Below are 111,783 nucleotides of genomic sequence, written 5' to 3'. Positions count from 1 at the left end.
TTCGAGTCTAAATGTGGGATATTATTGTACACTTTATGAATATCACTTTCCTTAATTAAAGTACGATCGTTCTTTCTTGGTACAAAATAGATTTTTGAACCACAATAACACGTGATCCAATGTTTACAGAAATTACGTATCATTGAGCAGAATTACCCGACGCGCAGAATTGGCCGACATGGCGGTATATATATATATATATATATATATATATATATATATATATATATATATATATATATATATATATATATATATATATATATAAGTATATATGACTTGTATGAACGAAAGTAAATTAATAGGACTCAAATGTTCTGACTGATTGCATTCTATTTTAATAATATAATATTGCAATATAATTAATAATATAGAAACATATAAAATTTTACTTTCTATGCACCTATGCATATAAAATAATTTTTGTGTTTCACTTATAAATGTTAACGGATCAAACTATGATTCTTTGCAATGTTTTCACATTGTATCCGAGATGATATAAAGTTGAAAATGAGAATATGACAATCATTGGAAATGTCAGTCTTGTTCAAAACCTAGAGATGGACGAATGCAACTTTGCACTGGTCAAAAACTCCAAGGCAGGATATGTTATTTCTGAAATAAAGTAACCTCTTTGATTAAATCACCCTTTTCAAAATAGTTAAATGTATCTTTACGTGGATAAACCGGATAAAATAACACACCATTCAAATCTGCCGATATCGGATAGATTTTGTTTTTCTTTTCAGACAAGTAGTGCAAACTATAGAACTAGTGTAGGATTAAATCATTCTTTAAAAAAAAACCCACCTTTTATTTGAGGCTATCAATAAGACATATCGTGGGATATGGACAAGTTTAACCAATAGATGCTAAGATCAACACCTTCTCTGAATTTCCCGTGCCTGTGAATAAAAAGCAACTGATGCGATGTTTAGGTATGTCCGGAAACTGCCAACAGTTTTGATCTAATTTTTTTATAATTGCTGAACCCTGACAAATTTATTGACTAAGAAAAACAAGTTTCTTTGGACTGAAAAATGTTAGAAGGCTTTTGACTTGTTAAAAGCCATACTTAAAAGCGCGCAAATTCTTAGAGCTCCAACTTTCACCCAATAGTTTTAATTGACAATTGATGCAAGTGATGCTCGGGTTGGAGGAGTTTTGATTCAAGAAGATGAAAATGGTATTGATCAACCAGTGTTCTGTTTTTCTAAGAAAGTAAATAAGCACCAAAGAAAGTATTCAACAATCGAGAAGGAATGTTTGGCTTTGATACTGGCAATACAACATTTTGAAGTTTACATTCTTTTAGCTCCTTTGATTTCTGTGTTTAGTGACCACAACCCCCTTACTTTCATCGGCAAGACCTGGTTCCCGACCTTAATTCAAAATTAGTAACAACCACGTGAACAAGTTATTTTTAGTTTGTTTTTATTACTGGAATATTTAGGTTCAGATCGAGGTTGTGTTGGATACGTGACCCTCGACTTGTAAAAGTGTTTAGTCAAGTAAACAACTTTTATTCTCGAAGTAAAATGATTGGTTCTTATCAAGGACATACAGAGGCTACGTGATTTTATACATGTAAATATGATCACGTGACCCTTATCCGTGCATCTGTTTTGTGTAAAATTCAAGTTCCAAACCATTGTTTTCGAGAAATAATATCAGTCGGACTTCCAAACACTGAGTCCTAAAGGTGTTTCGTTTGTTCTGTCATTTTGGGAATTACATTTTAAAGTTTTTTTTTAATTATTTGGATTCAAAATGATTATTTCGTTTCTCTGAAAATAATTTTGAGTGCCCATAGAGAAATCTTGAACAAAAGACATTTCTTAAAATAAATTATTTGGATTCCAAAACCGGATGATTATTTCTTGTGTTTCTACAAGGAACTGTAAACAACAACATAGAACAGGATACATCATACGTCATCGCCTTCCATCTTGTATTCTTCGTCGGTACTCGAACTTGATTTCATTAGAACATTTCATTATTATGACTTCTAACATTTTATTCGTGGATTATGTTTGGATTGTATTTAGATTTGAATCTTATTTTTTCATTGTTACAGTATTGTTCAAAGGTTGTTTTCACTCTTTCTTGTGTTACTGTTTATTCGAGCCTACACACGTAATATAAGACATCAACCTACAGCGCCTCGCTTGAACGGTATGTGTGTAATACTTTGTGTCGTATAATTTTGTTGCTTTCGTCCTTCACACTGCTCTAAAACACATTATGTAATACAGCTGAATTATATGTGTCCTGATATTTGTAGTCAAGCGACAGTGATAACTTTCTAGACTTTTTTGAACATCGCTGACAGAAGATTGTTGCAGTGGTTTGATACTACCTTAAAACGTGATGAAGACGAGATTGCATTTCCTGTGATTCTTTATGTGCAATCAGATGTCTATGCTGTAAGACATGGACATTGGCCAGGTGCTAACGCTCCATATAGCATATTTGAGGATGGCTTTCTTACTAAAGGACTAGATACGATATTGATTCTTCAAAATAGTTCCTTTTCTCAATCTGCATTTACTGGTCATTTAACGAATGAATAATGAATAACATTGCTACAAAGTAGATTACATTCAATTTATGTATGTAAACGTTATCAACGTCATTAAAATTGCATTACAATGTTCCCGCCGGAGAATTCTAACGGTAGACAAAATCAATGTTATCAACACAGCTTCATCCCCAAAGACCAAAACAGATCCCTATTTTCATTTCATTTAATCTTCTATATCGTAACACTGAGAACAAAAACAACAAACTCCACCAAATGAGACTCTTTGCACAAATTTGCTGGACAACGTTACTGTAGCAAATTAAGAATGATGTTGGAATATTCCTAACGCCATTAAGATTAAATTAAATACTTTTTTCTTCACATGTCTAAATAATTCTACTTTTTTTTTCTTTACAACTTAATATATTTCAAAATAGTAATCACTAATTAAATTTCTCTAAAGATACTAAATTAGTTGTTATAAACAAAACTAACAATATTGGACGTTAACATAGTCCATGTAACGCGGGTAGCTGATCCGTAAACATTCCCGGATGCCATATCAAGTGATATAAAGAGACAAAATATATGCTTATGAATTTAGGCATTTTTTTTTACTACAGCATGAAAATGCATCCATGTCATTATTTATGTTTGAAGAAAAAAATGGAGGCGCATTTCTTCTATCAATTTGATCTTTGCATTAAATAACACTTTTGTAAGAAAATTGGATTCCAAATCCCTGGTAGCTACATCTTTTGTTTGACATCTGTAATATGATGCCGTATACATAGCCGTAAATATTGTTTACATAAGACTACAGTCAGTCAAACGTGTATAAAAGAAAATTGAGCAAAATAAAACAAAACTGACTGGGTCTAGGTCTTTTGCAGAACTTGAGAACGCATTGAGTAAATTAAAACTGCCATAATGACCCGTACAACAGCTATAATGACCTATACTTTTTTTGATGCAATGATCATATAATACAAAATTTTCGCGCAACAGCTGTATCCTATGAAGAAAAAAATACCAAAAAGATTACTCGAAATACGTGCTGTATAAAACCCGTGCATGACCTATTGTTGTCATGCTTTCCCGTCATAAATATCACTACTAAAAAGTAATATATTTGCCTTTCCTCTAAAATTATACTAACGTTATTTTTTTATTTTTGTGATAATATGGGTACAATGCTAAAATGTCTGGAGCACTCTTTGCAAATTGCACTTTCCAATGACACTTATAACCATAAAAAAATTGTGGTTAATCCAATTTTTTTTGCAGAAAAAGAAAATGTATCGCGATGATGCATTTGTCTTTAAAACGTTTTCGTATGAAATAAATGTCATTTTGTTAGAATTACATAAGAAAATATGATAAGTTACTGACATTCGCGCAAACATGATATGGTTCCGCAATATATCCATGTGTGTCTGTTTGTCTTTCTGCATCGATATAGTCATTTTTAAACTTATGCACAATGTTATATATCAGACTTCTGAGAGAGAGAGAGAGAGAGAGAGAGAGAGAGCTTACATCTACCATGTCCTTTATTCATGCACTAATCAAAAAATTAATTCATCATTTGGCCCAAGGCAATCCGTTAATTTCTTCAGTTTCATACCGCACTCATTCAGCCATCGTAAGTAATGGTATTTGCAATGAAGTGCAGAATCTTTATTAACTGACTTGAGTTGTTCTCCTTTTATTGTTTCTTCCCATTTTATTGACACGATATAAGGAAAGTGTCGTCATGGACACTCCATCAATAAAGGAATCAAAGTACAAACACGTGGACAATTGACCATTAGAGAAATTAAAGAATAGACACATTTTTATTTAGTACCATTCCCTTGTCAAGTTAAGTGTCTTTTTTCCGTATGAAGGCGGATTTTACGTACGTTTGAATAGGAGTTATGTGGGGTTTTTTTTCCACTGTGTAATATTAGCACAAAATAGTACAAATTGGTTTTAATATGATGTATGACAGTCGAATATATAGTTTAGTATGCGTTAGAAGCATTTTAATGTCTGGCCCATTATGCATGACATATTACAAGGCAAGATATATTTTTGTTGAAGTTGACAAAAGTTTAAATAGAATGCAGATAACGATGAAACTTAGCGACTAAACTAAAATTCGCATATAAAAAAATGATTACTGTATACAGCGAGTAAACAAAAAAGGCATTTCAAGAACAATGGTTACTTCATACCGTTGCTTACATGTGGTAAAATTCTGTAAATACCAACTTCTCTTAAATAAAACAAAGAATTTTTGGATCACTATTCAGTCTTAAAATAGCGACAGTGATTAACCAAGGAGACATTGTTTCTTGAAATATGCTATAGCTTGAAGATTCTTTATCTTGTATGTATGGTCTACCCTACATAGCAACTCTAATTATAGTAAATAACTGTCGCGTACTCTTTAGCAGTTGAAACAAGTAGACATTTTGTACTGACCCTGCAAATAAATTGTGTCATTTCTTGCAATTTACATGACATTGAATCTGAATGTCATAGTCGTCTGCTTTCCAAAATTTTACGGACCTGAGAAAAATATATTTCTTGTTACTTCTGGCGTTGATCGACATTGATGAAATTTGGATTGTTAATGCCGTTCAGCTCCAGTAACTTACTTGAACTATGCCAATTTATTTATTACTCGATGAGAACAATACTCCAACAAAGTCAATTGCTTAGTACACGGATTCCTTGATGGATGTATCCATGTATCCATGTATGTATGTATGTATGTATGTATGTATGTATGTATGTATGTATGTATGTATGTATGTATGTATCCATGCATGTATGTATGTATGTATGTATGTATGTATGTATGTATGTGTATGTATGTATGTATGTATGACTGACTGACTTTCTTTATTTCCTCTTCAGAAGAGATTTCATTCAGTTAATTTTTCGTCAATACAGAAAAGATAGGAACATAGCTTGACATTAATGGACTTACAGTACACTATATATATACAAATACATACATATACATATATATACATACATATATGCACATACATACATATGAATACATACACACACATATACACACATATATACACACATACACACACATATATATATATATATGTCAAAGGCATCTGATCTTATTTATTCCCTAATTTTAAGTGTATTAGCATGTCTACTAGTGATGATAATTGTTCCTATTTTGTTTTATTTATGTGATGTTATTTTATTTTCAGGCTAAATCTATTTTGATAAGACAGATATCTTTGTCGAATACTCGGGTCGCTAAGACTTGTCAAAGAGATCTGTTCTTATTTATTCCCTAATTTTAAGTTTGTTAGCCTGTCTACTAGTTTTGGTAGGTTTGGAATTATTTTGTTTTGATTATTATCCTAGCTTGTGGATAGAGTTATTTATGTGATGTTATTTTCAGGCAAAATCTATTTTGATAAGACAGATATCTTTGCCGAATACTCAGGTCGCTAAGACATGTCAAAGACATCTGGTCTTGTTGTTCCTTACATTTAATTTGCTAGCCTGTCCCCTAGTTGTAATTAATTGAATGGTATTTATTTATTGCTTAGCGGGTCTTACACTTTTGTTTAAATTCCCCCCCCCCCTTTTCCCCAATGTCGGTGAAGATATTTATTTCTGTAACTACCATTTTTTATAAGTGAGATCTATGCTTAGAAAAGTGAGGTTACAATGAATTGTATGTCTCTAGGTATCGTATTTACCTACAGATTCTCAATTACCTTTCACGTAAAAGCCCAGAGTTTACACCAAGAATTATTTAACATTTTCACTCTCCGAGTTATTATGCTTTGAAAGGGCGCCAGGATTGATGCAAATAAGACATCACTTATGAAGAGAATTATTTAAAAAACGCATTGTCTATTAGCACATGCACTGGTCAATTGCAAATAAGTGGTAAACATCTGCATGTATTTCATAGTGTATTAGGTACTCTTCTCTCCATCTCTCATATGTCAAACAATATGCTGAATTCATATCGCCATGTTTATTTGTGTCGCATTCATATTAGTGAAATGCCGGTACTAAACAGATGTGAGATACTCCTGACTTGGCCACGCTGTCAAAGTTTGAAACTAAAATATATGCAACATGTTTAGGTTGGTCGATTAACAGTTGCACTTGATAAATATAACAAATCGAAGATACCTCACCCCCCATCTCTCTCACTCTCTCTTGTGTTTTTTTTTTTTTTAACGTCCTTACCACAACATGACGCTTTAAACAGAAATTACCATAATATCGAAGATTGAATCCACCCAAAAATGGGACTTTGGTTCTCAATCTCGTTCAAAACAACTCGGTTGAACAGATGACGAGATTATGTAAGACATGTAATTACATTCTCATAAATACAAATCACCTCTGAAATAGAATGAGCGATGAAAATAAGCTCGGACACATGAACGAGTGAAAATATCTTTTCTTTCTATCCTGAAATATTGAATTCTCCCAGTACATTCATGACAACTGCTTCGTAACATTAGCTTAATTGACTCGCAATATTTTTCCTGGATGCCTCCTAGTTGTGACATATTCCATCTCTTTTGCTGATTTATGTCTTGATTGCCTGCAGATTCATTAATGGGCTTTGGAATTCAAATTATACTATGAAAATAACATTGGCTCATATAAAACAAAAACTTAAATTCCGAGGATGTGATAATTAAGATCGATCCTTTTGTTCGTGTTTTCCGAAAAGTATTGTTTTTAGCACACACACACACACACACACACACACACACACACACACACACATATATATATATATATATATATATATATATATATATATATATATATATATATATATATATATATATATATATATATATATATATATATATATATATATATATAACATGTTAGAGAGTCAGAATTTGTTCCTACTAATCGAGCCCATTTCGTGAGAAGAAGCAGCTAACGCAGTGCCACAGTCCTGGCGGACTTGAACACTCATGTATTATTCTAGATTTTTACTATATATTTGATAATGAGATTGCACAATGTATCAGTAGGCGAAAAATGTGCAAGTACTTTCTTTTCTATTTAGGAAATATAGATCTCCGTAAGTATGTTACTCAAACATGGATTTTCATATTTAAACATTTTACAGGAAACAATAAAAGAGATTTCAAGTGTTAACGTTACAAAATATAGCCTTCCACCGGAATCGTGCAAATTATCAGTGACTAAGCCTAGCTTAACATAAACTGCTTCTATTCGATATTCACTTATATTCCCTGATAGCCATACAGTTGTACGTATCCATCATTAACGTAGCAAACATGTGGGCTGAGATATTTATCCATTTTCCCATGGATTATAACAATTGTTTAGTATTTCATTGTAGGTTGAAACATTACTGCATTTTCCCACGAATTATGTCCACTCTATAGTATTTCAATGTAGGTGGAGACATTTATTAATTGTTACATGGATTATATAAGCGGCAGCATAACTGTAGGTTGAGATATTTAATCAATTGTTCCATTGGGGTCACGTGGTGGGGAAATTGGCTGATGTTCATAGTTCATGTATACACGTATTTTCCTATAGTTAATTCGTAGCTAACGACACATGAATAATGTCAATATGTATCAAGCAAGATTTTAACTATAGGTCAGATTCTGGACAAAGAAACTGTCTGTCTTTTGTGTAATAACCATTACGCAACAACTTGTTCACGGTTAAATTCAACGGGAATTGTACGTCCGAGTAGAGACGCCTTTTGTCTGTTTTGTGCTCAGTCAGCGATGTCACGACCGGAGATAATAATTCATTGTTGCAGGGATTATATCAGCTGTAGAGTGGTTCGAAAGAGAAATTTTGACAAATATAAAGAATATTTGAATTCCTAACTGAAGTAGTGTACACAAGACGAGAAACTCAGACTGTGAAGAAAAGAGTTGTATTGTATAATCGCCTTCGTAGGAATATTAAATAATACACTTTTAGATAAAATTTCCAAGTAAGACATTATACGATCTGTCGGTTTTGTTCTCAGGCATCAATGGATTAACACATATTTGAAATTATCTAATCTTATGAGTTGTGTTGTCATTTTGGTCAAAATTTACATATCTTGCATTTATATATTTGACATGTACGTATCTAACATTTCCGTACCCAACATTTACGTATCTAACATTTACATATCTATCATTTACGTACCCAACATTAACATATCTAATAAATTACGTATCCAACATGTACGTATCTAACATGTACCTTTACAACAATTATGTATCTAACAAATTACGTATCTAACATGCACGAATCAAACATTAATGTTTGTAACATTTACGTATCTAACAAATTATGTGTCTAACATTTACGTATCTAACATTAACGTATCTAACATTAACGTGTCTAACATTTAAGTGTCTAACATTGCACAAGGATGACACCTACTGAATTTTGTTCCCCATCAACATTAACTGGAGTAAAAGTGATCAGTGAAAGAAGAGAATTGTAAACAACATCGTCTAGTTTTTATTCTAAGAAGAAAATATTCACGGCAAACATTTATTTTACGAAGGAATGCCATTCTAGACAACAACAAAACTAACGGGTTGTTAGATAAACTTGCAAAAAATATTTGTATTAAGATTTATCCTTTGTGCTGTTGTATAATGAAGCATTAATAAGGCCTTAATACTACATTTTCTTATTGTAAAACAGAATACTGTGTATAGATATAATAAAATCAACTGTAGACTTTTCAAATCATTTAGCTCAACACCTACCTGGCATTTCAACAAATCTGCATAGCGCTTTATGTGAATTTAACCGTTGTAAACATAATAAATCCACCATTTCAATTGGTTTCTTCTCTTACGAGATATGAAATGCCAATAAATTAATACGTACACTGACCGAGACTAAGAATCAAACCCACGCGGAAAGAGGAGAGATCTCGGTGATCTGTAAATGAGAACTCCTTAGACCATTCGGTGACACGGGGCCCCGACCTAAATATGTCTGATAAATATTCTGCTATTGTGCACACACACACACACACACACACACACACACACACAATAAAAAAAAAATAAAAGAAATAAAAATTTAAGAAAACGCTTGGTCTGATGAGTAAGCTCTATTTGTATTATTTTCGATGCCAAAAGTCAGGTGAGCAGGTAACTGTTTAATTCTACTATTGTCACTAACATTTCAATGTCTCCAAAGTGTTACCAAATGTTTCGGTACGGTAGCATACTGCCCGTCCGCGCATCGGTAATCGAGGTGCCCATCTATATGATGACATGCAGTCACACAAATCCGTCGATGGGACATATTTCCTGAAGGAGCACAGCATCCAACCTTTGCCACTTTCTCTATACAAATCCGAACTAGCTCTTTTTTTTCTGTTGGCTGAATCCTGTTATCAAAGATGTGCAGAAGGGCCGATATTTTGGAAGCTGCCATCAGGATGGAAATGCATTTTCCAGTGAGTCAATAAAACGTATCAGAAGTTGAATAGAAAATGCTATTTAATAATTGGATAATCAGACAGAGAATGTATGCATGGGGAGTCCTTTGAGGGGATGCACTGTTGTACCTTTCCCAATAAGAAAAATGTTGACGAACAGCGCAGAATATTCAGATTTTTAAAACAATACCCAATTACAATCACGCACTATAATATTAAGAAGTCAGGCAATTACATCATTATAAACGAATGAAAACAACCATAGAAAGAAACCCGTCATCTGCTAAATTGATTAAACATGTTAATTGTGTTTCTGTTTCGGTATCCAACACTAGTATATGTTCGAAGAGGGCGTTTAATGTAAATCAGAAAAAAAAATTGACATGCCTAATAAACTGACATGATAGTTGTATGTACATTGTGTTATTAAGAAAAAAATATCTCAGTTTATGACTATATTTGCATTGTAGTCCGTCTATTTGTTTTGCATCGTTCTCCATAAATTGAACAGTACATACTGTCATCACGCTCACCCAAAACCACCATAAATACAGTCAAAGTTGTATTCTGTAAATGTCCTTTCAAAGATTACTCGTTCTTTTGAGCATATATAAAAATATTAAAAAAATCTTAATTTACTCCTCAAAGAACAATATTTAACGCATCTTTAAAATGTATAGTTCAGAAGATATTGACAACCCCAATGTATGATTCTTGTTGTATACCTTATCTGTGATTCAGTTTGACTAACGTGCTGGCTCAGAGGTAAACGACATGTTATTGGATTTGTATTGGATTTGTATTGCAGTCCAACAAGGCTATTGGCATGGCAAATTAACTGCCCTAAGGACAATATGCTTTTTTGTGGTTTGTTAATTGCATTTATCTGTGTGAGTGATTGCGTTTGTTTCTGTTTGGATTTCCTGGAGGCAATACCTTTATGCTCATAGCAGTTAACTGGGTAATCTAACTTTGTGTGCACATGGCAATGATTTGTGCTGATATTAAATCCTTTCCAGTTTCATTTCAAGAGTGTGATGGCATGCCATAGTAATTAATCTACCCCCACCCACTCCAAAAAATAGACATCCCTATATTATGACATCCTGGAAATAAACAGGAATCTATCCATTTGAAAAGGGGGTTAGTTCAGATTTCAACATGCTATTGTTTTTTGCAACCCGATGTATAAAGAGAAAAGAAAATATGATGAAGAAAATATATGGCATACGTAAAATGTGCTCATAAATTGACCATGTCCCAATTTGAAAACAATTAGCCCATGTCGGTCCTAAATAGGCCCTGAATGAAAAATGACTTGGTTTTAGCAAATAAAGGAGAGTTAGAAAGAGTTCGTGCTGTCAGTAACTCAGATAAAAGCTGTCACGTGCTAATCTGAAGGCTTAATCTCTGAATGACATAACAGCTTGTTTTCTTGTTATTGCCTTAATTGGATCATGGACAATTCTGAGTGACATAACAGCTTGTTTTCTTGTTATTGCCTTAATTGAATCATGGTCAATTCTGAGTGACAGAACAACTTGTTTTCTTGCTGTTACCTTAATTGACTCAATGTCAGTTCTGAGTGACAGAACAGCTTGTTTTCTTGTTGTTGCCTTAATTGAATCATGGTCAGTTCTGAGTGACAGAACAGCTTGTTTTCTTGTTATTGCCTTAAATGGACCATGGTCAATTCTGAGTGACAGAACAGTTTGTTTTCTTGTTATTGCATTAATTGAATCATGGTCAATTCTGGGTGACATAACAGCTTGTTTTCTTGTTCATGCCTTAATTGGATCATGGTCAATACAACAACTGTAATATTTTCATAGCGTCATTTCAATTCAAAACATTTCAAGTCGCAAATGCAGCCCTGCTATTTACATAATATGTATACATGTATATATTTTGTAGATATTCGCGCATCGTAAAACTCTTTTTATAGTAACGAAAATTATTTATTATGTGAATGCGGTAATGAAATGATACCGCACGGGTTTTTCAGAGGTCGTACTAATCGAATAGTAGGATATCAGCATTTCAATATTGGCGTATTGAGTGATACACATTTTTCCTTTCTCAGTGTCATTAAGTTGTCTTCTTTCAAAACGATTGCTTTTTAATTTTATCATAAGAACAAAGCACCTGCCACATTTGACCAAAAAAGCTGTAGAAGTGAGTGTCTGTTTAAAAGATTTTAAACATTTAGAAAGAATTGTTTTCAAAATTGAGAATGCGCATTGGAAGGAATGCATGCAATACTTAAACATATATGAGTTACTTTAACTCAGTAGTATTGTTGTTTTTCAATGTATTTGCGAAGAAATGGAGATACTATTTGTAATAATATATTGAATTTGCTGATTACCGATCATTTCGCATGAATCAAAAAATCTAAGAAGGAGATTGTATGAAAATACAGAATGGCAATCGCATGAGGACTAAAGCTTTGCACTTCTCTGATGACATAATTTGCTAGATCGTCTGCCCCGGATGCGGGAGGTCGCAGATTCGAACCCCAGCCGAGTCATAACAAAGACTTGTAAAACTTGTACTAGCATCTACCTTGCTTGGCACTCAGCATTAAGAGGTTAGTGCTAAGACTGGTCGTCCTGGTTCCAGGATAATGTGACGGGCTGGGACTTGCCCCAGTGCTAGACATCACTACAAACTGCCACTCTGCAGATATCGTAGCGATGCGACTGGAAAATTGTTAAAGCTATGTTAAAAATCTAACACCCACACCCACACCCACACACACATACACACACACTAAAGCTTTGCAATCTGTCTGGATATGTTACATAATTGTTTTCCCAGTACATATTGCTGCTGAAAACGTTAAAAGAGATTAAAGAAAAATTTCTTTTTCATAGAGCCATGCATTGCTGATATTTTTCATTTAAATATAATACTTAAAATAAAATTCAAAGACTTTTCAAATAAGCATCTTAACGAATTAGACATAAATTTACTACGACTCTTTCCTTACACTAACCAAAGCATTTTAGGGTTGTGCGCCAAAAACATTCAACAAGCAGAACAGAATACTTAGTAGACATTTCAGGTGGACTATTTAAAACACGTTTCTTCATTAAACGAATCAGAGATATCTGGGCACTGAAACCGGCAGTAACTCCTAAAAATGTCGTAGCAGATATGTGTCCTTGAACTCTCGTTTCCATTCAGATTCAGTCAGAATGAAAATAGATCATGCGATATTTAGTTAAGCATCATAAAGCAAATCAATACCGAAAACTTGAAGCATATCTGTTTCTCGCCCAAACGATTGCCCAATTTTTCAAGCGTATCTGTATTTCGCTCTCTTGATTGCCCCATCTTCCTATACGCCAAAGTCGGAGAGACAAGAAAAACATGATATCGATTGTTTTCGCAAAAAAAAAAAAAAAAAAAAAAAAAAAAAACTAAAATGAAATGTTTTTTTTTTTTTAAATATATAATAGTCACACAAAAAATTCTTTCAGCAGCAGGCAAAATCAACAAATGACGCATGTTGATAAACGTAAGTAAGAACCATATATTTCCAAATGTTTTAGGACGGTCTACTTGCCCATTAATCTAAATATTATGGTGCAGATTGGTGTCTTTGAACCTAGTCTATATCCATGAATAAACGTTAGAAATACAGAGGCTTCACATTGATAGTAAGTTATTCATTTGTTAAATAAGTACGAGGTATACAAGCTACTTACAAGCTGATGGGTGCATTCCAATGGAGCTAATGAGAACAGTGGAAAATGTGGGGAACACTGCTACGGAGAATAAGATTAGGTTGCGCAAAGGAACGCCTTTGTACTCGAGATTCAATAATATCTGATGATAACACAATTCGTTGGTTACAGTATGTACAGCCGCGTCAAATATGTTTGGTTAATATGTAGCGGAGTGAAATAATTGATCAGGTCTCTTCCGAATACCAGCAGAAAGGAACTTGCAAAGAGTTGTAAACACGATGTATGTATAGTACATATTCACGATAAACATATTCGGTTCACTTGCATGGTGTAATAAATGTCGAACACGGCTTATGTACTGTTGGAAATAGCGAGCATCTCAGATTCATTCATATAAGGAATGGCAGTTCGATATATTCGATACAGTTATTTGTATATTGTGTTTCACCTGAATATGATTCCGTTTATGGAAAGCTCATCCCAACCAACGCCATTTCAAAAAATTGGAAGGACTGTCCAAACACTGTACGGAACCCTGAGAGGTCTCCGAAGGGAGTTTTCCGAAAACTCTTCTCTTCGCCCTATAGAGGCATATTTTGGCTTACAATATGGGGTGCTGAAGGGGGACAAGTTGCGGCTTATGCCTCCTAAAAGTCCAATAGAGAGATTTGACTACATCAAAAAGTTCGTAGAGTACGAACCCGTTTGCCCACAGAAGAAGTTAGGACACGAAAACGAAATTCATGAAGTAGTTCCGCATCTCGCTTTGTCTCATGTAAGAAGGATTATGGAAAATACCACAAGTCAAATGGAAGATTGTCTGCGGTTGAACCTATATGTTCCAATACAAGGTAGGAGAAACATATAAGTATTCATTAGTTTTCTCCTGTCACATGTAATTTCTTGATGGAAAATGACAGAAGGATCCATATCATGTAAGAACAGTCATTAAGTCTTTTACGTGGGTCACATTTGATTGATCAAGAATTAAACATTTAGAGGGATCACTGAGATATTCTCCACAATGAATTCAACAAAAATATTTCTTAACAAACTTAAATTGAGAGTGAAAAACATGGTTCCTAAAGTGAAATCGTTGAATATATAAATTGTGATTTTACCTTGATTATACTTTCTTTTAAAAAAAAATTATGAAAGTTTTTTGCGTAAAAATGTGTTTTCAGTCATTTCATGGTTATAACCCCTCAAAAGTAAGTTTATAAAGTATTATCTTTGATAAAAATAGACATATGTGAATCTGCCAATATGTGGAGTGAAAAATCCACAGACCAGTTTAGGAAAATCAAACCCATCTCGGGATTGTGGCATCCCTGGTATGGAAACATCGCAGATGGGACACACATACGTGACAGAAGCATATCGTGCTGAAGGGTCAAAACTTGACAAAATGCATATTCGGCCAGTGTCGAGTATCGACTTCCACCCCACGAGCCAGATGTTGTCTAATTTGAACACATTTAAGAAACTTTAAGATGATTCACGGTCAGAGAGAATCTTGAAGTTTATTCGCAAACAAAGTTTATATTTATATTTCCACCAGATATATTAAGGATTTGATATTATTACCTTTATCTTCTTTTTAAAGAACATTTAAATATTTTTAACATTTCTACATTTTCTCTATAGTATTTCATGTATACATTTATATTTAACGTTCCTAAAGTTCTTTTTGCTATTTTCACTTCCTTGCACTTATCTTTAATTACAATCGGCAGCATATAGCCAGCTTTGTGTTATCGTTTTATTAAACCCAAATACATACATACATACATACATGCTTGCATACATACACACAGACACATACATACATACATACATACATACATACATACATACATAGATACATACATACATGCATGCATGCATGCATGCATGCATGCATACATACATACATACATACATACATACATACACACGTACGTACGTACATACACACACACGCAGACACACACATAGATACATACATACATACATACATGCATGCTTGTATGCATGCATGCATGCATGGATACATACATACATACATATAGACATACATGCATACATACACACATACATGCATGCACGCACGCACATACATACTTACACGTACGCACGCACATACATACATACATACATACATACATACATACATACATACATACATACATACATGCATGCATGCATGCATGCATGCATGCATACATACATACATACATACACACGGACGGACGTACATACATACATACATACGTACGTACGTACGTACATATATGCATACATACATGCATACATACATACATACATACATACATGCATACATACATACATACATACATACATATAGACATACATACATACATACACACATACATGCATGCACGCACGCACATACATACTTACATACACATACGCACGCACATACATACATATATACATGCATACATACATACATACATTCATACATACATACGTACATACATACATACATACATACATACATACATACACACGGACGTACGTACATACATACATACATACATACATACATACATACATACATACATACATACATACATACATACGTACGTACGTACGTACGTACGTACGTACGTACATGCATGCATGCATACATACATACATACATACATACATACATACATACATACATAATACATACATACATACATACATACATACATACATACATACATACATACATACATACATGATAAGCTGGGTCATATAAAGACAATCTCGACCATTTGTTTGCTCTCTAAACTGTCATTATCATTTTCATTTGGAATGCTTGATCTCTTTTATGCGTATTTGCTACTAAACGCGTGCTATTCTCTCTTCAAATAATGACCATTTGGAGATCAAATTGAGTTGATATTTCTCTTGGTTCCGTTTTCTTAAACGTATTCTATACAGCTTCAATTTTATCGAACTATATACTACAGTATTGATTGAAGGCGACCACGTTATCTATTTTTCTTGGAGTCTAATTTTGTTACACAATGAAAGCAGAAGATGAATAGGAATTTCAGATAATTCAGTTATTATCAATTACTCAAACCTGAAAGGTTAAAAGAAAAGAAAACAAATTAATAAAAAAGCCTCACGACCATATCTTTCTCGTATCTCTTCATCGCTTTCAATCAATATCTTACTTCCATCGGGAAAATTAGATAGTTTCTCCGCTGACGAGTAATGGTAATAGTTAGTCATTAAAACTGATTGTATTTACAAGATCAACCACATATGCTTTACTGGGAGAGGATGCTTAAACACGGAGAAAGCATTCCTGACACATTATCAAATGGAGACGAATGTGGTTCGCTACCCTCTATGCATACGTGAAACATCTATTGAGATACATAATCACGAAAGCTGAAATCTCGCTCTCAACATAAAGAGATATGCCATGAAGTCTTGACAACCCGTCTAAGTATTACAATGTGGACATTTTACACTGGGGCATACACAACTGACAACACTGTGTAAACGTTTTGCGAGCATCTCACCATTTGTAAAACAAATTGATTTGACTACGATCTACTACTGTGACAGTTATATTAAAGCAGCAATAAGTAGTGTGCATAAAGGTTATCACACTAAACGAGTTGATGCAAATATACAATATTTAAAAAAAAAAATTATGGGATATGTAACAATTTTGGCATTTCTTAGTAATTTAGGTTTGTACTTAGCTTTAATTTGACAATTGGGATATGTGTGGATCACTTTGTACAATAAGGATGGATTGGTTGTCTGGGCACACCTTTCCAAAGTAATGAATCAGAAACATTACTTGCTGGATTTAGTCTGCTGTTAAATCGTACCTCTTGCCTTTGTCGTATAGCCGGAGTAATCTTAATAAACCATAATTTCAAAAATCACTTGTAACAGAGATGTGTTACAGACCGGTTCTCATTTCAGTTTTTATTCTTATTTAATATTATTATTCTTGTTATTAATATTATTATTATTATTATTATTATTATTATTATTATTATTATTATTATACGTTAGGTGCATATTGTTTGTGTTAGGTATTCCATGTTTTCATCGCATGCACATCAAAAACTGCTAGCTAAACAGTCTTCAAATCCTTTATATATTGTAAACCACTGCCTTTGGAATTAAGGCGATTAATAATGAACTACTTTGTTTCAGAAATTTTTCCATAAATGATTCCAATTTAGGTGTACGGTGCTGAAGTGTGGGTATTTTATAAAGCAACATTTATTGAAACTGCATAACAATTTTTGTAAATATGTCTTAAAACTGATTAAGTATGCTTCTAATCATGTTGCGCGTGGGGAATTTGGTAGGCAAAGATATTTACACTTTTGAGAGCAAGTACTGGTTAAAAATGTCACCCATGTCTTCTGGTAAGCTGTATAGAATAAACTAAATTATGTGCAACGTCGCCCTCTTAGCAAGAGGGGTGGTTAATTGGAGGATGACCTCCCTCGATATTATAGCCCGGCGGGAGTGAAAGAAGAATGGAATTTCATCAGAGAACTGAGCGAGAATACTGGGAAGAAATAAAACAATACGAGCCCCCTTTGACAAGAAAATAGCAAATTTGATCAGAACAAATTAATAACGGCAATTCCAATTCAAGTTAGATTATATCAATATAATTTAACTTTTGTGTCTAATTTGGATTTATTTCATCATCATAACGAGATGTGAAAAAAGCTCAATGTTCACGATCGATTTGCATCACCTTCCTGTCTGACAGTATATCAAAGTCTCCTAGTTCATCCTTCCTAAACTTTGGCTTTGCCCCTTCATGGACTTCCTGGTCCTTTTATTCTGACCTCGTCCTTCTTTGCTTCCCTGTGCTTCTGTCTCCAGATTGTCTCTTCTTTCTGTCAGAAAGCTGTTCTTTAATGAATAAAAATACCCCATAATTATGTATACCTGACTCTCTAGAGGTACATACAATTCACTTACGTTATTCAGAGCATGTTGCTATCCACACACCGCGTAAATCTGACTTAGTACGGTAGGACATTGACCTCGCTTTCCAGCGGCAAGTCTTAAATTATCGTATTATTTTACATATGCTACTACATAATATCTGTATCGTCCTAACAAGCAAAGAAAGTTATTTCATATAACCCTATGAAATCCCACACATATGAACATTTCTATTGCATGCGATCAAATGAACTAATAACTGTATAATTAAAAGGTAAATTGCATAACAATTCTAGCATCAACACTTTCCATGAAATTTAATAAAATGAATTGCATAATAATTCCAGCATCGACACATTTACATGAATTGAATAAATGATAATAATATGGAAAGCTAGTCATAGCAAAATTTATTTGTATAAAACAAACAATCGAATAACAGAATATTACGTAAAACTAAAATTGCGTACATTAGCTGTCCTCTTTCAGAATTTGTGCGTCCTAGCACTAAACATGTTTTTCTTTTTACAAGACGACCACCTGGTCCCTTTCTTGTTTCACTAGGAAAGCGCTACTCTCGTTATGCTTTCCACGGAGTCGAGACTAAGTTTCCTCTTCCAGGAAATTTTCAGACTAAAGAATTTCGACTAAAGTTGTCACTTTAAAGTCTAATTGCTCTAAAGTGTACGCCCTAATTTATTCTGCCCAATCGTAGGCAGCGGTCACAAATTTTTCCCAAAGAAATAATTCTTTTCATCAGGCTTAGACAGCTCCGAATCTGTGAATGACAGTGCGTAACAATTTCCCTTTGAAAAAATGATAAGTGGACATAGGTTCCTACCAAGCGGTTAGGGTTGGTAGCTCAAATGTTACTTTCTAAGGACCGTGTTAAGATACCTGGGTCGATTTCACTGAGTCGGAATTCTGTCCCTTTCAAGTTTACACTGACATGGGGGGAGATGAACGAAGAAAGATCAAAGTGACTCATCACAAAGACTTTTCTGGCTCAATGCATTCAACCTTAAAATATTATGTAATTCAAAAGTAGACACTTCACTCTATGAAACGCACGTGGTCAGAAGAAATTAAAAGTTAATGAGTGAAAAACGTTCGCGATCTGCAGTTTACCTCTGGGTTTGATAAAGTATTATACAGTCAAAATTTTGTCGACAACATACCATGTTTTTATATGCATTTAAGCTGAGTTTAAATGATAAATACTTTAAATATAGCATTCTAACTTTAGGAATATCGTCATAGTAATCTACATTTTAGTATTAATCCGACCTGGTAAGATAACGTAACTAATATTATTCTCAAATTACTATACATAAATACAAGATAATATATATATATATATAGTCTACGTTTTGTTTCTATAACAGTCAATTCGTTTTATACAATGGGACGAAACTTTGTAATCTTGTACTTTTGTATGTCACCACTCGAATGTGTGTAGTCCATTGGTCCCCAACGTTTTTGTACCTACATAAACATTTGAGAGTTTAAGAGTGGGCGGCGGCCACCAATCGCAATTACTTACAAACAAACCCTGAACTACTTTTGCATACGCATAGCATTGACGTGCCTTGGAGATTATCATCTTAATGGACACTCCCTACTCATATTACGGCCTTCGTTATTCCTTGTAACCTCTTTCCGTAAAAACGTATAATTTTGATTGCATAATTTAAGAGCTTAAAACAAGGACAAATAAAAAGGCATTGGCACCGCTTGGAACCACTGGTGTAGCATCTTGCAAAGGGTTGTCTGTATTCAGTATCAAGGTCACGGATTAATAATTTAAGCTACACCTTTTTTATATAATTTTTACAGCTGTTTAATATAAAGTGTTAACACTTAGAATAATCATATATATATAACAACCAGAAGGCGAATCCCATACCGTATGTTGAAGATAACAGGTCAATATTTTACATTTGTTTCCATTCCAATTACACTTCCGCTCTACAAATTTAGAATAATTTAAAATGCATGGAGTGAAAGCGTTATACTTAAAGAGCATCACCAAATACAAGACGAAAGGGCCATATCGTCAGGGTCGTTACAGGTCATCCCAGAGGGCCACATAACGGGTCCTTGGTCAAACCAAGATAATATATATAGGGTCTGCGTTTCTGTTACAACTTCCATTTTGTTTTATAACTTAAAAGCTGTTCAAGATAAATGGATGAAAATACTACAATATATGTTGACTGTTATGTTCAATGCTTTATTGTCAAGTTAAAGGCTACATGCCAATAGTTTTGGACTTGTTTTCTAACTTTATAACAGGACGCTAGAGGGTCAACATTATTATATTTGTTTTTTCTTCTTCTTATTTGGCCTCTGAGTGTTGTTTTACGCTGTTTTTATTTATTTAAGTAGAAAAGAATATCGTTGGTGGACTGTCTTTCTCAAGTGTACGTTCGAACATATATTGTAAGAATTGAATACTGTGCCAGTCACGCACCTGAAAATTGTATAAAACAACTGAAAACCCGTCAGTTTTCTTCGCTGAATGCAAACTACAGAGCATGCAAAGCACTGCATCTAGCATGCTGATCTACTTGTTCACATTGAAAGTAAAACTGTATCGGCAACAGAAGCGGTGTATTAGCCAGAATTATTTTAATTACATGTTAATATCAAAATATAAACCTTTGCTAGGTTTGAAATGATATAGGACAAATGTCATATTACAACCTCATGCCTTTCTTAATTCCTACTGAGGTCAGAGTCATTTACTTGCATATACAATGTTTCCTGTTTAGAAAAAAAAATATAGTTACCTGATCCTAGCTGAAAGTGTGGAAAGTCTTAAATTAAAATATAAATATAATATATTTTTTAATAAAGTTCATACACAAAGTGTTACAGTATAGAACAATATTGTTGACATAGCCTTCACTCTTCCCCAGAAAGTATGTAGACAGCTTTTATTGAAATAAAAACATTGGGCCATGGGCCTGTATGACTAAGCTGACTCAAGTTATTATTTGTCTTTATTATTATTATTATTATTATTATTATTATTATTATTATTATTATTATTATTATTAACATATTTGGAGCAGTTTTTACTATTATTCGTTATTAAGACATTGAATGGAGCTTTATGTTATGCACAGGCTGATTTTTGTTCTATGTTTTATTAATTACGGGACTAAAGATTTGTTGAGATTATCAGCAATACGTTCCTGCAATGATGGATATTCGGCATTGAGAAAATAGGATGCCGGCCTTTATACGTAGAGAATGTTCAGCGGTAAGCAGATTCAAGCGTGAATACAATAATCAGCACTGCAGATTCCATCAAATGTTGAGAGCATTTCAGCGTTTAGATTTCTGTTATGATTTTGTTTAAATTATGGAATATGAGAGAACTATTACTGCAGTTATGTTGTCTATCAAGCGACATTACATTTATTTATTCACAGGCTGAAACATGTTCACCACTTTTCAAATGTATAATTTTATACACGAATATGCATTTCAAATGGCAACTTCTCTTTGCAAATGTAAATTTCTCGTTTTCACCTTATATTATTTCATTGAAATTGAAAATGTGCCATTTAAGCATTTATGACATAAAAACAATGACTGACCAAACATTAAAGAGATAACTTTTTATATAGGGATAAATACTAATCTAAATAGCGACCGTTTTGCCTGCAATGAATGTGAAAAGCGTTTTTTGTTTGTGATAATGCATCGTTGCTATCATTCCGTATAGTATAATCTTTACAGCGCTTTTGCTGCACGATTGGTATAGCTTTCATCGAATCAAGTATAAATCTTTCTTCTATGCCGTTACGCGAGGGAGGAAAAGATACGTGGAGTTGTTTTTGCACAAAATGTACATAGTAGAGGATATAACGTTTTTATACGCGAGAAAATTGTGCACAATGCAAATTAACGGCAACGTATAATTTAATAGCACACAAAGCTCTGCCGAGCCACAACTTCAGTCTTCAATTCCTATAGGATTCAGAACACTAACACATTGCACGCAGTCATTAATTTTAAGAAAAATATAGTGGTGTGTGCACTTGATGCCCCAGTACATGACAACTGTAATTGTTTGATGAAATTATAGCACAATTTTCTGAACAGTAAAAATACTCTGATTTGCAGAATTGTTCGAGTCATATGTCTCTTAAGTCTCATACCGATAAAACCTACATTATCGAGTTGCGATAGGGCACAATATCCGGCCGCAAAAATAAACATGTGTAAGTGCAAAGACATGGTCTCTGTAAAAATAACAAACAATGACAAATTTTTCCACATTTTCCAATTCCACTTCAATATCCCAGTCAATAATCCGATCACGAATCATTCGGTACAATACCAACATCTCCTTCACCACGATACGAGTACGCTGCTCAAGTACACTTAGTGGTACAAGTCTTCAGTAATTAGTGGTACCAGTCGTCAGCAGTTGTTTCTTACTAAATCACCATATATAATGGACGATCTGTACATTCATCACATGAAGTTCACTGTGCACTTGTAGCTGGTTTGTATTATGTTTTGGCGCCTTCAAACACTTAGCTAAAACATTTTCTTCTGTGTTGTTAATGTAAGGACGTTGAAACTAGCATTATACCACAAATTATATCCTAAATTACTACTGTATATAATGATAGGTGTCCCAAAGAAATAATGCAACTTTCTGAATCTACACATAGCATGGTGCACTAAAACGTTAACAAAAATATACATATCTATCTGGCTATATGTCTGTATGTCGGTTCCGTCCGTCCGTCTGTCCATGCGTCCGTCCTTCCGATCATCCGTCCATCCATCCATCCATCCATTCATCCATCGATCCATCCATCCATATATGTATGCATGCATGCATGTATGTATGTATGTATGTATGTATGTATGTATGTATGTATGTATGTATGTACGTATGTATGTATGTATGTATGTATGTATGTATGTATGTATGTATGTATGTATGTATGCGTGTATGTAATGTATGTATGTATGTATGTATTTATGTATGTATGTATGTATGTATGTATCTGTCTGTCTGTCTGTATGCATGTCCATCCCCCCTTCCAATCATCATCCATCTATCCATCACTCCATCCGTCCGTCCGTCTATCTATCTATCTTTATATCTATCTATCTATCTTCCTATCTATCTATCTGTCTATCTTTATCTGTCTTTCTATCTATCTATCTATGTATCTATCTATATCTATCTATCTCTCTCTCTCTGTCTCTCTGTCTATGTCTCTCTCTCTGTCTCTCTATCTCTTTATATATATATATATATATATATATATATATATATATATATATATATATATATATATATATATATATATATATATATATATATATATCTGTGTGTGTGTCTTTGTAAAGACCATTTTTCATGTCGATGTAAGCAGGTAAAATCTCTTGTACAAGAGATTTAGACCATTAATGCAACGTCCTCCTTTTCCCGATTTTATCATCATGTAGATCATGTAGATTATGTTACGGATGCATATGTTTGCGTAGAAAGAATGGTATGTTAATTAAGAACACGTTTTTTATATGATCATATGCAGACCGAGCGAGCAACAACGTTACTCAACATCTAATGATAATGCACAGCTGTTTATGTCTAATTCATCGTGCAGTGTACATTATAGAGGATGTTGCCTATCGGCAAAGCACTGAGCGCTTCGTTCCTAAATAGTTCTCTCGTTAGATCGTCGTACTCGAAACCCATGAGTCGCGGGTTTGATACCAAACAGACCTGGCTGCATCAGCGAGTGACTTAATTCCCGTTTCCTGGCTTGATAAAGCCAATAATATTCTAAAAGTGCTGCAAGAAACGTTGCTCTGATTTGTAATGCCGTTGTACATACTAACTATGTATCGTTATTTATATTTAATTTGTATTGTGGTGTCTTTAGTCCATGATAATATGTTATGCGTATTCGATTTATATTGAGTGATTGACTATTGTCAATAATTGGATGTAGGAGTTTGGCCTACGAAATTGATGCCATTTTATATATAACATATGACATATCTAATTGGTTTTCTTATCTATGATTGTAGATTATATATTAAGATTATTATTAGTATTGTTATTATTTGCGTGTAAATATGTTTATTTGATTTGTGTTCTACATACAACCTTGACTCTGACCCTAGAAAATTCCAGAATAACTTTGATCACAGATTGATAGAAATGTGTATCACAATGATCCTCATCCTTGTCCTCTTATTGTGACGTAGTTTATCATATTAGGGTTGTTTAAATAGCATTACTCAATCTTATCTTAACATCCAAAGCAGAATTAGTCTTTTAGTTGTGCTTAATTGTAATGTGAGAGGAATCTTTTATTTAAAATAATCATGGGAATGGCAAAGAGAGCATTAACTCTTTCTGCATAAATTACTATTTTGGGATTATCGTGAAATCGTTTAGATACATTTTAGATTATATCATTGTGATATATCAAGACTGTTAACTTATCAACACTATTGCAGGTTATTGGTGAATCAGCACATTTAAGATTGGAATTCATTCGGAACTCCACTTGAATGTTTTCTGAATACTCTATGCTCTTGCAACTGTGAAAAAAACCTTTTTGAGACAGTTTGGAATTTAATTCACAACACTGTAAATTATTTTTTAATTGTTACATTGTAATTTAGGGAAGCAAATTAGTTGTTGAATTTTCTTGGTTGTCACTCATAGATTCGTGACGTATATATATATATATATATATATATATATATATATATATATATATATATATATATATATATATATATATATATATAGTCTTTTTGTGTTAAAGCGTCTTTTAAAACAAGAAAGGATATATATCTTGATTGCTAGATGCAGTTTCTTCCTTCAAATTATCGTTAATGTTCTTTATGCCGTGAATTTCAAAGATACAACCCTTTTGCTCCTCCTCCTAAAATCCACTGGATAAGATTTACTCTGTTTTATTAATATTATATTTCATGTTTGTTGCTATTTAACTGTACCATTATTTCTTTTAAATCATTAAATCGCACAGACAATGTAAATATTCATATCCATATAAAAATAATGAATGCCTAGTGGTCTAGACCTAGGAAATATCTTGCAAGACAATCACATATTCAGAACATAATAGACTGGATTTCTGTTGTTTATAAAATAAACTATTGTTTTCAGATATTAATGTGCATCTGGAGAAAATAAAAGGACAGAAAGTCGCACGAAGTAAATGTAATCTAGTTTTGAAGTAGCTGTTTCTGCATTCTCCCCGTCTAAGGTGCCCCGTTAGCTTTCCGGGTACTTTTTTTTAAAGGTAGCTGGATTTTAGCTTACGATATTATCCACCTTAGTATAGAATATGATGTCGATTCGAGGAATATAATGTGGTTGTTGGCATTAACTTTGCCATGCATTCGCATTGACAATATTACTTGTGTTTATGCCATCTATATTATAAATTGAATAACAATGTGGCCGGGATGGCTTTTATGAACCGTAACATATTGTAGTGATAATTATATATATAAAACAATAACGCCATTCACAATACCCAGACACTATGGCTAACGATTTAATGACTAAATTGGAGGTATATACAAAGTACAGTGGATTATCAATACTTTTCCTGGAAATTGAGAGATATAGTGACCTAATATCAAGAATTGAACTTTAATTTAACATCTCGAATGCCACATGAAGGAAAGTTCCAATTAAGTTACTAAGTTCATGATATGAATCTCGTTGCAGTAGGTATACTACAATATTATTTGTGACAAATTATTCTGCTGAATTATATTCTGCAGCCGGTTTTTGATTTGCCGTAAAGGCTATATGTTTTTCTAACAGTTAATCTGCTTTCTGCCACTCGGCTGTTGATCTAGTTGTAGGTGGCGCTCTACAATTTTGTATTTTACGTTGGGTTGGATTGTTGATGAAAAGAATTTACCGGGTTTTTCTCACACGCTATACTGGCTAAGTTAGAAAGACCTTGTATATCTTAGGTATTGTTAAAAAAACTTATTTTTGTGTATGACTGATGGATGTAATTTGGGTTATAGCGGAAACAATTAGGCCTTACTTCCGATATGAACCTATAAAAGAAACTGCTTGAATTCATAAATAAATTTAACGAAGAGCCGATAACTTTTACATTTTATATATTTTGTAATTCATTCATTGCACGTTCAGAAGCCGGCATTGTTTAATTTGGCTCAGTTCATTTTCCTTTTTGAGCAACTGCTAAAAATAATGTTCTTTAGACTAATTCAGGCTGATTTCTAGCACGATGAACATTTATTTTGGTTAGCTTTGTACAACTTCGACAAGTACAATATCAAAATATATTTAAGAAGCAGGACAATAAAGTAACATTAGAGGTGTGCCATCATTCTCCCCATTGTTGCAACCACCTTCACATATCTATTTCTCTCTCTCTCTCTCTCTCTCTCTCTCTCTCTCTCTCTCTCTCTCTCATTCATCGATCGATCCACCCATCCATCCTTCCATTCACTCATCATCCATCCATCTATCCACCCGTCCGTCCGTCCGTCCGTCAATCTACCTACCTACCTTTCTTTCTATCCATCTATTTCTATCTCAGTCTCCTGCCTAAAAAAAATGGTAAATTTTTACCTGCTTGATTATATTAATCTATGCCCTATCGGTCAGTCTGTTTTTCCGTCTGTCTGTCTGTGTGCATGTTTTACTGTCATTATCTATCTACCTGTCTGTCTGACTGTTCGTCTGGCTGGCTGTCCGTCCGTCCGTCCATCCATCCATCCATCCATCTATCTATCTATCTATCTATCTATCTATCTATCTATCTATCTATCTATCTATCTATCTATCAATATATTATCTATCTATCTATCTAAAATATCCATCTATCTCCTGCCTGAAATACATTGTAACTTTCTTACCTGCTTGATTATATTAATGTATACCCTGTCCGTCAGTCTGTTTTTCCGCCTGTCTGTCTGTGTGTATCCATCTCTCTTGTCTGGCTCAATTCATTTTCCTTTTTTTAACAACTACTAACGATGATGTTCTTAAGACTAATTCAGGCTGATTTCAAGCACGATGGAACAGTCACTTTGGTTAGCTGTGTACATCTTCGACAAGTACAATATCCAAAAATATTCAGAAGAAGGACAATAAAGTACACAGAGGTGTGCCATCATTCTCTCCATTATTGCTAACACCTTCACATTACACCTCTCACTCTCTCAGAAGTAGATTATATTTGTAGAGCGCCTCCTTTAGCATACCTTGCACATATGATTAAAAGTTAAAAAGAACCATTACTATACTAAAAGGGTTATATTTGAAATGTGTAGCTGTTTTTCGTTTCCTACTTTTTACTTTTCAGTCAAAGGTATGAATGTACAATCAATGAAACATGATATTGGTAATGTACAGATTCCAATCAATTGTTTGGACTGTTAATTTACTCAGATATTACCTTTTGCTAGATGAAGAGAGTATATGTCCTTTGAGAGTGTATGTTAGATAAAGAGAGTATATGTCCTTTGAGAGTGTATGCTAGATAAAGAGAGTATATGTCCTTTGAAAGTGTATGCTAGATGAAGAGAGTATATGTCCTTTGAGAGTGTATGCTAGATAAAGAGAGTATATGTCCTTTGGGAGTGTATGCTAGATAAAGAGAGTATATGTCCTTTGAAAGTGTATGATAGATGAAGAGAGTATATGTCCTTTGAAAGTGTATGCTAGATGAAGAGAGTATATGTCCTTTGAAAGTGTATGCTAGATGAAGAGAGTATATGTCTTTTGACAGGGTATGCTAGATGAAGAGAGTACATGTCCTTTGAAGGTGTATGCTAGATGAAGAGGGTATATGTCCTTTGACAGTGTATGCTAGATGAAGAGAGTGTATGTCCTTTGACAGTGTAAAATCTTTGTATGAAATTAGTTTTTTCTTCTTCTGACTATGGTCTTTACGCCTATCCAAATATCTTCGAGTCATTTGTCAAAATCTAGGATTTATAACAGGTTCTGCTTCATCATTTGCAAATCTTCCATGAGATGAATTTATTCCCATCGACATTTACCGTAACCGAAGTCTTAAACAAAAGACAGTCGGCAGTGTTGTTATATACCAAACCCATATTACAATACGTATTGCAATACAGCAACATACTTAATGAAAACAATAACAAAATTACTATAACATTTACTACTTGACAAATCAACATGGATCGCTAAGTGACGTTCAAACGGTAATCAAATGAACACATAAAACTTAAACATAAAAATGAAACAAGTCTACAGAACACCTGAAATAAATCAACTTATCAGCAAACAAAAATCTCACTGTCATTTGTTTTAAAACACCCACACCCACACTGCACCTTTTTTTCTTCTTGTGAATAATTTCAAAATCAGTTATTTAATATAAAAAATATGAATATTAAAATTCGGGTCTTCACACCTTTGAATTAACGTGATGAAAAGAGTGGACGTTAATCGAAAATTTGGAGACAAGAAAAGCAAGACAACGTGACGTAAGCACTTTTGATCAGGGCGACCATGTATTTCACACGGAAAACATTAGATGCGGCCGCTGTATAAGTGATTTTCTTTGAAGCCAAAATATCAGTCATATCAACAGATCTTACATGTTTTGTTGTATGTACAATTCGGACAATGGATGCAGAAATAAATTATATTAGAGGAATTTATATATTTGCCAACTCGGAATCTTGAGTATTGTTCATTTAGTGTCGTTACGAACAGGGCATACATATCTGAAGCAAAGAAAGGTTATAAATTATTATTTACAACTGGAAAAATATCCCCCCTCCCCCCCACCCCCACCCCGTCTTGACGTGCCACATTCCAATTCAACTTTGGTCAAATAAGGGTACTATGCATATCGGTTTACATTCTCTTGCAATCTCATGCTAAGCGTGCACCAACAAAAAAAGAAGACAATATTGGTCTTGAATTATATTGGAATAATTGTGCGTTATACATACATTTGTTGAACGTATTGTGGTATGTATTGCCAGAACAGCAGACCGCAATATTCCGGTATATCGTTACACACCAAATATGAGCTTGTTTTTTTGCGGTGTTTGCGGTTTTCACATTATTATATTTTATTTGCCTAAAGAGCTTCACCGTTTTATAAAGTTTGTTTTCAAATGTCATCACCGATTATCAATAATTTGTATTATCCGTAAGGTTCTGACCATAATAATAGTTCTAAACATTAGAAGTACGTTTAACTCAGGTGAACTGTTATTATTGTCACAAACCAGTGTGGTATTTGAGTAGAAATAGTTAAACAACATAAAATGAGCCTCTTTGTTACAAGGTCGAGCTATCTCATAAGTTAAATTGTGAAATAATAATGGGATTATATTGATACATCCAGAGGCAATGTTCTAACGGTTTGATAAATGAAATCGATGGCTCTTGCCATCATCTCATAGGCTTGGATGCATTACGAAATGTTATTAATAAGATCTAAAGTTAGAGACAAACCGCTTCTATGGCATTGTGGTTAGAGCGTTCGACTCGGATGCGGGAGGTCGTGGGTTCGAACCCGGGCAGAGTTATACGAAGTCTTTTAAAAATGATACTAATAACTGCCTCGCTTGGCGCTCAGCATTAAGAGGTTAGTGTTAGGACTGGTCAGCCTGGTGTCAGGATAATGTGACTGGGTGGGACATGATGCTGCGTGTCTCCGGCATGATGCCCCAGTGCTAGACATCACTATAAATTGCAACACTGAAGACATCGTAGCGATGTGACTGAAAAATTGTTAAAGTTACGTTAAATATTCAAGTCACAGACTCAAAAGATTGGGGGGTGGGATAGGGTAGCAGATTTTATTTCGTTGTTACTGTTAAACATTTTATTTCTATGGCGAATATAGACTTTGCAAATGAAAGTAATTCATAGCAACCAGCTTATAAATACTTATATTCAAACAAATAATTACAATTCAATTCTACAAAACGTGCATGTTAAACAAAGTAGAGTTACGCATGTTTGCAATAGCGTCGAGTGAAATATATGCATTTATAGTTACTAGGCTTATAGATTTAAAGGAATTGAACGACGTCTGATATATACACTCTCACACAAAAGGTTGGTTCAGAATTGGACAGGTAACACGACCCCTAAAAGGTCACGTACACTAGAAGTGCTTAAATCAAAACCTTGATCATACCTAGCTTATATTTCTTCTTTAGCCTTAATGTAGCGGCTGGGGACGTATGCTTTTTATATTCATCTCTTTGTTTCTTGTGATCATTCCGTTGCTTCTTTCGTCCCTACGTTTCTGTCGGTTGTAATGACTAACTTTCGTAGATTTTACACTTCTTGACAAAGAAAGAAAGAAAGAAAGCTTAAAGTGATTCACGTCTTTTCTTCTTCCTTTTAAAATGGTTTGAAAGGAATGAATCTAGAAAATTTGATAAGAATTAGTAAATCCATTGAAATATTGTAGTCAGTTTATGTGTTCAAATCATATCCACGAGAGATTTTGGATGTTTCTTTTCTGTCAATAAAATTCAGAGATAAAAAGTATCCAGTTTGTACTTTTCCAATAAGAAAATAAAAAAGATCAGTTGTATTGTTTGTTCATAATTACAAAGCATTCTAATTTATTTATCCAGAGAAGAAGCAAGCATATTTCCAGCTTCTAAAACACCTATTTCGAATAAGTGTAAAACCAGTCAAGACTAAAAATAATTGCAGTGCATATATATATCTTTACCTCTGTACAAAACTGACAAATATCAACAGATTGGAATAAGATTTCTTCTCGCACTTATTATTTTAGAGGAGTTTGTAGACACATTCATACATTATTAACTTTGGGGTAACTCTTGCATGCTTTAAATATCTAAGATTTCAAGAGTTGTTTCCCTTAAATTACATCCGTGCGCCAGGTATACTCCATGAGGTATTTCCGCATTGAGCAACGAGTAGTCAATGCTTCGAGTACCACAAGAAATAAAATAAAAATAAAAACAAAAAAGTAAAAGAAATAAGAATACAAACAACCACATAAAAAGTTCAGGTTTTAATATAATATTGCGCACCTACCTTGCCTCTGAGTCTGCATTTATGCAGAACTATCTCTCTATTCATGTGTTTGTCTAGATTTTTAATTCAAGTAGCACATAAGGAGAAACGCTGAAACTCAAGTCCGTTTGTACAACATAATCTCTTCGCAGAAAACTGACGTCATATGAAAGAATCTTCTAGCGTAATACCATTTTGCATAAAATAACTTCATCTCTTTTAAAATTCATGATATTTTATTGAGTGGTCGTATGTCTGTGATTTCGATTTTCAACGTAGCTTTAACAATTTTTCAGTCATATCGCTATGATGTACACAGTGTACCAGTTTAGAGTACTGTCTAGCACTAGAGCATCATGTTGCAGACATGTAGCACGATGTCCCAACCAGTCAAATTATCCTGACACACCAGACCGACCAGTCCTAACACAAACCTCTTAATGCTGTGCGCTAAGCGAGGCAGCTGTTAATACCATTTTTATAAGTGTTTGGTATGACTCAGTCGGGGATCAAACATGCGGCCCACTGTATCCGAGGCGGATGTTTTAAACACTAGCCACCAGTGTGGGCTGATATTTAATTGAAATAAACATCAATATCTGAACAAGAAAATCATGTTCAAAATACTCTAAGGTTTGTAGGGCAATTTTGTAATCGAATTGGCCCTAGTTACACATATATACATCTAAATCACTTCACCATGGATGATGTAGAAGATACAGCATGAATAATTAAAATTAAGCTAATGTAGGCATTTCGTCTAAAATAAACAATTTACGGTGATATAAATATCCTATCCTGTTGACGGTTAGAGTACATTCCAATTATAATTATTATCGCCATTTAATGTAACTCTCTCTACTAGACATAGTGTTGAGGTTCCATTCAAAACGGTTATAAATGTACGTTATCTTGAATGATACAACATAATCATAAAATAACAACAAAACAAACAAACTGGATGTACGTAGAAATTGAGTGAGAAAATCTTGATACGGCTGGTATAAAAGTCAAGCGTTTCCTTGTAGATAAAGTTGCAATTTTGAGACCTGTTTCTAGCAGTTATGCGCATTTCTTTCAAATCTCCATTTCCTTTGCAACTAAATAAAGCCGTACAGTCGTATTAACTCGGCAAACAAGAGATGACAGTTTGATTTCTTGCATTTGCTATAAGCAATGTGTGCTTGTTGAGAGTGAATTTGAACGGTTAAAAATGAAACTAGACAAAGCTCTTTTTGTTTTTCCTAATATGGTTCCCCGCGTACAGTTCAAGATGCTTTATGAAAAAGAAAGGAATACAGAAATAATAACACCACACAGCTACAATACATTTGACGTGTCTCTGATTTGGTTCATCCGATATTGTTTAAATTATTATTTTTCTCTTTTAACAGCTTGTAGATTTTATACATATTGCAGGCTATGCATTTGTTTTGTTTAATTATTTTTGGTAGAAGTGTTTATATCAAACAATTATTTGAAACGACTGTGAAAAGAGAATGCAACTACATTTTTGGTGTCATCTCTATGGCTCTTGGAGGAAAAATTAACTCGTGTATAGCACATTTCGGGAGATAACTCTGCCTAAATGTAGTCGAGTAATCCTCTCCTTGGTAAATGCTTAATGCGAATATCATTTGCCTTATTTAGCAAAAGCATTAGTTAATTCGTTAGTTAGTTGGAAAGTATATTAGTTGATGAACTATTCGTCTAAGCATCATTCAAGATAATCTTAGAATTTAGTACTTGAATGCAAAGCAAGGAGCTATGAAAATAACGAAGCTGGATTCAATTTAAATATGATTTTACCGCACATCAGCAGAAATAAGGCTATACAGTGCCTTTACCGCAGAATTATCAACATAAGCTAAATATCAAAATGAATACAACTTTAAGGTAAAAGCAAAATAATAAAGAAAATAGGGATATGTATTCAAGTCCATGAATCAATTTAATTGGCGTAAGTGACTTCAAATAATCTCGGTACAAAATGCGGCTGTATGAAGATTACAGCGACATTCGAATAAACGAACATACTGTTGTGCTTAAATGAACATGCCAAATCATCTTCAGACGCGTTAATTAGAATAATTATTTTGTTCTTCTTTGCTAACAATATTCAAGTTACACTGTAATGCTAATTATTCGCATGCACGTAGAAGGAAAAGATATATGCTTCTGTCATTTATGTTAGCATAATTTTGATAACATTCACATTTTTCAATTAGACCTTACCAGGGTCCTAATTTCAGTAGAAACCAAACTAAAAGTTGTATGCTATTCGTTCTGATCTTATTCAAATTCTAACTAAGTACATAATTGCTGCGATTTCTTTTCTTCTCCCTTTGGCACTAGAATTAAAGTTACCGGCAATTGTTTGGAACTCTGATAGTTTCTGCTTTCTTTGTTCGTGCCATTTCCTTGTTCTTCATCAACGAGACAAACTCAATTATGTCTTGCGGATTTATAACGATTCTGGCATAGCCAAAACCTGCCAGTACGTCATCACTCTTTATCGATGTACATAAATCAGTTTTGTTGTGTGTCATTCTTGGTTCCAACCCACTATTAACAGCATTATGTTTTGATCCATACCATAGCTATCACGACAACTGTCATAACGTATATTGTATTACAGAGTTCTGTTTATTTTTATCCTTCCCCCTGGACAACTGTTTCTTAGTCATTTCGTTCGGCACCGTCTATCTGCTTACAGCCACCAAGGAAGAACGCGTTGTTACTTCAAAAGAACAGGCAATAACCCAAATGTATGTGCGTGTGTGTGTGTGTGTGTGTGTGTGTGTTAGTATGTGTGTGTGTGTGTGTGTGAGAGAGAGAGAGAGAGAGAGAGAGATGATTCCCGATTCACGTTTCGAGTATCATTGAATATCCAATGAATAATAAATTGACGCTAATAAATTGGCATTATCGACATTTCGAATTCTGAACCAAACTCTATATACAGAGCTGTCTATTCTATAAAAAATAAAATTACATTGATTGTCCTTAACAAACTGAGCCATATATTACCAATCTGATCAATACATGGGATGGTAAAACAAGAAATAAGTAGTTTAACAGTTTCGCATCCATTACCGTTTTGCAATAAATGTAGCTACAATTACATTTGTAAGCAAAGATGGTTAGTTGTTATACATAACTGAAAAACTGAAAATTGTATATAAACATCAGAATTAGGTCTCGTCAATCAATAAAAAAGTAGCATACAGGTTCACAAACCTTGCTTTACGAGGTCTAAGAGCAGATCTAAAGTGAGAAAACTATTTTTCTCACACACAATACAAAAGAAAATAGTTTCTCAGCAGTAAAAAATATTTTTATGCAGAGAGAGAGAGAGAGAGAGAGAGAGAGAGAGAGAGCAGTGTGGTGGGCAATATATAGTGTACAGCTATTAAGTTTTAAGAATTCGTTCTCGTCTATTAATTCAAAGAAATATACAGGTTCATAAACCGTGCTTTACAATGTCTACGAGCACACCTAAAACGAGTAGATAGACATATAGAAGGTAGCGTTTAAGATGATCAGCGATCAATGTGTTGGTGTTAGGAAGATATGTTCTGTGAGCCAGTTTCGGTCAAGCATATTTGTGTTACAGTGTCCGATCATTGTACATTTTTATGAGTAATTTTAATTCGGCTTAGCAAATAATTTACCTGTTAGACCTATATTGACTTTGCTTGATGAAACCTAGCCAGTTTCTTCTTCTTATAGGACCAATTTATAACCTTCAGAACAATCGCTGGCTATTCCAGTTTTCATTGAAGTCTTCTTTTGTAGACGGTCCTGTTCTTTGTTCATTTACGTGTTGCATTTTAGAAACCAGAACACACCCACCCACACAATACATACATACATACATAATGCATACACACACACACACACACACACACACATATATATATATATATATATATATATATATATATATATATATATATATATATATATATATATATATATATATATATATATATATATATATATATATATATATATATATGTGTGTGTGTGTGTGTGTGTGTGTGTGTGTGTGTGTGTGAATTATCCCGACACACAATTATTTCTCTTTCCTTCAAAACTCATAACCTCCCTGCTTAACTCTACCTGGATACAATTTCTCTCACCACTCTTTGTCTCGTCCTTCGTTCATAACTTGGAATTAGGTCAAAAACATACTCATTGTTTCGTTATGTGATAGACACAAGATATAATTTTTAATGAAAGGCAAAATATAATATGACCCCGTTTCTAACACATCTTCCCAAATTCGTTTTCAGTACGAGCTTGAACTGTTCTACTATACAAATAAACATTTAAAAAATAATTTATGGAAGATTCTCGAAATTAGTTTTCGACATTAAAACCATTTGTGATTATAATTTAAATTTTTCTTAAGCCATGCTAATTTTTGTTCTGTATTAAATTACTATATCTCTAACATATCTAATTTCGCAAATTCCCCTTAATCCCCATTTATGATTAAATTGCATACCTTTCATACATATATTTATACTAAATTTCGTATGTCGCATACTTATCTTTATATTAAACTGTGTATGTCGCATACTTATTGGGCACAATAAAAGGTCAGCGGTAGGATCAAAATACCAGTATGGAACAATAAAAGGTCAGCGTTAGGATAAAAATTCCAGTATGGAACAATAAAAGGTCAGAGCCACGATCAAAATCCACTTATTGGGCACAATAAAAGGTCAGCGGCATGATCAAAATTCCAGTATGGAACAATACAAGGTCAGCGTTAGGATAAAAATTCCAGTATGGAACAATAAAAGGTCAGCGGTAGGATCAAAATTCCAGTATGGAACAATAAAAGGTCAGCGTTAGGATAAAAATTCCAGTATGGAACAATAAAAGGTCAGCGGTAGGATCAAAATTCCAGTATGGAACAATACAAGGTCAGCGTTAGGATAAAAATTCCAGTATGGAACAATGAAAGGTCAGCGGTAGGATCAAAACTCCAGTTAAAGGTCCACGAGAGAATTAAAATCCAGGTCGTTCTAAAGAACTATGAACCTCCTTTAATTTGACACTCACGAAAACATGTTCTATTTCTTGGGAACTTTTATCATTTTTCTAGTTGCAAAATGTATTACATATAATAAAAAGTTTCTGAAAAAAAATTACAAAATTGTACAAGAAGAAAATGTAATGTTTCATCAGCACAAAAGACAGAACATTAAATGTATGTTTGTGGTGTCTGAATATTTTATTTTCATAGTCGCACAAACCGGAAATGAGTGGAGTTGGGTCGCGGAATGGAGAACACCTAGGGGAGGATAGGGAAATAAAAAAAAAACCTTGGATTGCTTGCTGGAGACCGTCACTGAAAAGGAAGTTATTCACATAGTTTGCATAATTGCGGATTTTGTTTTTGTTTGCCAGCATAATGATAGATTTACGGACATACTGAAAGACGAAGATAATAATGCGCGAATGATTGGCGTAGGCTGATTTCTTAGCCCGTCCAGCAAGCTTTCATCAAGGTGACAGTGTAAAAAAAATAAAACATGAAATAAAACACTGTAACATCTTGTAATTTGCTTGGTCTTGCATTCCCGTATAAGTTGTCTCTCCTTTTGTCTCCCAAGCTAAATCGAAATTATAGTTTCGGTTATAAGAATAGACTTTTACCTGGCCTAATTTGATATCAACATGCCCCACAATTTTCAAAATATCATGTAAATATTACTGGTATCCAACGTAAAGAATGCAGGATCCGTAACGAATGCAGTTTGCTAAGAACACATTCAACTTTCGCAGGCTATCATTTGTATTGGAGAAACGGCTTCTATGGATCAAAATCCAGAATACTAGATTAGTATTGGAAATAGCGCACGGTGATGTAGCATAGGTAAAGATGAACTCCGTTGTAGAGCTACGAAACATATGAACTGAATACCACGACTTAATGCAATGAGAGCATCCACTTGTAGATTCCGCGTACTAAAGAGCATGCCTGCAAGAGAAAGAGCTGGCAAATCTCGTGACATCTTTCAGAGGCATACGTGAAATTGACACAGTGATAGCTTGGCGATATTTTAGTTATAAAGCCCTGACAGGTTCTGAATTAATTCGCAATGTGGATCAATTATAACTGTGTGATTAAAAAGACGATATGTGTATGCATTCAGAGTCCCTATTATTATTCCAAAACAAAGGAAATAAGATGGAGTGTACCTAATTCATATTGCACTTGAGTTGTTGAAACATTAGGACAAAAATATGCACGTGTTCGGACTGGAGCTATCGTTTGTCATAATTTTCTCAATTTTTGAATGTTTCCAAAGTAAAGTGATCATTAAGCAGTTGGGCCCATCCGTGATTTCCACAAAATATGGGAAGATTAGAGGAGCTTTGGTAGAATTTCCAAACACAGCTAGTGTTCAGCTTAAACCAGTAGAGTCTTTTAATGGTTTGCAGTATGCAGCCCTTAGAAATAGGTACCTGCGATTCATGCCTCCAACGAGTCCCATAGAACGATGGCAAGGAATAAAGTCTGCGTGGAGTCATAAGGGAGCTTGTCCCCAAAATATCCCGAGGGAAAAGGCTTTTACGGATGCTATATCAGCTGTTACTTTGACCGAAAATTTAAGGATATCCCAGTTTACAAAGACTCAGCTCGAGGATTGTTTGACAATTAATTTACACGTGCCGCTCAGAGGTAAGTTCGTTAGAAATATGAATTATATTTCATTTATAAGTATGTAAAGTAAAATTAAATCTTGCTTGTTTTACTGTTTAACTCATCGCCTGTGCCCTATTCCTCGTTTATCTGACGTTCTGCTCATCAACCTGTCCCAATGTTTATAGAAGTCTACATTATGCACTGGGCTTTTATTTTCTTTACATCGATCACTCACTATGCCCGTGAGTATGTGCATTACCTATATTTCATTGCCGCAACACTAGAGCGGGCGGTAAAGTATGCAAGTATGATGTACAACATCTGTCTCTCATATAGTTTTTGACTCATCATATAAATTCGCAATTACGTTTTGTTCACCAAGAAGTCACCTAGAGATACTGTATTCAAATAAACAAAGTACGGCGCAACATTCGTTACGTTTTGCCATCAAAGGGACCACACCTGCAGCAGAAAGCATTTCTGCATAATTGTGGTCTTTGATATGAATAGTTCTCTTTCAAAAGTGTGGTAGAAATTTGTAACTGACAGCTCAGTATTGAGGGGCAAAGAATCAGATCGAAATATATCCAGTATCTTGTCGGCATTCAGTTTATGGTTTTCTAATGGAAAATATGCATCATGTACGAAGACTCTCGCATTCGACGTCGAAGAAATTTTCAGGAATAGTTTTATAGTTTTCCCATTTAACTGCAGGAGTTACCTTGTCACTGAAAACAAGCTTTCACATTTAAGGTTTACAAGCCTAATTAATGGAAGGATATAGTTTAATTACATGCAGACTTACATTTTTCCTCTGTTTAGGTTCTGAATTGTGTGTATACAATAATCTATGAGGTCTTCAATATGCTCACAGTCAAGAAACTACGGACATCTATATTATTTTCGTAACTTATGAACGGTCTTACTGGTATACCGATACTTAGCGATTTGTGTGACAATAAGAGAGAGAGAGAGAGGCGTGTGCCAGGATTATTTAATTGTCATCTAGGACAAGTTATCACATTTTCTGCCAGCGAATCTAATCGCTTGAGTTGATAACAGAATAAGGAAGAAGGCAGGTAATATCTAACCTGCAGACAAATTTATTATAGCAATGCTGGAAGTTATAGATTTTGTATTAAATACCATTTGAAATTTATCTTACATCAGTAAATAAGCTGATTGCTCATTTGAATGTGTGCCCAGCTACCTAACTCAAAGCAGTCGTTAGATTAGTTTGTCGGGGCAAAGTTACAAGAGCAATGTGTATTTGTTGATTTTCGAAATGTTATATAAGATCAGAGACAGTCTGATTGGCCGCGTGGCCCCGGGTTACAGAGTGGTCAAGAGCATTCGCTTTAACCGACCAATGATATCTCACCTCCGTCACCGTGTCTTCGAGAGTCGTGTTCGGCTACTGTGATTATGTGCGAAAGCTTGCCAGTACCCTCCCGTGGGTCTGTGGTTCTTAAGGGTGTTTTCCTGGGTTCTTCCACCACCAGCTAGCCTATCATATGTTGAGAAACGGCGCCAAACCCAAACTAACAACGAATTGTCTTGCATGTATATAATTAATGAATGCTGGTTGGGGGTTTAGAATGACATTTATATTAAGCCTGTCAAAACAATTGCGAGATTGTACATACTAATCCTGAAATAACAAAGCAGTTTAATTAATATATATTTATATATGTACATACTGGGGCGTACCTACCATAGCAGGTGTATACACAACACAGGGGCTCACGAGTCCATCCAAACAAATTACAAATTACTTTCTTTACCTATAGAAAGAAAGTAGGAACAAGCAATATACCACTTATTAAGTACCTTAATTATATTAACTTTGCAGGGGCCTAGATAACTTAGCCATTAACAACATTGCACGGGCCCATCTATAAATTATTATTATTATTATTGTTACACACACACACACACACACACACACATATATATATATATATATATATATATATATATATATATATATATATATATATATATATATATATATATATATATATATATATATATATATATATATATATATATACACACACATATATATATATATATATATATATATATATATATATATATATATATATATATATATATATATATATATATATATGTATATATATCAAAGAGAGAGAGAGAGAGAGTTGTTGTTGTTGTTGTTTTTGTTGTATGGTTTAACGCCATTTTTCAGCACACGATAGGCTATACATGGCGGCCATTATTAATGGTGAAGGAAGAACCCGGGAAAACCCCAGAAAGAACCACCGACCCACGAGAAGCTACTGGCAGGCTTTCTCACATTGGCCGAATCCGAGACTCGAACCCACGCAGACAGAGGTGAGATGGCAGTGATCCGTAACGGAAAACGCTTTAGACCGCTCGGCCACTAGGGGCCCAGAGAGAGAGAGAGAGAGAGAGAGAGAGAGAGTTATAAGTACAAACCAGACAGAACGGGAAGTACTATCCGTTTATTCCTACAGAAAAAATGATTGATAATAGTAGGCAGAATTATTATTTCATTACAAATAATACTATCACACAGGTTCGAGAATTTTATTTCGTACTCTACGGAGATTCGAACCCTTCGCCTTGTCTGAACACAGGAACCCATATTTCCTCACAACTAAGCACACATCACCCTAAAATGATGTTACTCAATCGGTGTTATATGCACTTGTGTGTATCATACGCACTCGCATGACTACCTAGTAATCAGTTCTCATGTATTTACACAGACATTCTGGATTCTTATGAAAAAAGTCAAGGCATATATAATTAATTATAGAGAATTAAAAATATACAGCAGACCAGGCCTGGGTTCGAATCTCCGTAGAGTACGAATTAATTTTTTTAACATATATGTATGTATATATATATATATATATATATATATATATATATATATATATATATATATATATATATATATATATATATATATATATATCTTGACTGACATCAGTAGAACTATTTTAATGGGTAAATGAAAGACTTTATGGTTGATAAATAAAGTATTCCAAAAATACACAAACTGCGTCATCAAAAACGAATCAAAATTATCATAAAAGCTCACTTTTATTTTGTTTAATAAATGAATATAATTTTTATATTTAGATACGATGTGCCAAACGTTGACTGGTTTCAATATAAGACAACACGGTTTACTCACACAGAGCAAATCTGATTACACCAATATATTTACGTTGTGTATTAAATAATTCTTTATTTGATTTCAACGGCTAAAGGTGCGCTTAGTTTCACATGCTCATATACATAAATGACTGATATCTTCTGTACTCCAGCAGCTATGTTTTATGGTGCATCTGAAGTGTTTCTTAGATGGTTGATGTTCTTGTTACGTATCCATGGTTTTAAACTTAGTAGCAGGGAAATCACATCCAACAAAATGAGTAAAATCAAGAAATAATTTAATTCTCTAAAATGAAAATGTAAGGAACATATAATATTGTGAATCAAATCCAAATTAATCATAAACATTATATCACGAATCCAAACGTTTAGTGTTCTAAATGAATTCCAATATTGAATGTGCTGATGTACAAATAGCCTTTATGGAGATGATGTGCCGACCGTCCTGATGTATCTCTGCTATAATACAGAATATCCTTTAATGAATTCATAATGATCCCAAAATAATTTTACTCCAAAATGTCAATGAACATTTTGTTATGCCAATGGATAATTTGAACAAATAATTCCACTCAAATTATAACTGGGCAGTACTAAGGTAGGAATGAATAATTGTTTACAATAAAATGCCATAGACCCAGACAATTTACTTCAGAGGTTTCCATTAAATTCTTTAACAATATAAGGACTGTTTCCATAAATTTTACCGAGCAACCTGACATAAATCCCCATAGAATCCACAAGGGGAATACCAAGACCCTGAAATCAAATCCAAGTAAACATGTTTACCAATATTTTCTTAAATACAACCCACAAGCATGGACAAAAATTAATTATGCAATATGTTGTTTACAAATGACTCTTAACTTCTACAAACATATGTCACTATCCTAACCACTTTTAATTGACGAATAATGAAAACTGTTTTGTACATCAACGTCATATGTATATCCTCAAGAAAAGGACTAAAAACAAAACACGGAAATGTAATGTTTAATTTACTCTGTATATCTTACATATTCTTGTTGATGACCAAATTAACTGATAGATCACACTAGACAGGAGCCTAGTTTTATTATTCATTATTTCTTGCGCCAAAGTTATGAAGTTATTATGTCCAATTCTCAGAATTCGAATAAATGCTTCAGAGGTTTCATTATGCCTGATAAAAAACGAACAAACCATACAACTAAATGCATTTCAATAATTACAATATTATCGATGTCGTAGAAAGTACGGCTCACTTCAAACAATTCAAAATGAAATGGATATTATTTACCTTCATGTAAAGAAGGACCATTTTTTGTGTTTTATTAGCAAGTATCAGTGACTGATTCATCTCTGCAGCAGAGGAAAGGAACCTTATTGGAATGTTCCGCAATTCGAAGATTAGATTCCTACTGTGCCGTCCAATAATTGGACAATAATGAAATTTCCATTATATTACTAGATCTCATTCGATAAGGTTCCAGTTGGATCGCCTCAGCTTTAGCACACTGGTTTCTGACAATTAATCAGACAGTACATAATGGCTGTCATTTCGCATCAAAATTAAGCCCAGTAAAATGCTACATACGCAGATTTGTAAATTTAGAGAAGGCATTTTTTCGGAGCAGATAAAGTAGCTAGCCTTTTAAAATGTTAGCTGTCACTGAATATAAGCCTACTTTACAAGTCATACGCGTATTTAATTAAGCTCTCTAATTCAGCACGATCTTAATTTTTGCAAAGCTTGCAACGGTTTATCAGCTAGATACATATTATGGGCTATACAGCACTTAACAGTGACTTTTGTGTACATGTGCAAGATAACACATTAAGCGATTGTAGGACAAGGGATAGCCTTAACAATATTAGTATTTTGCCAGGACCAGTATGACTGTTTAATGACCGTATCGATTTACCACGGATAAAGCCGTGGGCATTTTCCAGCCCTTTACATTTATATGCTGGGGAGGGGGGGGAAGTAAGATATGCAATCATAGCACGACATCAACGCAGCTGTTTATCTCAAAGAATCAAATATTTATGACAAGCTGTCTTCTTTCTTCAACAAGACTCATCTATAATTACGATTTCTGCATTTTTTACGTGAGAATGTTGAATCTACATTGCTTTCATAAGCTTCCAAAGTGAAAACAGACAACTATTGCTTTTTTACCCATTCCACAGAGTCTATTCCGTCTTTCTTCTGCGTAGATTGCCTATACGTTATGTTAACATTGCTCTCTGCTCATGTTCGTACCTATATTCGTCATTGTCTGCATGCATGATTTTTTTTAAATGTCATAAACATTGTAAGGATAACATAATTATCTGGAAGCTTAGGAATTTAAATGTTCCGCATATCATTTACTAATCGGGTTTCGATTTTAATATAATTCTTCAACACGGAGAGAAGGTATAGCAGTCGGAGAGGAAAGGAGAAAGGTTCATGAAAACTGAGGAAATAACTGGAATGTGAGGCTTTCCCGAATAAACCTTCGGATGGCATGTACCACCTTAAAATATGCACCTCAACCTTTCCCTACACCTAAAACACAAACAGTTGTGAATTAATTGTCCAATACGACGATCCAAAGGAACTTACTTCAGTAGACAATAAACCAACCTAATATACAATATTCATACAGTGTCATTAAGTAATAATGACATTTCAGTTTATTATTTATACAGAGGGATGTCCAAAAATTGATCAATAATAGCATCTGCATTTATTATTCATACAGAGTATTGTCTAAAAATTGGGCAATGCTGACAGTGCCGTTTATTATTCAGACAGAGTGATGTTTAAAGATTGGGTAATAATGTCATTTCTTTTTTTTCTTCATAATGAAGTATGTCACAATTGTGGCAATAATGACATTTCCTTTATTATTGTGTGGACATCCATGATATTTCCTTCTTTTCTTCATATCGAGCGATGCCCAAAATTTGGAAATAATTTCTTTTCTCTTTATTATTCATGCAGAGTGGTGTATAAAGATTGGGGAAAATGTCATTTTGTTATTTATACTGAGGTATGTCACAAACTCGGAAATAATGACATTTATTTTCATAATTCATAAAGCGAGATGTCCAAAAATTAGTAGTGACAGTTTCTTTTATTATTCATACAGAGTAATGCCCAAACATTGTGCAAAAATGGCATTACATTATTATTGTGTCCCAAAATTGGGTACTAATCATACTACCCTTTTATTATTCCTACAGAATGATGCAAAACAATGTACAATACTGGCATTTCCCTTTACTCCTTAGTCCGAAAATTCGGGAATAATGACATGACCATTTATTATTCAAACTGAGCAATGTACATCGATTGGCAATAATGACATTATCCTTTTTATTATGCCGAAACATTGGTCAGTTTTGTCATTTCCTTTTAATATTCATGCAGGGAAATGTTCGAAAACTTGGCAATGACATTTTCGTTTACTATTCATATATCGTGATGTCCAAAAATTAAGCAATAATGACAGTTTCATTTATAAACACCCAGAGAGATATATGTTCAAAAATGGACAGTAATAACATTTCTATTTATAACTTGTACTTAAATTAATTTGGTAAAGTGTAATCGTCTCGCTTCGTTGTACTTCTATCAGGTTATCACGCATACGTCATATCAAACACTAATTCCAGCGCCAGGAGACACACACTGTTTATTTTGTAAACACATATTTATTGCAAGTTGCACATAACAATTTATCTTGTCCTTTTGCTTCATACACAAATAAATGTCTTACGTAATATAATTTTAATAATGAACTTTTTAATTTCAATGTACTGAAATATGTACATGTTGTAAAGTATATAGCTGTAAATCGAATACTCGGATAAAATCTAGTAAAACAGGTATAGACCTACAGTGGAATTGCGTGTTTAAGCGGACACAAGCAAAAACTGTCAGATTAAAAACGTAACGAGGACGTAAAGCATTGTAACAGTTCCATTTAGAAGCTATCCAATTATATGGTCTATTTCAATCTGTCTCAAAGTATCAACAAAGTCTAGCGTAATCTCTGGTTGTGGTACTGTACAATCGGCTGCAAACAATGTTTGTGTGAATGATGCATACGAAATTATGTTGTCACGAAGCTCAGTATATAAACATTTTACGGTCATGTAATTATTCGCAAACATTTTATTTCAAATCTGTATTTACATTTTTTACATAAAGCTTTCAAATGTGGTTAATAGTCTTCAAGCAGCATCATACCCTTCACTAGTGTCGATACTAGTTTGTCATTCTTGTTACACGTTACTTGTAAAGCACCATCATACCCATCACTGGTGTCGATACAAGCTTGTCATTATTTTTTAGACGTTACTTGTAAAGCACAATCATTCCCTTCACTAGTGTCAGTACTACTTCTTCATTCTTTTTACACGTTACTTGTAAAGCACCATCATACCCTTCACTGGTGTCGATACTAGTTTGTCATTATTGTTACACGTTACTTGTAAAGCACCATCATACCCATCACTGGTGTCGATACTGGTTTGTCATTATCGTTACACGTTGCTTGTAAAGCACCATCACACCCTTCACTAGTGTCTACACTAGTTTGTCATTATCGTTACTTGTAAATTAGTATTAAGAAGAAAACATCTGAGTAAAGATTATGATTTTCATAAAAATACGATTTTTTATGCAAGTAATCCATAAAGGCCCGTAAAAAGTTTCCGTATATTCTCTGATGTGAGTTATGTATGTTGTAGACCTGTGAAATGAAATCATATTTTGAAAATTTGTGTGCATGACAATTTTATTGTTGACCATGTTAAATATACGTGACTTTGTATAGCAGTGGTTAGTACTTCATCAAAATATACAACAATAATCTTTTTCTGGTTTTGTCATTAAAGCACTATAGATTTTGAAACAGAATTGAGTATATTTTTGGTTTTCTCTAACGCGTGTGTTAAAGGTGAATACTCGAGAAATACACGTTACTGGACCGTTCTTTATTACTTGTTAATATCCGTTATTACAGTATTGTAGGTCCGCAATAAATGCTATGTCTGAAGACAAGTAAGTTCTGACGATTAGGTAAAAATGGGTTTTACTTTCTTACTGTTAAACATGGTGTCTGGAGTCAGTCACTATTAATGATTCCCATCATTTTCTAGATTGCACCGTCTTTTGTGAGAATATAGTTACTTATTTTGTAAAAATAGTAGAGCACACATTATTTCCCTTGACTTAATCAATTTATTTCTTTGCCTGCACTTTTGCAGATGAAATGCTAACTAAACTGGTCCACAAAATGGTTTGTGCATATTCCATTGCATACACAATATTGTTTTGCTTCACATTTTAATAAAAGAAGACCGTAAAGCATATCCAAGAGTGGTTTAAAGCCGATAATGTTCATATCTTTATATAATTGTTTATTACCCTTGTCCAGTCTTGAATATGGGATGGTCAGTTAGAAATAATATTTTGGAACAAAAAATATTTTAAAAATCTTTGGACTACTCTATTCTTTATACTTAATATCTAAAACAAATAACATGTATTTTTCGTGATGGCAATTTAAAAAGTTTGTTCTGTCAGACACATGGTAGTTTTGCCTTTTCTTGTTTTGTTTCATGACATTTAGTTCACATGACAAAACAGACTAGATATTTATTTATTTCTTTATTTCTATATTTTATTTATTTATTCAGATAGTGTCTGTATATATATTAAGGTTAGCCTTTAAGCTAATTACGAATGAAAACATATTATAATCTTAGAAAAATGAAAAGCAAATTCAAAAATAATTTCAGAAATATAAATAAGAAGCTCACAATTTCACCATCATTTAGAAATCGTTTCAGGTTGCATCTTGCATGGTAGTTTACAATTTAACGTCAAGTTATAAAATGATAAAGTACACAGAAACCGTCATGCAATTATTCACATATACGAGAATACAATGTTGTAAAAATATGAATGGTAATGCGAACGTCATTGAAACATCATTAACTAACTTAACCAACAAATGCACCATATATTTGTGTTCAGTTATCGCATTTTGGTTTGTTTATACTTCAAGTTTATGTCCCATACCCGCTTTGAGGTTATTAAATAAAAGCACATGAAATGTTTGTTAAGTATGCTTCTGGATAAACAAAGTAAACTGCCTTTCACAACTTAAGTCGATAAGATAATCTTGAAAATCTTTAGCAGAAAATATTCCGATGATTTGAAGAATGTTTAAGAATGAATATAGTTAATAAGGAAACCACATAATATGTTGTGAAGAATTTGACTTTGCAGTGACTCAGAAGCGAAGATATATAAGAATATTTCACTTATGCCTGCTGACTTAAAACGTTTAATAAATATTTCTGTAAGAATTTTACTTTTTGTCAGATTTTTATTTCATCAAATTAAATAAAGTGTAAAATTTTATATTAAATCATTTTTCTTTAAGTCTTGTGAAAATTCATAATGCGTTCAATAGGCTTTTGTGTCCAGTTTAAATATACTTAAACAGGTATAGAGCGGGCAAAATTGGAGAAATAATACAAAGATACCTTTAACCGCAACATTGTTAATTGGAAATATACTCATTTTGAACGAAAGTCTGCAGTTCCATGGTCAAATAAAACATACCAATAAGATTACAGTTTAAGGCTTTCTTGACACGTTCTTGTCACCTGACTAGTTCTTGGCACCTAAGTAGTTCTAGCAATTTCTTCACCCTTGGATAGTTCTTGTCTTTTGACTACTTCTTGTCACCTGACAAATTATTGTCACTTGACTAGTTCTAGACTTTTGACTAGTTCTATCCACCTGACTAGTTCATGTCACTTGACTAGTTCTTGTCACCTGACTAATTCTTGTCACTTGACTAGTTCTTGTCACTTTAGTTCTTGTCACCTGACTAGCTCTTGTCACCTGACTGGTTTTCGTCACCTGACTAGTTGTTGCCACTTGCTTACTGTTTAATCAGTATCCGTGATTCAGAGAACGCAGCAAGAAACGTCAAGGCTCTAGGGGAGCATGCAAAACAGATACAATGTAATATTTCTAGCATGGACCCGCATTAAAAATGTCTTGTTATTATTAGAATTGATTTGGGTTTAACGCTATTTTTCAGCTATGATAAGCTATACATGGCTGTTAGCATAACTGCTGGAGGATATGTCATGTATTTACTGATGAAACGCGATTGTGGCATCAGACGCAAACGTTGTCAGTTTTGCATTGTACGGGTCATAAATGAAATCGTGTATTACGCATTTAGAAATATCATAGACATGTATCACAACGTGTTGTCATCTAGTAAGATTTACATTATCAAATACGAACCCTGGATATAATTCATGGAAGAATCGAAAGAAAATAAGAACGTAAGACTCATTTAATTGATGAATAAATAAGCAAATCAATACATTTAACAATTATACTCGGTGCGTCAACAGTTCAGTGTAGCGAGCATACTGATTATATCTATACTGTTAACCGGTGAAACGACCGCACAATTGCAATACAGATATAATAGAACTGTCATGGTATCTGCATTTCTAGCCAGGTTGTCTGCCTGTCAAGTCAGGGCATCTGCGTATCAAGTCCGTGTATCTACCTGTCAAATCAGAGTGTCCGTGTGTCAAATACTTGGCTGGAAGTTTATAAGCAACAACTGGACAAGATATGCACAATGCTTGGAAGTTGATGTCTGTATAAAATGGAAGCTAATGTTAAAGCGGAACAGTTTTGCTGAACTATAACATGTTAGGATACGAGTATCTCCGTTTGTCAGTCCTAATGTCTGTCTCACACGAAACTATTGCATAATGTCTATGTAAATATGTGTGTTGAGGAAGGGGAGAGGGGAAAGGGTGGGGGATGTTTGGCTGCGTACATGATCAATATGCTATCGCTTTTGAAAAAAAGTCTTCTACAAAATTGATGAAACGGAACATAAAAAGATTATAGTCGTCTTGCTGGTTAAAAATCCTCTAATATACCTGGGATACAATTCTGACAGTTTTTAACACGTTTCGATTCGTTTACATAGTAACATACGTATTTAACATAAGGTAATTGCAATATATATTTTTCAATGTGTTTGCTGTATTTAAATCTATGAAGAGAGTCGTGGCACTATGAAAGGCTGATGTTTTCTACCTGTTCCCCAGTACTGACGTTATGATGTAGTGAGTAGTGAATGGGGGCACCCTACGGACAATGGGAATTAGCATTACAGACCCCCTTGGGCAAATCTACGGACAATGGAAATTTAACATGGAGAAAAATCGTGGGCAAATCTACGGACAAGGGGAATTAACATGGGAATAAATCGTGGGCCACTTTACGGACAAGGGGAATTTAACATGGTGATAAATCGTGGGTCACTCTACGGACAAGGGGAATTGAACATGGGATTTTTTTTTAAAAAATTTTTTTTAAAAAGGGGTAGGCAATTCAAAGACTATCTCTTTTCGAGAAATATGGCTGGCCCTGAAAAGGGCCTTTGGGTTTTATGTTAATGTATTCATTAACATAAATGGCACCGCATTGGTCTTCTTCTTGTCCTTAGGCTGCGTCTTACTGTTGGTCCGTACATCAGCACTCTTTTCAGGCATCCTTGTCTTTCGACGTAGATCCTACGTATCCACAGGCTGGTGTTTGTCCTGTGGACAACGGTCCACTTCGATCGGACATACATGAGCAAGTCTGTCCTAAACATCATGGAAGACACAAGGGTGGATGACTCAACTGTAGTCCACATCTTGAAGCGACGAGAACAGGTGAATCAATGGATTGAACGGCGCTTATTTATAGGCGGAGGAAGGATTGAAACGGATTGAGTTCATTTACCAATCCGAACACGCGTTACAGAATTCAGTCAGCTCGCATCCAATCAGAAGAGAGCAGTCTGTGACGTCACGTAGTCAATATAGATTCGCTAGCGCTTGTGTGCAGTCAATCTATGCGACAGTGATTCAACATGACGGAAACTCAGAAAACGATCCAGTGGGGTGCACCAGCAGGGGAGACTGCCCAAGGGAACCCCGACTTACTTTCAGAAGAGGTGAATTGGGATTTTGTGGATTTTCTCTCCTCGCAAGAATTTGTTCCGGAACCTTCGTTACTTTCTTCATTACCGCAAGTGGAGAATTTTAGACAGAGACAGAAAGAAGAATTGGAGAAATTTATACAACGACAAAAGGAAGCGGAACAGGCTTTTCTCCTACAGCAACAGCAACAAGAAGAAGAGGTAAGAAAAAAACAACAGCAACAACAGCAAGAAGAAGTAGCAGCAAAGAAACAAGACGGTGAAAATCAAACGGTCACGGTACTGTTGGACATTTTAGCGGAGTTAAGAAGTCTGAAACAAATGTATCAGACTTCTTTATCACGACCGAAGAGAATACGACCTTCCCGAGCCAAACATGTCAACCCTGTGACTAAGCCTACCGTACCACCCTTAGTGATTTCAACCCAATCATTATCATCATCAACATTACGCAGTCCAGAAGTAGGCCTTGGCCGTGGCAAAGGCTTAAGGCAGTTAAAATTGATTGCTTAAACTCACCCCTACACCATGAAGAAAAAAGGCCCTTTTCAGGGCCACCCACATTTCTCGAAAAGAAATACAATTTCAATTTGCCAATAACTCAAAAAAAACTCACCCATGTTACCCTTTTAGTACGTGTCTGTGTATGAGTGCGTGAGTGTAGCTTCTTATTTTAAAATCACAACTCAAAGACACTTACCTTATATCATTCATTTATTCTTTTCTCCATTTTTTACAATCCAATTCACAATTTATAACACAACACTTTAATAAAAAGTTCATTAATTTCTTCTTTTCTACTTGTTTAGTCTCTCTGTTTTTTGAATTTCTTCACCGTCACACTCTTTTCCTCTTCTTCCTCCTCACTTTCTTCCCTTCTTCTTTTTTTCTCCTGTTTCTTTTTCTTCACCTGTCTTCTTTCTTCCTCAGAAGAATCCCTCTCTTCCTCTGAAGAATCCCTCTCTTCTTCTGAAGAATTCCTCTTTTCTTCTGACTCCTCTTGTTTCTTTTTTGGGCAATCTGGAGACCAATGTCCTTTTTCTTTACAATAATAACAGGTATCTTGACTTTTGTCTTTTTTATCCCCTGTTTTTTTTCTTTTTTGACGGTCTGGACACTCTGAAGACCAATGCCCTTTCTTCTGACAGATATAGCAAGTATCTTGACTTTTATCTCTAAAGGAAGGAGAGTAGTCCGTAGGCTGGTCTGAAGAGAATTTTCTAATGACCCCTCGCAAAGCTCTGACGAAACGTTCCATCTGGTCAGTCTCTTCCATCGTTGTGCTCGGCTTGAGAGTGAAATGAATAGTGAAAGGACAAGACACACACCCTTTTATATACGCTGGTCTGCTATGACTATAAAGTAGTTTATGGTGTTTGAACTTGAGTCATTTGACTTTTTGCTTTCAAGATGAAACGATCCCATTCATTCGAGAAGAAAGAAGAAGAAAGTAAGAGGCAGAAACGTGATCTATCGCCTCGTACCAGGGCTGAAATCTTGGCACAAATTCATGCCAGTGATTTTGAAGAGGACATGAGTGAACCAGAATCCGAACCCTCTAAACCAAGTTCACCACCCTTAGTCAACCCTGAAAAGTACTATTCCATTCGAGAGACCGAAAAGCGCTCCTCTAGAAAATTTAGAACCACGGCTTACAAATACACGGTGAAGTTTAAAGATTTCAAGGCTGAAGTGCCGTTAGAGAAAGCAGAAGTGTTCATCACCGAGGTGTGGGATTCTTTGCTCACTGCACTCAAGCGACAATGTCAACCCAAAGAAGACGATCGCTTGAGACTTTCCATACAACACGACGGTTTGAAATCCCCTGTTTGGATCGAGTTTAGCACCCCTGCAGAATTAACTGCTTCCAAAGTCATGGACAAGATTCAACACGTACAACAATCTAATGATCAGTTTGACATCACCGATGGTAAAGCCACACTGGACATGACCCACGTCTCTCCTCCTCAAGGGACAGGACGCAAAAAGATGTTATTGGTGGACGACCTTCGCAACACCAAAACGAGTCTCGTCCGAATTAACAACCCTCATGACCAGATGTGTTTAGCCCGTGCCATCGTGGTGGGACGAACCTATGCCAACAAGAACGACACGGTAGAATGGAAAAGAACCTGGGACACTATTCAACGTTCCGACCGAGCCAAACAACGAAATGAAGCAGAACTCCTGTTACAACAAGCCGGACTGTCCAAAGACACACCCTGTGGCATTCCTGAGATGCAAAAATTGCAAGATGTCCTAGCTCCACGATACACTTTGAAAGTGCACCCTCAAGAAATGCGCGGGCCTCTATTGTTTCGAGGCCAAGATTTTAAGGACGGAAAATACATTCATGTCTATTATCACGATGACCATTTCGATACGATTACCACTATCACTGGATTCCGGGGATACAGTTATTACTGTGAGAAATGTGACCATGGTTATAACAATCGAGAGCAACACAAGCATTGTGGATCGAAATGCACAGGATGTTTGGCCTCTTCACCCTGTCTGAGCGAAGAACCAGTGCCTTGTTCCACTTGTCTGCGCACGTTTGTCAGCCCTACCTGTTACCAACAACATTTGAAGACGCAAGGTTCACAGAAGAAATGCGCTTGTCAACTACTGAGATTGTGCTCTACGTGTGAACAAGTCATACGTACCAATAGTGTCAAGGCACACGTATGTTCAGGAAAGAAAAAATGTCACATTTGTCACCACATCGTGGACTTGGAACACCAATGTTACGTGCAAAAATACCAACCCCCACCAGAGAAAGAGGACGGTCACAAGAAGAAAGGCAATTTCATCTTTTTCGATTTCGAATGCATGCAAGAAACCGGCATTCACATTCCTAATTTCTGCGTGGCTCATCGAGCGTGCGAGAAGTGCATTCAAGAACCTATCTTCAGTCATTGCCCTCACTGCAGCAAGATTCCTGGAGGGCGTGAAAAAATCTTTCGAGGACCAAAGACGTTAGCCGATTTTGCCCAATGGGTCTTAGACCCCATCGACAAGACGTGGAGCCAAGAGGACATCGAACGTTACGGAGATTGTCATCGTCATGCCACGGTGATGGCTCACAATTTCTCCGGATACGATGGACAGTTTCTTTTGAGGTACTATACGGAACAAGGCACCGAACGTCCTAAAGTGACTTTGAACGGAGCCAAAATCATTTTCATGCAAGTGGGACAAGTACAGTTTAAAGATTCGATGAGCTATTTGGCCATGCCTTTGAGTCGAATGCCTAAAACGTTTGGAATGACAGAAATGGCTAAAGGGTACTTTCCACACTTTTTCAATACGGAAGCCAATCAACATGCCGTTCTACCCCATTTGCCTGAGGCTCACTATTACGACCCCGACAACATGCGTACCGAACAACGAGAAGCTTTCTACGCTTGGTACCAGGCTCACGCCTCGGACCCTTTCGACTTTCAGGAAGAAATGTTAAAGTATTGTCGTTCCGACGTGGACATTTTACGACGTTGCTGTGGAAAATTTCGAGAACTGTTCATGGAACACGGAGGGGTCGATCCTTTGAAAGAAGCTTGCACCATTGCCAAAGCGTGTTCCTTAGTGTATCGACAACGATTCATGCCTGAAAACACTGTGGCTGTCATCAGCCCTCAAACGACCCACTTTGTCAAGCGTCAATACTCGGTCAAAGCCCTACGTTGGTTACATTACTTGTGCGACAAGGAAGACAAGTGGATTCAGCATGCTCGCAACGGAGGGGGCGAAAAGACCATCGGAACGTATTCGGTCGATGGCTGGGACTTAGAAAACCCCAAGATCGTGTACGAGTTTAACGGTTGCTTATTTCACGGATGTCCCGTCTGTTACCCTGACCGTGGCACTAAAAATCAGTTTTTGCAACGAACCATGGAAGACTTGTACCAGGACACTTGTCAGCGACGCCTAAAGTTAGAACATCAAGGATACCAAGTGGTGGAAATGTGGGAACACGAGTACGATCACCGTTTGAAAATCGATCCCGAGTTTAAACGCGTCGTGGAAAGTTACAAGCTGATGGACCCCTTGAACCCGAGGGATAGTTTGTACGGAGGAAGGACCAATGCCACCTGTTTGCTGTACCAAGCCGACGAAGAGAAAGGAGAAGAAATCAAATACTTGGACGTGTGTTCGCTGTATCCTTACGTGTGCAAATATTGTCGCTTTCCTGTAGGGCACCCGCAATTGCTGACGGAACACATCGACCTGGTCAACATTCGACAATACGAAGGCTTGATCAAGTGCAAAGTTTTGCCTCCCACGAACCTATACCATCCCGTCTTACCTCACCATTGTCAAGGCAAACTGATGTTTCCCTTGTGCCGTACTTGTGCCGAAACGTGCAATCAAGACCAACCTTGTCAGCACAGCCAGGAAGAACGTGCCTTGACGGGAACCTGGGTCAGCGTAGAATTGTTCAAAGCTCTGGACATGGGATACCAACTGTTAGAAGTGTACGAAATTTGCCACTTTCCCAAGACACAACAATACCGCAAGGGTGACCCTACTCAGAAAGGCATTTTCGCCGACTACGTGGATGCCTTTTTGAAACTGAAGCAAGAAGCCAGCGGCTATCCTTCCTGGTGTCACACTCCCGAAGACCAAATACAATTCAAAGAGAAATACTACGAACAAGAAGGCATCTCTTTAGACCACATCGAGAAAAACGAAGGCAGGAGATCATTTGCCAAAGTGATGTTAAATTGCTTGTGGGGTAAAATGGCACAACGACCGTGTTTACCCAAGACGGAATATTTGACAGAACCTTCCCGCTACTTCCAGATGATTCACGACAAAACCAAATACATGAAACACGTGGACGTCGTTCGAGAGAATTTGATCTTGGTCAATTACGAAGAAGATCTGGACTTTGTACAAGACGACCCTTTTGGAAATGTCATCATTGCGGCTTACGTGACAGCCCATGCTCGCTTAAAATTGTACGAAGCTTTAGAACTGTTAGAAGAACGCGTCCTGTACTTTGACACGGACAGTTGCATTTACATCCATCACCCGATTCAACATCACCCTAACATCGAAGGAGACCGTTTAGGAGCCTGGACAGACGAGCATCCCGACGACAAGATTCTAAGTTTCGTCAGTGGCGGTCCCAAAAATTACGGCTACGAATACCGGGACAAACAAGGAGAAGTGCACACGACGTGCAAAGTGAAAGGACTGACTCTGAATTATCGTACCAGTCGAGTGGTCAACTTTGGGGTATTGAAAGAAGCCTTGCAATCGGGAGAGGATGGAAACTTTAAAGTGACCACCTATCAACCGAACAAAATTGTACGTTTACCCACTCACCACATCGTCAGTCGACCCTTGGAAAAAGTCTATCAAATCGTGTACCAGAAGCGAGTTCGACTTCCCAATCATTTCACCTTACCGTATGGACACGTTGGTATAAAACATTGGTTGTAAGAGGATAGCCACCCACCAGAAAGATGACTTCGCCACAGCAAGAATCGAGTGAGAAACCCGATGAGAACTCCAAGTTCAAACCCTACCATTTTCCAGTCTTCTTACCTGACTATTGTGATTGTGCCCGTCGATTGGACACGTTTCAGAAATGGCCTACGGATAGGGAAGGATTACCTTCTTCGCATGTTTTAGCTAGAACAGGATTTGTCTACTTGGGACCTGAGTCAGGATTGGGATACGAGGTACAGTGTTTCGCTTGCGGATTGAAGTTACGAATGGATCTATGTATCTATAAAGATTCAGCTATTCTGGAACATACTCGATGGTCTCCGCACTGCCCTTACCTTTCTATGGCCTTTCCACTCATTACACTACGGTACAATGTTGACGGTACCTTAGAGACGGTACCTTCCGAAACAAGACATAAAAAACGTAAAAAAGGAAAGATGTACAAGTTGGAGACTGCATTGAGACTAGTATAAAAAGGGGGCTATGGTCAAGGTCGATAGTTCATTGTGACTACCAAGACCGAGCGAACAAGATGAATACTTTGAAAAAGACATCGTTTCAGTTTGGGGATTGTAAAAAAGTTGTATCTTCCTCTAGTGTGACTAATACTGGATGGATAAGACCCATGCATTGCGACGGAAAATGTCCGGAAGGAAACTGCGATTGTCCATGTGGATACCATTGTAATTGCGTAACGGAGTTTGCAGACGAGTGCGATTGTGAGCCTTGCGATGGGACCGATGCTGTACGTTGTGACCTGAGCGATGCCGTAAAGCATCATGGGAACTTTGTTCTCACTGCCCCTGTCATGGAAAGTGATGCTGTGCGTGTCAAACCTGAGGGATGCGAAAGCGATGCTGCTCGTCCTCTTGGACATTTTACTGGGTTTCGTTTTAAAGGGGAATGTCGACCTTCACGTTTACCTCCCTACGGATGTCATCCAGCCCTGAGCAAACTCCTGCCCATTTCACTCAACCCTCATCGAAACGAACCTGTGAAAAACGAATATTCGTTTCCTGTACGTTTGTCGGAATACTGCGACTTTGAAAATCGTCTTCAATCGTTCAAAGGAAAATGGCCAAAGTATCTGGGAGGACCGACCCCCGAAGAATTAGCCAGAGCCGGATTTTTCTACTTGGGCGAAGGAGATAAAGTCAAGTGCTTCAGTTGCGGTGTGTCACTTCACCACTGGGAACCGCAAGATTCGGCCTACGTAGAACATGCTCGATGGTCACCGAATTGTCATTACTTACCCTTAGTGCGACCGAGACATTGAAGTAACTTCTTACCATAATAATCTGTTCATGGATACTTTACAAGAGAACATTCGTGCTTTGCCTGTGGAGTTGAGAGAACGCATTTATCGAGAACTGGTCAAAATACAAGTGAAACGTAAAGAACAATTGCATCCGTTACGTCACCGGTGTTTGAACCACTGGTACCTGAAGGCTATACAAGGACTGATTGAGTTGAAAGTGTTCCATTGGACAGACATTGATCAACGACCTCCTGGTTATAAAAAGGATTGGTTTGGTATTGACGATTCTATCTACTACATTGTAAACGTACTGCATCGAATTCCAGAGGAAGAGTTAACGAATTACCAACATCTTGAACACAATGTCAACTTGGTGAAAGAGGAAACTTCTGAACGAATTGTAATGTGTAGATTAGTGACTCAACGATTTAAATTCGACACTGAAGTGAAACCATGTTTGTGCAAAGAGTACATTTCTTGTGTCAGACCAAAGAGGATTTAGTATGACCTATTCATGGATACTTTACAAGAGAACATTCGTGCTTTGCCTGTGGAGTTGAGAGAACGCATTTACCGAGAGCTGGTCAAAATACAAGTGAAACGTAAAGAACAATTGCATCCGATACGTCACCAGATCTTTAACCACTGGTACCTGAAGGGTATAAGAGAACTGATTCGTCAGAAATTCTTTCAATGGTCAGACATTGTTCAAAACTTTGAGGTCGCTAATGATCGACATGTTCATGATTATGGTTACTTCGAGATTCACCTAGTGCAATGCATTGAGGAAGACAAGTTAAAGGATTACCAACATATTTTACGTGGAATCTACTTAGAGGAAGAGGAAACACCTAAACGAACTCTGACGTTTCGGTTACAGTATGCAAGATTTAGATTCCCTACTGGAGAACGAAGATCTCTGGCTAGAAAGTACGTCTATTGCATCCGAAAAAAAGAGAATATAAAAACAGGCTGCCATGCCACGGTTTATGTCACATGTCATCCAACAGATTCCGTGGAAGGAACTCAATGACCATATTCAAACCGTGGATCATTACCATCAATTATTACAAGAACTGTATCCATTCAATTTTGGACGACAAGTGGTGTGTGTCTTAGTGACTTGTTTTCTGGGATTTCGTTTACCAGCCGATTCCTTGTGGACTCTTTACGATCAGTACTTACCACCTCCATGGCCTTAAATGGTCACGAAAAACTCCTTTTGTTCAAAGCCTTGCGTTTTCATCTGGATACTTCTCGACCTCAACAGGAAAAAAAGATTCGTCAACTTTTAGCTACCCAAGACGTGTATGACGATGTGTGTGTAGCTTGTGACTTACATCCCCATTGGACAGATGTCCGTGCCTGGAAAGAATGGGATTTTGAGGCTTGGACCCAAGAAGTGGCCCAGTGTGCACGAGAGTTGTTCAAGGAAAAAAGTTACTTTTCAACCCGTGTTAGTGACGGTGCCAGAAGAACCCGTCACCCAAGACAGGACTGTCGTGGACAGACCTGAAAGACCTTTTCGGGAGGACACTTGTGTGATTTTACCCCCTGTTGAACTGGTTAGAACATTACCCAAAACATGTGGTTGTTGTACAGACACTTGTGTTTATTCCACATTCATCGTTATCATGTGCCTTTTATCCTTGTACTTAAGCCTTTGGCTTTTATGTATTTTTGTCTTTCGTATTCATGTTTGAAAAAAAAAACATTCAATAAACGTGTTCTGAAAAAAAGTATATAAACTCTTGTCTTGTTTGTTTTTTCGTGTCACAAGTGACATTTCTCACACCATGGCTACCTCTACTGTCTCTGCTCCCTCTTCCTCTACTGTCAAAGTCATCGACGAACACTTAGATCGTGCCAGTTGGGAGGCTTTGTATCTTCGCCATCCCTTTAACATGCTCATTGCTGGACCTAGCGGTTCAGGCAAAACCGAATTCGTCAAACGTTTGATAGAACATGAACATCATTTGATCGATCGGCCCCCTCAACGAATCGTGTGGTGTTACAAAGAGTGGCAATCGGCATACAGCCTCTTGCGAGAAAGTCAAGGCGATTCCATCGTGTTTGTGGAAGGCATTCCTAAAGAAGACGACGGCATCGTCTCTGACTCCCGTCTAACCCATTTGGTCATTTTCGACGACATGTTAGGAGAAGACGAAGAAGAAATTAAATTGTGGTTCACGCGCAAAGGGCATCACCGTAATGCCAGTGTCGTTTACATCACCCAAAATTTGTTTCAACAAAGTAAAGCCCATCGCACCATCAGTCTCAATGCGCATTACGTGGTCTTGTTTAAAAGCCCTCGAGATAAATCGCAAGTGCAAGTCTTAGCCAAACAGTTAGGAACGCCTTGGCTGACTCAGGCGTACGACGATGCCACTCAAACTCCACACGCCTATTTACTCGTCGATTTGAAACCTACGACTCCCGAGGATTTCCGATTTCGTACCCACTTGTTTCACCACTGGTGCCAAGACGGAGGGCCTGTCCTGTACACGTCTCCGTCCTCGACTTCATTTCACTCCCCATGAAAAAAATCTATAAAAACCTCAGACCCTTTTTCGTCTGTCTCACACAGTGTGAACATGACGTCCCTTCAGTCGCATCTTCCCGTCAAATTGATTCGTGCCTTGTATGGCATCAGTCGAGAAAAAGATCCACAAACACGAGCCCGTGTCTTAGAAGCTAGTCTCAAAGAAGTCTTACGATGGTTCACGGTGACGGCACGTCAATTACTCCAAGGAATCATTCAGATTCCTCATCAAACCCAACGCTTTTTCGATCGAAACAAAGTCGCTTTGGTCCAACTGGCCGATCCCCGCATCGACACTCAAACCAGAAAACAAATCATTTTGAAACCTGGAGGGAGCGGTACTCTAGGAGGGGTCATCATTCGCTCACTCTTAAGATGGGATCCTAATGCCCCAAAAGTTATCCCCAAGACAAAAGTTCAACGAAGCCCCAAGAAGAAAAAGAAAAAGACCAGGTCCCCAAGAAGAATAACTTCTCCAGTGGCAGGACCCTCCTCTTACCAGACACCACCCCGGAAAAAGAAAAGAAGCCCCCAGAAAAAGAAACAGAGAAAAAGTCCTCAGAAAAAGAAAAGTCCACAAAAGAAGAAAACTAGTCGCAAGAGAGGCACTTCGGCCAGGACGCAACCTTACACTCGCAAACCACGACCTGCCGCAGTGTCTCCGGTAGCCTCACGTTTGTCCACTTCTCCGTTGATGTCACCAGGAACTGAAGAGTACTTGGAGACGTTGATCACACCAAGAACTTCTCCGTTGATGACCCCCAAAAGAACTTTCCCAGTGGCAGGACCTTCCAATTTAGTGGCAGTGGCTGCTGCTCACAAAGTACCTTCTCCCAAAATCAAAGTCCATGAAAGATCGGGCATGTTACAAAGTTTACTGGATTTGTCCAAACAAGAACTGGCTCGATTTAGTCCGTTACGTACCCCTGCACGACGTGTCATGCCTGTCCTCAAACTGATAAAACGTAAAGACAATCAGTGGCGACGCGTTCCAGTATAAAAAAGGCCTGTGACCGAGTAGGGTATCAGTGTTTTTAGGTGCTCCTAAAGACTCAAAGATGTCACCCTCCAGAAAACCCCAAGGAAAGAAAAGGAAAGGACTACCACCACGTTTAGCCAAACATGGGGACCTGTTATCTGTCCTGTCCAAAGCTTCTCCACCCCTACGAAAAAAACTCATTCAAACGGCCTCCAAAGAGGTCATCGATACCGTGTGCGAATGTTGTTTGAACGTTTTGAAAGGCACGATCCCTTTGTCCAAACACCAGAAACAATGCTTAGGCAAACATCGTCACGTTCTTCGGAAAATGGTTCAAAAGAAAATTCCCATTCGTCAAAAAAAGAAGATGTTGGTCCAACGTGGAGGCATTTTACCTCTCTTGTTAGGCCCCATACTGAAAGGAGTCTTGGGAACCATGTTGGGAGGACTGGTGGGAGCAAGATAAAAAGGCCTTCGGAAGTCCCAAGATCTCAGAATTCACCCCTGACAACCCCATGGAAGGACGAAAACTAGCTTTAGTGCCTTACAAACGATGGATGGAATACCATCGGTGGCAAGAACAACGCACCCCGCATTTACCTCCCAATCCCAATTTGAGCGAGATGTCCCAGTTACAACACGAATTGCAATCCTTGCTGGATCGCCAAGATTTGTCCGAAACAGAAAAATCGCAAAAGTACGGTCAACTCTTGCAACGACTGCAACTCTTTCACAAGAAAGCTTTAGACGAAACAGCTTTACCCACTTTGAAAGATTTTAAGACCTTGATGAAAAGTCCAGCACCATCACCAGTACCAGTACCAGTACCACCAGTACCCGTGACCAAGACAGAAAAAGGAAAAGAAGAAGAAGAAGAAGGGTTTCAAACTCCACCAGAAAAAGTACGCAAGTTAACAACACCACCTACCTCCAGAATTGGATGGATTAAAAAGATGATGGCCACCCCTTCTTCCTCACAAGAGAAAAAGAAAGTGAAGACAGAAGTGAAGACAGAAGTGAAACAAGAACCGATATCCCCCGCTCAGACATCCTCCTCCTCTTCGACACCTATTGCCGGCCGCACACGCAAAGCCTTGCAATCCAAGAAAATACCCCAAGAGAAAAAGAGTAGCCTCTTCCAAGAGTGGGTGCCTTATTAAGACACCAATCAACACAAAAAAATGGAAAAAGTCTTAGCTAGCATTTACTACGATCCCTCGCATCCTGCAGGTTACGCAGGAGTTCAAAAATTGTATCGTGCTGCCAAAACGCGACTGAAAAGTCTCCGTTTACCTCAAGTGCAACGATGGTTACAAGAACAAGCTACCTACACTTTACACAAACCCATTCGACGCAAGTTTGTCAGAAGTCGCACCCGAGTGGAAGGCATCGATCATCAATGGCAAGCCGATTTAGCCGATGTCTCTCATTTGGCCAGCTACAATCGTGGTTACAAATATTTGTTTTGTGTCATCGACGTCTTTTCCAAATTTGCCTGGGTCGTGCCTTTGACTTCCAAATCCAGCAGCGAGTTAGTGCGAGCCCTGCAACGGGTGTTGAAACAAAGCGGTCGTCGCCCTCTTCGATGGCAAACGGACAAAGGCACCGAATTTCTGAACCAAGCTTTCCAAAAAGAATTAAAGAAACGTGACATTCATTTTTTTACCACCGAAAATCCCGAAACCAAAGCCAGCATCGTGGAACGTTTTCAACGCACTTTGAAAGAACGCATGTGGAAATATTTTACGCATCACCACACTCTGAAGTACATCGACATCTTACCGCACCTGGTGCAAGCGTACAACCAATCTTACCATCGAAGCATCGGACGTGCCCCGCAAGACGTGACTCCCGACAACGAAGTGCTGGTGTTCGAGCGTCTGTTCGGTACGTCCCCGACGAGGGCTGTCCCCAAGAAAAGTGGAGAGTTGACCGTAGGAGATTGGGTGCGCATTGGCAAAACCAAACGCACTTTCGACAAAGGTTACTTACCTAACTGGACGACCGAATTGTTTCGCGTCACTGGACGAGTGCATGGCCGTCATCCTGCCGTCTATAAATTGGAAGACATGAACGGAGAAGTACTCAAAGGAACGTTTTATTTACCCGAGTTACAACGTGTCACCAAAAAAGAAGACGACGTGTACGACATCGAAAGCATTCTCGAACGCAGAACCCGTAAAGTGGGCAAACGACGTGTCAAAGAAGTCAAAGTACGTTGGAAAGGATATCCACCCAGTTTCGATTCTTGGATCGACGCTTCGCAAGTCATCGACTATAAAAAGAAGAAGTGACCATCATGCCCTTTCACACATCAGACGCAGCTACGTCGACCAGTCCTTCTTCCCCTAGTTCTTCTGTGCAAGATTTACAAAAACAACCCTTGTGGGTGTGGTGTGGAGAACGTGTGCCTAAAACGCAAATCGTCTTTTTCTGCCAAATCTTCGTGGTGTATTGTGTCATCGGGGCAGCCATCGCCAATTTGAGTTTGCAACAAGGAGACAAACAATTGTGGACCATTTTATTGAGCAGTTGCATCGGTTACCTGCTTCCCAATCCCTCCCTGAAATTCTCCTCGAACGGGAACGTTGTGTCCAGTGCCAGTGCCAGTCACCACTCCAACAACCACAACCAGAACCCCATTTTGGGCGGAGACACGCCTCTGACATCCACTAACCCCTCGGACAGCCACAGAACTCTGGAATTATGAGTCACCAAAACCAATTTTACTTAACTTTACCCAGTGACAGTTCCATGGAGGTGTTTCCCAACAACACGTTGTGCTGTTACACGGCCAAATTACCTCAAGCCATCCCCTTAGATCACGAAGCCCATTGGGAAGTGGCTTTAGTAGAAATGATTCACCCGACCCAAGTCCTCAATGTCGTTGCCAATCAAAATAAATTTGATGTGGAAGTTTATGACGAACAACTGCAAAAGTGGATGGATGACAATAGCAAATATAAGCATAAAACCCCTAACACAAAAAATCGACATTACACCACCTATCACTTGTTCGTTCCCCCAGGTTATTATTTTAGTGGTCAACATTTGGTCAACACCATAGCCACCAGGTTTAATGGCGTGTTTGGGGAAGCTTTTAAGAATGTCAGGAACAAAACTGTCACCCTGGAATACCACAAAACAGCTCGTCGCTTCCTGATAAAATTTCCTGAGGATAAAATCATGGGTTTCTATTTTTGTAATGAATTGTTTGACATGTTGGGCGGTGACATGGAGCTGAGGAAGAAAGTAGAACAACAAACCCCCCCCCCCCCCCCGAATTATCCATCATTTACGACAACGAGACTTTTGGCCAGTATTTTCGTACCTCGGTAGAACTGAACCAAGGACTGAATTTGATGTTCGTGTATTCCGATGTGGTGGAATACAACGTGGTGGGACACACCTCCGTGCCGTTACTGCGTGTCATTCCTTTCAAAGTGGATTCTGCCGCAAACGCTGACGAGGAAGGTGGAAACACTTACCACGTCCACCGCGAATTTGTCCATCCTCACTATTTGCCGGTCAGCAAGTCGTATTTGGACACGGTCAACATTACTATAAAAGGAGATTTGGGACAAAATATTCCATTCACCAAAGGAAAAGTCACGGTGAAACTCCATTTTCGAAAACGGTTCTCTCACGACTCGTAAGTAAGTAAGTCATGTATCCAGTGTACCGAGGGGTGGCTCGACAGCGAGGACACGGTTTAGGAGACATGTTAAAATCGGCCTTTCGTTCGGTGGCTCCAGTCTTGAAACCGATGGTGACACGAGGATTGCACGCCTTGAAAGATGCGGCACTGACACAAGGCAAAGAATTTCTCCAAAATGTCATCATCGACAAACAAAACCCTAAAGAAGCCTTCATGAGGGCAGGCAAAAATGTCTTGCTGCAAACAGGCAAAGACATTTTAGGCCGACGAGACACACCTATAAATGCCCTGCAGGCTACCGAATCAGGCATTCAGCAAGGACAAGGCAGAAAGAGACGACGACGAAGAAAACACCCTTTCACCAGACTTCAAGCGAGAAAGGCCAAGAAAAGAAGAACCGTTCGAGACTTAGACGTTTTCGATTATTGAGACACAGCAACAACAAAAAATGATGCACCGAGAGTCTTGCGCCTGTTCCAAGACGGAACTGGATCTGTTTGCCATGCCCCCCACCATGATGACGATGCAAGAATCCCAATGGGTGGAATTTCATCCCGTCTCCTCATTGACAGCCTCAGCTCCCATCGAGTTTGAAATCAAAGGACAGCCCGAAGATTACATCGATCTGAATAGCAGTTACTTGTACTTGAAAGTCCACGTTCTAGATCAGAATAATAGTGGAGTAGATCCCGCTGAGGTTATAGCTCCCGTCAACAATTTCATGCATTCCTTGTTCAGCTCAGTGGACTTGTACTTGAATAACAAACTGGTTAGCAGCAGCATGGATACTTACCCTTACCGTGCCTACCTGGAAAATCTCTTGACGTACGGACCAGATGCCAAGACAAGTCATCTCAATGCCTGTGTGCTGTGGGCAGATGACGAAGCGGGCAAGTTTAAGATAGTTGACGCAGAAGACAATGACGGCTTTGGGGCAAGACGAAGCAGAATCACAGACAAAAAGAGTTTAGAACTGATGGATCGTTTGCATTTGGACATGTGGTTGCAAGAGAAATATTTGCTGAACGGTGTCAATGTTCGCCTGAGACTGAATCGTAGCAGTGCCGCTTTCCATTTGTTGGCTAATGGTGATGCTACTAAGACTGGCAATCCTAAAAGCCAAATCGAAGTGGCCAGACTCTACGTACGACGCGTGGAAGTGTTACCTAAAGTGGGAAACGACATCAGTCAGACGTTGAGCAGAACGACTGCCAAGTATCCCATCCGACGTGTGGAAGTGAAAACGTTCACTATTTCTTCTGGACTGCAATCCATAACCGAAGATCATCTGTTTCAAGGACAGTTACCCAAGCGTTTAATCCTTGGTATGGTCTCGAATGCAGCCTTCAACGGAGCCTTCGATCAAAATCCTTTCTATTTTCAACACTTCGACGTAAAGAAAGTCGAAGTCAGTCGTGATGGCAAGACCTTGTGTACCCGACCTTTCGAACCTGACTTTGGTGATGCGAAGAATTACTTGAGATCGTACTTGTCCCTGTACGAAGCCACCGGTCAGTTAGGAACCAACACCAGTCACGGCATTGATTACAAAGAATATGCAGAAGGCTATACTTTGTGGGGTTTTGATTTCACTCCAGACCAAGGCAGCGACGAAGGACATTTCCACCCTATAAAATCTGGCCAGATTCGTGTGGAACTTCAGTTTGCAAAAGAACTACCAGCGACAGTGAACGTCATCCTGTATGCAGAATTCGATAATACCATAGAAATCAACAGTTTGAGAGAAGTCATTCTAGATTATTAGAAAGCCATGGAAGACTGTTATCCCTCTTTACCTAGTGGAGAAACTTTGGAGATGGAATGTGAGGAGACCGTGGAAAAAGAAGAATCTCAAGACAAAGACGAAGAAGTTTTGATGAAGTCGCGATGGCCAGAACAAGAAGCCCATTTAGTCTCCTGTTTTGCCAAACACTTGGTCGACAAAATGACAGAATTGATCAAGAAAAATTGTTATGGATGTCAAAACGATCATCCCAGTCAAATTCAACACGATAAATGCCTGATGTTGAGTCAAGAAGAAAAATTGGACGAATATCTGGACGAAGCTTGGAGTCTCATCTCGAACAAAGACGTGTTGCACCAGTGGTATAAAGACTTGCGTGAACATTCTTGTCCACCATTAACCACTCAAGAGATCCATCGTATCGAAGCTCTCCTGAATCAGAGTGAGGAAACAGAACGAATAACCGTTTATTCGTCAGACATTTTCAAGCAAAAAGTCAGGATCGAATTGACGACGTATTATTACCTGTGAAGAAGAAACACAAAACAATGGATACCTGGGAACTTTATTACCTTTTGAACCACAGTTCGTATACGGCTTCTTGGAATCCTGTCGTGTGTGCTAAAGATGAACTCCCTCATCGCAAACCTAAAGACCATCAAGCTTACGTGATCAACACGGACGACAGTCATCTCCCAGGAACCCACTGGGTAGCCGTCTACTTTCCTCAAGAAGGCTGTGTGGAATATTTCGATTCGTACGGATTACCCCCTTTGGAAGACGATATCATCGACTTTATGAGAAGAAATGCTCAGACCACCCGATTCAATAATGTGAAATTACAAGGCACAGATTCCTTGGTGTGTGGACAGTACTGTGTGTATTTTCTGCATCATCGCAGCCTGGGCTATTCCTTAGAACATTTAGTGACTCATTTCGATCCTCGTTCTTCTGCTAGAAACGATGTGAAAGTAGATCGATGGTTTTGTGACCATTATGCTTATCTTTTGTCTCAAGCTAGGAAACGTAGTGTCCATCAATGGCCTAATGATTTCCAACAGTGGAAATCACAATTTCATTCACAACGTTGTCAGCCTTGTTTAAAGTAGATTGTAATTGAAGAAAAAAATGTTTGTGATTTGAAAAAAATTGTTTGATGTTATAGTGTTGGATTATTGTTAAAAATGTTGTTGTTCAGTGTTAAGTGATTTTTGAATAAAAAATGTTGTGTTTAGAAAAAAATGCCTTTGTCTTTTGTTTAGCTATAAGAATGTTGGATTGATGCTCTTTCATTTCTTACTATCCCTCTCATGAACGTTGCGGCTCGAAAACCGTGTGGGGGATGTTTTCCTTCACGTCCGCGCTTTAACTTTAAGAACCGGGTTGTTCCCAGTCTAGCCATCCATTGTCGACTCATCCTCCTAAGAAGATGTGCTCCAAACTAGCTAAGCTCAACGAAGCCTACGTGAATTTGCATAGGGTCAGACACAGTCTGATACCGAAGCCAGAAGAAATAGAGAATGTGAGAATGTTAAAAATCACTGAAGACCTGATAGAAGAGCTCTTCAGAGAAGAAATGAACAGGGAGAAAGAAGAATGGACAGAGAAGTACAGACTTCAGAGACAGCAGCAACAGCAGCAACAGCAGCAACAACAGCAACAGCAGCAACCTGAAGCTGACAGAGGCTTTGTCGATTGTCGTATCGACACCAAAGAATTCTTCTTCTCTTTCCGAAGAAGCAGACCTATCGCCAGAAAGTCTATCCTCAGAGGACATCGCATTCTTAGAAACTAAAAAGAATGCCATAACAAAAAAACAAAAAAACAGCCCTTTTCAGGGCTACCCAATACTCTAGAAAAGAAATAACGATCGATTTGCCAATGTGTGAAGGTAGAGTAGTGTGAAAATAAACACTAACTCTTTCTTAAAAAATGTGAGGGTATGTGTTTGTGTGATTGTGTTTGTAAGTGATAAAGTAGGTTGGTGTGGATAGTAGATTAAAATGATGTTTGTTTTTTTGGGGTGTTTAAGGTGTATATTTGGGGTTAGATTGGATTGCTTTGCGTATGTGGATATTCTATTGAAGTGATGGATAGCATAAAAAAGTGAGCGAGTGTTTCTTTTAGGTCCGCGCGTTGTTTTTTTTTTTTTTTTGGTCATGATCTAGGTAAGATGAATTTTATGTTTTTAGGGGGATGTTTTCCTTCACGTACGCGCTTTCAGTATAAATTGAAACTCGTTCGGCAGTCCAGCTACCCTTGTTGATTGATCAACACAGCCAGAAGAATGACTAGCAGAATAGTGAAACTGTTAGAACTCCAGATGCACCTGGAATATGCCAGGCGGATAGTAAACGAACTATCAGCGGAGGCTATAGTAGAAGAAGCAAGAATAAAGAAGGAAGAAGAGGAGAGAAGACAGAGGGAAGATGAGGAAAAGAAAAGAGAAGAGATGATGTCGTTTAATATTCCTGAAACAGAGGATTGGGGTGCTGAAGCGAATCATCCTCCCTCTGCGCTCCCCAGAAGAAAGGTGAAAGAAGACTGGGGAAGAAGATGCGTGTGCGGCGCCAGGCCAGGAAGGTGCAACCATTAGATAGGTGCATCTGGAGTTTAAAAAAAACAGCCCTTTTCAGGGCTACCCAATACTCTAGAAAAGAAATAACGATCGATTTGCCAATGTGTGTAGGTAGAGTAGTGTGAAAATAAACACTAACTCTTTTTTAAGATAGTGTGAGGGTATGTGTTAGTGTGTTTGTGTTTGTAAGAGCTCAGGTATGTTTGTGTGAATAGTAGATTATGGGTTTATTAGCAAATGTGGAGAGTATAGTTAGGGTTATATTATATGAAATGAGAAAGTAGGGGGATGTTTTCCTTCACGTCCGCGCGATGTTTGGTCATCATCTAGGTAAGATCCATTTTATGTTTTAGGGGGATGTTTTCCTTCACGTTCGCGCTTTTCGTATAAGAACCCACAGTATTAGTTGTTCAAACCATTCTGCAAAGAATACAAAGAAGATGGCGTCAAACCAAATGGACAAATTACAAACCTTGCAAGACGTTTTAGACAACTTAGGAATAATAGAACAGATGCTAATAAGACTCGTTGAAGACCATTATTCCTATAGTCCCCATCGTGTAAAGATGGAAATTAACAATTTAAGGAAAGCAAAGGACAAGATTAGTGGTGTCATGAAAGAGATCAAGGAGGAGAAGGAGGATGAAGAGGAAAAGATAAGAATAAGAACATGGAACGAAAAAATTGAAAAAGAAGAGGAAAATGAGAAGAGGAAGAAAGAAGAAGAGGAGGAAGAGAAGAAAGAAGAGAAGGAGAAAAAAAAGAAGAGAAAGAGTGTTGGAGATAAAATAAGAAGTTGGTGGAGGAAAAGAAGAAATTAGAAGAAGAAGAAGAAAACCCAAAGGCCCTTTTCAGGGCCCCATATTTCTCGAAAAGAGATAGTCTTTGAATTGCCTACCCCTTTTTAAAAAAAATTTTTTAAAAAAAAATCCCATGTTCAATTCCCCTTGTCCGTAGAGTGACCCACGATTTATCACCATGTTAAATTCCCCTTGTCCGTAAAGTGGCCCACGATTTATTCCCATGTTAATTCCCCTTGTCCGTAGATTTGCCCACGATTTTTCTCCATGTTAAATTTCCATTGTCCGTAGATTTGCCCAAGGGGGTCTGTAATGCTAATTCCCATTGTCCGTAGGGTGCCCCCATTCACTACTGTAGTGCTATCAAAAACCATGTATAACGCATGTCAGCGCCACTTCATTTTCACATTCCTCTAAATTTTATATATTTCTCAGATTAAACAATAACATGTGTGCTATACATTTAAATGATCTCGTAGAGACGCTGGCAACAGGACGAAAATATACACTTATATTCGCTAAAATGTAACCAAAGGCTTACGTGGACCTGAGGTCTTTCAAAGTGGTTCTGAGGTCGTTCAAAGTGGACATGGGATCGTTTAAAGTGGACATCAGGTCGTTCAAAGTGGACCTGAGGTCGTTCAAAGTGGACCTGAGGTCGTTCAAAGTGTTGACATCTGTATAAAAGCCAAATGCATTGGCAGTTGTCTAAGAAATAAGGGTCAGTAGGAAGCATTGTTAGAAATTTATTCAAATGTTGCTGCTACTAATTTTATTTTTTAAAAAAAAATGATTTTAAGGTTTCTATGTTTTGTATATTTATCCATGTATGAAGGCATATCAGCACCCTTTGTCCAATGGCAAATGTTTTTCTATTTTTAATAATTGTAGCCATTTTATTACAACAGAGAAACATTAGTTGTGAAAGCTTTTGGCTGCATAATACTGTTTCTATCTTCAGTTTTGTCTAATTCTCTTGAATGTGTTTTAGAAGAGTAGCATTTTCAGAAGCTGTTAGTTTTAGTTCTGGTGATCATAGTAATTCAGATACTTTGTACAAAACCTTAAATCCCGTTGGGTCAACATGCATTCTGTCAAAGATGGTCCAAATCTGTGCACAAACAATCATTTAAGGATTTTTTCTTTTCATTTCTAGAAATAAATATATCAGATTTAAAGGCGTATCGGCATCTTTTGTAAAATTAGAAAGAACTGTATACGAAGGTGATTTATATCATTTATAGCTCAGTTTTAAAGAGCATTTTATGGCAGACAATTGCTTTAAAGTTTTCTATTTTTAGAAACTACAGTAATATTTGATTTCGAATTGACTTTATTTATATAACCTTACAAGTCCTTCATTCCGGAATAAGTTCTGTGACATTTATTCTGAATAAGTCGTACACAATTATTTGCTTATTTATAATTACCGCTATCGATTATTGATGGCAGTTCGATGTTATGTATCGTGTGAAAAATGTTTGTGAAAGGATGACTTAATTCGGATTTGGTCAAATTAGAAGACTTCGATTGAATACGATATTTTTTTATTTGCATCAGTCAAATTTGTTGGCAGATTGTCATCATTTGTATAGATTTGAAAACCTTTTACGCCATAATGCATCCTGTCATATTTGTTCAAATTCTGGGGAGAGACTTCTGAGATAAAATTATTTGAATGCAGAACAGCAACATCGTATAAACTCCAAACCACCCATACTGAATTACTAATTATTAGACGATTATGGTAGAGCAATCTGGAAATGTTATGCTGTCTTTTAAGATGGAATTTATTATGCGATTTAGTCAATCATATTGTGGAGTTGGGACAATGAGTCGTTCAGCTCGTCTAATACTTCTGGTGAGTAGTATTACTTCAGCATAATAAAGGCAGGCTTAGAATAGCTGCTAATATACCAGTTTGTGTAGCATGTGGCAAAAAAAAAAAAAGAAGAATTTATTGCGCTCTTCAGGCGTTATTTAGTGCAAATGCTCTTTTGGTGCCGGAAATAAAGAACAAATTATCATCTGGCATAATTGTAATTCCTTTGATCTATGTATATCTCTATTTCTTTCACTGAGGTTATTCTCGGCATAAACCAATCAAAAGTCAAAATTTATTCATTTGACTATGCGGTATACTTGCTTGCTATCATTGTAGCATATAGCTTCTAAACTTTGGCTCATAAATACACCCCACGAAAGACACAATGCAATTAATAGGCCCGATTAATGAACTATTTGTAACAAACATAACTTGAGGAAAGTTCAGTATTTGCTTTTTAGTACATTTAAAAGGAATAATGTCTCGATTTTGTTTTCTCGGGTTTGTAAGCTCTTCACGTATGAAAGCAATAATTTTCCGTACCCTTGACATTACTTAGTCCATTTCATTAATGCCAAATAATAATAATTGTTGAAAGTGACAGTTTGCACATAATTCGATTAGATTTTAAAAGAGCATGTGTTAGCTTTATCTCAGAATATCTTTATACAATTTTGAGTTTACGTGACGAATCATTATATTTATCGTGGACTTTAGTGTAAATAGGCTGGATTTTGAGATAGGTTGCAAAAATATGATAGCTGTATAGACTTGGTAATATTATATCTCCATTATCTAACAGCTGTATGACTTGGCTAATAGTATATCTCCATTATCTTACAGCTGTATGACTTGGCTAATAGTATATCTCCATTATCTTACAGCTGTATGACTTGGCTAATAGTAGATCTCCATTATCTAACAGCTGTATGACTTGGCTAATAGTAGATCTCCATTATCTTACAGCTGTATGACTTGGCTAATAGTATATCTCCATTATCTTACAGCTGTATGACTTGTCTAATAGTATATCTCCATTATCTTACAGCTGTATGACTTGACTAATAGTATATCTCCATTATCTTACAGCTGTATGACTTGGCTAGTAGTATATCTCCATTATCTTACAGCTGTATGACTTGGATAATAGTATATTTCCATTATCCATGATATTACATGATGACTGACAATGTTACAATATTTGAGGTATATAAGGAAAAGATCTCTATATAGCGTGTGATGATATTACATGATGCTTGTCAATGTTACAATATTTGAGGTATATAAGGAAAAGATTCCCTCTATATAGCGTGTGATGATATTACACGATGCTTGTCAATGTTACAATAATGGAGGTATATAAGGAAAAGATCCCCACTATATATATATATATATATATATATATATATATATATATATATATATATATATATATATATATATATATATATATATATATATATATATATATATTACATGATGCTTGACATTGTTACAATAGTTAAGATATATAAGGAAAAGATCCCCACTATATAGCGTGTGATGATATTACACGATGCTTGACAATGTTACAATATTTGAAGTATATAAGGGAAGGATCCCCACTATATAGCGTGTGATGATATTACACGATGCTTGACAATGTTACAATATTTGAAAAACACAATCTAACAACCTGCAAATATCCATTAGGACTAGTACGAAACTACATTCATTAATTGGCTACACTTATAAATGTTAGTACTCGAAGTGCAAAAATTGTACAACTTTTTGTCTTTCATCGTAAAAAAAGAACATGACAGAAGATTATGATATCCATCCCCAATTTCTTGACCCAGAAAAAGTGTGCAGTATCTTTCGCTATGGGAAACATTAACTGTCTTACTAGTTTCCATGGTAAACCTATCGTTTACAGGTCACACACACACACACACACACACACACACACACACACACACACACATATATATATATATATATATATATATATATATATATATATATATATATATATATATATATATATATATATATATATATATATATATATATATATATATATATATATTACATGGTAACGAGACACATGTCTTTTCTAACCCCAAAAGTAGTTTTAAATAACATGTAATTTAGATCTTTAGATGAAGTTTTTTATGTTAGCTACCCAAAGCTGTATCTATTGATCGTTTAGTCGTGTTTCTACTGGACTGGATGTGTTTGACCACTTAACAAAACCAGTCTATTTTGGCTCATACGTGCTGTCTTGTCTGAACCGCTCATATACAAGCTCTGTTATGATACGATGAAACTTCTATATAGCTACAACGTCAAGAATCAGTACATGATAATACTATCGACTAAAGAACAGGTGAATATGGTTGCGTCATTGCCATTAAAGGCAACCGGTCTAAATAACCATTAATGCATTACCAAGGTCGCTAGATGGTGTAGATGTCATTCAGTTCGAAGGACTCAACATCTTTTTGTAAAGGTATTTAACCGTTTTTGCTGTTTATGCTTATGGCTTAACATTATATATTTATTATTCATTCTGAACAGCCACGTGATGATCATGTGGCAGAATTTGCGGTGGATCGGGTGACAACGTCGATGGTAATTTTGTCGACGAATATCTGCGTAAGATCAATATTAACAGACCGTCATGTACGCTCAGATATAATCTTGTTAAGTTTCAGATAGAAATCGACCGTAGGGACCATCACTGATATATTAATGGCAACTCAAGCCCAGCTTGAACTCGTTGTATTTGAAAGTGAAAAAGCAGGTTACATACTACACCAACAAACCTGAAAACAAATAGGAATTTTTTCAACAACAATGAAGTGTAATTAACCGACAAAATTCAATTCGAATTACCGAATTACTCAACCAAGAAGAGTATGGTCTCGACTATTATTCAACCTGAACGTACTTATCCATGTAATAATTCTTGGGCAAAAAAGACTGAAACGATCGTTTCATATACCATTATACATACGTGGTAATAGAAGAAGTGTGGTGGATTCTCACATTACTGGCGCGAAGAACTAATCGATGCCGAACTACGGCTGGGAGATGAAATCGCCAAGAAAACCGTTTTACTTGCAAACTACAAACTCGTGTTTGGATGATATTTGCGGACTAGCCGCGACAGCACTGCTAGCCTTGGTGTGACAAACGGTGTGAATACGGCAAATATCATTCGGAATGGTTGTTGGAGACATATCGATAATAACCAATATGGAGGATTGTACCAGAGAAAATTTAGTCGAATTACTGTCACTTTCACGAATAACTGTCTATTCTGAAATTGTTGCGGCCTCCCAAAGTACAGTAAACTATATTCAATTGCTAAAAGAGATTAAACGATTAGCCTGGTTGAGTTCGAGGTTTTGTTGCTTTAAATGGTAAGCCACTGACGACTCCATGCACATACACGGAACTGGGACGTCAGCGACCCAAAATAGGTATTGTATTTACATTCAGTAAAAAGCGAGAAAGTGTTGTCTGCAAGTACACAGCACTGCAGATCCCAAACGTATGAGTGTTTGTGATTATAGGCCCCCCTCCCTCGTTAATGAGCCTGTACTTGTTCGTAAAGCAAAGCAATCCCATGTCTATATGCATGGGACAATTATCGTACCTTCATGGGTGCATAAAGTGTGATCGAAATCATGAGGGAAGGATGGACCCCAGTTGGAGACAGCAGTCTTAATTTCCTATTATCATGCTACTACTATATTCTTCAATAGCGTGCTTCCGTGTGATTTTTTAACTGTTCTAAAATGAAATTTAAGCCTGAACGAACCAGTAGATACATGTACTGGTGCTGGATCGGATGCGGTTTATTCAGGCCCCAACTGTATAAATCAGAGCAACATTCGTAACCCGTAATATGAAGTGAATTGTTAAATTAGTTAGTCATATCTTCAAACGTACTCAGTAGATTAGAATAATAATTTTGGAATGCATTTTTATACACTTATGCTATTAATGTAAGACACGTAAATATTTTCCTTTCTTGTTATATAAATCTGATTTGAAATTACTTAACTATAATTTTAGACACCGAAAAGTGGAAAAAACAAAACGAAAATTGTGTTACATTGTTGAAAATTAACCTCTAACCATTATTAGCCTGGTTAAATTAATTATTCTGCTACGTACGAAAAAGCATATAGTATTACATAACATCGCTTTTTACTTGTTTTTCCCCTTACCACGATAAATCATAGAAAATCAAATGTGATGAATTATTTTAAGAAAGTAAATAATGTAGATTATTGCCCCATTTAGACTGACGGTTACACACTAGGATCAATGAAACTAAACGCAGGCCCACTTAGACTGAAGGTTGCACACTAGAATCAATGAAACTAAACCCAGACAGACTCATTGTATCAGCTAAAATTCAATAATTGATTATCCTTTCTCATTTGAACGTAGACTTAGAAGATTCTCTTACTGCTTAATACTTTCAATTGAAATACTCCCAAAGCAAACACATCAAGACGCAGTAACACAAACATTATTAATAGTGATAATACAATGTTCCTTGACATTAAAGAAAATTATATGCATTGATAGAAGGAAGTTTACATTTTGGTTCATTCACATGGCATACGACGATATTGCAGCGAGCTATCTTTCGTTTAAAAACTGAACTTGTTTCTTAGTTCTGGTGTCATTAGATTTATCTGTTATAAATTCGTCAATCAGATTTGACTTTTAGAATCCGATTTAACTTTTATGAATATAGATTGCACAAGGCTTGATATATATTGATAGTAAGAATGCAGAATCTTGGCCATTACCTATATAGATTTTGTGATAAATCTCAACAAGAAGGAAGCCGTAAACATTTGAGTAAATATTTTATATGAAAATAAAAAGTTTAAGGCGTGTTTCCCTCGAGAAATAAACCCCATCCATGTCGTACTAACGGATTACCTTAATATCTTTGTACATGTTGATGTATTTCTGGTGTCAGATAGTGATTGAATATTTCCCTTGTACACTGCTTATTATCTTGTTACATGTGGAGGCATTTATGGTGTTAGATAGTGATTGAATATTTCCCTTGTACACTGCTTATTATCTTGTTACAAATTGAGGTAGTACTGGTGTCAGCTAGTGATTGAATATTTTATTGTACGCTGCTTTTTATCTTGTTACATGTGGAGGTATTTCTGGTGTCAGATAGTGATTGAATATTTCCCTTGTACGCTGCTTATTATCTTGTTACATGTTGAGGTATTTCTGGTGTCAGATAGTGATTGCTTATTTCCCTTGTACACTGCTTATTATCTTGTTACATGATAAGGTATTTCTGGTGTCAGATATCGACTGAATATTTCCCTTGTACTCTGTTTATTATCTTGTTACATGTTGAGGTATCTCTGGTGTCAGATAGCGATTTAATATTTCCCTTGTAACCTGCTTATTATCGTGTTACATGTTGAGGTATTTCTGGTGTCAAATAGTGATTGGATATTTCCCTTGTACACTGACATACGGACCATCATTTCTTTCTTAAAGTTAATTCGTTTATTATACTCTGTGTGAACCTTCATATTTCTCGAGAAGGGGTAAGATGGAGAGAAAGAGGGATGTTTATGACGCGTAAGCGAACCAACGCAATATGTTTAATTGACTTCACACTCTCTACCAGTTGCTGACACTGTTAGGAATGTTGACCTCATATACATGTTGAAATCATGCTATATTAAACTGTCTCTTGGCAATGCCAACTTGTTTGCAACGTAAAACTGGCAAGAACTGTCTTTGTTAATTAAAGTCTAGTTCATCCACATCTGATTTAATTTACCGTACCACATATGTTCATCAAGATTAGTATGTGGAGAAGTGACGAAAGATAAGCTGTGATAATGTTATTGCATTTCTAGTACTCTTTCTTGTAGCATCACCAGTCAGTAAACAGAATATGTTAAATAATTACGTTTTTGTCATTTGTGCATGTCCATTGTTTGCAGTCTTTGTAGATTTTGACCCTGCCAGAGGAACCAATAGGTTCCAAAAGTTTTTGGGCTAAATTCGCACCACTCTTGCAATGGTGCATGAGTCTCTCTTTCTCTATGTCTCTCTGTACCTCTCTCTCTCTCTCTCTGTCTCTCTCACACACACACACACACACACACACACACACGCGCGCTCTCTCATATAATATTGCATGCTGTGTGTTCTTTCGAACTCAAAGGGATTAACTTCCCTGTCTTTAAAGTGTTACGACTATGTGGTCATAAGCTGAGTAACAGAAAGAAACCAAACGAACAAGATTTGTAAAACTTGAAAAATGAAAATTTAAGTGGAATTTTCAGTATTTTGAAATGAATCCAGATTATCTTAAAGAAAGTTATATTCAGTTCCAAAAGAATTGAATGTTCCGAATGAATGTCAGGCCTCCAATGCAATGACATGCCAGCAGCACTGATCTATCGCAATGGCATTGTGACAGTTCTTGAATATTTCACAATAGTCTCAGAAGAATCTTTAGTCTAGTCAGTATTATGTAGTTCAAATAAATAATCCGAACAAAAATGTCCTCTCTAATAATATCAAAAGTGGCATTTGGCTACAACTGGCGACTTGATTTTTTGCAAATATCCCACATCGTAAAAGAACCCACCTGACCTAACCTAGTAATTTAATTCTTCACAGACTCTACCTGACCCCCACCAGCTAATGAGAAATTAGTTAAAATTGTAAACAGGTTTTATTATTAGAAACCTAACAATATCTATTTATGGATCGGATGGAATCTACCGGCAACGTAATATCTAAAGAAAACCAGTGCACAACTTTAAATATGTGATATCCAATATCTTCTCATGGGAGCCAGCACACTGGGTCAAGAGGGGAAATAATTGATGCTCCCCTAAAAAAATACCTCTGCGGGCGCCCCTGTATCCTTTTTGTAGATGATCGCCACAATTTGCAATCATGAACAAACATTACATATAATATAAACAGAATTTGGTACCAAGAATTACCAAAAATATAGATATGCTTCACAACAATTTAGTTTGAGTTTTGACTATATATTGCACGAAGCTGTTAGCTTGCATTAGGATACTGATATCGCTATGGATGAAGGATTGCTGTCTAAATTAAAATATACAATTATTGGAATGGTTGTTAATTACTTTTGGAAATGCATTCGTCAAGGTGAACTACTTATTCACTCATTAACGTCATAATCTAAATTGGTCCATATAGTATGTCCATATGTTAAGATTCCAAATGCGACGGAAACGTTTCAGCACGTTCCTATGCCAGAAATGAAATGACATAGCTGTATTCTTTATACATAGATCGAAAAATGTATGGTTGTCAATTCTTATTTCAGATTGGAATGACACCAAGCTTATGCCAGTAATGATATTCGTACATGGGGAATCCTACGAGATTGGAACCGGAAATGCATATGATGGGAGTGTCCTAGCTAGTTATGGAGGAGTTATTGTAGTAACTGTGAATTACAGGCTAGGAGTGTTCGGTAAGGTTTTGAATACATATATGGCGCGATGAATCTCTCTCTGTCTCTCTCTCTCTCTCTCTCTCTCTCTCTCTCTCTCTCTCTATATATATATATATATATATATATATATATATATATATATATATATATATATATATATCATGATGAATTTATTATATAACAACAATTCTTGACATATGTTTAACCAGATATACTGAAAAATGCATCAGTTGTCAAGCACACTAATAACTATACTGGAACGAATTAACCGAGCGGCCGTTATTTTATGTGCAAATCTATGTCTTTGAATCTGAGATAGAAATCCCAAGCGTATATGATTGCTTATGTATCTTGTGGTTTAAGGTTTTATGTCTTGTAGATAATAAAATAGTACTCAGTAAAACAGTATACGATGAAACAAAAACAAAACAAACCATAAAAATAAGGGCGAACCATTTAAGCAATAAAAAGGATAATATAATCTGCGAATGTTCTATATGATACGTTCTGCAGTGATTATCATCACTGGCTGGGGTTCTTTCTGCGAATGTATACGTTTGTGTGGAGTAGCTATATTTTTGCTTTCTTCTGATATATGTGCGCTGGTTGTCAAATATATCAATATAAAACTATATAACATGATTTAACGCATCTACCTTCCATGCTTCATCAAGTGATGAAACATGACATGTTGCTAAATCACTTGTATGTCAGAATGTATTAGCAATATTGTCACAATTTTACAAAGTATGCAGCACAACATCTTAACAGAAAATGCAAATGAAAGTTTTATCTAAGTTGTGGGAATAAACAAGTGACAGACTATCAATCTTACCAAGTAAGAGAGAAAGTTACTAATGAAATTAGTAATGGCAGTCACAGTGTAGGTTAAAAAAGGCAACATTATAAAATTTATTGAAGCCTGTGCTACGACAATATGGTATTAAACTAATAGCAGGAAACGAAATCGAATAAAATTAAAGAATAAATTATTTCCATCGAATAAAAGGTAAAACATCAAACACAAAACATTGAGAATTAAATCCTCAGATTGTCATGCATGTTCTGCCAAAAGTGTATATATATATATATATATATATATATATATATATATATATATATATATATATATATATATATATATATATATAGAGAGAGAGAGAGAGAGAGAGAGAGAGAGAGAGATTCACCGCCATATATGTATTCCTGTATATATTCATTCACTTATGTAACTGTTGTTGCACAGAACACAGGCTTGATGATAAATTTACGCTTACCATGTACTGAAATATTACATTTTTAAATTCAATGTTAAGCCAATGGGGTTTTATGGTGTTGCGAAGAGGGGAGGGTTGTCCACCCCGGGTGACAACCAGAAATGAAGGGGGGGGGGGGCATCGGAAGAAGTGAAATACCAGTACAGGTTTTCAATCCAAATGAAAAATTCGCCAAACTAAATATTATTTCCAATTTGCATATGACAGCACTGTACTGTTTAAAAATATACTTGCAAATATAATATATTTTTATGTGTGTTTACATTTTAAAATTAGTTATGGTTGCGGCAATGGAAGATTGCGCCCCGGGTGCCATTACTTTAGGTACGCTCCTATGTCGAACGATGTGAATTTGAATTCTTTAGAACCTTTTACTGTATTCGCATCTGAGGCAAAATCCAATGTAATTAATATCACATCATCTAAATGAAAATATAATGCAATTTATAATTCAGAACTTTTATAGCTTACTTTAAAAATAAAATCATTATAACACATGCTAACAAGACCATAAATGCTGTCCACCCTAAAAATAGGGTATGACATAAAATACTGACCTTTCCCTGTGTTTCGACATGTTATTCTGGCCGACACGGACTGCGTCTCTCACACCACAATTAATCTTCTTTTTTGTTCTTGCTTTTTACCATATTGCTGCTTTTGCAAATGTAAATATTTATGAAAAGGTCAAATAAGTACAAGGTGTACTTGAATTACACAATAATACTAAATGTTTATCAAATGAATAAATAATCCATAACAAACGTGCAAGTTTCATTGTTCAACAGTGTTACTTCTTTGTAGTCTTAAAATCAAAGACTAGAAATGACATCCAATAAGTGTTAATTCCTTGTATTCGTAATTGCACAGAATATATATTAAATCCTAGAAGTACACGTTCTTAGTAAATTTAAAGGCACATACTCAGTATATCACCCTAGACGTGCAAATTCTTTTAGTTTTAAAGACACACACTAGACGGTTCCTTCTAGAAGCATTAGCTCATTGTAGTCGCAAACGCAAAGATTCAATATGTCATCCTGTCAAGATAGTCGAATAGTTGTGACGAGAACACGATAAAGTGAAAAATGTGACGGACAAATTATATAGGGACCATCCAAAAAAAGATGATAGAATGGTTGCTTCAATGACATCAATTATATCAAAACATTCACAAGTTTTTAAAATTACTCAATATATACCTATACCACTTCATCTAAATGCCTACTTTTCAGATCTAATAACAATGAAGTGTACTGTCATCTTGTGCACAGCAATGTGATTAACAGAACTCAATGAACCAACTCACTTTACTCCTCAAACGGCAACTTTTCTTGGCCATTCTTGCTACCTAAAGGCTACCCTACATTTAAAAAAAGCAAAGTTTTGATTGGTCAGAATATTTTCAAATATGATTATAATAGCAGGTAAGTTTTATGCGAGGGAGGCGGGGCATAGGTCATTTCATGAGATTCGATAGAGCATACAATCAGATATTGCTATTAAATCATTGTTTTTCATAAATGCCAATATAACAGGCTGGAACACGCTGATACGTAGGCAAGCGTACTTTCTTTTGAACGGTTTTCAAAGTCTTTGTTTCGCAACTATTGTCATTTTTCTACTCTTAAAACCAGATATAGGCAGTGGGAATAACAGTCCCCTTGTCGGTTCGAAGTAAAAACCACTACAACTAATATGACAAATATCAATGGATAATCACCTTGATCAATCATTACATCTGAATGGTCAGTCAGACGTGATCAGCTATCCTCTATCCGTGTGTGTGTGTGTGTGTGTGTGTACGTGTGCGTGTGTGTGTGTGTGTGTGTGTGTGTGGACAAGATTCAAACATAAAACAATAGCACATTTGCCAAAGTGACCTACCAGACATGGGATGTGAGTTCATTTAATCGCTCAATACACAGTTGTCCGTAGTCAGGAGGAACTCCGTTGACAAAGCAATTATGTGTATTTGTATGTGATATAAATATAAAATTTATGATTCTTTATCTATTTACTTTTGATTTCGACCATTCACATTATTTAGGCTTAAGCTCTAAGCAATAAAGGTACGCATTTCTGTTACAGATACGATACATACAGACAACATTCAATATTATAGCACACACATATAGCACATTGAGGACAATATGACGGATCACTGGCCAGGATCAAAGAACGATAGGGACAATGACACGGGAACATGCCAAACGTTTTAGTGTCTGTCATCAAACAAGGGTATACTGTTTTGAAAATATCGGGAAGAATAGAGGGAAACCTGTCTCTGGCAGGAACCTTACAAGTACGACCCAAATAAATGAATCAAAAAAGATACTAAAGTTATAGAGAATCGTCTGGAACAAAACTATCTAAATAAATTATATCGTAAAAATAATTTTTGATTTTTGTTTACTGGAATTCATACAGACACCAACTGGTGGTGGATACAAATACGCTTAAAAGCCTATAAAATTTCAAGACTCTATGGGGGGATTTTATTTCTAAAGCCGATAGTTTAACATAGCTAATGGACTGAAACGTGCCCACAGATAAAATATATGCTCGTGGATAACACTTTTATTCTAATTTATTATTATATCAGGCATAAGGAACTATTCTTGGCATACAAATGTTTTGAGATCTGATTTTATATGTATGTTTTAACAGGATTTCTAAGCACCGGAGATGCAAATGCCCGCGGGAACTACGCCCTTCTTGACCTATTGGCTATTCTGTCCTGGATAAAGGACAACATCATGGCCTTCGGCGGGGACAAAGACAGGGTCACGCTGTTTGGCCACGGCCATGGAGCAGCCTTGGTCAATATATTCTTATTATCTAACATGGCCAAAGATGGTACGTGCCTCTGAGATTAATAGTCTATTGGAACCGTTCTAAGTTCTCACTAAAATGTTAAACATATGAGAGAGAGAGAGAGAGAGAGAGAGAGAGAGAGAGAGAGAGAGAGAGAGAGAGAGAGAGTAGTGGGAGAGAACGAATGTTTTTGTGTGAGAAAGAAAGAGTGTGATGAGAGTGTCAAGTGCCCGCTATGGTATTATTGCTAATACAGGAGAAGAACGGACAATTATAAAATATTTAATAGCTCTGAGCACCCAGTCAGTAAGGCCGACGGTATAGGTGTATAAAGTATAAAAATAATTAGGTGGAAGGTATAACTATTTGATAAACTATATCACGGTACTCAACAATTACAGGAAATGTTTCAATGCAATTGCTTCCAATCAATGCAAGACCTATTCAAATAGCCATTTTTCATCACGCGAAGTTAAAGGTGAGAGTGTCTCCCTTATATGTTACTCATCTGTAACTTTCGCCTTGTACCCCGTTCAATACTTCCAATACCCTTGTTTCCGGCTCCGGCCCTGCGCCTTTGCACAACTGTCTATTTTATCGGCCCTGCTCCTTTGCACAATTGCCTATTCTCCCGTGCTCTCCACGTCTTCTCCTCTCTCTAATCTTCGGGTGGTGTCCAATCCCACCCAGAAAGCTTCCTCAGAAGCCTTTGTTCTAAATCTCGTCTGAAGTTCCTAGAACTCCTTTTTGTCTGCTGTTCTACTGGTGGTGGTGGTGGTGGTGGTGGGGGCACAAGACAGGTCCCCCATTTCCTCAAGAATAACAGTGTTGTCATGTTTTTATGTGTTCCCCTAAGAAGTGTGTGTATGTATTTCGTTGATCATCCGATCTAGGCTTCAATGTTCTAGTCAAAATCCATTCTCTTGTATTCTTAAGTAACCTTTCTTTGTTAAGGGTCCCATATGTCCTGTGTATGCTATATGTGTATTTGCTATTTTGCTTGTATGATATAGATTTGTTTGTAAGGTACGAATTAGTTCCAAATTTTCTCTCAAGGTTTCTTATGAATTGATTAAATTAAAGGTTTAAAAAGAGGGGAAAAGTTAGTTGCTTGGGAAGATAGTGTTTTTCCTCTCTTGTTCTCTTTTTAATCTATTTTGCTTTTTTTTGATGATAAACGTTTGTACGTACAAGAAAACCCTGATGTTTTCTGTGTGTGTATTATTTGTGTAACATTTCTCATTCTTTCCTACATTACTTCTTATCCGGGCTGTGTCCTAGTTGAAGAGTCGCACTACCTTTATAATTTATTCACGCTTCTCTCTGTGTAAGTTCACAGCCCCATCTGCCGTCAAGGAAGGGGCGTTTTTTCCTGATTTGATTTATGAAACATTTGTGATAGGATAACATTCTGAGAGGGTGTACCAGCCACCGTCTTACTTCTTTGTGGAAGGCGACCGCGGAAAAGTTGCCTCTCCCCCTAATTTTAATTCAACAGGGTAAAACTATTTACTAAGAAAAGATTTCGAAAGGGCCTAAAGTCAGAAGGAACAAAAAATCTCCGAGCGAGTTAGTCTTTTTACTTCGGGGAAAACAAAAGGTTACTTATTCTCTGTATGACCGATATTTTTGTACTGTTTGTCCATATCATACGGCTGGAGTTTTCTGGAACTCTTTTGCAAGCCTGTTCACTTCGCGTGGCGCCATGTGACATAGCACGACGATGTCGATGCTCAGTACCTCTTCCAGCTCGCAGGTTCCCTGTTCTTTCTTGTAAAGACCGAGTATAAGTAATTTTAGTTAAAGTATTAGAAAAGTGAGTTTCCCCTATAACATGTGCATTAGTAAAATTGTTTATTTCCTCTCCCTGGGATTTCAGTGCAGAAAAACAGGGATCTGGCCCGCGCACAAGCCGGTACGCGCTCCTAAATTGGCTGTAAACCAGTTTCCCCTGCGCCATCCTCTCATGCTTTTGTGCTTCAATTCCAGTCGTTGTTTTGGGGGTTTTTTTTCTTTATTTTCTCTCTCTCCGGATCTAAGTGCAACCGCGAACTAGACCGTAACGCAATAGCTAATTCACGGACATGTATTTTCTTTGTTTCAGAATCGGTCTAAAGTCGTAATATTATTTAACACGTATTGCCATTACACAAAGTACTTTGAATTACGAGGTCTATCAGAAAACATGGATACACATGAGACAGATATTGTTAGCAAATTTTAAAACACAACTTGACAGCGAGAGAGGTGATGTTTGTGCGTGTGTGAGAGAGAGTTAGAGGGAGCATTTGTAGGTGAGAGATTGAATGTGTGTGTGTGCGTGTGCGTGTGTGTGTGTGTGACAGAGACAGAAGGAGAGAGAAAGGGTATGTGTGGGTGAGAGAGTGAAAGAGACCGAATGTTGGTGTGAGTTTCTGCGTGTGTATGCATGAGTGAGGGAGTGTGGGTGAGAATGAGAGAGAGTGAAGTGGAGGGCATGTTTGTGCGCGAGAGATAGGGATTATTCGTGGGTGAAAGAGTGAATGTGTGTGTGCGTGTGTTAGTGAGAGAGAGCGATAAAGCAAATGTTGGAATGTGTGTGCGTTTAAGCGTGCGAGCGAGCGAGCGAGTGAGTGAGTGGGTGAGTGAGTGAATGTTTGGGTGTGAGTGAGAGAGTGAGAGCGACGGAGGGAGTGAATGTGTTTGTGTGTGTGATTGTGTTTGTGAGCGAGAGACAGACATACAGAGTGAGAGAGAACGTCCTGAAACATGCATGCAACTGCCTGTATGATTAGATTAGATCTTTGATTAAAAAGCATGCTATTTTAAATCTTTGACAAATATTTGTACCATCTACTGTTAAGGTTGAATGAAAGCAATATTCTATGAAATTAACAAAACTTAACGGAGAAATTAACAAAACTTACCGGAGGTAAGCGAGCCATACATTTCTCGTGATTTGAGAAAACATTTTAATATCTTTTGTGGACCCCTCGCCGCTCTTCACTTATATAAGATGCGAATATTGACGAGAACTCCATGGTCTGCAAATATATAAAATTTTGTATATCTTTTTGTTGCCCCCATGATATGTTGTAGTTTATGTTGTAAACAACAACAACAACAACAACAACAAACAACAAAGAATTTCGATAACATGTTACTAATGTTTTTCTCAGGGTCATTTTTTTCCATGACGGGTATCTCTTTGAAAGAGACATATACTCACCGGACTGGTTTCCTTGCCTTTGTAGTTTAATTAGTGATCCTTGCCATGGATCAGTACAAGTCCAATGTTTGCTATATGTTTGGTGCCAGCATATTTTGGGCTGATATATCTACCTATTGTGTATGTGTTTGGAGTGGTTTCAAAAGTCAAATGTGTCTAAGAGTAATTATTATTTATGCAGAGACTTATAAAAGAAAAGAAAATTACCTAGGGGTTCCTAATATTGACATGTGGCAGTGACAGGTGGTATCACTACTGGCCCCTATTGGGTGCGCCCCCCCCCCCATGTTACCGCCGCAGTGGTCTCCTCCTTCCCTGCGATATTGTTCCCTATCTAACTGTCACCAGTGTTGCAGGCAAGAAAAGGAATGAAAACTGAACAGAAAATTATAAATGTAAGGAGAAAAAGAAAAGTCAATTAACAAAACACGATTTTGTTTACCTTCTTATTGAATGTATCCTTCTCTCCATAGGTGTTAAAAACGTTAAAATTAAAATAAAAAACGTAAAAAAACGCATTTTTTTCTCAATAAATAAAAAACGAAAAAAAAACGTTCCAGTAGCTTTTAGGCAAAACAAAAATCAATATTTTACTTATTTACACGCTACATACCAGTTTTAAAGTTTCAGTGATACAAATATGAAAAAATGTCAAAAGTTTTAAACCGTAGTCCAGATAACATTGAAATTTTTTTCACTCAATGTCGTTATCACCATCTGACTGATCTGACCACTCTATGGTTTCCTCCATATAATTTATATTGTCCAGCTTTTCTTTTAGGCGAAGATTTGCATGCACAAACACTACATCTCGCACTCTCTTGCACTGCATACGGTTTCGCTTTTTCGTGTGAATGAAGTCAAATGTTGACCAGTTTCTCTCGCAGGCGGAGGCGGATGTCACCTGTGCTAAGACCCGAACCGCAACTTGTTGCAGCTCCTGAACGTGAGCTCCGAATGACATCCACCACCTGTATGCTGGCATTTCTTCAGCAGCTGCAGCCGCCATCGGTCGAGCAAATAATCCTTGTCCAGCACGATACACGGCGTGCTGTTGCACGGCTTTCACCTGCGACTGAACGTCGTCACGGTATATTCTTTCTATCATCGCGTGAAAGCCTGAGACGACTTCTTCGTTTTAATGTTGCAAAAAATGAGAATACTCAGGATCGAGCACAAAGCCGGCTGCATGTATATCTGTATGCAACATTTTCCATCTGTCCATAACGAACTGGCGAATTTGTTTTTTCGTGCAGGTGGTAAATCAGCAGCTTCCACAGACTGATCGATTTGGAACATTTTCCAATATACTTTTCCTGTACAAGGTACTTCTCCGTCAGCCAGTCGCAGTAGCTCAACAATCGGCTCACACACTTTAGTTATTGTTTTCACCGAGTTTCAAAACGTTCCATTCAAAATCATGCTTGTGACTGTCTCGCCTTTCTCTTTATAAACTGTATCATTTAGCCAATTTTTGCACTCACGACTTATCACAGTTTCCTGCAGAGCATCCTTAACTGTACTCAAGCGTTGGAGCATAATAAAGTGAGTAGCAAATCTCGTTTCGCCGGGCTTTAGAAGCTCTAAATGAGAATGATTGCGAAAACATGCCTGGGAATACTGGTGATTCGTGATGAATATAATGATTTCTTTAGAATCAGTAATTACACTATCTATCCATGGCAGCTTCCCTATGTCTTCAAGTAAAAGATCCAGACAGTGAGTCGTGCATGGCGAGAAAACTATATTAGGATATTGCTGTTGTAACATCGTACGAGCTGCAACACAATTTGATGCACTGTCCGTAATAACTTGTACAACACTTTCCAAGCCATACGATACAATGCACTTTGATATCTCACCAGCAATAAACGATCCATCTTTGATTTTGCCGGAAGTATCCAAAGCATTGAGAAAAATACAGCCGTCACCAGTAGCTGCAAGAAAGTTAACAATGGGCTTGTTCTGCACATTTGTCCAACAATCAGACATAAGCGTAACTCCGTGCTTGACGGCCTCTTCCTTAAGAGAGGCCATAGATTGTTCCACTTGATGTACTTCCTCAGCTAGCATTTCAGTTGAAATATTGATTCTGCTTGGTGCTTTATAGTGAGGACCACATTTTGCCACGGTAGCTATTGCAGTCTTAAAATAAGTACTGTCGGCAATAGCGAAAGGTATGCCGCTGGTATAAAACAAACGAGCGACAGCTTTGTCTGCATCCTTTCTCGTAGCACTTGCGAACATAGAGGGTAACGACATCTGCTTCTCACTCGCCTCACTACTAGCGGCTTTTGTCGCTTTATCCAGTGCGTCGAATTTCCGTTTTTTTCGCTTCCGCTTCTAGTCTCACTGACTGCTGCTTCTGTAAGGCCTGCTGCACTTCACATGGAACTTTTGAACATTTCCTGATGCCACACTTTGGATCTCCAAGTAGGTGACCTCTTATACGTACAACACCACCGTGAAATTCTTTATTACAGTAAATGCAACTAACTTTGCTCAAAGTGACGTTATCTTTTTCATCTAGTGCTAAAACATGTTTTCATTCTTCACTTTATTCTTTCGGCATTTTAACGGCTATACACAAGAGGTATTTATTTTAATTTCGTAATTTACTATCAGACAATCTTAACCGCTACTGGTCCGTTAGTTGTGTATGTAAGGCTTCAGCACGAGCCATTATCTTTCTGTAGCCCAGGCAGCTCGGCCTACGCACCGAGCTGTCGCAGTAGGAAAATCGATTTTCCCACGAAACACTACGACTATTATGTGGAATATCGACTGAAAAGTTTCTAAAAGATGTTTTCATAGTCAACTAGACCTATAAAGTATATGAAAATTGTTTAGGCATAGCTTACAGTCAATTTCAGTCTATAATTGCTATTTTGTGAATGATATTTATCTTAATCTGACTAGAAAATACTCAAAAAACTACAAAAATTGGACTTTATAGCATGCGAAACGTTGCAAAAGAGGGACTGCAAAAGGTAAAACACAGCGTCATCTTCCAATGTATTCACGCCTGGCCTACACTACCAGATATCAGCACTATGTTGTAGCATGTTTACGTAAAGTACCGAAGGCTAGCATCATAGATTCATTATTGATCGATATTTGTTATCTAGAGTATGACAGAGGACCGCCTGTATGGCCGATGATAAAAAAAATAGAAGTACCAAATATAAAAAACGCAAAAAAATAATAAAAAAGTCAAAAAACGCGTTTTTCGAGGTAAAATAAAAAACGAAAAAAAAACGTTTTTATCATCTATGCTTCTCTCTTAATTGACAGCCGGTGTAGAAGGCCGAATTAACCCCTGGCCAGATTAAACCCGGGTATAGTTTGGCCCAGGCCAAAGAATACTCCGGGGTAAAACGTGTCCTAGGCTAAAGTATGCCCGGGGGTGTAAAATAGCCTGGGCCAGACATACCCCTTCAGGTCAGAATATGCCCCACTTGTATATTAAATTAATATTTACTTATCATTCTGGTCGGTACTTGTAGCAGGAAAACATGAACAACAATCATCACCGCCTTTTCTGAGTTTAATGAGGTATGTTTTAGCTTCAGCTTAAAGAAATAAGAATACCATTGTGATTTAAAATCTAGAACATGCTGATGGGAGTGTTGGAAATATAATAGTTAATCAATAAAATTAGAAGAGAAGAATGTGAGGTATATATTGTATAATGATTGTTGATTCGTTCTTCAAGTTTCCACAAAAAAAATCAAATTATTGTGCATTGACACTACCACTATATTGTACCAGATGATTAACACTTTCTCTGGACATGAAGAGTATATATATATATATATATATATATATATATATATAATCTTATCTTGTATGCATATACCTTGACAGACTAAGAGTACGACTGAAACATGTCACTTAACTTACGAAGCTGAATCCTCAATAAAATGTTGACAAATTAAGTAATTATTGTGTATTTCGCTCAACACTACTGATATCATGGAGGTATAATTGGGCCTGAGGGGTATGAATTGGCCTAGGCCATAATATACCCTAGGGGTATAAATTGGCCCAGGCCATAATATAACCGGGTATAATCTAGCCTAGGCCACTTTAACCTCAGGCATTATCCGGACGGGGGTATACTATTTCCTGTTACACCGGGATTCCCGGTCCAGGTGCAGCATGATCAGTCCTATTTCAGGGGCCATTTCTTGGTGACATACCCGGCCCTGTCTCCAATCGACCGGCAGGATCAGTCCTGTTTCAGGGGCCATCTCTTGGTGACATACCCGGCCCTGTCTCCCTTTGACCGGCATGATCAGTCGTGTTTCAGGGGCCATCTCTTGGTGACATCCCGGCCCTGTCTCCCCTCGTCTGGCAGGATCAGTCGTGTTTCAGGGGCCATCTCTTGGTGACATACACGGCCCTGTCTCCCCTCGACCGGCAGGATCAGTCCTCTTTCTGGGGCCATCTCTTGGTGACATACTCGGCCCTGTTTCCCCCAGAGCGGCATGATCAGTCGTGTTTCAGAGGCCATCTCTTGGTGACATACCCAGACCTGTCTCCCCTCGACCGGCATGATCAGTCGTGTTTCAGGGGCCATCTCTTGATGACATACCCGGTCCTGTCTCCCCTCGACCGGCATGATCAGTCGTGTTTCAGGGGCCATCTCTTGGTGACATATCCGGCCCTGTCTCCCCTCGACCGGCAGGATCAGTCGTGTTTCAGGGGCCATCTCTTGGTGACATACCCGGCCCTGTCTCCCCTCGACCGGCAGGATCAGTCCTGTTTCAGGGGCCATCTCTTGGTGACATACTCGGCTCTGTTTCCCCTAGAGCGGCATGGTCAGTCGTGTTTCAGGGGCCATCTCTTGGTGACATATCCGGCCCTGTTTCCCCTCGACCGGCATGATCAGTCGTGTTTCAGGGGCCATCTCTTGGTGACATACCCGACCCTGTTTCCCCTCGACCGGCATGATCAGTCGTGTTTCAGGGGCCATCTCTTGGTGACATACCCGACCCTGTTTCCCCTCGACCGGCATGATCAGTCGTGTTTCAGGGGCCATCTCTTGATGACATACCCGACCCTGTTTCCCCTCGACCGGCATGATCAGTCCTGTTTCAGGGGCCATCTCTTGGTGACATACCCGGCCCTGTCACCCCTCGACCGGCAGGATCAGTCCTGTTTCAGGGGCCATCTCTTGGTGACATACCCGGCCCTGTCACAAATCGACCGGAAGTAGGTTACATTATGCTATAATCCATCGACGTTCCATTTCTTGTCACATTTATTTATAACATTGGTTATATTTTTTTTTTATTTTAATATATGTTGATACATCTGTAATATTGCTGGTATGTTGTAGATTGTTTTCGGTAAATAAGCTATATTTGGTTTGTACTGTATGTTTACTTTCCTTCCTTTCTTTCTTTGTATCCTTAGATTCTAACATAACTTGGTAATTAATAAAACGTGGAGTTTTACACGGGGTATTTCCTTAATTGATTTGTAATATTTGTTTTTGCCACTATTTCGTCCACCGGCGATATGAAATGCAAGTATTTAAATATATCAGTTTGTATGCTGGTCCTGGGACTTTTGTTCTACATTTGCCATATTTGATCCCACTTTAGTGAGTTGTTTTGAACTCGATTCTTTGTTTAATATTTCCATTTTGTAGTTTGTTAACAACTTATTACGTGTTGTTTTCTTTCCCCGTATTAATAGATTATCCCTGTATTTTTACATAACATTTGTTTTAAAACATTCATCGTGTTTGGTGTTTCGAGAAGATATATATAAACTATGAGTGCAAAACTAGTATCTAACTTGCCTGGGCGATTTCGAATCTCAGTGAGTCTTTTACGAAGGCAAATACAAAGCATACCCAAGAAGAACAAATAAACCACACAAATCCGTTGTGTTTGCAAAACTTTACATGGCTGTTTCTACAGGAATTAGACATTTAAATGCATTATGTTCTTGTATTCTACTCATCTTTGTATTCTTCTCTTTCATTCCTTCTATTTCTTCTCCTCTTCTTCAACTTTCTCCAAATTCCTTCTCTGCATCGTCTCCTCGATACTCCTCCTCCTCCTTCAGTTTATCGACTCATTTTCCTCCGCCTCCTCGACTCTATACAGACTAGACATGTCTTACTTCCGTCTCCCCTCTTAGATAATCGGGACTCAATCGAACCCGAAATTATGTGTCTCCTATAAGCTTCATGTGAAAACACAAGGACGGTACAATATTTTCCTAAGCCCTCTTATCTCACACTACACCCAGCCTATCATCAGATAATGGCTATTAAATTTCTTCCATCCCGCATTCATTCACATCAAGATATACTTGTATGGTAAAACAACGTCGCAATAAAAGCACGGTATCAATTACTTCTTATATATTGATCAATAAATTGCGTCACATTAGTACATATTCCTGATCCGATTATACTAAACACTATCTCAACAATCATTCGCATTTCTATACATTTCAACTCATACAAAGTACACAAATATTCAAATATCCATGCACTGATATATCCATACATCCATATTAACTAATCGTAACACTTCAACCATTTTCCGAATTCACAATTCAATCATGTGTTAATTCTAACATATCACATGAATAAATGCATTAGTTTACTACTAAGTAACATAATAGCGAATCACAAATTAATTATGACCACAAGCCAACAATTTACATAATTATATACATATTTCTCGAACTATTTTCTCAAATACGCGTGTGAACTAAACACTACAAAGGTAATTCTACGTACTAAACGATCCTAGTAATTAAGTCTACATACAACACATAAATAAAATTACAATGCCGTAATATTCTGCAAATTCTAGCAAATAACTTACTGACCTATACGAAGCTTTTTCTTTCCTTAGAATAGGTTTCTAAGTTTTCCCGCCAAAATACGAGTGGCTTTCTCGGAGTAATCCTATTTGCTCAGCAATCTTCCCAGGAGAACTAAATTTTTGCTTGCATTGTTAAAATTTATAATTTGGATCGAAACTGTTATCACACTCTCAGTCTCAATTCCGATTGGATGTCGCTTTGATTCGATCAAATCAAACTTAGTGAACAATGTCCTTCTCGCTGTCTGTTCACGTGGGGACGAATTTAGAACCCTCCGCGGTCCTCATGGGTTCCTCTGATCTTTGTAACACATAGGTAGGAAGTCGCTCGATCTAAAGCCTGTGCCGATACAAGTGTCTGATCTTCCCTCTTCACAGTAGCCTCGCCTACGAGATTGACTCTGTCCTGCGGCATGTTTAAACAACAACCATGGCTTGTATTAATACTTTAGTTTATACAAGACTTAGGAACTGGCCTGAGCAAACGGGACAATATACGTCATCGTCTGTTCATTATTTTAAATTCGACTTATAATCTTGTCTGTTTGTACATTTATTTTATATTTAGGGTTACCAGCCCTACTTTTTTCTTTATGTTTGTAAACTTACCTTTAATGCATACGAAGTACTTTCTTTCCTCTCATATACATAGTTCATAATGTCCTTTTCTAGGCCTAATAACATGGTATGTCGTAATTCATATGTTCTATTTGTATAATATATTTGATGGTGTATCTAAGTCTTTGCCACTTGGACTCCTCTCGGTTATGTCCATTCTCGAGTATTTCCAAATTTCGGTTTGTTTCCTAATTTTATTCAGTATGTGTTTAATCTCATTGCTACAACCATTTTCTTTAATTAGTTCTGATCGTGAACCCATTTTGTAATATTCGTGCCTGAAGAGTTGCCCTTTTTGATATCGATCACTACAAGTCTAGAGGAGGGTATCGATTATAGGTATAGATTGTTTACATTAACCAGCAACTGGATGAATATAGGACTAGGAAACAATTGCTAAAGCTTAAAATAAACAGTCATGTTTTATATTTAGTTGAATTATTCCGTCATTACTTCTAGCGAAACAAAATATGCTGTTTTTGGGTACATATTTCCTCAATAGACAGTCTCCCTAGAAATATGACAGTTAAGCACCTGTAATTATTGTCATATATTATAGAGGTTTTGAGGTTCGATACATTGTGAGTTCTTAAACAGAATATATCTTAGTAAGGTGATAGATTTAAGGAGATAAATAACATTATTGTAAACTTTCAGTTTTCTGTAGCCATAAGCAAGGCGGGCTGGGGGAGGTTGATGGGTAGTTTTGGGGGTCAGATATCGATTTTCAATGTACAAGTATGCTGTAAACACGACGGTATAAAACAGGTCGCCGTTGGTGCTTCCGTATTTATACTTTGTGTCAATTACTATGCTTTTCTAAATCTTCTCGAGCTGACAAGGGATATTTCTGCATTGATTTTGGATTAGTGTTCTGCTTCACTTCAAGTTCTTCTTACTCTTGAAGTGTAACGTTATTAGCACAGAGCTGTCAAATTCACTATAACGCCGAAAAAGCTTCGCCACTAATCGGGATATGATATGTTTTGGCCTAGTTACAAGTCTGTTACAGTTACTGACAGATATACCTCCACAAATGTTTGATTACCTATCATTGTCTATTCGTTTTGAACGGAGGCTAATTGGGCCACATCTCCGTGTACAACGATAATCTAACATGACATTGTATTCTCGTAAATTGTTTGAGGTATGTGAGTAGCTAAGTTCAACCCATTTAACCAATAACGGCTCATGTGTAACACGAGGCATCAACCCTTCCTAGTCCAACCAGTCGGTTATGCAACCTGTTCACGAGCAATTAGTCATTTCATAGAATCCAGACGATATTATAAAGGACTAACAAAAGGACAAAGCGTGTATTTTTGAGATCCGATTAGATAAATCTGTCATTTAAATTTATAAGTAAATAATACAATTAATGAATACATATTATAGTGTAAATAATAAAACAACTGACAGACCAGGGTTTGAGCTGTTATATTTCACGAAATCCCTTTTGTTAAAATTTATTCCCTTCTCATTCTTTTACTTTTTGGTTTCTTTCCTTCTTCATTGTTTGGTATTACAAAAATGAAATTCAGCCTATAACACTATGAATTGGATATTGAAATTCTGTTTTGTTTTTCAGAGACTTACTTCCAAAGGGTTATACTTCAGAGCGGATCTGCTCTTAGTTCATGGGCAATTTCTGTGAATCCAGCCATGTGCGCCCGCAAGTTGGCCATTAATGTCAGCTGCACTGGAAGTCTCGACAACTCGGAACAATTACTTAAATGCTTGAGGAGCAAGTCTGTTGAAGAACTTGGTGAGCATGTTCCCTTGGCCCCGAAGTACTATTCCTGCTTTGCTCCCACGCTGAACCTCCAAGGATTTTCAAGCATGTCTATACGTGAATTAATGAAAGACAAAAAGACGCGTTTCGCCAAAACGCCCGTTATTTTTGGTATAACACAGGATGAGGCTTATTCATATCTGAAGGAAGAGGAAGTACATGTTGGAATTAGTAAAGACAGAAAAACCCAGATATACAGAACATTTGTACAAAATAATTTTCGTTATCAGAGACAAAAGATTTTTGAGATTCTTGATCACGAATACTCAGCGTGGGATAAAGTCCAAGACGATATGACGAGAATGAATGACGTCATTGATCTACTGAGCGATGGGCTATATGTGGCTCCATTGATAGATATGGCGAATGAACATTCCAAACACAATGACACATATCTTTATGTTTTTTCCCATTCAACGGCCTCTGAAAATTATCCCAAATGGGTCAAGGGGGCTCATGGTGACGAGTTGCCTTATATTTTTGGGGCGCCATTGGTTGATGGGATTTCGCCATTTCCTTTTGAATATAGTAATGCTGAAAAAAGTTTGAGTGAAAATCTGATGCGGTTCTGGACGAACTTTGCAAAAACAGGGTACGTTGTGGTAAGTTCTCCTAATCTTTGCATTGGCTCCTTGTTTCATCCCCAAACACGAGGTTCGTAATACTAGGTAACTTATACATACTGCATACACGTGAAAATCTGTTATGAAATCAATACAGCCATTCGTACTTTTGTTTATGGATGTAACTTTATTTTGTGAAGTTCATCAGATCAAACATCATTCAGCTTGACCTTAAAGTTAAGAACGAATTTGATACACATTGTAACTAGTGAATAAATGTCATTGGCTGTGTCACGTCAAACTGTTACATCTCAAAAGCAGCGGAGAAAACATTTTTGCATTCACATAAAAATCACTTCAATTTTGTTTAGGATTGAAACATAAAATAACGCGTACTCAGTCAAAGCTCATTTCCCGTTCAATTCAAGATAATATTATTAATATTTCAAACGTCGTTCCAATTTATACATGATTCTATCATTTATATCTTTTTGTATGAATATTTTATGAATATACTGTGTCATAAAGTTTTTTTTTTTAACCTTTGTAAACCATCACCTTAGGTTTTTTTAAACTTTTGTAAAGCATCGCCTTTTTATACAAAATTTACAACAATATCAATTAAATAACATTATTTGTTAATTAAGAAAACAATTGATTTTTTTTTCATTTATATATTACATTCCATCAGATGATAAAATAATTCATTAAGGATTAATTTCACGTTGATTATTGTTCTTCAGACAATGGCTTGTTTAGGAATGATTAAATATTGTAAAGATAGTGATGGTATTTTATATACTGAAATCCCACCCGAAACACCTTTTGGCGCCTTCTGAAAAATATTCTTGGATTTCTTGAATTCCAGAGGATTGGAAGTTAGTTAGGCAAGCGTGCCTTATCTTCACTCTATATTTGTTTCATCGACAGACGTTTTTGATAAGTAATGAATACTTCCTTCATTTTAATTCAATTCCGGGTGGGACTGTCATAATAAAGATAGAGGAAATATTATATGCGTTGCTGTGAAAAATGTAGTTCATTAATTTGCAAAGAATAATCAATTTGTTCAGAAATCTTTGGCTGAAAGAGTTCATTTTCTTAGGTAATGTTTACGCCAATCAACCGAAGTGATACTCCTCATTGGCCGAGGGCAATGCTTTCTTGGGTCTTTCTTACTGGCATGCATCTACACAACTTGTTTAAACTGACAAACCCTGGACTCGAATATTCAGAACGATTAAGGTTAGAAAGATGTTCCTTTATAGGATTTCACCAGTCTATTCCCCCTTTGAAAAACTGAAAAGTAGCAACTTTCTTTTCAGAGAACTTTGGTAATGATCACAGTGTCGGGTACGAATGAAGGTACGAAAATGGAATATTAACTTTCAAATCCATTCAGGAGCTTCGTAGTGTCCATATTGATTACAGAAAATTTAAGAAATCAGTCATCTCCGATATACGTATTATCCGACTATTTCGATCGCTTACTTTCTTCATTGTTCACATAGTTCTTTAACCATTAACAAGATTTGTAGTATCAAGCCAATTAAGAGCAACAAATATATTGCTTAAACTTTTACCCGGGTGAAAAACTACAATAGAGTAATGTGTTCTTCAGGTAAAAGTCATTCTATTATTTCTTACATGGAGTAGACGTTCTACCTCGGGAAGTGGGGATAGTATACTACAGTGTCAATTATCTCCGTCCCATGCCTACCCTCGGTTTTCCATTAAAGTGTTTCAATACGTTGTCATCATTGAACGACAGGGAAAGGTAATTCATGTATGTTTGTGATGTAATGAAGAGTGTAGAGCTGGGTCTAATCTCTGTGAAGTTGAAAAGTCCACATCTTTCCGACCAGGCATAATTTAGTTACATTTAATTATATGGCAACTGGAGAAAAACAATCCAAAGGCAACCGTTTCCTAGGATAAAAAAGACTCTAGTAAAGTTTTTGCCCCGGGGAAAATAAACATAATGTCCTGAGAAGGCAATGAAAATGTACTCTTCGTCCATTTCTTCTGGTGTGAGGTGCTTCGGCCTGTACGTTAAGGTTTTGTGATAACTGCGCCAGTTGTTTATATATTTATTAGATTTTAGTGACTTGTTTGATTATGGGAAGGTAGTGTTCGGGAAATATTTATCAGCCTGAATAATTAGCTAGTTTCTAGGCGCGAACTTCACATAGCGCAGTGTTCATGCGATTTAATTATGTCATGTTTTAATTTCCTAGTTGAGCTCAGGTCAGAGCCGGATAATTGGGCATGAGTGAAATAATTCCTAGTTAAATTTAAAGGCGTTGATTGACTGAATATCTTAATGTGAACTATGTATGGTAGGGACTAGTATTTTGTACAATGGATTTATGGGGAAGGGGTCATTTTATTATCTGGAGACATCTCAGATAATGGCGGGAACATTTGATCTAGCAGATGTCTCACTTGGGAAACCATAGCTTTGCAGACATTGTTCCTCATGAAAAGGGATAAGGGTTGTGGAAAGTGGTGGTGGTGGATGCTCCACTCGAATAAATACTGATTCTCTCACGATGGAGCCCCACCACCTGAGAACTCTGCGCCGATGTCTCTTTCCTGTTCGTGAGCCAACATTGTTAAACACCTGCATCGATATAGGTGCATACAGACATACTCCTTTGTGATCATTCGCTCTCACTCGTGCAACGTTATTACGAAATAACTTGAATACAAAATTCCAATATTTAAATTAACCAGTCACATAGTTTAAACTTTGGAGGGAATCCAAATTCGATGCGTTGTTGATGCAGAAAATAATATTTGTGTATTTGTGCTATGATAAAATAAACGTTCACCTTTCTCAGTATGTATAATAATAATCAATTACGCCCTCTAAAGATCAATGTCTGTCATGTACCCAGAAACCATCTCATTGATATTTTCGTATTCTCGTTAAGTCCACAATTATAAGGCACACATTGACATAAATCTGTGTTTCATCTGAAAGTCAATTTTAAACAAACATTATGACCCTGTTCTACATAAAGCCCAATTATGTTGCCAAGTCTGGTCTAGTGTTCTACGGCACTATGCTCAGCTTAAAGATGAAGTTTTAAAACAGGTTGGAAAATACATTTAGACACAACCCTCAAGATTTAACAGTATTGTACACGTCTATCGCTATATTAGTGTAGGCAATCGCGAATACAGAGACGTTCATGTCAACAAGAATATGCCATCAATGATTGTTAATGCGAAAAAACAAGCAAAATGATCCAATGTGTTAAACAAAATTTAAAGACTGCAATAAATGCCACTCATTAGTTTTGTGATTTGTTAAAATATATTTTCTATGATTTGTTCAATGTTAGTTTTATTTAGTGTATACTGTCAACTCCGCTTATATACATAGCATCGGGATCGGACCCAAGCTATATATATTAACGGAGTATGCATTTAAGTGGAATTCATGTGTATTTACAATGTGCATGTACTTGTAAAATGGAAAATCATAGAAACAAAGCTCATATGCTATATAAATGTGTTTCAGTGTATTAAACATCTACGTATACATTTAATTCCACAATACATGTAAATTCAGATAAACACTACAAACTATTATTGTCGAAATTGTCGAAATTATTATTGACAGTGTGTATCGCTCTTTGGTAGCAAAAACGTGTACTAAGATTAGTTCCCTGTAAAGTAATAATTTTAAAGAAAAAGAAAGACATTAAAGTCGTTGGTAGAAAAGTCCGTAATTGATTTTTGAACACAGTTGGGGTGGCCAATCTGCTGGACAATATTCTGCAAGTTATAAAATCCGTCATATGATTCGCACCCATATGCTTCCGAAGTGCTTTAATAGTCTCCAGAGTTTTAATGGCAGTAGCAAAGTTTGGTGACGGGACAGACAAATCGTTGGTAGACTCTTCCACAAACTCTGGATCTGAATCTTTTTTCTCTCGCTGGATGTTTGAACAGATATCGGCATCTGTTTCTTCTTCATCAGTATGAAGGTATTCATCCATAACCACATAGCGATTTAAATCATCCAGTGTCATAGTGGGTGGGATGTTAACCTCAGTGTTGTCGTTATCGGTAACGTCTTCCGTTGACGCGGTGTTTTTGACAAAATTTGCACGTCGATAACAGTTGGCAATGGTAGCTCCTGAAATTCGATTCCACGCCTCTCTCTGTAGATGCAAGGCATCCAGTAAACTCAGTTTTTCGACAATTCTGCAGCACGCCCATCACTTCCATTGTCGATGATGCTAACAACTTGACGGAACACTAGAGATCCGTATTGCTTCTTGAAGTTAGTAATGATGCCTTGATCCATCGGTTGAATCAATGATGTGGACTCATCCGGTGGTCATCAAACCACTGCAGCTAGCAATAATTTCTAGCTCTAGAGCAAGTGCACCGGCATTAATAACGCCTTAGCTGATGATCGCAGGGGATGGCCGGGGCACCAGTCTGCCATTTTCTACGATACTTGGGATAGCATTCTGCACGTATACAGCCTTGACATCAACTTTAGATGTCTGAACCATATTTATGCAATTAAGCAGCGTCAGATACGTATAAAGTCAATGGTTGAGACCAGCAAATTGCATGTTATTAAACGATTTATGCATTTAACCGATATGCATTTATCCGATATTGATTAATCTGAATATTAATGAAGGAAAATGGGACCGTACTTCCGCTATGCACTTATGCGATCTATGCAATTAAGCGATATGCATTTAAGTGGAGACGACTGTAGTATATTAACCCAGAAGTCCTAACTTTAAGTGGACCAGTCCGTATTTTATTACCGGATGTGTCAAGGTGTGGTTTGGTTTGGTTCAGTACTTTGATCAAGGAGACACCACGATAACTGACCAAGACTGGTCCGGTGGTAGGATTCAAACCTACCTCCTTTCAGTATCGAGTCCGGCGCTCTAACCGTTGAGCCATCGCAGATACCATAGGGTAATGCCTTATTATACATTACGGTATGCCACTATAATTATTTAGCGAAATTATTCCAACACTGTAAGGGAAATAATATGATATATTCCGCCTATTCTTACGTCTTTCTTAACTCTACGTGTGTACGATAATGCCAACTACGTCTTGCAAGATATTTTCATTTGCACTTCATTCGTTTCACCTTTATAAGCAGCCAATTATATTTTGGCACATCCGGAAATTTAAAGTTAGATCAATCCACTTAAAACTGGGGGTTCACGATCCTCATAAACACACGAAAACTATACCTGTCCCAGCGTGGTATAATTGTATAATATATTGTAAAAGTACAATTGTTGTGCATGGCATAGGGCATGCTGATAACTTGTATATTTCAACCATTAACACGTTATGTACTCACATAGATCAGCCAGAGACCCCCCTCCAATCTTTATGGCGTGAATTTCTAAGTGTTTGAAGGATAACTGAAAATCCATAAATAAACCACAACGTTTCCGACCTGGGCACATAGTTGAATTTTCTAGATTGAGTGTTCAATGAGAGTATGTAATCTAATCACCACCTATAATATGCGGCATATTATTTACATATTTTGCTTAATATTGAAACTTGTGCGAAATCTGAATCCACAAATGCTCAAGGAAAGACATAAATTAAAGTATCTATGCCGTTTTCGGAACATTTTTGAAGAAAAAACAAACTGATTCCCCCAAAGAAATTTTGAATTATTGTTGGTGCAACAATGACAAAAATTTGAACACACTCGACTTAAAATAATATAATTGTTCTTATTAACATTTATACGTCATATAATATTCATGTCAGTTATGGTTATGAAATGCTAACGTATGCCTTATAAAAGGAGTGAAAACATATTTCTAATTCCTGGCGTTGTGAAATGATGTAATCTCATAATCTTGCACTTTAAAACCTTATATGTGCCTGGCTTTCTTTTCAGTGATCCCAACTTACCTGAAGAGGATAAAACAGAAATATTCACAGGACGGAACCGATACAACGGGGTCTTATGGCCGAAGTATAGCACAGAAAACCAGACCTACATGAAGGTTGGAGATGATATAGGTAGTTTAAGCAATTTGAAGATATTCTTGTTCTTTAATTTCATAAGCGATGGGTACAGAAGCTATGGCATACAAGGTTAATATTTCCATGACAATAAACGTAAGTAAAATTTTACTGAAAAACAAGACTGCCAGTGCCCATTACTATGAGACATATGATTTCCTACCGGCATTTCCTTTGAAAAGCGTAAAAACCTACCAAATAAAAAGTGCCATTTTATTACGAATTAAAAGAAAACCAGTGTATGCAGAATATACGGGTATATGCAGTACATGGGAATATCTACAGAACATAAGAGTATATGCAGAGTATCAGAGTATATGCAGTGCATATGCATGACTTGCGAGTGTATGCAAAATATACGAGTATATGCAGTACATACGAGTATATGCAGTATATACGAGTAAAAGCAGTACATACGAGTATATGCAGTGCATGCGAGTATATGCAAAACATGCGAGTATGTGCAGTACAAAAGAGTATATGCAGTACATACGAGTATATGTAGTACATACGAGTATATGCAGTACATACGAATATATGTAGTACATACGAGTATATGCAGTACATGCGAGTATATGCAGTACATATGAGCATATGCAGTACATACGAGTATATGCAGTACATGCGAATATATGTAGTACATACGAGTATATGCAGTACATATGAGTACATGCAGTACATACGAGTATATGCAGTACATGCGAATATATGTAGTACATACGAGTATATGCAGTACAAACGAGTCTCTTACTTAAATGGGTGAAATGAATGATTCTACGTCTGGTATTGAGCTATTGTTTATTTCTCCAAATTCTTGATCAGGTTTATAACATTCATTCTCGTATGTTGTTACATGAATAGCAAAATCGAAAGAAAACAAAACATTTAACGACATGCCGTATATGGACTCGTATGATTCTCCTTTAATCTTTCTATACGTGAAAAATCCATTCTAAATACATTAGTCTTCATACCGAAAATATAATATTGTTGTAAGCGTTCCATCTAGCTTGTAGAAGCAAGTGTGCAAGTGAAATCATAATAATCATAATCAAACAGTAAGATATATGTTTACAAAAGATTAATACTTTTATTTCAATTTTATTCAATTTTATGTAATGCCTTGGTATTAAGGCCATGGAGATGAAATATATGTAACCGATAAATTAAGAAATTATTTATATCAGTCTTTTTACCTCTTGATCAACACTATTAATTGGCATGAAAGAAAGATCACGTAAAGAATGAATATTTATACTTCAATGTATAGAAACATAAGAGGAGAAAATGGGATCCATGCACTTTTATACGAAAGCGATGATTATTTACTCTCTTAGAAACTTGTTCAAGTGTTTGCCCAACTTATGGCATGTTAAGTGGTGGATTTTTTTTAACAGGTTATCAAATAAATTACATCAGTTGATATGCAGTCAGCGTTGCATCGTAGAGAAGACAATTATTTTGCATTTTCGCTACCACAATAGGTACTTTCCTTAATATGTGCAGTTTCAGAGCCCCGACGCTTGTTGCATTTAGATGATTCAAAATCTGTTCATATTTTAATTATAGTTCTGATTGAAAACAAATACAACATGCAAAACTAATTCAAGTTGGAATTGGCTTGCATTTGTAATATGTTTGTTTGATAAGTTGAAAAGACTGCAATAATTATTTGTTGTATTTCCCATGTCAGATAAGGAAGAATATCGTCTTATTGTAAAAGGAATTATATTAGTGTCTTTCAAAACGTTAATCACATTTTTTTCTTTTGGCAAATATAACTAGTGTCTTTCTTTTCGAAATATTTGGGTGGCCTTGAGAAGGGCAGTTGGTGATTTGTAACTAAACGTGTTTAACACAAGTGACATCACATCACTTTTCTTCTTCTCAAACTTCATTGCACGGTGGATGCGTATAGTTTGATCCGTTTTAGACACCATTGCCTCTCCACGTAAATTCACGTTTTCCATGTCTTCATGTCTGTGATTCTTTTAATAGCCCACGATGCCTTCAAGTACTTTGCGTATTCCTGGTTGTAGAGCATGCTCGATACGATGGTTGTTGACTTTACGCTTGTCCACATATTGTTTCAGTTGTTTTGCGACCAGGTCTCAGCATATGAGAATGCACTTGTAAATACAGTATAGGAGTACATTGAAACGGATTGATATATTTCACCAATCACTGCACGTTACAAACTTCTGAATCTCTGAGTCTTTCTTCCAATGAGAAGAGACTTAATGCACGGCATCACTTTCAACAGATAGGCGTACCAGCGTTCCTACTGTTTACCATTGTGCAACAGTTTGAGTAACATACTTACGGCAGAAACAATGACAATACATTTGGAAGCGCCTGTTACGTATGCATTGTATATTCGTAGTCATAATACCATTATTGCGATTATTAATGCAGCTGCAAATAGTATTATTCTTCCAGATAAGAATAACTTCAATTTAGCTTTTGCTGATTTAATATCTCCGTAACGAGAATGTGTGCCTGCGACGTTTGTATTACCATCACCTCCTCAGATATAGACAGAATGGACACAACTATGCAGAAGATGTATTTATTCAACCACAACAACAAGAGGAAATATGAAAGGAGAAGGAGAAGGAAAGATGAAACATATAGTCGTGAAGTATAGAATGAACAGAGCGAAAAGAATGGTTATGGCTGTTTTTGATAAAATTCATTTTGGCCGAGCTACAAAGTCTGAGACAATTGTATCAACTTCTTTTGCTAAACCCAAGAGAAAGCGACCTTCATGTGCTACGATTTCGAGACCTTCCCTCACTACATCCAATTTTACCGCCTCTGGGCTGTCAGCAACAGCAAGATTGCTGTTCCTACAGCGACTACCAAATCAGCAATATCAGCAGCAATATCAGGAGGAGTAGTACTTGGTCGTTAAAAGCGGTTGAGACAATTCAAGCTAATGATATCACTTCCCAACGATTCTTTAAAGTGCCACCGATTTCTCTTAGAAAATAGATACTCCTGAATGATTTCCAATTCATGTTGAACTTCAGTCCTTTCCCATAGTTCGATGTTGTGCCTGATGAATAATCTTATCCATTGTATAACATAAAATAATAGTCACTGTCGCATTTTTAGTATATTCTCAAGGGAAAAGAATCAGAATAAAATTGAATAGCACATCACAAAATTCCATTTTTAACTTCTTTTTTTTGTTTCTTTATTTCTCTCACTGTCCGACTCTTTCCTTTTTGAATTTCGTCGCTGACATGGGTTTACAATTTTCACTTTCTTGTAAATATCTCGAGTCCATGCATTTGTTGACGTGAATGGTTTGTTCTTCGTCTGATTCTGGGGAAACCTCATTATCCTCGTATCTATTCTTTGAAGTAATGTCCTCTTTCCTGACAATGATAAAATATACTTTTTTACTTGAGTCTAGCTTTTCTCCTGGTTTTACTTTTATTTCTTTCCATTGTGGACATTCGATAGCTCACTGTTCATTTTCTTGACGTATATACCAAGTACTGAGTCTTTTGCCAAGTGTGTATTATTATGTTTGTGGGTATCTTTTGTGTATACTTGTTTTGAATGTCTGAGGCATCATTGAGGGAAACAAATAAATATGGATATCTGGTTTGCGTTGTTAAAACAAAACTATAAACTGGAGGATTGGAAGCTACGAATGGAGAAGTATTAAAATGACATCTAACGAGTTACTAAGAAAGAAGACAGCATGTTAAAATTGAAATATTTTAAAAACACATAAACTGGGAAAAGGTCGATCTTAAGAAGTGAAAGTTCGTTGAAGAGGATGTCAAATAGTTTGAGTGTTTGGATTGTGGTCTTCGATGTAAAATAAATCATAACAGAATTGGAAGTGACTATAATGCCCGTTAAATATATAGGCTATCTCTCTACAAGAACTACCACATATTTCCTGCTGTTGTAGTGTGTAGAGCGTGTCCTTAAAAATCAGATCGTCTATTTTGCCAAATTATCCAGTGAATCGTAACAAAAGAGTTGGTGGACAACACTGGCATGGATTGGGAGATATGTTAAAATCAGCTTTCATGGGGTTGCACCTATATTAAAACCGATGGCGACTCAAACAAAAGCTCGGTATGGCTATGTATCCATGCTGCTGCTCACCTATCTGGAACATCTCCTGACGAAAGGAATAGAAGTCAAGAACACACATCGGGAGTTTTCCGTGATATGGAAACCCTACACATTAGTTGTCTTTTGCGACACAGAGGCGATCTTCAGAATGCTTGATTAAACAACTGCCGAAGGCAAATCAATCAAGGGGGCAGTTTAGAACGAATTGATCGTTTGCATTTGGACATTTTGTTGCAATGCACGGAGCGGATGTACTCCAGTGACTGAATCGACGTAGTATCATATTTTGTTTGATGGCTAATGCTAATGACTAGCATCGAGCATAGAATGAATCACACTCTACGTGATCCGTGCATAATTATTACATAAAATGATAAACAACATCCAAATCTAAGCAGAACGAAAGCCATGTATACATATCGACGAATTGAAGTGTAAATCTTCGCCATTGCGTTTGGAATTGGACCTAAGAGAATAGAATATAATGTTTTCTAAGACATTTACCAAAATGCTTGCTTATTTGCCATTGTCCAGAATAAGAACAACGTTTTGTCTCCTATTTTATTACTCGCGTGACTGAAAACAAATCACATTTTAATCGATGAGCCTAGGAAGAAGCAACACAACAAATGTTTAATGATGAGCTGAGAATAAAAGTGGAAGGGTATCTGGGAAATGCATGGATTCTCATTTCAGAAGAGACGATTTATAGTAATGAGGTAAAAAGACTTGAGAGACCGGCCATTTCCTCTGTTGACTTCTCTTGAGACCAAAGGCATCGAAGTTCTCTTGTAACATAGTACAGAGACTACCCATTGTTCATTCATATTCATGACATAACTTTTTCAGGGAAATGTAATGTGTGTGAAGTCATGATTTATGTAGAGAAATGCAAAAGCAAACGAATACCTGTAAATTCATTACCTGCAGACTCATAGTTCATACACAACTGCTTTGGATTATGAGGTGTGTGATCAAGATATACATTCTATCAAAATTCTTTAGAGGTTCAAGCATAAGTCGTCACTACCAGGAACCCATTTTGCAACCGTATACTTTCCCAACAATAATGGAGTGGACATTTTTCAATCTTACGCATTTCCTGAAATGTAAGACATCATTGACCTATGGGAAGAAATGCTGTATCGGCGCAATTAAACAATGCGAGATTTAGTAGTGCGCATCGATGGCCAAAGATCACTGGAAATCAAGTTGGAATTTACAACCTGTAAATATGTTCATGTTTCAGACTCTATTCCGGTTCGAAAAAGAGAAGCTGATTTTTAATATTAAACATATTGATTTTGTTACAAAAGATTTGTACTGACATACTCTTTTACACTTTTCATGTCCGCTTACCGAATTGTACGGATGTGCTTCTTTAATTGCATGTTATTATCATATATAGAGGTGCGTTCTCCAGATTGTCCATTCTCCCTTGCTTTCATATAATAGTGTGTGTATGGTTCATCTCATTACATAAGGCGTACGTGTTTATTAGTATAATGTGTATAAAGCATTCCTAACATTTTCGGAATTTAGTAATTGAAGGGGGTCTTGATCACTACCACAATAGAGAGTAATCATAAAGTGGTGTTGGACAGCAATCAACTATTGTGTTTGCAGCATTATATGAAAATAGGGTGCTGGATAATGCTTAAAAAACGATTCTTGAATATAATATGTGTGTTCGATAGCGTTTAAAAAGTTGTTGTTGGACATTAATCAAAACAACGTTGTTGTTTGATAGTATATTTGTGTCATTTCCGCAACCTCTTTTACATCATTCCCTTATTGTCCTCTGGTAAGTATGGGTTTTTGACACTGCACGCATCGTTTTGGCAATTGTGTATGGGGTGTTGGATACTTTCGGAAAAGTGTTGTTAGATAATAATAAAAACTTGGGTGTGGACAGTACTCAAAAGCGTGTGTCGGACAGTAGGTGTTTGTTTGATAATAATCAGAAAGTGAGTGCTGAATAGTAAATTTGTGCGCGTTCATTCATTTCTTTCAAATTATTTCATTGTTATAGATGAGGTAAACAAAAACTTATAAAAATGGCACTAACAGCTGCTTTGCTAGGCACTCAATATTAAGAGATTAGTGTAAAGACTGGTCGGCCTGGTGTCAGAATAATGGGAGATGATGCCACATAACTATTTTAGTAATATATTTTCCCTGTCCTTATAAACTCCAGACCCTTTAACCTGAATATTTTGAAAATGACATTTCCGTTGTCCCTACAAACTGTCGACTCTTATATTTTCTGCATATAGTATCATTATATTTTCTCTTGTCCCTATACACTTTCGGCCTTAAAAATGTTGACATTACAATTTCACTTGCCCCTATGAATCTCTGTCCCCCATAAACACTTTTGTTCCTATTATTAAACCATTTCCATGTTAAGCTAGATCTTAACATAAAATTTCTCCATTACCTGGCATCTCCATGTACCCTATGGATTACTTTAAATCGCCCATTGTCTCCCAAGCTGCATATACAACTATTATTTTCATACGGTAGAAATTTTCCTCAATCTCATTTTGTACACTTCTCCAGTATTCTGAATTCTTAAGGAAAATTAAAGAGTAGACTGGTATCAGTAGCCACCATTAAGTGATAATAATGCGACAGGGCTGGTCAAATAATGGAATCAACTTGCAGGTTATGGTTAGAAACATTCATTTTCATTGCTTGTGATTTTGATCGAAAATATTTATTGTTTTTCTGCTTTCATTTACAGGCAAAGGACCCAGTATTCATGATTATTACAGGGGGAGAGAAATGGCACTTTGGCTTAAGCTTCTTCCAAAAATCAATTCTCCTGTCGAGAAGCGTAAGCTGCTAGATGGAGATGAACTCGACTATGCAAGCAATTTTTCAACTTTTGATTCCAGCCATCGTTTGATAAATAGCTTTTACGAGATAATACACTCAACTCCGCCTATTCAATCGTTCAAGCAACCTTTGGGTGATAAACCAGACGTTATTACCAGCGATGAAACATTTAAAGAAAAACAACTTCAGGATGAGGTTTCGATTGTTCCGTCAAATATTCAGAAGCCCACCACCACACCAAGGCTAGATCTGGACAGGGATTCGTCTATAGCACATGAAAGAAAAGACATAATCACTACATCGTCGGTCCCCTTAAGCATAATCGTTGCAGTCGGATGTTCTTTGCTATTTCTGAACATTTTGATATTTGCCGGTGTGTATTACCAACGCGAACGCATACGCAAACAAAGAAGAGATAGTTGCTTTGAAGATGGTGGCGATAAGGGTGTACAACGTAAAATCGAGAGAGAGGCATGCAAAGATTCCGATGCACAGGAAATGGATTCATTCATGCAGTTACCCGAATTACACGAGGGTAAGCAGAAAATTGCAAACACTAGTAACCACAAATTAACCCCAACTCCTTCAGGTCTTAAGACTGTCACCAAATCCCAGTCTTCAACTCAAGCATTATGTATGTATAGCCCTCTCTCCACTACATCCTCATCACCTACGCACACAAATTATCCAATCCTAAATGTGTCCGCTTTACAATGCCAGAGGCCGGTTACTGCACAATCTGGATGTGATAACTTGAATCGTCCTCCAGGGGACGATAAGCTGTCAAAGTCTGATCAAGGAAAGTCTATGCCAAAGACAACGCACGTCATATTAAACAATACAATCACCATCGTATAGTTCTTATTCATTTATTGTTTGAAATTTGACATGAATTATACTCGTAAAATATGAAAATGACAATGTGTTGAATCACCTCTTGTAAAGTGGATATGAGTTCAATGTTTCACCATGGTTTTAAACAAAATATGAACAGATATATTAGACTCTTTACTTCCCTTAGCTATGTTCAGCGAAATGTCGAGTATTTAAAGTGTGTATGACGTGTAAGCTCTTTTTTCTTGTATTCTGTAACAAGCCTTCAAATACGATTTACATCCGTCAGCTTTAACAAAATGATACAAATGAGTTTGAACATGGATAAGATAAAATAGTAAGCCATTACATAGTACAATGTAATTTGAACATGGATACGAGAAAATTGTAACGGCATTACATTATAAAATTGTTGCATTTAAGTGAAATTTCTTTCTTTGTCCTCATTTGGTTATACTAACTCTTTAATCATTCGCGATAAGACTTGATTAAAAGCAACGACCAATATCTATGTAAGGTTTATGATTATAGATGCATAATGTTGAAAAGACATGCATCGATTTAATTCTATCTTTATTAGCTATTAATGACAACAGAACATACTACAATTTAGGTTACTCTGTTTTATTTGCTATTTTTCATATAAAAATTAGAGATTGACAGACACACAGACGTATAGAAAGACAGAGACTGTTTGATAAGAATTATTAGAATGATATAGCTCTAATTAGCAGTAGGCCCGTTTTGTATGCTGTCAAAACTTTACGGTGCATAACCCTTACAAATCAGTTCCAAAATGCAAATAACATACAAAACTTATCAGCGAACGTTTATTGCACAGTCAGATCAAGGCCTGTATTGTTTGTTCTATTGATTACTCCTATTAAACTGAATAGCCTACCGGCGTCTTATGAGACGACATATCAGGGTCTAAACAGCCTGTAGTTTGATCCTTCTCAAGAGCGAGTACGTGCAAACTTCAATAAAACGTGATGATTTTATTGGTTCAGAAAGGCGATTTGAGGCTTTGTGTCGTAAATGGCTGGTTCATGGTTTGCATTTTTAGTGTGAAACAAACATGTTTCTTGGGCAGAACTAAGTCATGATACAAATTATCAATCTTTCGTCATTCCAATTTTTTTTTAAAATTTCACTACCTCTATCCCTATCAATGTGCATATATTATTTTATATTCATTATCACGTGTTTGACAATATATGATGAAATATCCCACAAATTTAAGGAGTCTTCGTCAAAGATCTCATTATTTCTAAAAGGTATAAATTTTATTACATGCTAATCCATCTAATATACAATATTCATAGTCGCCATCACTTTCCCTTTTAAGTAAATGCTACACGTTTCATCAGTAACTTACAAAAATTCTAACTTTACTTACGTTTCAAAATGATATACTCCCTTGATATTGTTTATTCGTTCATGATAATATAAGGATTCAGGAAATTATTTTTCGATTTTGCTGGAAAAAAATAAATTAATATCACCAACATGTGTTTTTGTGTCTTTCTTGATTCGCGTTAAGTTAAAGAGCGGTAACCTAGATATACTTCACCTTACCCGTATGAACTCTCCTGGAACAATATGTTGCTACCCCGACGCCAGACCTGTTTAATTTATACACTGAAATGTAAATGTCATTTCATTTTGGTACATGTATTCACATCGAACCTTTCATATATACAAATATTAAACTTATACCAATATATGTATGCGCCAATTCATTCACAATTATACAATATGGAGAAGTTTTGAAATCCAAATATATGATGCTTCAATCTTATTTTTATCTACTCTCGCAGTCGTTCAGAAAAGAGTGAAATATTACTTGAATACGTTATTCCCCATGCAACAAAAATGGTAATATTTTCTCTGTGGGGTACGGAGATTTGTCTGCAAAAGAAAATCAGTCTAATCTAAACGTGCCCCCACCACCATT

General features: G+C 36.6%; 1 protein-coding gene across 2 annotated transcripts; it reads left to right on the top strand.

Moving 5' to 3' along the window:
- The first annotated feature begins 13,656 nt into the window (after positions 1–13,656).
- Positions 13,657–111,334, top strand: LOC149799288 (neuroligin-4, X-linked-like). Of its 2 annotated transcripts, none has more exons than XM_089958587.1 (6): positions 13,657–14,529; positions 78,745–78,894; positions 82,824–83,012; positions 95,239–96,034; positions 101,923–102,047; positions 108,898–111,334. In XM_089958587.1, the coding sequence occupies exons 1-6, from the start codon at positions 14,079–14,081 to the stop codon at positions 109,848–109,850; spliced, it is 2,664 nt and encodes an 887-aa protein (XP_089814713.1). In that variant the 5' UTR covers positions 13,657–14,078; the 3' UTR covers positions 109,851–111,334. The 2 variants fall into 2 exon arrangements, with proteins under 2 accessions (XP_089814713.1, XP_089814714.1); XM_089958588.1 differs by lacking the exon at positions 13,657–14,529 and adding an exon at positions 37,667–38,382.
- The last annotated feature ends 449 nt before the right edge of the window (positions 111,335–111,783 follow it).

Source organism: Sinohyriopsis cumingii, chromosome 5 (assembly GCF_028554795.1).
Source record: "Sinohyriopsis cumingii isolate HCF-2022 chromosome 5, ASM2855479v2, whole genome shotgun sequence".
NCBI classification, from domain to species: domain Eukaryota; kingdom Metazoa; phylum Mollusca; class Bivalvia; order Unionida; family Unionidae; genus Sinohyriopsis; species Sinohyriopsis cumingii.
The sequence above is the reverse complement of the archived record's forward strand: the minus strand, read 5'-3'. Positions and strand labels throughout refer to the sequence as shown.

What these genes read in the sequence shown, in the direction of transcription:
- LOC149799288 (XM_089958587.1), top strand. Translation starts at nt 14,079, where the DNA reads ATGGCAGTTCGATATATTCGATACAGTTATTTGTATATTGTGTTTCAC. An exon ending in ATCTAACATGGCCAAAGATG is followed by an intron (nt 83,013 to 95,238) that starts GTACGTGCCTCT and finishes TTTGTTTTTCAG; the next exon opens with AGACTTACTTCCAAAGGGTT. An exon ending in ACGAACTTTGCAAAAACAGG is followed by an intron (nt 96,035 to 101,922) that starts GTACGTTGTGGT and finishes CTTTCTTTTCAG; the next exon opens with TGATCCCAACTTACCTGAAG.